This window comes from Leuciscus leuciscus (genome assembly GCF_965113295.1).
Source record: "Leuciscus leuciscus genome assembly, chromosome: 19".
Taxonomy (NCBI): domain Eukaryota; kingdom Metazoa; phylum Chordata; class Actinopteri; order Cypriniformes; family Leuciscidae; genus Leuciscus; species Leuciscus leuciscus.
Window position 1 is genome coordinate 32,224,952 of NC_138743.1, and position 111,242 is coordinate 32,336,193.

At 37.8% G+C, this 111,242-nt stretch overlaps 4 protein-coding genes and 1 pseudogene across 17 annotated transcripts; all 5 read left to right on the forward strand.

The window, feature by feature from the left end:
• The first annotated feature begins 820 nt into the window (after window positions 1-820).
• myt1la (myelin transcription factor 1-like, a) lies at window positions 821-65,313 on the forward strand. 6 transcript variants are annotated; one of them, XM_082147474.1, is made up of 23 exons: window positions 821-931; window positions 20,916-21,035; window positions 21,885-21,957; window positions 22,223-22,253; window positions 26,466-26,528; window positions 37,688-38,151; window positions 39,614-40,639; window positions 43,412-43,543; window positions 44,203-44,293; window positions 46,182-46,289; window positions 46,750-46,970; window positions 49,018-49,292; window positions 52,358-52,582; window positions 56,407-56,525; window positions 57,262-57,330; window positions 57,435-57,497; window positions 57,575-57,658; window positions 57,857-58,078; window positions 58,968-59,059; window positions 59,161-59,264; window positions 59,353-59,496; window positions 61,792-61,854; window positions 62,503-65,313. In XM_082147474.1, exons 3-23 carry the CDS (start codon window positions 21,885-21,887, stop codon window positions 62,641-62,643), a joined length of 3,810 nt encoding a protein of 1,269 aa, XP_082003600.1. In that variant the 5' UTR covers window positions 821-931; window positions 20,916-21,035; the 3' UTR covers window positions 62,644-65,313. The 6 variants fall into 6 exon arrangements, with proteins under 6 accessions (XP_082003600.1, XP_082003599.1, XP_082003601.1 ...); XM_082147473.1 differs by lacking the exon at window positions 821-931 and adding an exon at window positions 1,178-1,410; XM_082147475.1 differs by lacking the exon at window positions 821-931 and adding an exon at window positions 1,178-1,410 and having other exon boundaries at window positions 21,885-21,939.
• Window positions 65,314-67,675: 2,362 nt separating this feature from the next.
• cep43 (centrosomal protein 43) lies at window positions 67,676-82,066 on the forward strand. 6 transcript variants are annotated; one of them, XM_082147648.1, is made up of 21 exons: window positions 67,676-67,827; window positions 68,444-68,497; window positions 68,619-68,673; window positions 72,444-72,532; window positions 72,716-72,853; window positions 72,950-72,982; window positions 73,616-73,672; window positions 73,920-73,990; window positions 74,772-74,833; window positions 74,953-75,014; window positions 75,094-75,174; window positions 76,805-76,867; window positions 77,928-78,133; window positions 79,385-79,453; window positions 79,648-79,722; window positions 80,327-80,416; window positions 80,536-80,654; window positions 81,170-81,244; window positions 81,336-81,369; window positions 81,458-81,542; window positions 81,916-82,066. In XM_082147648.1, exons 1-21 carry the CDS (start codon window positions 67,744-67,746, stop codon window positions 81,988-81,990), a joined length of 1,677 nt encoding a protein of 558 aa, XP_082003774.1. In that variant the 5' UTR covers window positions 67,676-67,743; the 3' UTR covers window positions 81,991-82,066. The 6 variants fall into 6 exon arrangements, with proteins under 6 accessions (XP_082003774.1, XP_082003776.1, XP_082003775.1 ...); XM_082147650.1 differs by lacking the exon at window positions 79,648-79,722; XM_082147649.1 differs by lacking the exon at window positions 76,805-76,867.
• Window positions 82,067-82,180: 114 nt separating this feature from the next.
• ccr6a (chemokine (C-C motif) receptor 6a) lies at window positions 82,181-85,515 on the forward strand. The gene is made up of 2 exons (XM_082147654.1): window positions 82,181-82,548; window positions 83,931-85,515. Exon 2 carries the CDS (start codon window positions 83,946-83,948, stop codon window positions 85,077-85,079), a length of 1,134 nt encoding a protein of 377 aa, XP_082003780.1. The 5' UTR covers window positions 82,181-82,548; window positions 83,931-83,945; the 3' UTR covers window positions 85,080-85,515.
• A 2,877-nt stretch (window positions 85,516-88,392) lies between these two features.
• On the forward strand, window positions 88,393-99,627 carry acbd3 (acyl-Coenzyme A binding domain containing 3). Of its 3 annotated transcripts, none has more exons than XM_082146507.1 (8): window positions 88,393-88,678; window positions 89,707-89,848; window positions 89,955-90,095; window positions 90,355-90,513; window positions 92,976-93,150; window positions 94,742-94,928; window positions 95,887-96,171; window positions 97,642-99,627. In XM_082146507.1, exons 1-8 carry the CDS (start codon window positions 88,423-88,425, stop codon window positions 97,854-97,856), a joined length of 1,560 nt encoding a protein of 519 aa, XP_082002633.1. In that variant the 5' UTR covers window positions 88,393-88,422; the 3' UTR covers window positions 97,857-99,627. The 3 variants fall into 3 exon arrangements, with proteins under 3 accessions (XP_082002633.1, XP_082002634.1, XP_082002635.1); XM_082146508.1 differs by having other exon boundaries at window positions 95,905-96,171; XM_082146509.1 differs by having other exon boundaries at window positions 95,908-96,171.
• Window positions 99,628-102,709: 3,082 nt separating this feature from the next.
• LOC309482953 (protein regulator of cytokinesis 1-like) lies at window positions 102,710-109,876 on the forward strand (annotated as a pseudogene). Its single transcript has 8 exons — window positions 102,710-102,793; window positions 106,479-106,709; window positions 106,793-106,974; window positions 107,052-107,201; window positions 107,486-107,632; window positions 107,730-107,854; window positions 107,911-108,006; window positions 109,871-109,876. The product of its transcript is annotated as a protein regulator of cytokinesis 1-like (transcript).
• Window positions 109,877-111,242: the final 1,366 nt, after the last annotated feature.

Below are 111,242 nucleotides of genomic sequence, written 5' to 3' on the forward strand. Positions count from 1 at the left end.
TCTCCCTTTCCATTAATTAGCTTCTCCATTTTCTGTTGGCCACTCTGACATTTTCCTGCTGCTAATTCACTGATTAAACCTATTAACGTGATTAGGGAGGCATTTCCAAGACAGCTGCCATTATATGTGTCACGCCGTTGAGAGGCGACTAGGCTGCCTTGTTTTTCTGGGGTTTACTTGCATGGGTAGAGAAAAGACTGGACTGATTTGTTTCAGGACCAAGAGCTGTCCAATATGTTTGTTATTTCAGCACCAGGAGCTGTCCGGTGTTCCCCCTTGCTTCAGCACCAAGAGCTGTCTGTTTGTGTTTCAGCACTTGGGGATCTCCAGATTATGCAAAAAAAAAAGAGACTTAACAATGGTAGTCGTCCTAAAATGCTTTTCAAATCGTGTCAAATGGGTTCAACATTTCGAAAAGCACTGGAATTTTTTTTTTGCTCATCCTTTTGCATCTTGGTTTTTGATTAAAAATAGAACCTAACTAAATCAGTTGAGATTTTATTGAAAGAGTTTGCAAATGAAGCCATTGTCAGCAGGGATTTAACGCAGACGTGGCCGTTGTATACCACGGTGTTTGCTTAATTTTCAATGAGGCACATTTTACTGGCACATAATTCATATTCTATATCAAATACAGACTCCCACACAACTGCACACGCTAGCGCACTCATATGGCTTTGTAGACTCTGTAGTCTGTGGGGAGAGCAGAGCAGAGAGTGACTAGAAACAGACTGTCTACAGCTGAATTAATATGGGAGAGACTGATTAAGGTTATACATTTCCAGCCTGCCCTTTGTTCTCTGGCTTCGGGCAGACTGGGTTTGTTTATTTTGCAATACAATTCCTATTTCTTTTTGGTTTTTTTAGCCTGGCAGCCTTTGCGTCTCCAAAGCCGAGGGTCTGTGTGCTGTCTGTCTGTCGGTCAGATGAGGTGGGTAAGTCTGGCTCTGCATGCTCCACACTCGCTGCTGCTGCAGTGTCGCGTCGCTTCTGGAGACTGGCTCACACGCTTCTCTCTCTACCACCTCACACATTCTGCTCACAGCTCCCTCCCTACGCTCCAACTCTCTCACTCCCCTCCTCCCTGTCTGTCTGTGTCTCTCCCTCCCTCCCTTCCTCTCTCTCTCTCTCTCTCTCTCTCTCTCTCCCGCTCTTTCTACTGCCTCTCCAGAGCGGCTGCAGTTCCCTGCTCCTCCACTCTCTCTCCCTCCATCTCTCTAAGTGCTGGCGGAATACCGAGCTCAGACAAAGAAAGCTCAGGAGAACAGACGAGAGAAGTGAAAAGAGTGTGCTTTGAGGGACAGGAAAAGCATTTTAAAGAGAAACAGAGAAAGACGGGTGCAGACTTTCAGACCTACGGTTTGTGAGGAGACAGAGGGAGGGAGAGAGAAAGACAGTGTCGCCATTTCAGTAGGTTTCACTTTGTTTACTTCTTGTTCTACTTGTTTAGCCATGCTGGCATGTCGTGGCCTCATAATCTATGTTCGGTTATGAACAAGGAGCGTGCATGTTTGTCTGTGTGCGTGTGTTTTTAAGAGAGGAAGACGTTCTAATGCGTTCATGAAGACATCACTTTTGCATTCCAACACACAGAGCTGCAGAGTAGCTGTCTGACAAAGTACCTCTTTGCCTTTCAAACTGCAATGCTATGGCTATCTGACCGACTAATGGTTGTTCCCAACTACATATACGCATGACACTCAATAATTAGCGACCATAAAATTGATTTTTTTTACCTTAGTCTTGACAGTTGAATCTTATGTAATACTTTTAAGCAAATCGTGATTTTGAACACTCATCTTTTTGGGCTAATTGTGCATGTTTCGGGGGCAATGTCTTAAACATCTTCACCTCAGGAGAATGACTGTGACTCTGAAAGTTGAGTGATTTGAAGTTGAATGTGAGTTGCGGCAGGGCTTTGCTGGATGTGGGGCTGTTGTTGATTTACCTGTGGAACAAAGAGCCGAGAAGAGTTGCTTGTACAACTGGGGCTCATTAAACAGCCACTGATAATGCAGCCATAGGTGTGGATATATTTGCACAGAGGTGTTATATAATGTCAACCAGTGGCACGACACAGGCCGATGTGATTCAGTATGCACTGGACCTCCATCATGGACATTTCCTTTATTATCTAATAATAATAATAATTATATTATAAATAATTATAATCATTTATAATGATAAACTTTATTATTATTACTATTGTTGATGTCACAGCTGTTGACAAATTATAATAATTTATAATTAACTATATTGCAGTCATTATTATGAATACTATAATTATTTAAAAGTGTTATGGTAATTTATAATGATTAACTTTTATTATTTTTATTATTATTTAAATATGATAATTACATTAAAGTAATGTTTATAAAATAAAGTTATTTAGTTAAAATGTTATGGAATTAAATCTTAAAATCAACTAACAAAAATAATAATAATAATAATCATTAAAGCATAATTTATATTAATAAGAATCATTCTTCTTGTTAGTTGGTTGTAAGATTTCTTAATGATATTAATGCAATGTTTGCATATATTATCGGGTGTGCAAATGATTGAAGCCAGTGCCTATCTGCATCAGTGATGGAGTATAATTCTAGAGAAAGATTTTGTGCATTATTCATACAACCATCTGAGCACATGTTTATGCAATGATGGGTGATATTGTTGACTGGGGGTGTTTTGACGGTTGCCCTTTTCAGCTGATCTGAGAACAGTCAAATCTAGTCAAATAATAGCTGAGGAGAAGTTCAGGTGGGAGGTTCTGGACCTGGATCAGCAGTGAGACATCTCAGCAGGAGTTCAAGAGAGAGCTGTCACACTTATGAATACTGTATGTGATCTCACATGATTCCAGCATATGATCTCATTACTCTTATAGGTACCTAACGACGCTTGTTAGTTAAGTTAATCTTACCATAGCAACATTCTTAGAAACGCAGATATGACGGTGACAGTGTCTTGCAAAATGACTAATATACTGCGTTTCTGCTTCTTTTTTCCACTTCTTTGTATTCTTGTTTTTCCTTCAGCTCCTTGGTTTGGTTTGGGGAGCTAACTGGCTAACTACAAGAGATTACATTAGATTATTGCAACGCTTCAGTAGAGAAATTACCATTTAAAATGGCCTTACTTGTATGTTTCCTGTCAGAAAAGTGCCGCATTTAGGATCAGAACCTGAGCAGGCTGTGAGGGTAAGCTTGGGTTTGAGGTGGAGAAAGAGTCCTCAGGAGAAGATGTGATTTGTCTGGTTAGAATCTCCATGACCCCAGAGGGTTTCCTTTCCTCAGTGAGACATTTATACTCTGAGGAAGAGAAAGGCAGTGAGAAGAAACAGAGGGAGAGGGGAAACAGAGGGAAACCTTGCCCATTTCACAATCTTACAGGTTTAATGAGTCGCCAACCAACCCCCACCACCCCTTAACCACCCCCCACACACACACACACACACACACTAACCACTCTGTCTGATGTGTGGCATTGGCTCAGACAAAAATAGCATCGTTGGTGAAGGCAGCTTGGGAAAGAACAAAATTGGATGGATTTCATTTATGTGTATATTATATATACATGCACATTATCCTGACCTCATTTAGTTATGCCTGTATGTTTTGCTCATTTGTCTGTATAGCCTTTTTTCTGAGTTTGTGTTTTGAGAAATGGTTGACTAGTTTTCAGATTATTCCGATTTTTTAATTTATTGTGATACAGTAGCGCATGCACTCTTTTTTGTTACATTCATTGGAATGTCACAGATGTCTATTCGGGAATCACTCTAGTCATCATAATAATGCCATCGCAATGCTAGCAATGCATTTGAGTGCATTTATATGTACAAAAAACAGCTTTTTATAAAATCAGCAAAAAACATGACATTTTTTGGATGTTGAAATGTAAACAGATATGAGAACATTAAGCTGAAGTTCAGAATGAAACTGAGGTCAAATGCAAAAATATGTCTCGGTTTTCAGATTATTTAGCATAATTGCCTATATTGGCTCATTGTTATGCTGCAGTCTTATAGGGCGATAACATAATGCTAGCATTATGACAGTGCTAGTCATGCTGTCAAAGTGAGTGAGATTGTCTTATTCCAGCTTACCTATCAAACTCTGCCAAACTCCCGTCCAATTCCCCCTGTTCCCAGCAGATGTTACTTCAAGCTGGAGTGAGACTCTGGGCTTCTTGGTTTTAGCATGGTGCTAAGCAAGCCATTTAATAATATATTCATGGTTTAGTGTTGAAGTTGAAAGCTGTCACTCAATCTACTGTGTATGTGCGGTACCAAAAAGTTTACAGGAAGTTTAAGTAGCTCTGGTGGTATTAGTGATGGAGTTTTGCTGAATCATGTGGTGCTACAGGAATGTTGTCAGGCTGACAGACAGGCTTTTATTGGCTGATGAGCATGGACACACACATACACACCCAGCGGGCCATTCAGTGCTCACACCATGCTCATTAAGACTGAAGAACCACAATATCTCAATTGCTTTTTTTCTTCTTTTTTTTTACAGTTTATGAATATTTATATGGGAATTTTTGGCTGAATCAATGAATTTGGTGCTAGCGAGTTACATGACTAAGGTATTCACTCTGCAGTAGCTTGTGATGATGATGTTCGTACATCAGACATAATTCTTAAGGATATTTTACAACAAAAATAAATGTGAAAGAATTTAAATAAATATAGTTACAATCATAATATTTTTTTTAATAAAGAAATAAAATCAAATATAAAAATACAATATTTTAGAAAAAAAAAATCCTTTACATATTTATTCAAAGTAAATATTAGATTCTCTTAAATTTGCTTTCACTCTGAATGATTTAGCATCACCAAATATCCTTGACAGACTGCAGTAGTGAATGGCAAAGTATCACTATATTGAATGCTTGAAAATGAATTGAAAAACATCTTTTATTCTGAGGAGAAGAAAAATCCAATCTTACATTTTTTTTACTTCCTCACTAGTAAATTATCTCTGTGAACAATGCAAAGTAGAATTCGGTAACGAAAAAAGACCAATGTAGCTCTGAATCAACAGTTGCATTGTGAATAAAGGTGGCTTTTTATTTATATATGGGTCATGGTGTAGACTGTAGAGGTTATTTGGTTCTCCGGAAAGCCACGAATCTAAGATTTGATCACATACAAACATGTTATTGTATATGAAGGCTATAACACTCTTTAAGATTATTCTATTGCCTTTTTCATGGGAAGCCCTGATCTATATTAGATGCTTCTGTGACCTAGTTGAGTAGAGGGAGGGAGAGAGGGAGGGGAAAGAAAGAAAGAAAGAAAGAAAGAAAGAAAGAAAGAAAGAAAGAAAGAAAGAAAGAAAGAAAGAAAGAAAGAAAGAAAGAAAGAAAGAAAGAGACAACGAAAGACGGACTGAGAGATTTGTGTGAGGGTGAATAAAACATTCAGGATCAGCAGGCATGCAGTGTAAACAAACCCAGTCTTTACCTCTTACCCGTTGTAAACATCTGCAGCCCAACAGTGTTTCAGGCTAAATTAGGACCATGCCAGTTTTAAATAACAATATAGCTTCAAAATTTAATTTCTTTAATGCCTAATTGTTCTGTTCAAAGGGAAACATGGACAATGGGGAATATTAGGAAATATCTAATCAGTATCAAGGATTGTAAAGGCTTATAGGCTTATAAACCTTTTTTAAGGTGAAAAAGACCCTGCGTCCATCTAATGGTATTTTACCTAAATTCTTCAGTAACATGCTGGAAGCAGCCAAATTACAGTAGTTAAATGGCAACAAGTTGAATGACATGGGAAGGGTAACACTTTATTTTGATAGTCCAATTTTGAAGGTTTAGTCCACTACTTACTATAAGTAACTTTGCAGCTGTATTTCAACTGGCAGTCTTTAGAGCAGAAGTGTAAAGAGTACCTGAGAGTGAAAGTACGGATACCTTACAGCGAAAATACAAGTTACAAGTCACCAATTCCGATACAACTTTAGTAAAAGTCTTAGAGTATCTGATTTTAACAGTGCTTAAGTATTTTACTTGTACTAAACGTAGGTTGAAAGATGCGCTTGTCCTCAACACCTATAGAGACATGCCAGTGAAAAACAAGAAACAGTTGATTTGTGAGGAGAGCAATCATGTTTATTTTCTAAAATCGAAATAAAACTGAACACCACTATATTGCAACATCTATACTCAAGAGTGCTCAAAAAGAACATATCCTTTAAAACATTCTCTTCAATATAACGAATAAATAAAATGTTAAGTGAAATTAAATTGTCAAAGCCTACTAGATCTTGGTGTGCTGGTTTCTGCCTCATCACTGGCTGCATGTCCTCATCTCATATATGAAGCACCTGCGATTCAGCAACTACCTGCTAATGCACTCACATATGCATAAAGTACACTTTATTTTGATGTTCCCCAAACAGACATTCTCCTGACTGTAAGAAACTTTGTAAGTACATGTCAACTTATTCAACTACCTAACCCCAATCTAACAGTCTACTAATATACTAATGAGAGTCAGCTGACATGTAGTTGCAAATTAATGAGAGTTAGTTGACATGTTAGTTAATGTTTTAATTACATTAAAATGAATTAAGTAATTTTGTTGCAAAGTTACTTATACAGTAGTTAGTAAAATGTCTAAAGTGGACTATCGAAGTAAAGTGTGACCGAAGAAGATAAAGATCTGAGTTGTGTCCCAAATGACATCTGGCATCAGAGCAAGATAGCGTCTCTCTTTTCACTTCGGAAGTAAAGTTGTGCAAGTGTCCAAAGTTCCTTTTTTTTTAGACAAACTTTATTTGTCAGTTAAATAAGTGCATAATTTGGGCATTTGAAATGTAAAATCTTGTAATTTTCAGTGTTTTCAAAGTCAAAGACAGTGGGCCTCCCTTTGGACACAAAGTACATGATACTGAGAGGCAGCTTTCTTTGTGCTCGCTTCAGGTGTAAGCACCGAATTCAGTTCTCTTGCGCAGTTTATTGCGCTTTTAATAACTTATCAAGCACTTTCTGCTTTTTATTTTCTTTCTTTATGAATCTAGTTTGTCAGTAACTTTAAGCAGTCTTGGGCTGTGTGGACACATTTACATACAGCCATCAATTGACATTTATAATAATTAGTTACATTTATATAGTAAGTATAGAGTATAGAGACCTCAAAGCGCTTTACATAGAAGGAGGAATCTCCTCAACCACCACCAATGTGCAGCATCCACTTGGATGATGCGACGGCAGCCATATTGCGCCAGAACGCCCACCACACACCAGCTTACTGGTGGAGAGGAGACAGTGATGAAGCCAATCAGTATATGGGGATGATTAGGAGGCCATGATGGACAGAGGCCAAGGGGCAAATTTGGCCAGGATGTCAGGGTTACACCCCTACTCTTTTTCGAAGGACATCCTGGGATTTTTAATGACCACAGAGAGTCAGGACCTCGGTTTAACGTCTCATCCGAAGGACGGTGCTCTTTTGGCAGTATAGTGTCCCCGTCACTACACTGGGGTGTTAGGACCCACACAGACCACAGGGTGAGCGCCCCCTGCTGGCCTCACTAACACCTCTTCCAGCAGCAACCTGTTTTTTCCCAGGAGGTCTCCCATCCAGGTACTAACCAGGCTCAGCCCTGCTTAGCTTCAGTGGGCAACCAGTCTTGGGCTACAGGGTGATATGGCTGCATATCACCTGTCGCCAGGATGTAGAGCCCTACTCATTCATGCTGTGCCTCCCCTGACGTGCCCCAGACTTTGAAAACCCCTGAATTAGAGCACAAGTAGACAAACTGGGATTTACCTTTGCTCTCACAAATACAGAGTCAATCGTTCTCCAGCCATATCCACGAGTCTGATCATCGGGAATCTGATCATCGGGACATTGTAAAGTTGATGGCAGCCTTTGAAAACGAGCATTGGTATATAAACTCCCCATAGACTCCCATAGACCCCCGCTCCCCGCTCCCCATAGACTGCATACACTCTCCAAATCAGTACTGACCTGATTTTCCCATATATGCACAGTGACTCAGGAAAGCTATCGAGTCTGTGTTGAAAGCGCAACGCATACACACGGCTATCCGATAATGGCGATGATTCACTCCAATCGGTGAGAGCATCTCACAACATGAGCTGGGGCCACATATGGAGGCCTATTTCCTGTTGCATTTGCAGACCCGTGGAAGGGAGGGGGGCAGTAAATGGAGGGGCCTCATCATCTTTCTTTTTGAATGTGAAAAGGATTCCTTTTGTATGTGTGTTTGTACAGCGGGGGCATTTTCCTTAATAACTAATCTGGGGTGATTACACGAGTTCAGCTCTTAAGAGATCATCTGGTTTCTGCTCACTCTTTACTTTGTGTTGTTCTAAAAAGAAAGTAGGATGGAGTACATTAGAGAGCTCAAATGGGCATGAGTATTTTGTGTCTGCAGACATGGACACGGGTTGCTGGGGTTGTTGTTGCAGGAGTGTGTTAACAGAATACAAAGCATTCGAAAGAGGTGAACAGGTTCTGCTGCCTTGGCATAGGAAGAAGAAATGGCTCTCGAATTCTTAGAAGATGACAGGAGGATGTTTTGTGTGTGTGTGTGTGTGTGTGTGTGTGTGTGTGTGGAAGTGCTGTCTTAATTGCTTTTTAATGTTTATATAATCAGTCACGCTTCCTATTGTGCATTGCAAAAAATCATTGTGATTAATCAATCAATCAGTATTTTTGTCTTGTTTTCCAAGAAAAACATCCTTTAAACAAGATCAAATTACTTTAGAAACAAAATTGCATAGGATATTAAGATGTTGAGTTTATTTTTCTTTCTCTATTTGAAAATCCGTTTTTTCTTCTCACTTGTTTTGTCAAATTTATGCTTAAAACAATTTGCCAGTGTGGTAATTAAAGTTGACAGGAAATGAAAATATCTATCTTCTATATTTTTTTTTTTAAATGCATGCTATTGATCTTATCGTAAATTCATCCATGCATCTTTGTAATTTTTAGCCAAAACGTCATAACTCGGCAGACTTCCCCAAACATTTAGTCTACACTCTGCCCTTTCTTACAATTGATTGCAAGCTTGCATTCACATCTTCCTCATGCAATCAACAATCAATGGATAGAACCAAGTCCCCACCCTAAAAAAAAAAAAATGTCGGCAACCTACAATTATGGATTTTAGCTGTTTTTCTAGTCTGTCACAGTAAGTCCGGTCTCTAGTCTGACTAAATCATGTACGCACTGGTGGCATCTGTGTTCCATCTGTCGTTCTCACCTTCGGTTGTCATTGTCGACCAGCCCTGTGAAAAGTTACATAACAACATCATACTGTATAACAGGGCTGGCACGATGCTTCAGTAGAGCATCACATCTTGCCTGTACCAACTAGCTATGGGGATATTTATATAAAATGTATAGCAGCACACACACACACACATAGATGGTAAGGAATGACCAGTCAGTAAATTAAGGAGTTGGCTCTAGGGTTTCTTTCCAGACACTGTTTGGGAGTGTCGGACAGAGAGCTCATAGAATGAGTCATGAAGTGGGAGAGCTGTTATTTTTAACACGCGCGCTCACGCACACACTCCGCCGTGCCTCACACAGGCTGCTATGCAATTGGTTCACTGGGGACAGTCCTGTGATGGAAGACGTGAGGCAACACCTCCATTAGAGTCCAGTGCAGGCCCTCCAGCACAGTGACTCAGCTAAAACACACTGCTAATTATTCATTAAGACCAAATGTGCCCACAGTACACAGCCTGAGTACAGCTCTAAGCACACTGAACAACATCAGATTCCCTTATCCCACATACACATTGTGGTAGATATGGGTTTTTAACAAGATGAGTAATTTTTGTCATCCTTTGGTGAAGGAGAGCCAGATGAAAATGGCTCATTATTGCAATTATTCATTTTAGAGAAGCGAGAGAGAGAGCGGGAGAAACAGAGAGTGAGAATGAAAGAGAGAGAGAGAGAGGGAGTCTTGGCTGGTGGTAATTAAAGCACGTCCTTCTCGATAGGACGCAGCGGAGGTCTGGCTGATTGCTCCATGGTTTCTCCGTCTCTGAATGCGTTGTGAATGAGACAGACATGAGCACGAGCGCTGCATGCTGATTAAAATCATATTTCCTCTCCATCTCTGCTCAATCCGCACTGATTTGCCTCACTGATTAGAATTCGCTGGTGACAAAGCTGGAGACAGAGCCCAATGCAACATATAACTAATCACATTCCAGCGCTGCACCGAGCTCATAAAGATGGGGAGAATTAGCACTCATACGCTTTTGGACAGATGTGCGCTGAACCGAGCCTGCAATGACTCATTAGTTGACAAAGAGCGCTTTGGACAGCCGTATGGGTTTGGTTATAGATGTCAGGCTCTCGTGTGGTTCGGTTGGTTTTAAGCAGATAAAAAGCTCAAGCTCTGTTCCAAAACCTAGCAAGCTGACTCGCTGCCTACTGCCTGGATAGGCGTCCTAACTGTAAGTGAATGATTTGACATGCTATGTAGGAAGAAACGGTATGCACCACGTAGATGACGCTCTACACGCAAAGCGCACAAGAGACTCAACTCACAATTGATTTCTATTCATGTGACACCAAAAGAACAGCACAATACTCGTACTAATAATAAATATACACAGCACACATGAATTTGAGGCAAAAGTGACTCTTTCATTATGTCATGTTATCATGTATTGAATTAATTATATTTCTAATACATTTCTAGAGTTGGAAGTACAGTATTTAGGAGTTTCCTACATTTGAGTTATCAAGGGAAGTCGTATTGGGAAATTGTTGCAGAGTTGCGTGTCAATATGAAATTGGCTTCATGGCTTCGAACAAGTCAGTTGTGAATGGTAATGAACGATTTTGCATAGTTTATGTACGACAGAGCTTATAGCCCATGCATGCTGTAATATCTCAGAGATATTTTAACTTCCTTTGAAGGTCCTCGTGGGAAATTCCTATGCTCACTTCGGAAATCGCACTTATGACATGGTGTGCGTTCAGGTGATTTTTGTTGAAGTAAATGGAGTTTAGTTTTACTAAATTTAGTTTGGTCGGTCAAGTCTCCTCATAAACCATATGAAAAAATGTATTTGCTATTCTTCTTCATCAACAGTACATAAAATGCCTACAAACCAAATTGTACAGTGAACGTTCACAATTTCATCTTATCGTGATTAAATTTTCTTATGCCGTAATTGACACGGCCCCAATCAGCTTGTCTGACGTCAAACATCACAGTTTTCGGGTACAAACACTCTATCAGATCCCATGAAGCAAACGACAAATGGTGCTTATACACACTCAGTATTTAATATGTCACGAGATTCAGAAGTCTTTGCTTTTAGAAAGTAACTCATTTCCCACTTGACTTGAACGCTGCATGAGCTTGTCGCAATGCATTTTTGGATTGCTTCTGTAAAATGTCTACTTTTTTGGAACATATCCTAGGACATCTTAAAATGCAGCCTTCGTAAGCAGCTCAATAGGTTCTAGAAGCGTTTGCCTTGAATTGCTTTAACTATCGAATGGCACTTTTACCTTCAGAAATCAAAACAACCTCTTTGACGCTCTTTGGAATTGTTTACAGATATGAGATTCCAGGCTCTCTTGCACGACTACGCGTGTTAGTGTGTGAAATACACGTCTATGTGTAAGAACTGGCCGAGCTTTGTGCTATCCCAAATGCACACAAGAGCACATCTCCTCTGCAGCTGCAGGGGTGAGGCCAGCAGGATACTGTAGTGTAGAGGAGGAGATGTAATTAACAGGTATGGTGTGAAAGTGGCCAGATCAAGCTGCAAGGTGCCCCGCATTGAGAACAAGTTCATTATGACATTTGCACCTCCATTATGTGTCATGGGATGGCATTTGTGCTGTATATAATAGATGTTTTGTGTGTTTTTCTGTGTGTGTGCTTTAATTTGGAAAATTGCTTGGTGTACTTTGTTGGATTTTTCTGTTGTTTTGTTCTGAGTTGCCTTTTTTTGTTGTGATATAGTCATTAAATAGGACATAAATAAAGGCGACAGAAATTCTTCCACTAATTCTGGAATTATAACCTGTTCACACCAAGAACGATAACGATAGAGATATGGTTAAATAATCATTCTATACTTAAAGCTACACTGTGTGATATTTTCCCCCATCTAGCGGTGAAATTGTATATGACTACCCAGTGAATATTAGTTTCTGTTCCTTTCAATTTCGAGGGCGTTTTAACTCCTACGGTGGCCGTATTATTCCAAGATTAACATGGTTTCCAGTTGGACATCGTCCAATTGCACCTTTAAAACTATCACCTGTGATCCGTCGCAGCACAGATTTATGTTACAAGGTAAACAATACTTTTTCACCATTGACGCGAGGAAAAGTAACGCAAGTTATACTAGAGGTCGTTCTGGCGTTATGGACAACCATGCTATGGTTAGACAAGCAACTATAAAACTTCGAATTTACACAAATAGGCTGGATTACCTGTCGAGAGGAAAGCAGGCAACCTCGGCGTCCGTTTTTTCTTTGCTCCTCGAGCTCTTTCCATCTGGGAAAAGTTACTCCAGTATTGACTTTGGTCTTGCTGATTTGCCGGTCGCGTTGACGTTTTAATTCTCTCTTTCGCTTCCTTGGCGACTCCTCGACATGTCCTCGAAAATAGGCGTGACCCTCCATCTTCAGCAATCTTTCAAATCTGCCGGCAGTCGTGAGTAATCTCCCCCTCGCATTCGTCTCTGTGTCACTGAGTGTAAAGCGCGAAAGGCGAAGCTTGAATTTACAGGTATGTCCCTCTTTGGCTAATGTAGTTTCAAGATGGAGGGGCAACATGGCGACCGGCATTCGAACCCCTCACCCGTACTTTCAATGGCAGATTATAAACTTACGAGAATACTTTATTACTTGAAAGAAGTAAATATACATTAATGAGCACATATATTTTTGAAAGAACTAAGTGTTTTTTGCTAAGAATCAACTACAAAAATTACACATTGTAGCTTTAAAAGAATAGCAGAGTCCACACAACAACGATAACACCTCAGAGGAACAATATCATTGGAATCACTGTCAAATTGATTTTTTCCACTGATGAATGATAAAAAACATTGACAGCCAATTAGAATCCAATCTGCTTTAAAGAGCTTGAGCGTTTAAAGCAACAGACGACAAAACTGCTGCGCATGCATTTAATAAACAGAAAATGTTTGTGCGTTGGTGTAGACGCTAATATAGATCGTTATACTGTAGTTATCTTTATAGATCTCGGTCTTGATGTCAACTGTTGCCTAAACTGCTTTCAACTTGGCATTTAAGTGAGTCGGATTTATGAGTTATCTGCACTTGATTAATGGAAGTTGTGTTTTACGAGTGGTGAAACTCAGAATTTGAGATGATACTGGAGTTGCTGCGTTGTGACAACAGAAGTTCATGGCTTTAAAGAAGTCGGTTGTGAATGCTAATGAATATTTTTTGCAAAGTTTATGTATAATAGAGCTTATAGCTCACACATTTTAAAGTCCCCCTGTGATGAAAATCAAGCTTTTATTTGTTGTTTATATGTCTATGTGGTGTTTTTAATGTGCTTTAAGACAAACCATGTGCAAGTCAATACCATTGTTGAGTATTTTTCTCTTTAAAACTGCAGTGAACCAAAGACGGTTTGAAATCGCTGGTGTTTCTGACATCACAATCTACCTGGTAACCAATCACGTCAACGTGTGATTGTCAACAAGTGTGAGTGTGTGGAGGCGGGGAAATTTGCATATTCATAGAACCGTGTTTATTAAATGAGGAATGGGTGTAGAGTTACATTCAAGCTATTTTAAGGCATGAATAATTTTTTTCAAGGATTTTTTTTTTGTGATAAATATGTCATTTTGGTGATTATTTTATAATTGGTCAAATTATTGACTACAGGGGGACTTCAAGTTAATCGCTCACTTTTACAGTTTGCTTTTATGTTTGTGTTAATGGTTAGGCAACAGTATTGTTTCTGTTATTTTGTTCTGAATTGGCTTTTTTGTGTATTACTGAATAGGACAATTGTGAAAGTGAAATTAGGATTCCTCAAATCCAGGAATAAGAGTTACTGGGGAAAAAAGGTGATCACATTTTAATGCAGCCATTAGCTCTCAGCTAGTCATTGCTGGTATAATTTGATGGGTAACATGCGATTTCTTCCTGTCAGACGGTTCTGGCAGTTTGGGTGCCCACGTCTCCTCCGGGCCTGGCACCAACTTAGGTTGTCGAATGAGGGGCCAAAAGCTATTTTCCGCTGAACTGCTCCTCTCTCTCTCTGAGGACATGAAGTCTCAGGAAGCCTTCGCCTTTCCCGTCGCTGGGAGAGAGGACTTCTGGTGCCTCCGTTGCTATTGACGACGTGTTGGTTGGATCCCACGCGGTTGCCAGGCATCATTAAGACCTGATGGCACGGGTTTCTCTCTCCATAAGCAAGCCTCGAGAATGGCAGGGGCAATTAAAGCTCTTCTCTGCCTGATGGAATAGAATGAGGCCTCAGGAGAGAGAGAGAGAGAGAGAGAGAGAGAGTCAGGAGTCAGAGAGGTAAAGAGCGAGAGAGAGAGAGAGAGAAATGAGATGGAGAGGGAGGCATTGTTCTCCAACCTTACCTTTGATGAGGATGCGTTAGAGTGCATCAGGGTGGAAGATGGGTTTGTTTCATTGTTTAGCGCAGAGTGCCTTCGTGGATTGCATCCATGCCATGCACTGTATTTGCTTGAGTCAGACTCCAAGTTCTGAGAGTCCTCCATGCAAGGGCCATTTGTAGATTAACTGCATCTGGCAAATCGAGACCATTTCCATTAGTACTTAAATTAGGAAACTTACGATAAATATCCTCAGAGCTCTGGTGCCATCTCAAAACGGGAGATGTGCCAGCATATGTTCTGAAGGAAAGGGAGCTTTCTTTTCAAAATACCTGCAACTGCAGGCCTCTGATGTAATTGTAATTTCAGGCTGATCTCGTTTTCTCGCTCGCATTCTGCTTATAACCTATGGCTTCATGGCTAGTCATGTTGCTAAGAATGAAGAGCTCTACTGTGCATGTGCTCTGATTCTAAATGAGGGCTGGAAAATGTGAGCAGCCCACACTCTCTACTGTGTGGAGATTGGAATTCTGGCTAGACTCTTTGCAGGCATCTGCATTACATGTGCACACACATACACACACTCAAATTTGCATTACCGTCGCATTCACACCGAGTGAGTCACACCGACTGATAAGGTAGAGCAGAAGTCTAGACTCTTTAAAGCTATTTGAAGTATTGGGTGGCCAAACATTTTCCAACACTGACCACCGGACTTTATTACCCAGTGGACACTGGCTATGTTTGGAATAGCGTACTACCATGCTACTCTCACTATTGCTGCAGTACTACTAGATTTGCCAAAATGGGTTGTATACAGTACATACTGTTTGAAATACAGTATCATGCAATGCAATGCCATTGTGATAGAGGAACGGGAAGAAATATACACTACCATTCAAAAGTGTGAGGTTATTTTTTAAAATAATTTAATAGTTTTATTCAGCAAGGATGCAGTAAATTGATCAAAAGTGATAGTAAATATTTTTTGATTGTTCCAAAAGATTTCAAACAAATGTTTGTTGTTTATTTCACATTCTATTCATCGAAAAATCCAGAGAAAAAATCAGTTTCCACAAAAATATTAAGCAGTACAACTGTTTTCAACATTGATAATAAGAAGAAATGCTTCTTGAGTGCCAAATCAGCATAATAGAGTGATTACTGAAGGATCATGTGACATTGAAGATGCTGCTAAAAATTCAGCTATGCCATCACAGGAATGCATTACATTTTAAATGATTAAAATAGATTACAATTATTTTAAATTGTAATAATATTTCACAATATTGCTGTTTTTACTGTATTGCAATAAATGCATCTTTTAAAGACATTAAATAAATAAAAAATTCAGACCAAACTTTTGAGCTTTAGTGTAGGTCACAGTTTTTAATATCTTTTCTTTACTCGTTATTTGATCAGGCTGACAAATGTAAAGAATTTTTACATACAAAATTCAAAATGTTTTTGTTTAAGAGCTGATAACTGGACACCAGGTCATGTGACAACAATGGAGCATATTACTGTTTAAAATGTGTAAAGCAGAATAACGTTTACCATTTTGCGTACTATTTATAATAATAATAATAATAATAATAATGGAAAGTATAGACTATATACTGTGCCGTGTTCAGTGTGCAGTAAGCAAGTATTCCATACCGAACATAGCTGACATCTTTTTAACCAGAGAGTATATGAAATGAATAATGTCTCATGACGTGATTGTTTCAGGGCTCTTGTAGACATGATGCCATCTGAATTGGGGCCAAGCAACCACCAGCCAAGCAAATCTGACCGGTCACACCACATAAATCCAGACCAGTCTCAGGGTCACTGACACCAGCACACTAACGTAACATGGACAAACATGTGTCTTGAATCAACAGTAAATATGATTTTGGATTTATACGTGCCATGGTTTTTTTTGGACTGTCCGGTGGGGTGATGTTAGGCAGGGTTGAGGGGAAATTAGCTGGAGAGATTGCATGCCGAGCCTTGAGGGTTGTAGGGTCATGTCTCTCTGACTGGGTCACTCTGTTCCTGATGACTGAGCGTGATGCACACTCACACAAACACACATGCACACACTCTCGTGGGGGCGGAGAGACTCACAGTGGTGCTGTGCATCTGGAGCAGTTTTTAGATGAATGGGATGTGACAACAGCACTGCCAGGCGAGTGCCTGGGCAAGAGTGTTTTTTTTGTGAAGATTTTGAACTGATGCTAAAATAGTGAAAATTCTCTAGTTGGATCATTTGAATTCCATCTTGATACACAGTGACTGTAGTCTGTAAAACTTATTTTGATATCCTGATAATTTATTAAAGAAGTAGTTTTCCCCCCAATTAAAATGCCGAATATCCAATACTGTCAGCGGAATTTTGTCTGATACCCAAAAACCATGCAGTTAACAGCAAATATTGTCTGATACCCAAAAACCATGCAGTTAACAGCAAATATTGTCTGATACCCAAAAACCATGCAGTTAACAGCAAATATTGTCTGATACCCAAAAACCATGCAGTTAACAGCAAATATTGTCTGATACCCAAAAACCAGTAAACAAAACTATTTTTGTCTGGTACCCAAAACTGTATTAATTATTGCTTCACTGTAATAATATAATATTTCAGCATAATAACAACATAATATCTCTTGAAACAATCATTTAATCAATCACAATCATCAAGATTAAACGACAACATTGCAAGAGAAATAATAAATAATATAATCAAAATGAACAAATTATTCTATGATTAAATGGAATTATATGATTATGTTGATCATACATGAAATACAAAAAAAAACTAAATAAAACAGATGTATGGTCACTCTTTTGAAGCAACAAATACAAAGGTTTCTATTGAAAATCCTTAGATCTTTCATTACCTCCAAAGTTTCACTACAAACCAGTATACCTCTCTTTATTCTGTGGAAAATAAAAGACAAAATTGTAAAGAATTATACTAGTTACTCTTTTCCATGAAATAAGATGCTGCAGAAAGATGCGAAAGTACGCTTAAAATATCAAAAAGTGGTCCATACGTCTAGGCTTGCTATGTTCCAAGCTATATATAATAGATTTGTGTGAACAAAGCTATTGTGCCCCCCACCCCCCCGGCTATTTAAGTTGTAATTTATTGCCAATTTTCCTCTTCAGTGAGCTTTTAATGCTGTGACCAGTCAATGAGCTGAACTCACAAAACCGAATCAGTCTAATTCGTGAACATTTAGACTGGTTTTGTGAAACGCATTAAATAATTCATTGAAAAAGATCTGACTCAAAAAAGAAGCCGTTTCTCAATATGCGTTCTTAAGTGATCTTGCATCCTTGGGTTCTCGTACTATACGTCATCATCAACCACCAATGCCTCACACAGGAGATTCCTTCTGAAAACTCGCAAATATGTGATGGCACGTGAAAGACGTAAACATTTGACGTTTTGTTTGGCATAATTTTGAATTACCTGGAGAAAGCCTGCAGTATTTGAATTGGCATATTTAAAATAATCTTAACATTGACAAAGCTTAACATTAAATATAAAAAAGTTATGACATCTGTGATGTTATGGGCTGAGTTTCCCGATAAGGTTGTCTCTTAGCGCGCTATGAAGACTCGTAAGGTATAACTTAACTGAAGTTATACCATTTCTAGGTGTGTTCCCCGAACCATACCTTAGGAAGCTGCTTAAGATATCCCTTTTTACGTGCGACGTTACCCGGTGCTGTCCGTGGCGATGCTGCTGAATTGGTTGATATCGATGGCTCGAGAATCAATTATTCTCTCGTGCAGGGGCTGTTTATGTGAGAAAGCGGTGTTCTTTATAAAAGAAGCACTTCAGAAATAGTTGAAATTGCCTTTATTAGGACTCATGGGATATTATAAAAAAATTATCCAAACTATAATAGCCTAGCCTACATATTTTAAAATTGTATCATATATTGCTGCCATAATAACCATTTCAAATTTTTACGTGCTTTCTTCTCTTTCGCATTTTTGTTCGCTGAGGTGGAGCTGCGATGAAATATTGTTCTTGTAAATACTTTCCAGCATTTCAGTAATAAAAGTGTACATCATACGTACGGTGCTCGGCAGTGATCAAAAAGCATTTAAACAGTGAATTTTGAATCTCTTCTTGTAAACTCAGAGATGTGGATACAGACGGCAATTAAATCCCCACACGACCTATTTGTCAAAAAACAGTAGGTACTAACTTGGCCAGGGATTTTTACGCGGGTTGGGTGAGAAAAAACACTGATATTATGGATTCGGACGGCACTAAAATCACCGACTTACCCCTGTAAATGTTTAAAATACCGGATGAGCCCATGAGAAACAATATTAGCGTCCGAATAGGACTTAACTGACAGTAGCCTATGCTTTCACTGGCCTTTAAAAGCGCTCTTTTATTAAATGAATAATATCATATATTAATAATATAATTAAAATTCTAACAACAATCAGTGAAATGACAATTTTATTCTTTGCATGAAAACACTTGAATTAGCCTAACTGAACACTGTCTGGGTTTATTAAAACTTCAGAATTATATTCGTATATAGACCTGCAACAGTGATAAGGTAAAGCTAAGAGTGGTCCAGACCAACCTTACGAACGTATGACTTACAGAAGGTATACTTAACTAAGAACGTTTCGGGAAACACGTATTAACGATAAGGTATAGCTTAAGGTGTAACTTAAGAACGACGTAGTGTTAAGAGGGTTTCGGGGAAACCCAGCCCTGTTTTATTTATTGTGTGTTGGGTGGTGCTGTCAGTTGAGCAACAAGATTACAGCACATCTCAATTCTCACAAAGATGCGTTCTGTGTCCTCGTTTTCTTCCGAGTTCGTTCCTTCAAGGTAGCCTGGCTAGGCCAGTTCCATGAGAACGCAGTCAGTTCCTTTGCCTTCTTAGAATTAAGAAACACAATGTTTTTCCAGGCATAACTGCTTATCCCATGAACACTTAAGAAAAGCTAGGGCAGATAGCTAAGTAAATGAAGTAGCTCCGTTAATGTACCTCAGAAGAAAAAAAAATTCACAACCTGAGGGTTAGTAAATGATGTCAGAATCTTTGGGTGAAGCATTCCTTTAAAATCAAAACCTTGGCAATCTTATATAAACCTGAGGCTATAATGTGTGCAACGCAGCCCACAGGTATGCAGGATTCGCATGGGGAAACGTTGCTTTCGGATAGGACGTGTCGTGCTGAGCTCTGAGACTGCAGACTCTTCTAAAAGAGCCCATACTTCTCCTCTCAAAAGAGAGAGAGAATTAGATTTTAAAGCTGTATGTCTCACTTTATGTGAGACAGAAGGGTGTTGGGCATGAATACTAAACAGTGTTTTCCCCCAATTACAAGCAAGCTGGGCCAGTTCGCTGCCACTGGGGGACAGCTGGAGCTCATATGCTTTGATTTGACCAAGTGAAGTTCAGATGAGAGCTTTCCCATATTGCCCCAGTATGAGTGATTCTGCGTTCTATCAGTGGAAAGAGGGGCGGTGTGAGAGTGAGCGCATATTTTGTCGTGCGAAGGAGACCTGAAGAAGGTGTTACGTACAAAGATCCGTCTTTCTAAGGAAATTCGTTCAAGTCTGTATATCTGTCATTGAAAGGTTTTCAATAGACATCTCCAGCATTTGGAGAGCACCCTTTGTGTCACTGGCCTTGGCGCTGACAAATACTTCCATGCACATGCAAATCTGTGTCTGTTCCCCCCTCTCTCTCTCTCTCTCTCTCTATCTATCTCTCTCTATCTCTCCCTCTCTCTCTCTCTCTCTCTCTCTCTCTCTCTCTATCTATCTCTCTCTCTCTATCTATCTCTCTCTCTCTCTCTCTCTATCTATCTCTCTCTATCTATCTCTCTCTATCTCTCCCTCTCTCTCTCTCTCTCTCTCTCTCTCTCTCTCTCTCTCTCTCTCTCTCTCTCTCTCTCTCTCTCTCTCTCTCTCTCTCTCTGTCTCTCTCTCACACACACACACACACACCCCAAATGCACCAACAGCACACATTAACAGGATTTGCAAGGAGCATGAGATAGAAGTGTTAGCTTGTTGACAGATAGAGGACTAGAGCACTCAATATGTTAGTGTGTGTGTTTGTCTGAAAGCATATGGTTTTCTGAAAGAAAAGTTGTTGTTTTTGTTATATTATATTATATTATATTATATTATATTATATTATATTATATTATATTATATTATATTATATTATATTATATTATGTGCATCTGTATGTCCTTCCTTATAAGTGTACCTCATTTCAGTCTGCAGATTTAGGCTAATACAACTGCAGTTCATGATAAATGATTATTTCCCTTTAACAGAAAATGAGTTTTGAGGAGCAGCTTTGAGGGACACACAGCGGACAATTCTGCCTAATCACACCACACAGGAGGCGCTCCTCAGAAAACACATCTGTCCCACCATCAACCAGTAAATCTCAGGTAATGTGCTTTGCATTTCGTTTGTTCTTGGCAGTAAAGTTGAATTGTTACACACTACTGTTCAAAAGTCTGGTATCAGTGCGATTTTCTTTTCTTTTTTTTTGCCATCACAGGAATAAATTACATTTTAAAATAGAATGATACAATTAAAATAGAAAACAATTATGCTAAATTGTAACAATGTTTCACAATATTATTTTTATTTTAACATTGAAAAATCTTATCGACCATCAGCTTTTGAATGGTAGTGTATATTGAATTCTCTCTTGTTGTCTTTGTCCTGCTTTTCTTTCTTTTTTTTAAAGCAATCTTGCACACTATTACACAAGAATTAAAGTAGTTAAAATAAGTTTTTTTTATTGTTTATATTTTTAATGGCTAAATACCGTTATGTATAATAAAAAATGCCGGATAAGTGCATATTTCATAATGATACTGTACTTTTTAACAACTACAACAAAGAGGCACGATAATATTGGTCATGGCATGCTATACAGTGATGTTTCCTTATGTTTAGTGTGCAAGGCCCTTACAAATGCCCAAATTTGTGATCATTATAAACTGATTCACATAGTTGGCAACTAGAGTGCAAAATTATACACAGCATAGATTATCATACAATATAAACCATGATACATTATGGCCACATGTACCACATGACCAGTGTAGTTATCCATAGTACACAGTCTGTATTTTTCATAATAAACATGTTCTTTTATCGTCTATGATCTGTCTCTCATGCAGTTCATAACCATCCCTTCTACAGACATCATTGCCCTTTTACTCTTGGTTTTACAGTTGCTCAGAGAGTTGACGAAGGTCAGGCTAATTGCTGCTTCTTTTCTCCAGATGGAGGTGGATGCGGCCGAGAAGCGTCATCGAACACGATCTAAAGGTGTGCGAGGTACAGCGCACTCACATGGTATTAGCTGCAGTCTCAACCTACGGTCAAATCCATTTCCCCACTTTCAATCCATAACTGTGTCTTTATTGCCTTTCACAAATCATCACTGACGTCAGTCAGTAGTGATTAACATGGACTATTGATTGGACAGGTGAAGCAGGATCTGTGAGGCCGGAAAAATAGTCTGCTCATAATAATATGATTCTATTATGTGATGAATCTCATGTTGAGATGTTTCCTCACTAATTGTTCTCGCTTTCTTTTCTTTTTTTTTTTTTTGCAGTTGCCGTGGAGGCTGCACAAGAGCTGTTCAGGTCAGTCTGCATACAGTATGGGAGTCATTCAATTAAATTCACTATTCAAATCAGTCCACAACCTTTACTTTCATAATGGGATTTCTGAGCAGAACAGGATATTCAAGGTGAAGAAAGATATTGCATTTTGGTATACACTGCTGTTCAAAAGTTTGGGAACAGTAAAAAATGTTTTATGTCTTTTGAAAAAAGTATTCTATGGTCACCAAGGCTGCATTTATTTGTGTAAAAATACAGTAAAACTACCGTAGAAATAAAACTGTGAAAAAGCATTACATTAACTGTTTATCTATTTGAATATATTTTAAAAATGTTATTTATTCCTGTGATCAAAGCTGAATTTTCAGCATCATTACTCCAGTGTTCAGTGTCACATGATCCTTCAGAAATCATTCTAATATCCTGATTTGGTGCCAAATTGTTTTTTAAATTATTATTATGATCAATTTAAAAATGGTTGTGCTGCCTAATATTTTACTGCCAAAATTCTTTGATGTATAGAACAGCATTTATTTGACATAAATATCTGTGGTACCTTTATAAATGTCTTTACTGTCACTTTTGATCAATGTAATGCATCCTTGTTAAATAAAATGTATTATTAATTATTAAATAATTAATTATTAAATTTTTTATCTTACTTACTCCAAACCTTTGATTAGATACCTTATAATTAGATAATTTTAAGACCAGAAATGCGTATATACGAAAGTAAATACGGTTGATTTATTGTATCTTGCCTAGCAGTTTCTGTCTTTAAAGACCAAGGGCCAGATTTACTAAACAGGGTCAATTAGTGTGAGAGCCCAATTCCAAAAAAGCACCAATAGGAGTGGAAAGTTCTGCGCATGATCTACTGATGACACGCAAACTAAAGAACACAGACGCAACCTGATCATTTCCATTATGACCTACCAAGAGCAGCCCAAATTAGCATCTGGTTTAAGACCGGTAAATAATGGCTCAAATACCAGTAAATTGACTAGCGCAAACCTTATTAAATCACCTTGCATGATTCATTTAAATACTTTCAACCCATACATTTTGCTTCTGAAAGGGAAACTCCTACAAATGCATATACAATAAGGTCAGCTGCAAAAATAACCCTGTTCACGCCTTTTCAGTGTCTTTAGTCAAGCTGTTTGTAAATCTGTCCCTAAAACAGTTGCATGACACAATATGCATTTCCGTTCAAGGTGGCATCAAAGCATTTGCTAATGTATAGTTTTTTGTAATTTATACAAAATGGCAAGTACAACAGGCAGAACCTATAAATAGACCTTTCAGTGAAACTGCCATAAGTGAGAACATATGATCTCCCAATTAGTATTAGTAAATATCCCTGCACTCCTAATGAAATCATGCATCATGATGAGAGTGAATGCTCTGTTTTTCCTCCAGGGCAGTGAGTCGTTTTACTCATATCTGCCTGTCACTTTTCCCCCTGCATATCTTTCCCTTAAGCACAATTTACAGGCCTCCTAAATCGCAGCATTTTCCTCATTAAGAATGGTTTAACACCCACGCTGTTGTTAAAAAAGAATCTTTTTTTATATTTTGTGGCTACGTGTCCAATTACAATGACAGCGGCAAGGACACAAGGGTGTGCGACTGTGTGAGTGTGTTATGACCAGTTTTCCAGAGGCACCTCTACCATGTCATCTGTATTATGGTATCAGACCAAGCAGAGAAATGAAATTCCCTCTCTCTCTCCTTCCCAATCATCAGGGCAATCTGCTTGATCAGCAGGTCCAGGCCTGTAGCTGCAGGCATCTTTAACACCAGTTACACTCACTGATGGGTCACCAGCTTGATCAGACACAGATCCCTAGCCAACATTACCAAGGGTAGATGCAACTCATGTGCTAGGCTAGACATGTTCCCACTCAATTTCCTACTCTTTTGCTACATTTTAAGCTTAAAATAGCTTCAGGTTTAAACATGTATTGTTAAACACGCACAGTCCAATTGCAAGACTAAACGTGGTGTGGGGAATCTACTTTGAAACTGTAGCTTTCCTACTCCAAATTTGAAGTAGTTAAACTTCTCTCATGCAATCTTTTGCAGAAAGTAGTTAGTTACACTGTAAGCTACTAACAGAAAGTAGTTAGCTACTTAAAGGGCAACATATTTTTCAATATATATAACTTCCAATATGATGCTTCTTAGGCGATCACTGTGCCGCGAACCGGTCTGGTTTAAACTAACATGCTGGTCTCTCACATGCTGAGAGAGAAGCTGATGTACAGTACAGGCCAAAAGTTTGGACACATTACTATTTTTAATGTTTTTGAAAGAAGTTTCTTCTGCTCATCAAGCCTGCATTTATTTGATCAAAAATATAGAAAAAAAATGTAATATTGTGCTATATTATTACAATTTAAAATAATTGGTTTTCAATTTATTATACTTTAAATTATCATTTATTTCTGTGATGCAAAGCTGAATTTTCAGCATCATTACTCCAGTCTTCAGTGTCACATGTGACATCCAGTCTATCACATGATCCTTTAGAAATCATTCTAATATTCTGATTTATTATGAGTGTTGGACACAGTTCTGCTGCCTAATATATTTGATGAATAAAAGGTTAAAAAGAACTGCATTTATTCAAAATAAAAAAAATATTTTCTAATAATATAAATCTTCTTTACTATCACTTTTTATCAATTTAACACATCCTTGCTGAATAAAAGTATTGATTTATTTCAAAAAAAGAAAGGAAAAAAATTACTGACCCCAAATTACTGACCAGTAGTGAATATTGTTGTTACAAAAGATTTCTATTTTTAAAACATTTGCTTCTTTTTTTATTTTTATTTTTTTATTACTTTTTTTAAAACTTTTTATTCATCAAAGTATCCTAAAAAAGTATCACAGGTTATGAAAAAATATTAAGCAGCAGAACTGTTTCCAACTTTGATAATGAATCATCATATTAGAATGATTTCTAAAGGATCATGTGATAGACTGGAGTAATGATCCTGAAAATTCAGCTTTGCATCACATAAATAAATGATAATTTAAAGTATTATAAATTGAAAACCAATTATTTTAAATTGTAATAATATATCACAATATTACATTTTTTATCTGTATTTTTGATCAAATAAATGCAGGCTTGATGAGCAGAAGAAACTTCTTTCAAAAACATTAAAAATGTGTTAAAATTAATAAATGACACAGTGCAGGAGAGCCATTCATATTCTCTTTGCGGTTGGAAAGTCTTTTGTGCTCATCAAGCCTGCATGTGTTTGAGCTACAGGAATACAGGAATATTGTAAAACAATATTATTTAAAATAATTGTTTAAACAACAATTTTAAATAAATATTTGGTATTTTTATACATTTTAACATCACAGGTAATTTATTCCTGCCGGTGTCACATGATCCTTAAGAAATCAATCTAATATGCTGATCTGGTGCTCAAGAAACTTTTCTTATTATAATCAATGTTAAAAACAGCTTAATTTTTTTGTGGAAATATTTTTTTTTTATCTTTGATGAATATCCAATATTAAGTTTAAAAGAAAAGAATTTAATTGAAATAGACATCTTTTGTAATAATATAAAAGTCTTATCAAATGTATGCGTCCTTGCTGAATGAAAATATTTTAAACAATGTTACCGACCCCAAACATTTGAACAGGAATGTATGTATGCGGTTGTTCTTCAATATAAATAATTAAAAATGTGTGGGTTTTCTACTTCATTTAGTTCTTTTAGTGTGAATGCACAATACAAGCATGCTGTTGCAGTTATGCGTGTGGCGTGAAAGCAGGCTTCACTCTCCAGTACTGGTAGAACTGATAGACACACAATTACCACTGCCAGTCAAGTAAGTGCTTAATGAATACTTTAGGCAATGAGTGACACTGTAACTAATCTGGCAAGTTTTATATCAATGTCTTGGATACTGGTTTGCTGGTCTGATCCTTTGCTCAAGCAGAGCAGAAGTTCTAAACTTGGATGTTTTCCCTCATGGCTTTTAACTGGCTGTGGACCTAAATGGAGCAGCCAGAGAGCGATATACAATATGAAATATGGAGCCTGGTGAGTCATCGGCCTGGAGGACACCAGGAGCTCTCTAAATCTGTAATGAAGGCTGATGTGCCACGGTTCGAACATAGTCAGCAAGAACGAGCGTATGTGTGTGTCAGCGTGCGTGTGTGTGACGTCAGCCTTGTATTAATTATTTCTCTTGTCCGCAGTTGTCCCACACCTGGGTGTGATGGTAGTGGACATGTCAGCGGCAAATACGCCAGACACAGGAGGTAAGAACTGACCTCTCATTCATATGAATGTGTGCTCTCATCCATCTAAAAGTCTCTTTACAGCTGCAAGAATGAAGGCTTTTGACCACTCACAGAAAAGCTCAAGACCAATAGCAAGATTATGTCAATTGAATTTGAATTAGGCCTTTTTTCTTCCCTTTACATACATCCTTTTACCAGCGAAAAGTTGTGAAAGTGCAGTCAAAAGATTGAAATGAAGAGACTATTAGAGCTGGCATTTACTAAAGTGGAGCATTTTAACAAAGTATGATGTGTTTTCTGGATTGTAGCGGTAAAGGATTGAACAATATTGTAATTGTAATATTGTAAAAACTCTTCAGAGTACTTAGCATTAGCATTAGCCTTCAGCATTAGCAGTTTTTACTTTGTAGCCTAAAAACTTGTAACTGGACTGTTAGCTTGCAACACAACCTTACCTCTTTAAGCATGGCTGTTATTGGGTTAGTTCACTCAAAAATGAATCCATATGATTCAAGCGGTCCACGTGTCACGAGACAAGATCGTTTTATATGATGAACAGATTTAATGTAGCCTTTTATTCAGTTAACAGTGATCAATGCACAGCATACATAATAGAGCTCATCAAATATGGTAAACCGAAGCTCAAACATGCTTGCTCGGAGCACAAGAACCAATAAGGTTTGTTCTCACATGTCAAGCATGTACAGTATGTATTATATGTTGTTTATCATATAAAACAATTGTGTCTCTTCAGAAGACTTTTACAATCTCTTTATGAACTCCTTGAAGTATCAACGTTTTGGTGGAATAGATTTTCAATGGATGGACAGAAATCTATCAGGTTTCTTTAAAAATATTTTCATTTGTGCTTTGGAGATGACCAAGAGAGGCATGAGGATGAAAAAATGATGACAGAATTTTTCTTGTTTTGGGTGAAGTATCCCTTTAAAAATAGATTCAAATGGACAATGAGCCACACTGCAATATCTAACTTTATATTAATATTCTAATCAGCTTGTCAAACGTCTTAGCAGGATTGTGCTATTTGTTTCCTCTTTGACAAAAAAAGCCTTTTTGAGGACGAATTGTGGAAGGAATACAAAGGGCACCGTTACACTAACAGGCAACTTGAGATAATTAATGTTTATACTTTAATACTGGTATAAGTCCAGGGTTTGAAATATAGGTTTTCATTTAGAAAATATTCTTCACTAGGAAGCAAATAGCATCTGATTTGACAACTGTTGTCAAAGTCACTCTCAGTCTGTTCCACTTCCATGTTTAACAGTCTCAATCCTCTTGATGCTATTTACTGTACCTCAGAAGAAAGATACGAAACAAGAAAGGCACAACAGTAAAAGATTGATGGATACATCTACTGTGTCACCCCATCAGCCAAGCCCTGTGAACCACCAACCAGAATTGCATTTCTGCTACAGACAAATGGTACCTCCAGCAGACCTCACTGAAAAGGCAGGGAGAGGGCGAGAGAGTGATGAATTACCCCCAAATGAGAGGGTGGGGAGAGAAAAGGCGCTCCGACTGTGCTGTCAGAGCACGCTAACATTTGGGGGGCATTTGTGGGAACATTGTGGGAATGGCAGGGTTGTAATGAGGACACTGTGTTACCTGTGCTGGCTATGCAGTGTCTGCCGCCCTTTACCACTCCATTAAAAAGTAATAATGACAAAACAACAACAGTGTTTGTCTCCTGCGGCATACACTGGGTTATATCACAGCAGAGGTTCGCACCCCTAATGTATAGCTGCTCTGAAGGGGGTGTGAACTGATCTAATGTATACATTGTAGGTTCATGTATTGTAATGGCCTCTCAGGGCAAAATATCATTGAAAAACTGATGCGTACATCAGTCTCTTCCAGTTCATAATGTACACACACATAAAATGTGGAAAAATTGCACCTTCATGGTTCATGGTAGGGTGCATATTACTACTATAAGGTACTAATATGCACCTTTTAGGGGTAGATAACATACAAAGTTGCCCCTTTAAGTGTACTGTGCCAAGCTGTATACCCTTAAAGTTGCAATTTTGCATAATATTTTATTTATTTTGTGATAATTACTGGCTGACTGACTGTACATTAAGTTATAGTGTAATTCTTCCTGTATGTTATTGTAATACTTCGGCTAAGATAAAAATAGTACAAGATAAAAAAAAGACAAATACCGCAACATCTTCGTAACATTAAAGTTGTGATGAAACGGAAGTATCTATCTATCTATCTATCTATCTATCTATCTATCTATCTATCTATCTATCTATCTATCTATCTATCTATCTATCTATCTATCTATCTATCTATCTATCTATCTATCTATCTATCTATCTCTCTCTCTCTCTCTCTCTATCTCTCTCTCTATCTATCTGTCTGTCTATCTATCTATCTCTCTCTCTCTCTCTCTCTCTATCTCTCTCTATCTATCTGTCTGTCTATCTATCTCTATCTATCTATCTGTCTGTCTATCTATCTCTATCTGTCTGTCTGTCTGTCTGTCTCTATCTCTATCTGTCTGTCTGTCTATCTATCTCTATCTATCTGTCTGTCTGTCTGTCTGTCTGTCTATCTATCTCTATCTATCTGTCTGTCTGTCTGTCTGTCTGTCTGTCTGTCTGTCTGTCTGTCTATCTATCTCTATCTATCTATCTATCTATCTCTATCTGTCTGTCTGTCTATCTATCTGTCTGTTTATCTATCTGTCTGTCTGTCTATCTATCTCTATCTATCTCTATCTATCTATCTGTCTGTCTCTCTCTATCTGTCTGTCTGTCTATCTATCTCTATCTATCTCTATCTATCTCTATCTGTCTGTCTATCTGTCTGTCTGTCTGTCTGTCTCTATCTCTCTCTCTCTCTCTCTCTCTCTCTCTGTCTGTCTGTCTGTATCTATCTATCTCTCTCTCTCTCTCTGTCTGTATCTATCTATCTATCTATCTCTCTCTCTCTCTCTCTCTCTCTCTCTCTCTCTCTCTATCTATCTATCTATCTATCTATCTATCTATCTATCGGTTGTTGATTGGATGGAGGCAGATCAGAATGTGAGCTCGCAGTCGATTGTAAGAATATGGATATTAGGAACAATCTGACCGCTGAATGTCATGATCGATGTCCACAAAAATATTAATAAACCGAGTGGACTGCTAATGGTGAACTGAAGTCACATAATCAAAATTTTGTCTGCAAAAAGGCCTGTTGTCTATAGTGTAGAGATGCATGAAGCACAGCTCACACTGAAGTCAGAAACCAAGCAGCTTTCCGTTGATCAATGCTGCAAATTTGCAGAACGTTTTCAACCTCACGCGAAATTCACGTAAAGTCCTATTGAAATGAACGGCGTAAAATGTGTCTGCACCTTAACTCGTTTATTGCAATTAATGAAGACATCATTATTTCATTGGAACGAACAATAAATATTAATTGGATGACATAACGTTCACCCAATAGACATACCTGATTTGAAAAGCAAAAGTTTTGTATAATTATTGAGTCCAAAAAGTTGTGAGAAAAATTTAGTGTTTTCATGTCTCTCCTAGTTATAATTGCTACTATGCCTCTGCAATGGACCAATGGTGTTGCATTCATGTTAAAATGTTAGAAATAACATGTGTGAGGGACCCTTTAATGTGCCATTTTCTCGTCATCTAAAAATACCCACCTTTACACCCTCCGTGATGCATACCCTTCCCGAAAACGCGTCATGTGCATATTCTCCATTTTAATATAGCCCTTTTAGCAAATGCAGAGGCTTGTAATAAGAGGATGTGTCAGGACAGGTGTGACTGCTATGATTTTAACAGGGTTTAGTAATTGCTTTGTGCAAATCATGTTCAGTACCCCTTCTCTCTTTTTCTTTCTCTTTTTTTCTTTCTTTCTCTCCTCCTCCTCTCCATCTGTGACTCTCTCTCTCGTTCCACTTTCCTATTTTTTCCTATTTTCCTATTTTCTCTTCATCCTTTTTATCTTCACCACATCCTGGCTCTTTGTTCCTCTACCTTTCCCTCACTTCTTCTGCGGCTCTTTTTCCATCCCTCTTTCCAGTCTTATTTCTCCTCCTCCCTCCTTCTCTCGCTTTCTGATGGATGACTCACATAGGCTAAAGCCCAGGGCTGTATAATTCAGGGCTTGACAGGTAGCACTCACTAAAAGAATAGGAACTGAGCCAAGAGTTGGTGGCAGTGGCCAGAGAATGGTATAGCTGTATTCTCTCTCTCTCTCTCTCTCTCTCTCTCTCTCTCTCTCTCTCTCTCTCTCTCATTTTTTCCATCAATATAACACCTGGCTTGCTCTACACAAGTCTGGCCTCTCCTCTTTTGTGGTAGCCACAGTGCATAGATTTTAATGCCAGCCTCTTTTATCCAGCATTGTATTTTCTCCCAACCAAAAAACAAAGAAACCATGTAGATGCAGAGTTTTATAAGGGAATATGTCAAGTGTGAAAGGCCAATACATGGCTAAAGAAAGAAAAAAGCAAGTTGTACTAAAGCTTGTGGGAGAGACCATGAAAATCTAGCACAGTTTAGACATTCAAAGGATGGATAAGCATAATTTCTGATAATAAACACAATTGAGTTTTCAGACCTTGACATGACAAGTCTGTTCATTCTTTGTTAGAAATGAGATGAAATGGAGAAAAATCAGCTCTTAAAGTGTAAGGTTTGATTCTTTTGGGACACGTCGTTTTCATTGAGAAATGATCTGAATGATTATTGAGAAAGTAACATTTATGAGTTACGCCGTTCAACAAACAGCAGTTTGGTTGCGTCTCAAATTGCCATTCATAAAAATTCACATTGGTTAAAATAAAACAGATGTGTTTAAATGTCAAAATATGTTTGAATCAAAGAGAGACCACCTTAATGGCTTGAAAATGATCGGAATACATCAAATGTCTGCATTTTTGAACATACCATAGCACATGTTTAACGCTTGCATCTCTGTTTTTAGTAATTTTTTTTAAGAATTGGTAATAATGCAATTTCTTTAAAATGTTGTGTTCTGAGGTATAAAAAAAAAAGTCTGTGCATCGGTTACTTAAGAACCACTCATGTAACATGCTATTTGCACTAATGGAGTTTTTTATCAACATTAATGTCTTTTGGGTTGAATGGAAGTCAATGGAACGATGACCACAGACGTTGAGATTGTTGAGCCAGAGCTGCTGATGGATCCCTTTGTCTTTTCCTTTCTCGAGAATTTATTGAGATTTTGCATGATGGACGCTTACAGACGGCATTCATTTATAGCCTTAGGCCATAATTTACACCTTCATTCTATGTAGCAGGGAGAAATCATATTTGTGTGCCGGTAACTCACCAGCAGCATGCAAGCAGATGGGCTCTGGACTGTGTGGGCGGCACATGCAGTTTTGTCCTCTGTCTTCTCTTCTCACTCACTCGCTTTTTTTTTGATGGGTCTTCGGAATGCAGTCTATGCGGTCTGTTGGCTTCGTGCTCGTCAAGTCATTCTAAATGATCTGTTCTATACATGCCGAGGGCTTGTTTGTTATCTGTGAGGGATTTGTAATTCGCCCAAACTGTTAATTCAACTGTGAGGCTGAGCCAGATGTCTTTTTCATGTACTGTAGTCAGGACAGCGTAAACATTATATTTCAAACTTTTTTGAACCAAGGACCCATTTCATAACCCCAAAGTGTTCACTTGCAAGCATTACAAATGGTATAATTGAATCTCTTGTGTGCGGTCCCTTTGTGATAAACAATGTGTCTCCAGATTTACGATCAACTTTGCAATATTGTATTCTTAAATACAGATTTTTGGAATATTTTGTAACCTCTGATAAAATTCATTTTATATAATAGTCAGTTCTAATTCTCGAAATTTGAATGGCTGAGCGTTCCAAGAATTTTGATACATAGTCCACTCTGGGACTTTTCATTGTTTTTTTTTGTTTTTGTTTTTTAATCCGCTTGCTTATTCTTGCACGTTTCAGTCTGTGCATTTATTTTTTCAGTGGCTGTGTCCGAAATCGCCTCCCTATACCCCTATATAGGGCATTATTTGAGAGGACAGCTATTTGTAGTGGTGTCCGAAACCATAATGGATGTTATCGAGTGCACTCATTCAATCCCATAATGCACCACAAAAACAAGTGTACAACTAATGTACACCCGACGGCTAGAGAATACCCATAATGCACTGTGAGGGTTGTGCTGAATGAATTCCTGAAGATGGCGCCCGCAGCTGAATTATCCATCCATTCATTTTCCAAACATCTGGTCCAATGTGGGTATAGTGTAATATAATACGGGTATAATGTATTATTAAATTGTTTTATTAAGGTTTATACATGCTAGTTTCCATGACAGAGTTCAATATAGATATTTTCATTACTACTGGAGCTACCAGTTTGCTAAGTTTCAAATTATTATTAAACGGCAAGCAAATACTATGCAAAAGCGGCAGCCCTTCCAGCACACTTAGTGTCCGAATTCACTCACTCGTTTTCATTCACTACATAATATAGTGGACTATTATTAAAGTAAAGTAGGGAATAGTGAATGGCAGTATAGGGGCAATTTCGAACACAGCTAGTGACTCTTTCTGCAGGTTACATCGATAGACCAGTAGGTGGCGCCAAGTAACTGTCTTTGTGTGTGAGTCATTTAATCATTCATTCAAATGATTCGATCGATAACACTATATTCATTCAGGAACGAAACAAGTGGCTTGCTGTATTCTGAACCATGTACTAGCATGCAGCTCACTATGTCTGCCATAGAAAGATATGATAAAAATAGTAATGGAAGTACTAGAATGCGGTTCTGAATTCAGCGGCTGTCTTTATGAGCGAGTCATTGAATCATTCATTCATTGATTCAAATGATTCGTTCATTAACAATGTTATTAAAATATAGTAAAATTAGTACACTTGAATACTGTTCCAAATTCAGCAACTTTCTATCATTATCAATCATTGAGTCTGTCTCCTTCCATCATTGAATCATTCATTCAAACTATTTTTTCGGTAACACTGATTCATTCAGGAGCAAAACAAGTGATTGACTGAACTCGGATAAGCATACTAGCATACTACTTTACGATTTTTGCCTTTTAAGTGGTAGAAAAAGTAAGAATAATATGTTTCTATTCTATTCTAAAGTAAATTCACTAATTAAAAACACTGATTCATTCAGGAAAAAAACCCCGACCTTTATGAGTGATTCATAGTGAATAGCTGCTTACTTGCTGTGTACTTCTGTTAAAAATATAAGTGTTGTGTCTTTTCTTTTTTATCAGATTTATAAATATTTTGTGTTTTGAATATTAAATAATACTTTGAAGATTTTTTTTTTATGTAAGATATTCATCCGAAATACATTTGCACTCTCTCCTATTGCTTGCAGTGCAATTTTTGCTCACACATTCAGATATTTCCCTCTGGAGACCCCTTGGCTATTTGTGACAGACCTCATTGCTATACAAGTTTCTGATGTGCATCTATGCGATCTTAACCCATGCAACACGCCTTATGACAAAAAGGATCTCTTGATAATTACTAAGCGAGCTGCTTTTCCCGCTGGATGAATCCTGCAGTCAACACCCAGTAAATTTCCAATCTCGCCTTACTGTATCTCTTTATCATCCATATGATATCTCATGTAGATCAGAACCCTTGTGAATGGCAGCATTATGCCTCCGAACAACATGGCGCGATGTAAAGCCTCACTCCAGGGTCAGACTTCACGAGTCTCTCCGGTAAATTGAACCACCAAGGACATAATCACCGCAAACAGCCTCTCAGCATGTGTGGTGGTGTGATTGTGCGCTGTGTTTTTAGGCAGAGGGGGGAACCGGGCTCCGCAGTGACAGAGAAGGCAACTGAGCTGCAGAGACAGAAAGAGCCCTGCAGAATGCACAACACCAGCACCTCCTTTGTTCTGCTTTTTGGGAGGGCGCAGAATGAAGGGAGGTTAGCTGGGAGATGTCTGTCAGGCACAGAATCACTGATCTCTCTCTCTCACTCTGTCTGTCTGCTCCTGAGGGGGAGATCACCATGGTGACAGCGCCTTGCCACGCATGCCTGTGGATGCTGCAGTGTAGGAGCGTAGAGCAGCCGCATGCTCCTATGGCAAGTCCAACACATGTACAGCCAGCTGTAGCTGCCGAATTCGCCTCCACGGCCCAAAAGTTTCTTCTCCGCAACAACATACCTGGTGCCAAGGCGGCTAATAGACCACAGCCTGAACGGCACGTGTGTATTCTTAGTATTCAGGCCAATTTAAATCAAAGAGCATTTCTATTGGCTAATCTGCGGTCGCTAATTGTAACAGAACGGCTATTTGAAGTCTTTTAATTAAAAAATAATCTCTTGTTTTTAGAAACAGACGGAGAAATTATTTTCGTTCATCTTTCCGCCACTTTGAGACTAATATTTGCTCCATTATTATGACGGTTGCTGTGGAAATGATCAAACGGAGCTGGTCCGGGCTAATATTCTGGCCATTGCTGGTATTAGTCAAGTTCATCAGAGGATTTGTCCACCAGGAGCTGTCTGACTGAAGTCATTATTTCTCCCGGCAGTTCTGAAAGGCTCGCAGATATCTCTCTCTCTCTCTCTCTCTCTCTCTCTCTCGGCCGTAATTACCTTAGTCCCACTCAAAGCCTGCCTCCACCGCTCCCGTATTCAAATATGGTTTAATTACCTGTGGAATTTTAATTGGCGTGGCCTGCCAGTGGGAAACGCGAAGGTGTCCAAGGTCATTCCAAGTCGTTCGCGAAATGCTCTCACCCACACAGACGACGCTGGCTGCCTGCCCGCACAACACGGCGTCACATAGAAGCGCAGGCTCTATAACCAGCACCTGCTTTAACAATAAAACAATAAAGAGAAAATGGGCACCTCACACCAACTGGCCGACTGATGCATTGTAGGGTTATGAGGTTAAAAAATTTGATTTTTATGGTGCACATATTTTTAGGACACAATGTGCCTACCACAGTTGTTGTTAGTACTGTGAAATCATAATTAATGACTTTAAAAGAACAGATTTTAAGGATTTGAGAAAATATTTCTGTCTTTTTGTTTGGTTATTTTGTTTTGTTGTGCTTTAGTTGTGGCCATTATAGGTGTAATCTCTACATATAGCAATTCACTTTGTAAAAATAGCTTTTAATGTACAATTTTAGATGTTTTATATATAATTTTTTTACCTTTTACTTATAATTGTATTGCTATTAAATTATTGACATTTAGGGTTTGACTTGAAATTATCAAAGTGAAAAAACATTCTTTAAATTTGTCCATTTATGTTCTCGATTGTGCTGCATTCACTAAAAATAAATGTTCTATATATTTACAGTAGGAAATTTACAAAATATCTTCATGGAACATGATCTTTACTTAATATCCTAATGATTTTTGGCATAAAAGAAAAATCGATAATTTTGACCCATACAATGTATTGTTGGATATTGCCACAAATATACCCATGCGACTTGTGACTGGTTTTGTGATCCAGGGTCACATTTGGCGATGTCACTTTGTAAAGAATGACTACGCGCCTCCCTAAACACGTAATGTGCGTGTGCATGCCGTCACCGTTTTTACAGAGTCAGGTTTTTGAAGTTTACACGGAGATGATAACGGTATCGGTTTCAAAACTCGTTTTACAAAATTTGCACTTTGAAACCTATTTCAAAGTTTGTGTTCTTAGGCCACCAAAACACCGTTGTCATGTAAATAAACGGCCAGAACAGTTGAAAACGGTGTTGTGTGAGCGGCCCCTAAGGTAATAACTAATGAATTTTACAACGGGAATGAATCAATCAAATACTTACTTAAGCTAGAATATGACTTTCTTCTAGATATGCTGTGCAACCAAAACAATATTTACATTAATTTCCTATTATCACTGTAAAGCTGCTTTGAAGCTGCTTCTGTATTGTAAAAAGCGCTATATAAATGAAGGTAAAAAAAACCACATTAAATGGTTACTGATACCAACCACATGTTTTGTTGTAGTGTGAACAAGCGTAACAAGTATGGTGTATTATTGTTTTATTGTTTTAAACATTGGTTGGCTTCCATGTCTTCTTTTAAGGCACAGCCCTCTTCAGTTATATTATAAGTCACGCACAGATCCATATTGCCTGAAGTCCTTGGTCCGCTGGTGCTGATTTGTGCACGTTAAGGCAGAATCTTGAGGATGAGGAAGATAACAGCCTGCAAAAGGGATTTAAATCTAACAGACGTTTCACAGTCCGTTGAGCCCTGACCAAGCGCAAGAGCCACAAAAACAGGTTATAAAAACACAGCTCACGTTTTTTATTGTCCTCTCGTCATTCAGAATGTGTGTGAGTGTGTGTGATGACGTGCTTTTCTGATTCTAGGCAACCCAGTTTATATCTACAAAGCCTCACTCTGATGTGAATCTCAACTCCCAGTTGTTAACTGAGCTGAAGGTTTGAGGTTATGACTTAAAGGAAGCTCGAGGATAAGGTTAAATGAATAAAAGTATTAGCAAGAAATATTCTTTGAAAATAGACTCTCTATGGTCTGTTCAAAAAAGCTCATAGATGGGATAATATTTTTTTTTTTTTTTTTTTTTTTTGCTGCTTTTTTGCTTTAGCAGAGGCCAGAAGCCAGATTATCTTTAGCAACGCAGTGTTTACCGCACTTACACATTATCAGAGATAATTATCATCACATCATTGAATAAGTCAAATGCTCACAATATTGGTAAAAATAAAACCACATATAAACCTTTTTTTGTATGAAGACTAAATAATTGATTCATTGGATGCCACATTCAAACCACATATGGTTGCACATGCTGTTTTAGTGCAATTAAAATTGAATTTCTCAAAAACCCAATGATTATTATGGGATTTGTATAATTGAGGGCTAAGGCTAGAATGAGCTTTGCCTTGTTTATATTTTGGAGGATGAGTCTCATAAACGAGTCTTGGCGGTTTAGGAAAAGCACTGTCTTGTGGGACCAGAGTTCAAGCAGCACACGCATTTACATGAATAAATGTGCCAGTGGTTATTAATGCTTTGTTATGTCTTAAACAATTCTAATACTTCTTATCTCTGAGGGCTGAGCTTTGGCACAGACACTCTTCACACATTCAAGGTAATTTTTCAGAACTGTTGCGCATAATTCTCTGGGTTTTTGTTTTCTTTTTGTTGTGCAGTGTGTATGGATGCCCCTTGGCTAAGAAAAGGAAAACCCAAGAGAAACCTCTGCAGGAGCCAGCTTCCAAACGCCGTCCGTTTCTAACTATGGCTGATGGAGAGCCCGCCATGTATGAAAGCTATGAGCCAGAGGCCATGGAGGAGGGAGAAGAGAGGGAACAGGAAGTAGAGGAAGTGGAAGAAGAGGAGGAGGAAGGGGATGAGGACGGGGATGATGAAGAAGAAGAGTGCTCGGATGACAATGACGAACCAGGAGAGGAAGAAGAGGACGAGGAAGATGGAGAGGTGGAGAGAGGGGAGGCAGAGGAGATAGAGCAAATGGAGGAAGAGGTAGAAGAGGATGAGGAAGTGGTGGAGGAGGATGGGGATGATGAAGAGCAGGAAGACGACGAAGATGAGGACGATGAAGATGAGCACGATGAAGAGGAAGAGGAATACTATGAAAATCAGAGTCATCAGCAAGGTAAGCCAGTGATGTCTGATTTATTGCATATCCTGAATGTTCGTATAACCATGGAAAAACATGAATTGAAACTTAAAAGAGTTTTGATTACTTAAAGAGAATCTTAACACAGTGTTAGCCAAAGTTCTAAGAATGTTCCCTGCCAGCTATGACCAGGGAACACATTTATGTTCTAAGAATGTTTGCTAATGTTCCCATTATGTTATGAAAATGTGTTTAAAATTCCATAAACGTTCAAAATGTCCAGTTTTTTTTCTTCTTTTTTTTTCTTGATTATATGAACATTCTGGAAAACGTTAGGAAATGTAATGTTTAGAATCTACAGAAAGACATATAGTTGCTCTGGCACACATAATGCAGCATGAAATATGAATCAAGGGCAGCTTATTGTAGGTCAACCAACATTTCAAGGTATAATTGACGGAGTATGCAGTCATTAAAGTCAATGTTTTATTTCCTAAATTGCCTGTTTTCGTTTCAAGTCATGCAGCATATGTAATTTGCGGAATCACAATGAAATCTACATACACCCTGCAGAGAGTGGCCGGCCCTCGCCATCCTAATTAATGTGGATTTTACAGCAAGGAACAATCCAACTCCCCTTACGAAATTGAGGGAAAGCAGATGTGACTGCTTCCTTAGTATGCGTCTCACCCTCATTCTCTGGTGTCCTCAATCGCTTGTGACAGTGCTTCCAGAGTAATAGAGAGAAGAGGCTCTCTGAGTTATTAACTTTGGCCCCCCTCCACACATGCACGCCGCCGTCCCGGAGGTGTCAAATACACTCAACCCCCCCACCCCACCCCTCCCCGGTGAAAATGGGCTCCTCCTGAGGATATTTCTGGCTCTAGAAACAGAGCACCTCATCCTCTGCTTATCCCTGCAGTCTCATCCGCCTCTGTCCCAAATACTAGCAACACTAAAATCTTTTCAGTACAATTGAGAGGCTTTCAGAGCAGCCTGTGCTGCTTACATGTTATGAAACATACATATGTCTTGTGAAGCATTTCAAAGGCTGCCTGATGATTCATGTACAGTACAGCTTACCATATTGCAGTTTCTCTCAAATTCATCCGTTTCTTTTCCGGAATACTCAAATATATTGCGGCATAGTGGCAGTTACCATCTTACTAAACTGCGTTTGATTATTTAAATCAATTTGCACCTGTGTCATCGAGCTATACGTGAAACCCTGGCATGACATTTGTCTTAGATTTGCTGCATCAATGCTATCACTCATGAGACGTTACATTTTCATAATGATAGTGTTCAGGCGGCTTCAGATTATAGAGAGGACTGACATTTCGTTTGTGAATTTATCTTGCCGCACAAGCCGCTTGCTTCTAAAATAAATCGAAAGGCCCTAGTGCGCAACGTATTCGAGGGTGTATTTTTGGAGCGGTGTAGAAAATGTCTACAAATCTTCAAGCAAAGTCCATGTATTGTTCTCCTTTCTCTACAGACGACAATTATTCCTGTGGTGGACAATCAAAATCCAATCAAATAGTTGAGAAGGACAATAACAATAACAACAGCATGAACAATGAGGAGTATGAGAATTATGATGAGCTTGTGGCCAAGTCCCTCCTCAACCTGGGTAAAATCGCAGAGGATGCCGCCTACCAGGCCATGACTGAGTCAGAGATGAACAGCAATTCCTCCAACAGTGCAGGCGAGGATGACGACGAGGACGAGGATGATGGGAGCGAACAAGGAGGCCATAAGGGAGAGTTGAGCGTCGACGTGAATAGCGATGTGGTACGTGAGACCGTGGACTCTTTGAAGCTTCTGGCCCAGGGACACGGGGCCGTGCTTCCCGACGAGGGATACGCGGACGGCGGGCCTGGGGATACTTGCCCAGCTGGCCACGCTAACGGACGGGGCCACCCGGAGGAGAGCGAGGAGGAAGTGTGTCTCAGTAGCCTGGAGTGTCTACGGAACCAGTGCTTCGACTTGGCTCGTAAACTTAGCGAGACCCAACCGTCCGATCGGCCCATGATGGAGCACCAAGGTCACCAGGCCATGCTGCACCATGTTGAGCAGCAGCATCTGCATCCACATCAGCCTCCAATGCATCACATGCCCAGGTATGACAGTTGCCAGATGGACCAGCACAGACCCCTTGAGAGGAACTACTCAGACATGGTCAATCTGATGAAACTGGAGGAGCAGCTCAGCCCCGCTTCAAGAGGCTACCCATCTAGCTGCGCTCAGGAAGGGGATGAGGACACTACATCAGTGGCTTCCGAACGATCAGATGAAGCTTTCGACATGACTAAAGGCAACCTGTCCCTGCTGGAAAAGGCCATTGCTCTGGAATCCGAGCGTGCCAAGGTTATGCGAGACAGAATGGCATCAGAACAGATGGTGGCTCGGAGGGACAATCAGCGCCTTCATGGAGAGCACAGCCCAAGGCAGAGCAGCAGTGCAGAAGAACGCAAGGCCCGACTCCATCACGATGGCGCAAAAAGAGCATATTACCCTAAAGGTAAAAAATAAAACTTCTAATGAGATTTTTGCATTTCTGCAGAGATTTCAGTAGCTAGGTCCCGTTCATTAATATGGAAGCCATATTCTGCTACTGAGGAAACAAATAAAAATGGTTATTCTGGTAATTTCTGGCAAATGTGAGAAATAAAGTCACAACTGCAAGATTTTTTCTGGTAATTGTACCTTTAAATCTCACAATATGACATTAATATCTCACAATTGCAACTATACATCTCACAATGTGGCTTCATATCTCACGATTGCGCCTTTATTTCTCCTAATTGTGATATTATACTTCTTGATGTGGCTTTATATATTCCAGTGTGACGTTTTATTTCTTATTTTAAACATTTTCTCACAATTAACTGTTTTTATCTCACAATTGTTAGATATAAAGTCAGTATTTCCTTTTTTTATTTCTTTATTCCTGGTAATTGTGACTTTAAATCTCACAATGTGACCTTATATCTCATATTTGCAACTTTATATCTCCTAATTGTGATATTTCTCACAATGCAACTTCATCCCTCATTTTCACAAACAAGGCATAAACCTAGTCCCAGACTAAAACGCATATTTTAACTGTTTAAACTGAAGGCAACTTACACTGATTTATCTTAAAATATGTGTACCATTGTTTTGTCTCAAGATGCACTCTATTTAAATAGGCTATTTAAATGTCCTAATTGAACTAAAGCCTAATCCTGGCTTAATCTAAGCCCTGTTTGTGGAACCAGGTTCATATCTCACAATCTCACAATATTTTTCCTATTTGTGATATATAATCTCATAAATGTGAGATATATTCCATTGTGAATTTTTATTTATTTAAAAAAAAAACACTTTACAGATTTATTTTTTATTCTGATTGAAATCAAACGAGTGTATTTGTCTCCATAAATGAGCGTATTTGCACAAACGGTGATCTTTTGAATATGAAAATAATTTTCTCATCCTGAAAGCTGTTGCACCATTTGTTCTCCAGTGTCTTTGGGTCACTTAACATTCCGTCACACACTGCGCCAATGACATTGATGACTGTGGGGTCACTTTGGTGAGACAGAAACATTTTTGGGGCTTGTTTTAAACATCCAGGTCTCCCTGGTAGCGACTTCCATAATGACAACAGCTTATGTTGCTAAAATAGGTTGACATGGTAACATCAGAGACTTACCTTGTCAGGCATGAGTAATGGCAATCTGCATGGCCTGTTTGGAAAGCAAATCTCATCCCTTGGATTCCATACATGGTTTATTACCACAAATCCTTCCCAATTCACACCCACTACTTTTGGGAGTGAGCCATCTTCTCAGATATATGCAGATATTAGCAATCAGAAACTACAGAGGCATATAACAAACAGTGGTTATGTTATTGAGGATCCTCAGATTACCCGTAGTTACCCAACCTAACTGTTCTTCCTATCTGGTATTTCAAAAGGTTCATCATTTGTCTGTGCTCTGAAGGCACTTCTTCATATGTTTCATTACCTTCCATTTGCTCAATTTGCTCTGTGTTTTCCATTAAAGATAGTGTCTCTGTGCTTCCTATCGCAGTTTGCTGTTGTTTTCAGTGCACGACCACAGCAAGTCAGAGGGTCGTGTAATTATAGAATTACACCACGATTTCACACCTCGTCTCCAGAAACTATTCTTGGCTCTAATTATTGGAGCGTCGTTATTAAACACGTCGAGTGATCTCACTGTTCTGACTGACAGGGTGCGTTATTATTGCATGCTTGTGGAGTTTTACAGCAGTTATTTTTGTCTAATAAAAGAGGGAAGTATATTACAAATGTGTTCTCTTAGCTAAACCGATTTGAATAACAGAGAATGCATGTATTGTATTCACAACTTTATTGATCAGCCAATGGGTGCTATGATGGTTCTCTGCTATCATTTGCTGGTTTTCCCTTTTTTGGTCTCATGGTAGAGACTACGCACACCGCGAACCAGAACCAGTGAAAGATGAACAGGTTTTCACTTGCAACTTGCAAGCTAATAATGGGGTCAAACAATGAGTGTAAAATCAGCTCTTTTTTCTCAGTGTGCACAATTGTATATTCCATCTTTATATAACCATTTAGGATGGTAGAGATTGTTATGATAATCACCCACACATACTGTAAATATGCATGTTGTAAGGGCTGATATTATATTATATTATATTCATTAAATTACATATAATTAGTTGCAAATATATCTAGATTTTGTTAATACATTCAGATTTTATCTGTAATAATGTGGATATTTTGTCCTGCTGTACAGCAAAATTATAATGTTAAATGTTATTTATTTTGACAATATTGAACTTAGTTTAGCAAAGTATTGCTTCAGTTAAAAAAAATAAAAATCTACATATTCTAAATTCTGCTGAGAATAAATAGACAAAATTCATTGAAATGAATGATGTAACTCTTTGTTTTATTGTCTGACTTAAGAAATGCCTCTGTGCTGTGACAGGTGGATTAATGTAATTACGATCCAGTAAATTCTTTCATTCTGATTCAAATCAGGGCAGTCGATTCATAAATTTAGATTTTTTTTCGAGAACACTGGTCTTGTGCATCACTGTCCCTCCTCTCAGCCACAAGTCTCATTCAGGCTATATCTTTCCAGTGTCCAATTTCAAAGCAAACAGCAAACAGACAGTGATGTTTGAACATAGCTGTAACAGGAGCATAACTGTTATCACAAGGAATCCAGCAGGTTAATGGGGTTTGCTTACTGTGCCTGTAACAGGATATGCCAATAACTATCTTTGCTTGCAGACTCAAGGGGAGAGAAAAAAGAAAGCAAGTGTCCGACCCCAGGTTGCGATGGCACGGGCCATGTCACGGGGCTGTATCCACACCATCGAAGCTTGTCCGGCTGCCCCCACAAAGACCGCGTGCCACCAGAAAGTAAGCCGAATTCAGATGGCCGTTTGCACTTGATAAATGTCCCCTATGCGTGTTTGCTACGTGCTGTCTGTGCTGTGGGCATGTTTTACCTCTCTTTTCTAGCATTTCTGTAATGCATATGAGTGCATTTCCTCCTCCACCCAAAGCGGTGGCGCTCTTTCTCATACAAACAACCTTTGCTTTTCTGAATGTGCCGATTGTGTAATTTTAGCCCTGTTTTCTCAATATGGCTGCACTGATCTCTTGGACGCAAAGCATATTTTTCATCCCTACCTTTAGTCACACCTCTAATTGGATGAGGATCATGTCACAGTCAGTTTACTGCAGGCCCAGAGACGTAGAGCTGCAGGATGTGTCATAGACAACCTAATGGCTAGACTCACCAAAAATAAATCCGTTATTATTGAAGAGAGATTTATTTTCCTCTAATGCCAATGCTTTCACACAACGTGCATGCCATTAACACATTGCATGCCTAGAATCTTCTTTCACCATATGGTGATTAACTTTATGATTAACTGATATCAGCTGGAACGTTTCTTAGGAGCATGTGCATGCTGTTGTCACTGAGCCCGTTCAGCTTAATGGAACACAAGGCTTTCATACTCACTCTGGATCCTCCTAACCTTCTCTCGCCCTCTCCTCTCTGTTTGTCCAAGTTCTTGCTATGTATGAGAATGTTCTAAAGTGCCCCACGCCTGGCTGCTCGGGACGCGGCCATGTAAATAGCAACAGGAACTCCCACCGCAGGTGAGTGGCTGGAAGGGACGTGGAGAGAAGAAACTGGCGGCACTGTGGGGACTGATGTTCCAGTCTTTTTACACATTTCATACAGGGATTTAGATGGAGCCTTGCTTTCAGGAAGGAGAAGAGGGACTGACTTGTTTGTGTTGCGCTGAGCTTGACTGGATGATAGAAACACATAGCTCCAGGCTCAAATATTTTATTTGCACATTGGCATTTTGACATGCAGACTGGAGATTCAGGATTAAATTCCCATCTGGACGCATGGTGAACTTTTGAAACCTACAAAAAAGCCTCTACAATTAATAAAATAAGCTAATATTTATTTAATTATATTTAACTGACACTGTACATCATTCTAATATACAATTATGTATATGTAAGAAGCTGTTTGGTACAAGATGAAAGAGAATTTAGCATCACATTTATGCTCTCTTTATTTGTAAGTCGCTTTGGATAAAAGCGTTTGCTAAATGATTAAATGTAAATTTGAATGCTTCTAAAAATCTATAAAATAGATAATTTATTGATACTGTATATAATTCTAATCTAGAAATATTATATATAATTGAATATATAATATTTTTTTGTTTTGTTATAAAACCGTAATGTTATAATGTTTTTACAATTACAAGATGAAACAGAGAATTTGGCCTTTCCATATCTGAATTTTCTTAAGAATGAGAGCTCCACACATACAGTACAACACTTATGCAGTTAAGATGTGCCTCCATGTGCACATGGTGTACATTCAGACAGATGCAGTCTCCACCCGAAGTCGCTGCAGGCCATGTTATATGGAACAGCTCCTATGGGACACACACACACACACACACACACACACACACACATTATTAGAAGGGTTGAACTGAAGAAAACAAAATGTATAATAGGGGAATATAACAACCTTGTACATTATATATGGTTTGTCTACACATTCTTCATTGCATGGTTGCCATGGCAACTCAGCATAGTGACAGCCATCCTTCTATCTGTCAGTCACCACTCACTCACTTTTTTCCCCCTTAAAATTCCATTCCTGTAAATGCACAAGTACCCTGTGCTTATAAGCTTTATGTGTTTCTGAAATTGCAGAGCGTGTGTTTTTTTTTGTTTTTTTTTGTCTCATTTGTTTATTTTTTATATTTTGAGAGTGACTGAATGGTTTCCGTATTACCCGAAGACAATAAGAAAATTGCAGACGATAAGAAGACAGTTTCCAACCATACAAAGGATTACAGAGAGAGAGAGATGACAGAAAAGTGTGAGAAAAAACAAACGGAGAGGGAGATAGAGAGAGTAATGAGAGGAAGAAACAACAAGGGAGAAAGAGTGCGAGTGAGAAAGGAGAAAAAAGGAGAGCAAGGGAGCGTAGCTGGATGTTCTGAAGCTCAGTTTGCTGTAGTGTGTCTCTCTGAAATGACTGCGGTATCTCGCTGTGAGGAGCTTTCTGAAGCCAGCCAGCCAGAAATGCCCAGCAGATATCTGCAAAGCTTTGCCTTCATACTATAGAACTAGGCCACATGAAATGCATAATTCATACATAAATATCCCCATGTACCCCACACACGCATACCAGGATTTTGCAAACACGTTGGAAGTCTGTATTCAGAGAATGTCATAAAAAGCGGACTATTCTCTCTGACAGACTCGTCTCCATATGCTGGTATTATACATTCCCTCATATCTCACTTTGTTCTTCAACTTCTGCTATCTGCTAGGGCATGTGTGTGCGTTTGAGAGTGTGTGCACGTGTGTGTGTGGTGTGTGTGTGTGTGTGTGTGTGTGTGTGTGTGTGTGTATGTGTGTGTGTGTGTGTGTGTGTGTGTGTGCCCTTAAATGCTGCTCGTAACGTAATGTTAACACTACATAAATTGCTCTGCTGCTGTTGCAGTCTCTCGGGATGTCCCATAGCCGCCGCCGAGAAGATGGCAAAGGTTCAGGAGAAACATCTCCCCTGCGACAGCTCCAAGTCCAACCAGGCATCAGACCGAGTCTTGAGGTACTGCGTGACCCTCCGTGACATATGTTTAGTGAAGATATAATGCAATAAGTCTGGCTTTGACTTGTTGTTGGAATGGTACATTAAATCAATTCACATTTAACTGTATTTGTAGTAGAGCAAAGTTGTTCCAGTGCAGCTTTAAAAACAATATTATTTATTTATTTATTTATTATTATCCTCTTCCTTTGAAAATGATTGAAAATCTATCTATAAATCTATCTATCTATCTAGCTAGCTATAAATCTATCTATCTATAAATCTATCTATCTATCTTATCATTTTTAAATCCTAAAAGTAATTGGGAAAACCAAATGGGGGGAACAATCCATTTAAGATGAATCTGTTAATACAATTAATACAAAACAGGTTGCAAGCAGTAATTCATGTTGACTTTAAGTACAATATGTCAAGGCCTCTGATACCCAACCTTGATTCCCTGTCTTTTTACTTGTTTCAGGCCCATGTGCTTCGTGAAACAGCTGGAGATCCCACAGTATGGGTACAAAAATAACGTCCCAACCAGCACTCCACGATCCAACCTGGCCAAGGAGCTGGAGAAGTACTCCAAGGCCAGCTTCGACTACAGCAGCAGTTATGACAACCAACCTCATGCATACGGCAAGAGGTCCCTCACCCCAAAGAGCCATGGGCGGGACACTTCACCCAAAGGATATGATGGCAAGCCTGTCTTTATTCTTTCCTCTGTCATCGAAGTTGTCAAGGTAGCAAGAGTCAGAATTGATAAACTGGCCTTTCTCTAGGGGATCAGACTGAAATAAGATTAGAGTTAGTTGTGTACTGCCTGACATCCTTGTGGTATTTTCCATTAAAAATATTACTTTCTGTATTCTATGTTGAAGTAAAGGCCTTCTCTTAATAAACGCATTAGTTTGGATTTTTTTACATGCATTCGTCGAGTTCAGGGCTCCTTTATTGGAAATCCTACTTTACTTATTTGCTTCTGAAATGATTAATAACCTAGGTACACAAACCCAGTGAGAAGATTTCCAATTTGCATGCAGATCCTTTAATAGAATTATGGCTGGATGGATATTTTTGATCACCAAATGCATGTCTGTGAAGAATGTAAAAAATATATAGATATGTTAATATAATTGATCATTTTTCATGATATTCTATATATGCATACTGTATTAATGCATATTGATATTGAAGGCAGTTCTGTAACCTTGTTGCATGATGCCTAATGTCTGGGTGTATGTTTTTAAGTTTCTTCAAACATTTTGTTTCTCTGTGTTTGGGTCAAGCTTCTTTTTTTTTTTGGTTTTGTTTGGTAATGTTCAGCGCCGTAACTCTCAACTGCAGCCCTGGTCTTGATAAATGAGTGCACTTACATTTGTGAAGGAATCAAATTAACTGGAACGATTTTGTTCAAAATGGTAGCAGTTGATTTCACGCCCAAGCCAGAAATTGTAGAGATTTCCTGTCAACAGAATTCGGCTGGATATTTTGGTACGGTTTCATTAGCTGTGCTTAAAATAACTCATTTTCATTATAACTCATGGTTATTACATCAGGACAGTCTTGATTGCCCATAAGGAGCATTACAGCATGCCCTGCAGTGATAATATAGACAATGATATTGAAATCAGAACACATACCACATCTCGGAAATTAAAGAGCATTCTTGCAAGTGATGTTACTTGCCTGCATGCTTTATCGTAGAAATTCTGTTTTTGATAAATGAGACAAATGAAGAAAATTAAACCTTGGGAGAAAAAAAGTAATGAGAATAACATTCAATTAATGTTAGGAATTAACGGCACTTCATTTAGACTCAGTTGGCAACATCAATTAGTTACACCCAGTTTAGTTGTAATGGCAGCATTGCTATTTGTCTCAATGCAAAGTGAGATGAAGAATAAGATCAAATGGGAGAGTAATATACATCTTGAATAAGTGATTATAACTGCATTTTAGCAGCTGATTTGTCAGCTTCCAGTATTTGAGGATACTCAGTTTCTTAATCAGTAACTGATTTTTTTCTCATATATTTTGTCTGGATGCATACCAGAGTTTGTCTATGAATGTGGATTTATATCAAAAAGAAATGCTGTTTAAATGCTTTCCGTGCAGGTCTTAGATTTCATGTTAACAATGTGTAGCCCTCTGCATGAAACCTAGATACACTGTCAAACCATTTCTCCTCCTCTCTCTCTCTCTCTCTCTCTCTCTCTCTCTCCCTCTCTCTCTCTCTCTCTCTCTCTCTCTCTCTCTCTCTCTCTCTCTCTCTCTCCCTCCCTCTCTCGCTCTCTCTCTCTCTCTCTCCCTCCCCCCTCTCTCTCTCTCTCTCTCTCTCTCTCTCTCTCTCTCTCTCTCTCTCTCTCTCTCTCTCTCTCCCTCTCACACTCACTCACTCGCACTCAATTTCTCACAGCATTCATCATGAAACATCAGCTCATCTAATAAGCCTGTGTGTGTATATGTGTGTGTGTGTCATGTCTTTCTGACATCGTTTTGTCCGTCTATCTATCTATCTATCTATCTATCTATCTATCTATCTATCTATCTATCTATCTATCTATCTATCTATCTCATTCTAGTATTCCATCTCTCTCTCTCTCTCTCTCTCATTCTGTCTGTCTATCTGTCTATTGCTCCATCCATCCATCCATCCATCCATCCATCCATCCATCAATCCATCCATCCAAGTGCACGCAGCCCATCTGACCTGGTATATGTGTGTGTGTGTGTGTGTGTGCAGCCAAGCGCTACTGTAAGACCTCCAGCCCGGCCAGCAGCACCACGAGCAGCTACGCTCCCAGCAGCAGCAGCAGTCTGAGCTGTGGAGGAGGGGGAGGAGGAGGAGGAGGGGGAGGAGGAAGCAGCGCCAGCAGCACCTGCAGCAAGAGCAGCTTCGACTACACACACGACATGGAAGCCGCCCACATGGCTGCCACCGCCATCCTCAACCTGTCCACGCGCTGCAGAGAGATGCCCCAGAGCCTCACTGGGAAAGGCCCGGAGCTCCTGGCACAGGTGAGGATCGACAACTTTTTCCTGCCAGTTCCTCTCTCTCATGCTCACCCACTTGTACTGCTAATATATTTTCTTTCTCTCACTGAGGATTTCTAAGTTTCTCTGCACTGCCTTCCTGTATGACTGTGCTTTGTGCCGGTAAAGCCAGGTAGTGCGGCGAAATGAGGGCATGCCCATTTAGAGTAATTCTGGGCAAACCCCCTGGTCCTCTCGTCCGAGCTCATTTGCACAGGGTGTGATTTAATACATTGAATGACAGCAGCACCTCTGTAAGCTCCTGCGGGTCCTCTCTGCTACAGTCAGGGTCATCATATGAGCCTAATGGTCTGAGCGAGCCATGATTGCTTTAGTGACGCATCGATTTCAGACATAATCTGTATGGTGATAAAGAGAGCAAGGGGATGGAGAGGACCAGAGGAAGCTGGCAGCTGCAGGAACGCTGGAGTAGTGGTGCCCATACCCTTTCTCACAGAGGCAAGTAGAAGTAATGTCGATTTCAGCTGTGGTCCAGGCCAAGCCAGCTCTCCCAGCATCCCTCTGGGTACATAGGAAAGACAATGACCTCTCTTTAAGGACAGTGAGGCAGCAGGCTGAAAATGAGAGAGAGAGAGAGAAAGAGGGACAGAGGTAGTGAGCTGCAGGGCTCTATATATTCACTAATAAGCAGCTGTACATGGAGATGTAGGGCAGCGCAAAGAAGATGCTCGCACTCTCTACTTTCATATCTTTTTTCCTCCAATCCTTTCCCACACTGTCAAAAATGGTGTAGAATTTATAAAAAATGAAGAAAAAATGAAGGCTACTGTTTCAAGGTTTTTTTTTTTTGTTAAATTCATCTACTTTAAAATTGTCAAAATCTGCCATCATTGAAAATCTTGAAAGACTATTTTTAACGTCATTTCATCCTGTTTTCAATGAGTAATGTACTGTACAATACCATATAATAGTTTGAGGTCGGTGAGACTTATCAATGTTTTTAAAAGAAGTCTCTAATACTCGCATGCATTTGAATGATCAAAAATAAAGTAAAAACAGGAATATTGAGAAATATCATTACAATTTAAAATAGTTTTTTTTTTTTTTAGTTCAATATTTTTTTAAACAAAAATTCCTTTTATGGAAAAGCTGAATTTTCAGTCTCCAGTGTCACATTAGCCTTCAAAAGGCATTCTAATATGGTGATTTGCTGTTCAAGAAAAAAAATCTTATTATCAGTGTTGAAAACAGTTGTGCTTCTTAATATTCTTGTGGAAATAAAAAAAAATCTGGATTCTTTGATGAATATAAAGTTTTAAAAAGAACATAGTTTATTTTAAATATCATTTTTTTGTAACGTGATAAATATCTTTGTCACTTTTGATCAATTTAATGTATCCTTGCTGAATAAAAGTATTAATTTAGTGTACATACCGAACAAAGTGTTTGTTGTCCAGAATATGCCACATACAGACCTTTGTGCAGTACATTATACATGACAAGGGTAGCTAACAACTAACTAATCATTTTAAGGAGAGGTACAAACACAGCTTGACATCAACACAAAATCCGCTACAACAGTGTAAATAAAACTGGCAAATGGTCAAACAATGCAACCATATTAATTATTCATCCCCAATGCAGGGAAGGGGAAAGAAGCGAGAAACTTGTGCATATTTAAACACACAATAAAAGCTATATTTGTTGGTTCAACTAAGTATATTATAACAGAAAATCACCTTCGAGATCCTTTGCTTGTGTTCCTGTAAGTTGTTTAACTACTGTTTAAAGTTTAAAGTAAATAAGTTTAAGATTTTTTAATGTTTTTAAAAGAAGAATTTTCTGCTCACCAAGGCTGCATTTATTTGATAAAAAAACAATAAAAAAACACAGTAATATTGTAAAATATTATGACAATTTAAAATGACTGTTTTCTATTTTAATATATGTTAAACTGTAATTTATTCCTGTGATCAAAGCTGAATTTTCAGCATCATTACTCCTTCAGTCTTCAGTGTCACATGATCCTTCAGAAATCATTCTAATATGATGATTTGATGCTCAAGAAACATTCATTATTATTATCAATGTTGAAAACAGTCGTGTACAATTTCTTTTTCAAAATTCTTTGATGAATAGAGAGTTCAAAAGAACAGCATTTATTTAAAATAGAATATTTTCTAACATTATAAATGTCTTTACTGTAACTTTTGATCAGTTTAACTCATCCTTGATGAATAAAAGTATTGATTTATTTTATTTATTTCCCCCAAAAATAAAAATAAAATTCTTACTGACCCCAAACTTTTGAACGGTAGTGTTTAATGTCACAAAAGCTTTAGATTTCAGAGAAATGCTGTTCTTTTGAACTTTTTATTCATCATAGCATCATGAAATAAAAATGTAAATAACTGTTTTCAACATTGATAATAGTCATAAATGTTTCTTGAGCATCAAATCATCATATTAGAATGGTTTCTGAAGGATCATGTGACACTGAAGACTGGAGTAATGATGCTGAAAAATCAGCTTTGATCACAGGAATAAATTACACTTTACTGTATATTCACATAGAAAACAGCTGTTTTAAATTGGAATAATATTTCACAATATTACTGTTTTTGTTTGTATTTTTAATCAAATAAATGCAACCTTGGTGAGCAGAAGATACTTCTTTTAAAAACATTAAAAAGCTTACTGACCCCAAACTTTTGAACGGTAGTGTATTTCTGAGTGAAATGGCTTCTCGAACGAGAAAAACAACGATGTTTACTAATAAATAATTTCTATGATTTTTATGATTTCATAAGTAGACTAAAAACAATTTGAAAAAAACATACAATTTACAAATAATGTTTATTTTTACAAATAGTAATGAAAATATTAATAATAAATAAAATAATGCATTTTTTTACTTGATGAAAGAATTGATTTAACAGTGCGTATAAACCATGGACCCATCCTCATCTGTCATTCTTCCCTTCCATATCTTACTCTGCTTCTTTCTCATCCTTTTACCTCTTAATTATTCCCTTTGCTCTTTATTCTCTTATCAATCCTCCTCCTCCTTCTTCTCTTTTTCATGGCAGAGCCCTGATGACAGAGATGGGGATGAGAACGGAACCCTGGATCTGAGCCGGGCTGGAGGGATGGGGGAGGGCAGTGGGGGTACAGTGCTGACCCCCCTGCAGCCCATGTCGCCCCAGCGGCAGGCCTTGCTCAACAGCCACTGCTACCAGATGAGCGCAGCGGAGTGCTGGGACCTGCCTGTGGACTACACCAAGATCAAACGCCTGGACGAGGACCACAAGGAGGTACTGCCCCCCCCCCCCAGACAGCCCTCGAGTCTGGCTGGAGACGGACCGCAGCACTCGCTTTACATAGTGAATTTAGATCATTGTCAGCAGAACTTTGTTGCCCACTGTCTTTGTTGCACTGTAGAATGTGATCAGTATTTAAATTAGTGCTGGGCAAAGATTAATCGCGATTAATCGCATCCAAAATAAAAGTTTGTGTTTGCATAATATATGTGTGTGTACTGTGTATAATTATTTTGTATATATAAATACACACATATGCATGTATATATTTAAGATTTTTTAACATTTATATATAAATCATTTATATTTATATATAATATAAATTATGTATAAATACATATACAGTATATACATGCAAATATTTCTTAAATAAATACATGCATATGTGTGTATTTATACATACAAAATAATTATACACAGTACACACACATATATTATGCAAACACAAACTTTTATTTTGGATGCGATTAATCGCGATTAATCTTTGCCCAGCACTAATTTAAATAGATCATTATATCTATTTAAGAGTTTGGCAATAGCAATTACCAATTTGTATTATTAAATAGAAAATAATCCAAATGTAAATAAATAACTAGAAGTTATTTTTATCAGTCCCTCCAGAAAAACACGATTATGCGATTGCATAATTCAATGCATAATCAGCCAAAGTCCGCATATTTATGCCGGGGGCCGCATTTTTTCAAATACGCCGCACTTTCGCCGCATAAATTGCCGATTTCCGATCGCGAAATATGCGATTTCATAATCCCCGCATTTTCGTTGCAAAAAAGTCACATATATCTTAGCAGAAAGTTGAAGAATTTTGCGTTTACTTCACACAAGAGCAGCCATTTTCCCCTGTTGCCATGGGAACGTTATGAAGTGACGTTATTACATTTGTAAGTATATTTATGGCAAGCCGTTTTATCTTAAATTGTACCCAGCGTTACTCCACGTTATTGCATTTTTACTAGTAAGAATTAAATTTGAGAGCTCTACAATTCAATTCTTACTAGTAGCAATTCAATTGTAGAGCTCCGTAATTAAAAATGAATGGAAGTCAATGGAGACATATGACTAGTAAAAATTCATTTGTAGAGCTCTCTAATTGTAATTGTTACTAGTAAGAATGCAATTACAACGAGTAACGCTAGGTACAATTTAAGCTATAACGGCTTGCCATATATATTAGTAGTATGTAAATTTACGTTACAGTAAGAGATTGCACTTTATGCATTGGAAGCACTTATTTTAACAGAAGATTTGTATAGTTACCTCTGTAAAACAGGAAGCATTTTATTTATTCATTTTTACAGAAGTTGTAGCATATTCCTTTTGTAAAGCTACAGAACTTGTTTGACTCATCAATGTTTTGTAAGTTTGAGCCATGTGTTTATTAAGGTCTGAAATAAAACAAGATGAGAACTTAAATATTCCCAGCACTTTCAGTAATGTAGTATGCTTGTATATCATAGGAAGTAATAAGAAATGACTCTTTACATTAAAGCTACACTGTGTAGGATTTTCTTCCATCTAGCGGTGAAATTGTTTATGACTACCAACTGAAAATTACTTTCTAGCCCCTCCCATTCCGAGGGCGTTTTAACTCCTACGGTGGCCGTATTATTTCAAATCTGCCGGCAGTCGAGAGTAATCTCCCCCTCGCATTCGTCACGGTGCCACTGAGTGTAAAACCGCGAAAGGCGAAGCTTGAATTTCCAGGTATGTCCCTCTTTGGCTAATGTATTTTCAAGATGGCGGCGCAACATGGCTGCCGTCATTCGAGCGACTCGCTCATATGTATTATAAATGGTAGATTCTACGCTTACGAGAATACTTGATTAGTTGGTAGAAGTAATTACACATTAATGATCACATATCATTTTGAAAGAACAAAGTGTTTTTTGCTAAGAATCAACTTAAAAAATTACACAGTGTAGCTTTAAGGTATAGCCTAGTGAGAACAGGGTGTTGGGAGAATCACTTTTTTTCCCGCAATTTTTGCAAGTTCCCGCAATTTCATCACATAAAATTGCATAAATATCCCGCATATTCCATTGCATTTTTTAAGAAAACGTGCCGCATAATCAAGGATTTTTGCCCGCAACAATCACACAAAAAAAAAACTGCATTTTTCTGGAAGGACTGTTTTATGGTTGATTGTGTAACATAGTGTAAATACTATGGAACTAACTAAACATTATTGCGTGTTTGCGCATCCCGTCACAGCAACGTTGACTTAACCAATGGCGTAAGCTTAGGGTGGAGCTACAGTCTCTGTTTCTCTAACCAATAGCTGATGAGGAAGCAATCATTATTTGTGAAGTTCTGTTAGTGATGATGATTCTAGTAGCAAAAGTAAGAAATTACACACTTCACATTTAAAAAAGAAACTTTCTAAATGTCAGTCACATTTTTATCGTGAAAGTTTCACGAAAGTTTAATATTACAATTACTATAAAACTATGACTTAAAATTCTTAAGAGGAGACTTCTCTTTGGTTGTTCACATCTTTTTTCAGCAGGCATTTTGTTAGCAACTAACTTGCTTGGTATGGGTTTTTTGGTATTTTTCACCCAAAAATGAAAATTATCCCATAATTTACTCACCCTTAAGCCATCCTAGGTGTATATGACTTTCTTCTTTCAGCCGAACACAATCGGAGTTATATTAAATACAGTAATACCCAGGCTTTTCCCTGCTTTGTAATGGCATTGAATTATGCCCGAGTTTTTGAAGCTCCAAAAAGTGCATCCATCCATCATAACAGTAATCCATACGACCCCAGGAGATTCATAAATGCCTTCTGGAGCGACGCAGTGGGTTTTTGTAATAAAAATATCCATATCTAAAACTTTATAAGCTATAATCACTGGCTTCCGTGAATGTCCGTGCTCACGATCACAAGAGAGTCAAGTTCCGGCGGAAGAGTGACCTCTGACCCGACGTATGATGTAGGACGTAGCTCCTCTTTTATTAAAAATCCTCTGACATTTTTCTTTTAAACTTCTTATTTTCAAATTCTAATTCGTGACCTGTGTTTTGTTTTGCTCTATCCTCTTTGCTTCCGCGTTCTTCATTTCTCACCGCAGCTTACGCTACGCCTACGTCATGCGTCGGGTCAGAGGTCACCCTTCCTATCTCGTGAATGCGCATACGCACGTTGCCTGAAGCCAGTGATTATAGTTTATAAAGTTTTAAATATGTTAAAAGCAATAATATTTAAAAAATATTTTCTTACAAAAACCCTTTGCGTTGCTCCGCATTTATTAACCCACTGGAGTCGTATGGATTATTGTCATGATGGATGGACGTACTTTTCACCATCAAAAATTCAGGCACAATTCAATGGCATTACAAAGCTGGGAAGAGCCTGGATATTGTTTAATATAACTCTGATTGTGTTCTGCTGAAAGAAGAAAGTCATATACACCTAGGATGGCTTGAGGGTGAGTAAATTATGGGATAATCTTCATTTTTGGGTGAACTAGTCCTTTAAGAAAGCTGTATTTCCTCCTATTGTAGTGATTTGTAGGACGGTAGGACTGTAAGGACATCTAGTGTACAGTACTGGTACTGCATGCCTTGAAATAGGAATTGGAATTATTTTTATTTTAAAAGGGATTTGATGTTTTTGCTAAATTGTTGGGGGATTTGAATTCATGTAAATTTGTCTGTATGAGAGTTTTTTTTTTCCAGTGTTTTTTATATATGTAAACTGTATTGTATATTGTGAAATTACTATCAGGCCACTGTATTATTCTTCCTTCTTATTCTGCATCATAACATGCATTGAAATCTCTCTTCCTCATTTTCAGGATGACCTGGACCCCTTTCAGGATCTATTAGAAGAGCAGCAGTATTCAGGAGACGTGTCCCTCCCCAGCCCCAAACACAAATTTGCTCCCTGCAAGGAGAGCAAGAAGGAGCTCCTCACGTAAGCATGACATCTGCACTGGATAAGGACTATTCCATGTTGTTTACATGTGATGCTGTAGCATGATTTTTTAATATAATATTTTATTTAGTGTACACTACCATTGTTTTTTAAAGAATTTTATACTTTTAATCAGCTAGGATGGATTAAATGCGTGAAAACTAAACTAAAATATTCAGCAGCACAACTGTTTTCAACATTGATAATAATACAGAATGTTTCTTAAAGCACCAAATAAGCATATTAGAAGGATTTCTGAATGATCATGTGACACACATTACATTACATTACATACATTACATTTAAAAACATATTTAAAAAGAAAACTTCACAATATTACTTCACAATTTTACTGTATTTTTTATCAAATAAATGCAGCCTTGGTGAGCATAAAAGGCTTCTTTAAAAAATAAAAAATAAAAAAAAATAATAATCTAACAGACCTAAAACAACTGGTGCCATCATGACTAATATACATGATATATATATACTATTCGCAGCCAGTGATGATAATTTATTCAAGATCAAGTTGGTAGTGTTCAACTGGTCATGTGACCTCAGCATTCATGTACAATAAAACAGTTTTTATTAGGCTACTAATTCATTTGTTTGATATTTTTTTAACATATTTTTATTTATTTGAATGTAAATCTTTTTGATGATAAATATGACCCTGAGTGCACGTTAGTAGCAGCTGTGCAAGTATACCATGTCTCATACCAAATCCTCTCTCAAGGCTATCAAGCTGCCAACTGGCTGACAAGGGCATGCGTGGTATGATGACATCTAACTCCCAGGATCTGAAGTAAGCCCTCACGCTCTCATGTTTACACGCCACCTCAGCTGACCTTCAAAAATGAGGTCTATCTGAGGTTAGACTAATCTTTTTCATGTTTTCATTGCTTGCAGGTGTCCCACTCCTGGCTGTGATGGCTCTGGGCATATCACAGGCAACTATGCCTCACATAGAAGGTGAAGACTCGCATATATGCACATTAAAAATTGATTTGACCACCAGTTGATTAAAAAAAGTTTTTCTTGCTCTGAAGTCTGTCAGGTTGTCCCCGGGCAAAGAAGAGTGGTATTAAAATAATGCACAGTAAGGAGGACAAGGATGACCAGGAGCCAATCAGGTGCATTTTCTTTAAATTCCCTCATCTGTCCAAAGTAACGTGAAGTTGAATGTTACTTGCAGTAATTTACAGTGGTAAAGTTGAAATTGACCAATTGTACTGCAGTCGGAACTTCACTATGTGTGTCTGTGTGTGCATGGCTACTCGCTCTTGCTTGTGTGTGTGTGAACTCGTCCCTGCTGTGCCCAATGTCTGTAGGTGTCCTGTGCCAGGCTGTGATGGCCAGGGTCATGTGACTGGGAAGTATGCATCCCACCGCAGTGCATCCGGCTGCCCGCTGGCCGCCAAGCGTCAGAAAGACGGTTATGTGAACGGAGCGCCTTTCTCCTGGAAGTCTGGCAAGACAGACGGCATGACCTGCCCCACCCCAGGCTGCGATGGCTCTGGCCACGTCAGTGGCAGCTTCCTCACCCACCGGAGGTACACCAGTGTGGGACTGTTTCTCAAGTCATATAGTCATATCATATAGCAAGAAATCTTTTCCTTAATCAGTATTTTTGCATTGTTTTTCAATAAAAAAATATCTAAACTTCCTTAACTTCGTTAACTATTCAAATTGCTTTCGACAACTGAAATAAAGCTGAAATAAAATAAAATATAACTATTAGATTAACTTAAAATAAATCAGATAAAGTTGAAGTGATAAAATTAGTAAATTTAAAACTTAAATTAAAATCAATTAAATCTAAATAGATATTTTTAACTAATAAAAATGAAAAACAAAATAAAAAATGGAAATATGAAAAATAAAAACTAATTACAAATATTACTATAATAGTATATAAATAGTACTAAAATAACTATGGATATTAAGACAATTAATGTTTGTTTTTCTAATACCACATTGACATTCTTTTTTCTTATTTTTCTTATAAATAATAAAAAAAGTTTTTTAAAAGGATTTTGTATGTTTATGCTTAAAACAAGAAAAAAAATGCCAGTGGTTTAAGAAAAATACTGTTAATTTAAGATATATTCACTAAAAACTAATTAATTTCATAATTATCACATAATAATTTGTATAAGTAAATTTATCTTGTTTATCTCGTTTTAAAAATTGCTAGTGGTTTAAGAAAAATACCGTTAATTTAAGATATATTCACTAAAAACATATCAATTTCATATTATCATACAATAATTTGTATAAGTAAATTTATCTCGTTTTAAGGATGTTTAGATAAAGACAAGACAAAGATGTGGCAGTAAATGTATGTGAATCAGTTAATGGTTTTCTTAGCCTTGGAAAACAATGTAAAAAAAATTTATTATAGTGTGTAATCATTCTTATGTTTTATTTGTCTGTCTGTAGTCTGTCTGGCTGTCCTCGTGCCACATCTGCTATGAAGAAAGCTAGGATGACAGGGGTTGAAATGCTCACAATCAAGCAGAGAGCAAGTAAAGGTACATCATTTTTCTTTTATTATATAATTAACAATGGAATTAAATTAATTTTACTCGCCAATGGCATTTTTAACAGTGAATGTCTCCATGTTCCCTTCCAGGCATAGAAAATGATGAAGAGATAAAACAACTGGACGAGGAAATCAAAGACCTGAACGAATCAAACAATCAAGTAGAGTCAGACATGATCAAATTAAGAACTCAAGTAAGAACATTTGCCATCTCTCAAAACGGGCAATGGCCATGTGTTCAGTCACAGAGATGCCTTTGTCTCTCTTTCTCTCTCCCGCCAGATCACCACCATGGAGACTAACCTGAAGTCCATCGAGGAGGAAAACAAGGTTATAGAGCAGCAGAATGACTCGCTGCTGCATGAGCTTGCCAACCTCAGCCAGTCCCTCATCAACAGTCTCGCTAACATCCAGCTCCCTCATATGGTAAGAGCCAACGGACATGTGTCCTCAACTAGGGGTAAGAAAATATCAGTGATCAAGGGACTACAAAGTCAGGATTCAAATGTACTTTGATAATTATTCACAGGAAGGAAGTCCTGGGAATCTGAATAAATTCAAATGAGTTATTAAAGTTTGTTCATGTATGACCTACAATAAATGTTATATCTGCATAGAATAGTCATATAGACTGCCTCTTGTTGAAAGCCAGGGCCTGAGTCTGCATTTCAGACGCTACCAGTTAGGGATGAAATTCCGGTTTCTATTGTTTCTCCCATCTGCTTCTTTATGTCTGTTGTTGAGTTCCTCGCAGTTCCATATGCTTCTGTGCTGAGGTCACTCCCCTTTACTGACCATTGTAGAAAAACAACCTCCACTCCAACGACTGCTTTTCAGTTGAGTAACAACATGGTCCAACATATACTCATTGAGACGGGGCGCGATTGGAAAAGCCTTGTTCAAATGTGGCAGCCATGTTAGTAAACAACTGAAACATGTCTTCTTGAATATGGCTCCTGAATTCTCCACCCCCACTGTTGATGGATGCTATTTAGAGTGCGCACGAGGGGTCCTCAAGCTGCACAAACATCAGACGACTGTTGCCTATTCATGTGTCATGCCGCTCAACCACTTGCACTGCAAAAAAGAATGTTCTTCCCAAGCATTTTTGTCTTTTCTAGTACAAATATCTAAACTTTCTTAAATCAAGCTACATTTACTTGAGAAGCAAAATGACTTAGGGTATTAAGGGACGGATTTACAAAAACGGGGCAAGTTAGCGCGAGAGCGCAATTCCAAAAGAGTGCCGATGGGAGTGGAAAGTTCTGCGCATGATCTACTGATGACACGCAAATTAAAGAACGCAGACTCAACCTGATCATTTCCATAATGACCAACGCAATGCCAAGAGCAGCCCAAATTAGCATCTGGTTTAAGACATGCTTTTTTTGGGCCGGTAAATAATGGCTCAAATACCAGAAAATTGACTAGCGCAAACCTTAGTAAATCACCTTGCATGATTCATTTAAATACTTTCCACCAATAAATTTTGCATCTGAAAAGGAAATCCTATAAATGTATATGTAACAAGGTCAGCCTCAAAAATAACCCTGTCCACGGCTTTTCAGCGCAAATTTTTTACTGCGTGTCTTTAGTAAATCCTGACAGTAGTTTTTACGCCAAAAGAGTTATAAAAAACAATCTGCCAATGGGGTCAGAAAAATTTTCTTGTTTCCCCTTTGAATTAAAGGGTTAGTTCACCCAAAATAAAAATGAAAAATTGTCATGAGTTACTCACCCTCATGTCGTTCCAAACCCGTAAGACTTCGAAACACAAATGAAGATCTTTTAAATGAAATCTGAGAGTTTTCTGTCCCTCCATTGACAGCTACGCAACTACCACTTTGTCGCTTCTAAAAGTTCATAAAGAGATTGTAAAACGAATTCATAGAAATTTAGTCAACATTTTCTGAAAAGAGACACGCTTGGCTTTTAGGCTTTTATTCACATATAAACATTGATCAGCGAACATGAACAGAAGCTCAACCGTACGTGCTTAACGCACTGGAACAAACCTCTTATAGAAGCTCAGATGTGCTGCGTAACACAGGAGAATGAACCTCGTTGGTTCTTGCAAGTCAAGCGAACATGCTTGAGCTTCTGTTTATCATAATTGATGTGTGCGTTGATGAACAAACATATGTAAGAAAATGTGGACTTAACCACTCAATTCATATGGTTACTATTATGTTCTCTTTATATAATTTTTAAAAGCATATAAGTGATAGTTTCATGGACTTTCAGTGGAGGGACAGAAATCTCTCAGATTTCAGGATTAAAATATCTTCATTTTTGTTTCGAAGATGCATGAAAGTCTTGCGGGTTTGGAACAACATATGGGTGAGTAAATGATGACAGACAATATTTATTTTTGGGTGAACTAAGTTTCTTTTTCTCACCCCATTGGCAGATATTTTGTCTTATTTTATGCTTAAATTCACTTCATTTTAATTTTTTATTTTAGAAAACATCTTAAGTAACTTCTTAAGTAACTTAAGTAACTTAAGTAACTTCTTAACTTCTTAAACTTCTTAAGTAAATGTATTTTTAGATATTTGTACTGGAAAACAAGACCAAAAAGCTGAGGAATAGCAAATGTTTTGCGGTGTGGTGTTCTGTACTTCCACATGTAAAGTCGAGTATGTCAGTTTTATTGAGACCACTGACCTCTGGCTTTTAGCCAGGCTAATAGTCTTTTCTCTACACCTCTCCCTTCTGTAGAAACCGATGCCACTGAAAGAGGCCCCTGTTAAAAATTACTGCTGTTTACAGATGCCCCACAGAGTAAGAGATTCATTTTCCATAGTCTAACTTTATCCTTCTCCTCACTATCATTTCCCTCCCCCTAGTCCTCCCCCTTTTGTAGCACACACTACGATGTGTATGCATCATGAAGGTCCATACATATTACCAGAGTGTATCAGTGCCACACATATTGACCACTTCAGGGTATAGCGATAAGAAAGCTGGGGTTGCAATATGAGCCATATTTATTTTTTGGTAGTAAACTCATGTAAAACACATTCTTTTATCAGGCACAGTGATGCTCATCGATATCTGTCTGCTACTCATGGCGATCTGTTTGATATCACTATTACTTACATACTCATGAGCATGAATCTCACACCAATGCATGCATACATAATGTATGTGCATTAATTCTTTTGTTATCCATCAGATATATCTTTTTTTAGAAACATTGCAGTAATTGATTTTGACCATTTTAATGTGACTGGTCAAGCCCTGCATTTCCAGAGATGTATTTTCTATAAAACCCTAGCTGATATTTAGTTTTCAAGGCAGCGTTGTGGGTTCATTCCTCCCTGAAATATCCTCTTTTCCCTTCCCTTTCCGTCTTAATTGTGTGTTTGATTGAACATTTTTATGATTGATTTTGTTTTCAACCTCCAATGATCCCGATCTGTTCCGCAGGAGCCGATGAACGAGCAAAACTTTGACACTTACGTGAGCACTTTGACAGATATGTATACTCACCAGGACCAGTACCAGAGTCCGGAGAACAAGGCCCTTTTGGAGAACATAAAGCAAGCGGTTCAAGGCATCCAAGTGTAGCTTTGCGATTGGCTATCGGCCGAGTCATGGGGTCAGAGCGTTAAGAATCGATAAGAAACAAAAGAAACCCATTATGTAAAAAAGTATGGATAACTAGTATGATTTTTTTGCTGCTGTAATTTATTGTATTATTTGGCATTATTTATGATTCTGTTATGCTTTTGACAAAAAAAAAAAAACATAACTTATTTGTTGCCTTGCTTTAAGATGACGACTACCAATGGCAAATGTTTTGAGGAACATTCATGTTTTGTACATTTTTCATATGACCTGACATAATGTGATGTACTGTTTATAGCTGCTAATGTATGCACATTTTATAGTGTATATGTATTTATTAATTGTAAACAAAAACCATCCATTATTTTAAATCTAAAGAGGTGCAGAGGGGATACACTGAGGGGAATGTAAGGGCAATCAGCTTCGATCTGAGCTTCTCTTTATGGAACTAATGGGAACTAATGTGCTGTGCAGGCTGTTCAATGGGTGTACAGTGGTACATTTTTGTGGTTCGATTTTGGGTACATTTTGTAACAATATTGAGAAACGTCTTTTGGTTTCGGAATCATATTTATAGTGGTCAGTGTGGGCACTCTAATGCAGTATGTGTATTGTTTAATTTTTTTGCTTGTTTTAGTTATTTTTTTTCCGTTTTAATTCCCAAAATAGATGGAAAAATAGAAGAAAAAAAAAAATAACTTGTGAAAGCAAACATCATGACACGGAAACTCACTGGTGTAAATCCCAAGAAATATTTCATAACTTCTCAAATATTTTCAAAGTCTGCTCTCTAAATGTAACGACCCGGCTGCTTGAGGCCAATAACTACAGAAAATTTCAAGGAGACAATCCAACATTAATTATCAATTTAATGATCGTAAAAATGTTAGTGGTAGTATGATAGAATATCAGCAATATATGACAACGAATCAATCATTTATTTAGATATGGGATGCAAAAGTTTGGGTATATGCAATTTCTTATTCTTACCATAGTAGAAAGCTGATGAATCTTTTTACTAAATGTAAAGTATTAAGTTTTATATAAATCTTTTAATACAGTCATGTTTTAGGGTTTAAACATGGGTGATCAAGTCCAAAAGGATGAATGCATTATGATTTAACATTTCTCATGTTCGATTTTGCACAGGGACACCTTTGTTTCCATGTTTTGGTGTTTTTATTTGTTTCAGGAGACCAAGGAGGTGCCCAGACGTTTGAATTGTGGGAAGTTTTGTTTCGTTTTTTCTTTGAAGAAAGTAAATCTGTGTGTGAATGTTAGTTTACCAGTGTGCTGGATATACAGGGTTAATGTCACCATCCATACGTCATTGTGTCATAGTAATGGAGCACTTGTCTTGTAGATTTTGTCCAAGCAATCATGTAGAGATTCATCTGGTCACCAGTGCACAACAAATACAACTATATCAGCAATGCAAACAATTAATGAACTCCAATCAGTTGTACACAGTATTAAGAGAGGTCAGCTTGCCTTCTGTGGTTACCTGCGATTCACTTTCATTGTTTTTTTTGTTTTTTTGTTTTACATTCATGAGACATCAGCGGCACTTTAAGCTCTACGAATCAAGGAAATTGAAGCAGGATGCTTTCATTTTTGATAACTAAACTATGAAGCGACGTGTCACGTGTCTCTAGATAACAGTAGCGTGTGAGGGTCGTTTACTCGCTATAAGAGGGTTGTTTACTGACACGACCGGTTCATAGTCCTCCATCATATCTTAAGGACATGTACAGTTATAGTCTGGGAACCCCACGTTCGTCTTTATTTAGTCAAAGCCCATTGAAAGCATCAAGCAAAGCCAGAAATAGGGATGATTTTCAGTGGTGGATTTTAAAGTTATTTGTATTTATCGAGCATGAGTCAAAGCTGTCACAGTGGTTTTTAGTGTGAAATGACTCTGGTTGATGCTGAACGTCTACGTGGGACTTTGTTCCGGAAAATCTATTACTTTCTATTAGTAAGACTAGCATTGTGTTTTCCGAGAGCTCATGCAAAAGGTGCTAGTCTTTCTTATTTATCATTCTGTAATATCCAGACTTCTCCTCCCCAACCACAGCACATTTCTCTCTCCGAAAGCTTTGTGTATGCAGCTAATTTCCAAGATAGTAACGCTTTTAACACACTGATAGCAAAATACAATATCCTCTCATCCACTATCATAACTGATTTGACGGGAAAAGGGATTTTAAGCACAATTCCGCTGCTCATTTTCAGTTGGCACATATTGTACTATCTACTTCAAAAGGTTATCTGTGACTATTTAAATAGAAACTATCTATGGTGTCACATGCTTGAATGCAGAATACTTTTCTTATTAATAATTGTGAAATCATCAGGTTACGAGTTTCCATTTCAAATGGATTTTAATTAACCATTTTAAACCAGGATTTTTCTATTAAAAAATAAAGAAGCATAGCTTTCTTAATGTCTCTTGCTCTCTTCCTCTATCCAGCTCTTTAGCTATCTTTTTCTCTCTTATTTTAATTTTCAACCACATGGCATGATTTCTGTTGGTATGATACTTTTTTTTGCTCTAAGTGTTTAAGATCACAAGTTGCAGTGATATTTCATTTTGAAATTGTGAACTTTGTACAATTTTTATCATGCTGGTGTTGACATCTCTTACTCAATAAAAATTGTGTTGCCACATTACATGTCCCTTTATTCAACATATCGGTATAAGTTTGTAATGACTTTTTTGAATTATGTTATTTAAATCATTACTTGGTTTGCATCAAGGAGGTCTATCCTAATATATAGAGTAAACAATCCATTAGCATTAATCTCAATGACAGTTGCTCAACTTGCAGAGTCAGATCCCCCAAAAGTAGGCTTACTTACCACTGTGTATTAACTATCATTAATAGTCACCGTGCCAGACCTTAAGCAAAACGTAGTCCTAACATAACTTTTATACCTTTTTTATTTATAAATATTTATTTATAAATAAATGACAACATTGTAATATTCGTTTTTCAGTTACACAGAAAGACCTATGAGAATGACCCATACAGGAAATAAAAGGAATAACCCATATATAGGAGTAAGTTTTCCCTAATTTGTTGTGAAATGGTAAATACTATATGTGTGTGTCAAACGTGTTCAGTAAAGTCAGCAATTTCACTTCCATTTCAATGGCAGCTGATGTATAGAACTGCTGACTCCAAAACAATCCTTAAACTCCTGGTTGGAACATACACAGCACAAAGTGTGACTGCACTAAAAACATACAATTTAGCCTATTTATATATATATATATATAAGTCACTGAATACGCTTGACACAAGTAATTCTATAAAACTAGCAGTTGGAAGAACCTGGAGGTGAATTACAACCATGTTGTATGGCAAGCCGTTTTAACATTTAATCCTTAAAACCTACTAGTCTCTATTTTCATGCCTAAAGAATAAGCACTAGTAGCTAATGAATAAGTACTAGAACTTAATGTAAAAGATACTAGTATCTAAAAAATAAGTACTAGTAGCAGGGCTTGACATTAACTTTTTTGCTCACTATACAATGTGGCTAGTGGTTTTCCAAAGTTACTAGCCACACAGCATTTTTACTAGCCACATTTTTGTTGTTGTGAAATTACCTGATAAAAGTTGACTATGGCGTGCTAAAATTTACTTGAACTAAATTTACTATAAATGTAAAACCACTGTACCCAAATCAAGATAACAGTCATAAATGTATCAGGTCATTATAATTAGCTCTGATAAGGTTGTGTGTAAAGCTCCTTTTTTTAAATAAAACCATGTATTTTATATGTATTAGGCTATATGTCGCCACATAGCTCCACCGGCATCCAATGTGTTTAATATAATATAATATATAATATAATATAGCTGAATGTCAAATAAAGCTGTTCTCATTTCCTATGTTTTTTTGTTTTGTTTTGTTTTTTTTTTGTTTTTTTTGTCTGACAATAACGAATAGCTATGATATAGTGAATGACAAAAAAATTTAGGCCTAACGTTATGTGGAAAATTATCTGAATTGAGAGAGTTCGGGAACCGGATGAACTAAAGCTCTGATAGTGAGTAGGCCTATTACAAGTATTAAGCACAAGAAAAGAAGTAAATTAAAATGGTTAAACCAAATTCTTTAAATATAAAACAAAAGAAAAACAGATAAGTGATAAGTCCGTTGAAAAACACTACTCTTTCACGTCTGTCAGCAGCTGTGTGCTCAACAGATGAACAGCTCCTCTCAGCCATTCACTGAACAGGGGAGACGCAGCTAGAGAGAGTGACAGCGGGGAGAAAGCAAGACCTCGCGCTCGCAGGACAGTATTGGCAACATTTGAAGGTTTACATACTGAGGTTTGTCCAAAAAGTTGCTAGTTTTGTCGCTAGTCGCTTTTTTGAAAAAAAATTAGCTAAGTTGGCAACACTGACGACGTAACTACTCCAGCAGGGGAGCTAGCTGTCTCTTTCGTTTCTGTGTTGTCGGTCACTAGCGCGCAAGCGCAAGTCAACACTGTGTGCATGTAATACTCATGGGAGTTATAGTTTTGTAGTGTCACACTGCAATATGGCTTATTTGAGATGCCCTTTGAAAAGACTACAATTATTCAACCCGCCAAAGTGGCTAGTTGGAGTGACTGTGTTACCCGCCACAAGCAAAATCCACTCGCATTTGGCGGGTTGGCGGGTGTTAATGTCAAGCCCTGACTAGTAGCATGAAAATAGATACAGGATTAAATGTTAAAACGGCTTGCCATACTTGTTGCGGGTTTGAATATTAATTGGAGAACGTAGCCTATATAGAGACCCCGCAGGACGTCCATCAAGCACCTTGTTAATATTCATGAGCTACGGCGAGTCCCAGCCAATGAGGTCTCATTTATATCTGCAGAGAGCTATCTGTATGATTCCATCCGTTCCATTTCAATGGCAGCTGATGTATAGAACTGCTGACTCTAAAACAATCCTTGAACACCTGGTTGGAACATACACAGTACCACTTTGACTGCACACACATGTCCACTATGAACCCATTTGCAATACCGTTGACAGCCGCCAGGGTGCGCAGGTTTCCAGCATGAGCCAGTCTGTCACATGACGCAAACTAAAGATGTCTGCGACGGAAGAGGACACGGAACTCAGAGATCTACTGATCCAAAACTTGGAAAACAGTGGTGTTTTGAATAAAATCAAGGTACTTTTTCTGTCTATTTCGAAACACGCTTAAATTCTTTATGAGGCCGGAACAACCCCTGTCTCATACGGGACATATTTCGTTTCCTAAGCACAATGTTTGTTAGCAGCATAGCATAGGGATGCTAAAGTTGTTATGGGAACAAATGGACAACAGCCACTGTTGTGATAACATTGAGTTATGGCAGTGCGCCCTTGTTTCATTTCCCCTCATATCACTAAAGATGAGACCTGACGTTACAGTGTCATTGTTTTTCTTGGCTGTTTTAACATTAAACTAATCATGATTCTTATTTAACCGGCAAGTCTGCAAAAGTCTCTTTATTTATCTTATTTGGCCAAGATGAGGAAGTCATCTGAAATGATCAGGCCGCAAATAATCTGGTTTAACCTGTATTATAATTCCTTTACCCCGCTATGGATAAAACCACCTTTTTAGATCTTGTAATTATACCGTATTTGTACATAATAGTGTTTCTTTATTGACTCTGCAGCTACAGTAACATCTCTGCAGTTTGAGCTGTACTGATCCCGGGTCTGTTTGGTGCTGTACTTTTATAAATATGTCTGACTAAAGGACATAATATGGACTGATGATAAGTCTCTCTGGTTTACAGGCAGAGCTGCGTGCAGCTGTTTTTCTTGCCTTGGAGGAGCAGGACAAAGTTGAGGTAATTATAAGTAGATTATCTTGCTGATTAAATGCTGTTACATGCATTGAATTTTTTTTTTTTTTGCATGAGTGATCTGCAAGATTTGATGTGTCATTTAGTTGTCAACTCTTTTAAATAGAATAAAACGCCTCTTGTGAATGAAAACCTGAAAAAGTCCCTCAACACGAAGGATGGTAAGTTTGGATTCCAAAAAGTTTTGCTTTGATGAGATTACTTACATGTGGAATACAACTTTTATATGAAGGTAAAAGAGTAGCAAAACTCGAGAGCCCGTAGATGTGAATTTGAGAACTTGTACAATAAATATTCATACTTGTACGTGAACATTTAAACTCACAGCTCCAATGTGACAACCTGTAAAATACAAATCCAAAGTTGAATGTTAAATGTTGAAATTTGCACTCGCAGACAATAGTCGCAACCCTGTATTCTGAATTTGAAGCTGCAGACAAGTAGTCACAAATGTGTAAAATGCCATTCACAGAAATACAATGACAGACACAAACTTGTAATATATATTTGCATTTATTCTTACATTCACAGTACAACCTCAATTAGGCACTTGCAACTTCTCAAATCTCAAGCCGTTTTATTGGTTGGTGCCTAGCCAATGAAATGGGACTTCTATTGTACGCGATGATGTCACGAAATCAGCGTCCTCTGGGACTCTTTGAAATGCTAAAATGGCTCAATGCATTAGACTGATATTAAAAGAAATAAATGATATTATCAAACTCCGTTAACACCATACTAATAATGCATACTACAGAAAAGCAGATGAGCACAGATGACGAAAGAAAGCAAATTTGTGTTCAGTGCAAATAAACCTGCTGCCTGTACTTTATTAATAATGTATAACTAATTGTGTTTTATTTTTATAGCTGTTGGTCCATTAAGCCTCATTAAGCGTTTTCTTGGTTTTCTATGGGAGGAAAATGCTTAACGTGCAATTAAACGCGTTGTGTTCATATTCTGTGCTCAATTGCTTTTCTGTACGCTTTATTTGTATGGTGTTTCTTGAGTTTGATAATATAATTTATTTATTTTAATATCAGTCTTATGCATTTAACCATGTTAGCGTTTCAGAGGGTTTCATGACATCATCGCATACAATAGAAGTCCCATTTCATTGGCTAGGCGCCAACTAGGGCTGAATGATATTCTGTTTTAACATCGACATCGCGATGTGTGCATGAGCGATAGTCACATCGCAGGAACATGCGATGTGAAGGGTAGTAGCACCCATGATGTATTAAGAGAACGGTAGCACCAGAGAAAGTCTAATGAGGGGAGAAGTGCCACTCAATAAACTTCCGGTTGCAGTTCCACTCTTGTTCCATATGAGGGCGCTCACATGACGAGTGCAGAATGAATGGAGGTCTATGGGGCTATACCGCTCAAAATCCACTTTTCTTAGGATATAATTTTTTTGTCTAGTAATTTGAATGTTGTTTTCGAAAGGGGATGCAAAGAAATTACACATTGCTTGGTGTTAGATTTTTTAGAGTCACTTATTTGCTTTAAAAAGTCTTTCAAAATGTCAATGACGTCAGAATGCTAGCGTGTTATGGGCAACAACAACTCAACCTGTAAGAAATCGAAAAGAAATAAGTACTCGTTCATTCAATTTTCGATCCATAACCCATGTTGAACTTGCAAAACCTACAATCAAATCTGAGATTTCTCAACGGCAATCGGGTGAGGGAGACAAATTTAGCCGTCTAGCCCCATTGACTCCCATTCATTTTGCACTCATGGCGAGCGCCCCCAGTGGAACTCTGATTGGAACTACAACCAATAGGACTTAATAGGGCGTTGGAGTGAACAGGCTTTCCGTAGATGGGCTCTGGTAGCACACAGTAAACACGAGTTTGTTGTATGGCTTGTTGCTGGGGTGACATGCACGTTCCGCGTTGCCTGCACAGTGATTGGTTCGCTGTGCCGCTGCTCACCGCTCACAGCCAACATTTACTGGCAATCTAAAAATGGGCGACGAAGAGGATCCGCTGCAAAAAAAAAATTATTTCGTACCAAAAAGAAAGTCAAAATCAGGACTATTTCGGCTACAAAAAGGAGGATGTTGACCAAAAAGAGGTACTTCGCCTGGAGTGTTATAAAGTTGTGGCCACAAAACAAGGAGTTTGGGGGTTGGTAAAGGGGGGTAAAGCTGCTGTTTTATTTTAAAATGTGTTCTGCTTTTGTGTTTACAGAAATATGTTCTAATTTTGGAATAAAATATTAAGTGACCTTTTTGTCACTTGTAATGAAGCTTGCTTATTAGTGATGGCTCGCAATATCGCAATATATATCGTTGGGAAAAAAATATCGCCCTAGCCCTAGCGCCAACCAATAAAACGGCTCCTTTGAACACCCCGCCCCCGCCCCCGCCCCCCTTTCTCTCTCGCCGTCACTGAGTTTCAAGTGCACAAGTTAGTTTTACATTTATGCATTTGGCAGACGCTTTTATCCAAAGCGACGTACATTGCATTTCAAGGTACACATTCACATTCTTAACAATTCTTGCTTTCCTTGGGAATCGAACCCATCACCTTGGCATTGCAAACGCCAACGCTCTACTGTTTGAGCTACAGGAAAACTTTTGCACCTGATATATTGCGAAAAGAGCAGCCAAAGTCAAGGTGCAAAATTTGAAATTGCATTGACTGATTTGAGAAGTTGCAAGTGCCTAATTGAGGTTGTACTGCGAATGTGAATGTAAGAATAAATGCAAATATATATTACAAGTTTGTGTCTGTCATTGTATTTTTGTGAATGGCATTTTACACATTTGTGACTACTTGTCTGCAGCTTCAGATTCAGAATACAGGGTTGCGACTATTGTCTGCGAGTGCAAATTTCAACATTCAACTTTAGATTTTTATTTTACAGGGTTTCACACTGGAGCTGTGAGTGTAAATGTTCACGTAAAAGTATGAATATTTATTGTACAAGTTCTCAAATTCACATCTGCGACGTGCTCTTGAGTTTTGCTACTCTTTTACCTTCATACTTTTAGGATCTGAACAGGAAACACTCTGCATCATACACTTGCTGACTTTAGAGAGAGAGAGAGAGATTATACACTACCATTCAAAAGTTTTAGATTGGGAAGATTTTTTTTTAATGTTAATGTTTAAATGTTAATGTTTCTGCTCACCAAGACTGCATTTATTTGATAAAAAGAATAAAATATTGTGAAATATTTGATCATTTAAAATAACTGTTTTCTTATATTGTTACATATATTTTAAAATGTAATTTATTCCTGTATTGGCAAAGCTGAATTCTCAGTATCATTACTCCAGTCAAATCATTCTAATATGATGATTTGATGCTCAAGAAACATTTATTATTATCCTCAATGTTGAAAACAGTTGTGTAAAAAATAGTCAGTATTTTTTTGATGAATATAAAGTTCAAAAGAACAGCATTTATCTGAAATAGAAGTCTTTTGTAACATTATAGACTACCGTTCAAAAGTTTGGGATCAGTCCTTTTTTCTTTTTTTTCTTTAAAGAAATTAATACTTTTATTCAGCAAGGATGCATTAAATTGATCAAAAGTGACAGTAAAGACATTTATAATGTCACAAAAGTTTTCTTTTTCAGATGCTGTATTTTGGGTCAAATAAATGCAGCCTTGGTGAGCAGAAGAGACTTTTTAACAGTATATACTGTAAAGTCAGTGTCCAACCATTTATCTTATTTATTTATTTATTTTTCTACTTAAATTTAAGTATATGGTGTTTTATTGCCAGCCAATTAAAGGCCTGGGATGAACTGTGTTTATAAAATGATGAGAAAAATGAATAAATAATCTAGTGCTTGTCTAAACTGTAGGCAAGGCATTACACGATTGAGACTTTTTAACAATATTTAACAATATCTTTTATTTAATAGATATGCAAATTCTGCATTTTCAGCTTGTCTTACTCTTCTTCCAGGGCGCTTGGTAGCAGGTCTCATCACTGACTTCCTGCAAGTCTTCAATTTAGACTTCACTCTCGCTGTGTTTCAACCTGAAATCAGCACGGTACGTCAGTGTCACGTAATACGCAACACTGTCATATATACGCAGTAAGGTTTGAGTTGTCTTTCAGAAATTCATGCACATGTGTTATGATTGATTGATTGATTTGAATGTGATATACAGTATCCTCTGTGATCCCACATCTCTTTCATCTAAAAGTAACGTACCCTCTTATGTGTTGTGTAGCTGAATGGCCTCGACAGTCGTGAAACTCTGTCTAAAGAGCTCGGCATCTCCGAATCGGAGGTGAATAAAAACACCCCTCTCCTGCTAGAGTTGGTGAAGAGGGGCCGGCATAAGGACAAGACCTCCATTTTCACCGAGGTGATTTTTGATGCTCTTCATTTCAGCCAGTCTGATCAATCCATGCCTTTCAGATTGAGTGACTCTCTCGCTTTCTCTCCTGTCTTCTTTACTAAGGGAGATCGGGTGACTGAGAGAACTTTTCCCAAGGTACTTTACCACCGCTATCTGGTCCAGTCCATACGTTATCTCTCTAGATCTCTTTGTAACCTGTTTTTGCACCCACACGTACAGTAAGCACAGGTAGGGTTGATGCACTCGCAGGAGAAGATCCAGTCTCAGACTTGTAATAGTGCTAACCCACTTATTTCACTTGTGGTTGGAGAAGCACATCTTGGGTTGATTCATATCACCGGTTTAACCCCACATCACAAACCCCAGGCGATTTATTCAGGTCACACAAGGGAAGCATGATGTAAATGAACATCTTTAGGTGGTGCTGCAAAAAAAGGTTTTCCTGTTAAGATACTTGTGCAAAACAAGCTTGTCCTACTTCTAGACTTTTTGTCTTGTTTTGCGGGCGCTTTACGTGCATTTGTTTAATCATGCCACTTGCGCTGCGTGACTTCTGTCGTGTCAGACGAGACTTCAAATACTATAGTCCCATGATTATACATTGTGATATTGTGTCTCAATGTGATTACCCCAAACATGTGATTTATATGAAAATAACAAATATACAATTTTATATATTTAAATATACATTTTAAATGATGTTTAATAGATAATCAAGATATTCTTTAGAGTGCAATGATTGTATTCATGTTTGTGGATGGTGTTTAGGAATTATTGCCACGTCAAATTGCTGATGCCCGCAAGAAATTTGACAGTCATGACAAGGTAACTTTTTTTTTTTATTACTTTATAATTAATACAATGTACCCTTATAGTATATAATTATTATTTATTTATAAAATAATAAGTATTCATTACTTTTTAGTTATTTTATTATTAATTTGGAAATAAGAAATCATTATAATTTATATAATAATAATTATAATTATAATTTGGTAATTAATCACCATAGGATTAAATAAATATAAAAACATTAGTGAGTGATTTGATTATTAATCTTTTGATTTTACAGAACAGAAGTGGGGAGATCAACAGAGATGCAGTTATTGGCATTTTCGCTGATCTTTTCCCACAGTTCAGCAGGTTTGTTCAGCATTGTGGACTCTGAATGCCATGAACTCTAGGAAATATCTGAACTTACTGGTACTGAAACCATCATTTATGTAACGACTGAGAGTGTAGACATCTTCCCACATTGTTGGTTTGCTCTTCTGTAATCATGTCTGATTGAGGCTCTTGTCGTTGTGGTCATGGCCTTTCTCATGACTTTGGAACAGAGTGTACTTCAGAACAGTAAATACTATAGTGTATTTTGAAACAATCTATCCTGTAAAAAGCGCCATATAAATGAAGGTGACTTGACGACTATTTCGGCATACAAATCTGAATAAAGGTCTCTTAAAGGAATAGTTCACTTAAAAATGAAAAATCTTTTATCATTTACTCACCCTCAAGTTGTTTCAAACCTGTGTGAATTTCTTTCTTCTGTTGAACACAAAAGAAGATATTTTGAAGAATGTCGTAACCGGACAGTTGATGGACCCTATTGACTTCTACAGTAGGAAAAAAAAATAATACTATGGAGGTCCATCTACTGTCCGGTTACAGACATTCTTCAAAATATCTTCTTTTGTGTTCAACAGAAGAAAGAAATTCACACAGGTTTGAAACAACTTGAGGGTGAGTAAATGATAAAAGATTTTTCATTTTTAAGTGAACTATTCCTTTAATGTGAAGGCATTATAAAAGATCAGTTGATAGTATTTATTGTTCTGTAGTTTTAGCCTAGTGCATTTCTGTTGCTATTGCTATAAATTGCCACACATTGCACTAATTTGATTCTTTTCATATTTGCTTATAAAAGAAACATGCTGGACAGTTACGTCACTGAGGAACTCAGAGCCAAAGGCAAGGACACAAACGATAGTAAGTTTTTGTGATCGTGTTTATTTGTCCACCATTTTAGGGTTGCATTTTTTTTTTTGACATTTCTTGTCAATCATTGTAATAGTTGCTAATGGAGTTTTGTCTATAACTTTACATAGCTATAGACTTTCAGGACTTCCTAGGAATGTACAAATGCTTCTTCATACAGTGTCGAAGTGTGGTAAGCAACCTTGAATGCATTCTTTTTTTGTGATGCCTGTTGTGTACCAGTATAATGAGGTCAGTAATATCCTTTATAGGTTACCAGTGACAGTAGCGATGCACTTAACTCTTCAAGTAAAACTGCTGAAGATCGAATCATTTCATCTTCCGCCAGCAAGGTAAACTGACTTCCTGTCCTTCTGTGTTTGTTTTCCTGTCTCTGCTTATCTTTCTCTCACACACTTTCCTCTCACCTTCTGACTAGATTATAATCTCTGTTCTTTGTTGAATATCAAATATGAGTTGCTTTTTGTCGCGTCTAATATCACTTTTGGTAGGCTGTCGTCCCGCAATGTGTTATCGAACATTTCTGTTTTATAGCATGCACAATTTTCATCTCTTTTTCATTTTCATTTCATCCAGCCCATTAAGTTTAACCCTAAAACATTGTTTTATGAATAGAAGATGCGTGCAGTGATAGGTAGCAGTGTTTCCTGTGTGTGATTCATCAGCATATCTTATATCGTTCATCTAGATGGTGGGTGATGGACAATAGTAATTTCATGCAGTTAGTGTATTTTGACTCATAAAGGGCAAAGGGGTTTTACCACAGCGCAGGCAAGAATGTAGTCTCACACAACAAGGTGATTGTTTTAAATTAAGATTTATACACACACATGCCCTCGCTAGATTTATTCATTTTTTTCATTTTGAACCATAATCTAAAAAATATATCTGCATATATAAATGTGCCGGGGAAGCATTTATTTGATCAAAAATACAAAAAAACAACAATTTAATTACAATTTAAAATAATGGTTTTCTATTTTAATATGCTTTAAAATATAATTTATTTCTGTGATGCAAAGCTGAATTTTCATCAGCCATTACCTCAGTCTTCAGTGTCACATGATCTCTCAGAAATCATTCTAATATGCTGATTTATTATCAATGTTGGAAACAGTTCTGCTGCTTAATATTTTTTTGGAACCTGTGATGCTTTTTTCAGGATTCATTGATTAAATAAAAAGTTAAAAAGAACAGCATTTATTTAAAATATAAATCTTATCTAACAATATAAATCGTTACTATCACTTTTTTTTTAATCAATTTAACACATCCTTGCTAAAAAAAAAAAAGAAAGAAAAATAAATTACAGACCCCAAACTTTTGAGCAGTAGTGTATTTTGTTACAAAAGATATTTTAAATAATCACTTTTCTTTTTTAACTTTAAATTCATCAAAGAATCCTGAAACAAAAGTACAACTGTTTCCAACATTGGTAATAAATCAGCATATTAGAATGATTATGTATTTTAATATTATTAGAATATTAAATATATTTTAATCTGTATTTTTGATTAAATAAATGCAGGCTTGATGTGCATAAAGAGACTTCTTTCAAAAACATAAGAAATTGTAATTTTTCCAAACTTTTGACAGGTATAGTGGTTTTTTTTAATAATTCGAATTGTGTTTATTACGGCCCTAAATTAAAGAAAACGAAAATAAATACAAAAAGCCTATTCATTGTTAGAGATTAATTACTTCTTCCCAAATTTCATGTCAGTGAAAGTTCTGTGAATAGATATAGGTCTTGTGTCATCAACTTTTACCTGCATTTTTGTTGTTGCTTGCAGTCATCTGTGCATTTTCAGTTTTCTGTGCATTTGTAATTATTCTGTAGCAGGTCATCCTGTTTTTTGTTTAGTTTTTTAACTCGTCTCCTTCCAAATCTGTGTCTGATTTAGTGAGGCTAGCATGTCATTGTTGTATAAGGGAAGCTGATGGTTGTATTCTGGTGCTCAGATACCCAGGTATAAAGGATTTGTTAAACACAGTTCAGCGCAGGAAGAAAATGCTGGCCCAAAGGTAAAGCACACGCGCGTGCGTCAACTCTGATACAGGAGCTTTTGATCAGCTCAACCATGTGGCTTTCTTTAGGTCACATAAATGATTCATAAATGGATGGTGTCTGCACACATTTAGCTGTTACTTGGTAGAAGTAACCAGGTAGATTTGTGCCTCTTTCCATTATTGTTATCACATGTTCAAGTGAAATTCATGTCTCAAGAAGACACAATTACTGCTTAGTAGTCAAGATGGAGATGCAGAAAGCGCTTGTAATGTGTAATGGTGCTAAACGTAGCCCATGGTTGAATTGAAACCATCTTAGCACTTGATATAGTAAACTGGCTATTGCAGAGCAGATTTAAGCTAATACACAATAAAAACAAGATCAGTCTTTAAAAAAAAATAAAAAAAAAACTTTTAAGGGCAAAGGTACTGACCAGGCTTCTGCTAGTCACCCAGTACTAGTGTGAAAATATTTTAACACTTACTAACACAGATTATTTACCAGATTATCTGCATGTGTCGTCGACTCGTCTAATCACTTACTTTTGGATAATGTACACTAATTCTGAAACATTTCATCTCAAGTAAAAACCCTCTTTTGAAGTTGTCCTATACAAACTAATGGATCAATTTGTGAGTGGGTTGAATGACGCTGCATTTTTTTCAGCATAAGTTGAAGGTTAACATTGATGTGGCCCAGTTTCAGAATGGGCATTTTGACAACCCACTTTTCTTGTAACTTAAGTCAAATATTCTTTTAATCCTCTATTAACAGGAAGTTCCAGGCGATTTTACTTGAGAATGTCATGTTTTAAAACTACGCGGGTTAATGGGGACTTTTTCTTCTTTGATTTCTTTTTTTTTCTTCTTTTTTTTTTTTGCTCATAATACACCACTCGTAAACATAACACTCAAATGAATTATGGTATAACGTTGGTTCCAAACCTGTAGTTACTTTACATGAGCATAGCAGATGATGCTCATTGTTCATGTTGATCAGATGAAATCCGTAGCTTGTGGCCTTTTGATGATGTTATTATTACAGTATGTTGATTATATTGCGTCTTTGCCATAGGCTGGAGAAAGAAGACCTGGTGAAACACTGGGGTCTCAGAAGAACAGAGTTCAAGTGTTTGAAGGGTCAGAGGAGGGATTAGGGAATGGGAAAACCATTCCCACCCCACTGAGGAAAGCACTGGAATTTGGACTGGAGGATGATGATGAGGAAGGAGACTCATTCTTCGATGATCCTCTTCCTAAACCTCAGAAAACCTATGGCTGGTAAGGATACCTTCACTAGGAGAAATCAACAATCATGGCTTCTCATGTAGACCATTCACACTGACAAAGTATCAAGAAGTCATTCATTTTAAATGAAAGTTGGGAATTATAGGTGACAAACTGTTGGTATTGACTGCAACTTAAAAGAAAATGAAGACATAAATTATGTTTAATTCAGAAATGTCAATGTAAATATATAAATATCTGTTCAAATTGACAAATAATAAACAAACTTGTTTATTAAGTCATAGTTAAAATGTTAGTTAAATGTAACAATAAAATAAATGTAAAAAAAAAGAAATATTCCCAAGTGTAAACTGTCCAACGGCATGTTATTTTGCTCAGATGGCAGAAAGAAAAGCATTTGGCAAAGGCATAAAGAAGAGCAATTTGTTAATACTATATATAAAAATGTAATTAATATGTTAATCAATTTGTTTATTGTTGCATACAACTGCATTTAAAAAAACCCATGAATTAAATTAACCGTTTCAAATACATATTTAATTGTCAGTTTGAAAACTGTTTTTTTTATTTTTATTAACGAATACATTGATAGTGACCCTACTAATCCTCTACATGTTGGAAACTTGACAGCTTGAGGCCATCTACACTGGACGCGGCTAAGCGACATTTGCAAATCCAATTGTGCTTTGTGTCAGAAGTGGCACGAGCACTTGAAGTACGTCAGAAACAGAACGGGGCATCAGTTAACTGTTGGGAATTTGTCGTGTCGCATTGCATCTAGTGTAGACCACATCACTTATTATAATGGATTCGATTTGCTTTTGTCTGCTATAGCCGCTCGCGTTCAGTGTAGACACGGTGTAAGGCATTTGAATACTGCGTGTAGGTACAAATGCCTACTAGCAACCAACAGTACAGCATCCTCAAGCCATTTAATCCTGGTTTGAGTGTCGTTGTGGGAGCAGATTTCCACTCAGAGCTGTTTCAGTGCCCACATGTTCTACTTAGTCTGAAAAAGCAAATAAAATTGAAATGATCTAAACCACTGACACCTTTGATTGTAATTTCAGAAACATTCATCTGGGTTCTTTTTGTTTTTGAAGCACATACCTGTAGTTCATGTTTTACTGTTTAAATATGAAGGGGCCCCCACCCATAAGTCACAATTATAAACAAAGACCTCAAATAACTGCTCGTAGATGAGATACAGAGAAGTGTCTTTGTTTTTCTGACCTGTATCTTCTCCTTTTCGCTCTTGCCTCTTAATCCTGCACGTGAAAACAGTGGTTTATCTTCGGCTGATAAGCCGTATTCAGGACAGAGACATTCTGAAAAAAGCTATAGTCAAAAAGAGTAAGTACTTCCAGTTTTCTGAGTGTATTTGCATTTTTACTATGATTTTGACTGACACATAACGGGTAGATCTCGGAGCTTTGTTGTATGTTGCACCTTTTCCCTCTTTTGCTTTTTGTTCCTGTCGCTCTTTCTCTCGCCCTCTTTCTGTAACCGTGTCTGTGCTCTGTCTGTGTTTTCCCCCTCCTGAGAAGTCAGCCCTGGCAGAGGGAAGGAAGCCTGTCAGGGCGATCCTTATCCCAAATGAGGAGGGGCACTAGCCTCAATGAGTGAGTGTGCATGGAGTGATCACACTGCATCCATCTTAACCCATGGGTGCAAAATCAGGCTGTTTACCCCCACTGGGGTTGTGTTTGTTAAGTTTGACCTTAAAGCCGCAGAATACAGTGGTCAGTTCAGTTTTAGAGAGTTACACACAGAGTAACAATTGCATTCAATAACTGAACCGCCTCCTTTAAATTTTCAAGACTCACAAATATGTTTTAGAGCTTGACTAATTAAATAATGTCTTGTTTATTAAATAACATCATGTTAACTGTGATAAGACTTTCCAATATTATAAAATTGCCACCTTTTGATTTTTACTTTCATTACAAGTGTTGTTTGCGGCTATCACAATTTTGTGATATAGTTCATGCCATAACGCCATTACTGTCAAAAAGAAACTCCAATAACTGGTACCAAAATGACTGGCATACTGCAGTGACTACAGTCATAATTGTTTTTTAAAAACCTTTTTTCGTTTCTTTCCTTGTCTGCATTTGTTCTGCTTGTTTCCTATGTATCTCTCTCTCTTAATATCCCTGACCTTGTTCTTCTGGCTGTCATGTGTATGTGTGGATGAACATACAATGTTGCTCTGTCTGGCCTCAGCCTGTCTGCTATAGGCAGTGATAAAGAGGGAGATGGAGAGGACATGCTCTCTGACTGTGATAACAGGCCCAGACCTGACTTTAAACCCAGGTGAGCTGGGATAATTCCTGTCTGTCTCCTGCCATACAACTTCCCTCTTCGTCCACTTCTCATATGGATGTCAGCTCGCTTTACAAAGTGCATGCAGTCTCATCCTGTCTGTTTTTCAGGAGAGAAGGCTCGGGCAGCAGTTTAGGAAAAGGTTTCGCCACAGACGCGCAGCTAAAGAGCGTGGGAGGATCCGTCTCTGCCGAGAGCAGCCAAAAAGATCATTCATCTGACAAGAATGGTAGCAAGCCAGTTGTGAAATCGATCACGATTCCTTCTCAGATGATTCTGGATCGATAAATATGATTATTTTAAAAGTGCAAACGAAGTTATACAAACAGTGCATATAAAAACTGTGGCTTCAGAGATGGAAAAAATGCTTTATTTTACATCTTAAAAAAAAACAATATGAAAGGAAAGGGTGAAAAGTTGAGTCTTGAACTAATATTTAAAGGGAATGAATGTATTTGCACAGAAATTAGGTCAGTCTGAACCATTTCCATTACACAAAATGAAAGCTGCAGAGCTGCTTCTGATTGTTAAACCCACTATTTCTATTTGTGGGCGGAGCTGACATATTTTAGAATGCCATTTAATCTTTACACAGAATTTACCCCATCCAAAATTCATGAATCATCTGAGTCAGATCCTGACTCTCTGAATTGAAGTTGAATCAACTCACAAAGTGCATGAAGATTCCCCTGACTTGAAATGATTTTGACAGTAATATCTTTTCTCTTTGATTTGTTGTCTTAGGTACATCTAGTTCTAAAGATAAGGGCATCAAAGACTTTCCCACACCAAATGAGAAAACCAGATCCCTTTTGCAGGGTAGGAAATATCATTCTATATATATTTTTCAATGACTTGAACATCAAACAACCCGTCTAAATGTCACATCTTTGAAAAACATGCTTTGCAGATGAAGATCTCGACTATGACGATGACTTCAACAGGTAAAGACTGAGGTGTTTTACTGGTCCCATGTTATTTAGCTCCGTCTGAATCTAACGAAGTGTTCTGATCTCTCTCGTTTCTCTTCAGTCATCGTTCTGAAAACTCTAAGAGTGAAGTGAGCATCGACGAGGAAATAGAGGTCTCGATAGAGGGGCCTGACATCAGTGATAAGGTATCGTTGTCTCCATCCTCAATATTTGTGTTGACATTGCATCTCAAACCTTGTTTCAAAAGGATTTTAAATGATTATGGATCTTGATTTGTTTTTGAGGTCAACTATTCCAATAATAAAGCTCGTAAAGACTGTCATTTAATTATGGTCCCACTTCACAATTCTCTGTGAAGAGGGACAAATGTTAAACAGTGACCTTATTGATAAGCGTGCATTGTATAAAAAGGCAAGAAGTGAGAGTGGGATGTTTTGTAAATGGAAAAGATGGGTGGTTAAAGAGGCCCAATGAGGAACTGACTTTTGAACAGTTTGACCTTGACTGTGATTTAGCATCTTATTGATTTGGTTTCTCTCACTTTTTTTCTTCTTGTAGCTTGATGAAACCACTCAGGATGTGAGCGTTTCACAGATAAGTTTGGGTGCAGACTACATGGAAGATGTTGCTTGACATCTAACTATCAGTTCCTTATTTTGTACTTAATGTATTTATGTATTTAGTTGACAATAAATGATTAATTACCGTCTGACTGTTGCCTCTTCCTGTTTTTTTTGTTTTTTTTTGCCATTACAAAAAAAAAACAATGGAAGGACAGAAATTAAAGGATAGAAAATGTAGTTCTCATTTAAAAAACAACAACAACAACAACAACAACAGATCATTAAGTTGTGTAACTGTTTTAAAGTCTGAGAGTGCCGTAGAGTTGGCACTGAAATAAGACTTTGAACTGTGCATAAAACATTGAAAGCAAATGTCTGTTGGATGGCTCTTTTTGAAGCCATAATCTTTAGTTCTACACAAGTGTCAGGCAGCTTTGATGGTCTGACATTCACACCTACACCACCATGTTCCTGTAAAGCAGCAGTGAAGCGCCGCCTCCTGCTTACAGGTCAGATAATTGTCATTCTTATGTTGCGTGGCCCTGCCCAAGTTGTCTTTCCTCATCAGAAACCAGAAGGAACAGAAGTCTAAAAACTCGGAACTGCATTCCATTGCAGATACGGACGGGTAAGTCACTTCTTTTTTTGTTTGTTTCAGTCACATGCAAAAAATGTATTTGGAAATGCATTTGTTTTATTACCTACATAGGCTATTTAATTATGCCGACTGGAGATTTATGTTAGTCTTGAGTTGTGGGCAACAAATTAGAATCAATTTATATTTAAATTGGAAGGTTTTAGTGTGCAGGATGTGTATTCAAGTGAGACACTTAACTTTATTGGCCCATTAGGGGAAAGACTTTGTCTGAAAAAAAAAAAAATATATATATATATATAATTTTTTTATTAATTTTTTTGTCTTTTGAAATTCTTTTTTCCACGCAATGAATAGATCTGCATTTTTCTGTATGCCAGTAACTACTTAAGTCATGGACAACATTCTATAAAAAAACAGCAACCCTGTAAAAACGTAAAATATTTGTATGTCTTAGTTCCTCTAAGTTTTTTTCCATGTGCACAAAGCTCTTTCTCTGTATGTGTTCTTGAATTAACACATTGCCCCTGTTAAACAACTATGACATGCAAACATAAAAAGACGCTTTTATGCTTATTGTTTGGATCTATAAGCGTTTACATTTTTTCAATTTCTTTTAGCTTTTTATGTTTCCTGGAACCTGCGTGACATGACAGGTATCAGATGTCCGGCTTTCCGTGTTTGATGCTTACTGTAAAACTTATGAATGCATGGAAAGTAGTAATTTGGTGCTATGCTTTTCTAGACGAACATCCTCTTCAGGACTAATGGCCACTAAATAGGTCGTATGCGTTGAATCTCTTGCTGTGTACGTGACCTGATTTTAACGCAGATATCCTCTTTCTGCAAAGATAAAATGTCAAACTACAAAGCCGTGTTTGTGCATGAGCTTTTTCGTGGTCTAGAGAGAACTGTTGGGATTTAACCTAATCTGTCATATAAGTCACACTCGCATATTAAAAATGTATATGACAGTGACAAAACACTAACAAACTTCTGCCTCTGCATTCTTAGAAAAACAATTTAAGAACAAAACTATTTGTTAATTTTTTGATTTTTTTAATATCAGTCACTCATATTCTAGTCTTTTATTTTTAATTTAATTGAGATAGGATAGTATAGAGAACTGACAGTAAGTGAAGTGAGAGAGCGAGGGGGACAGGATTGATAAATATACCCATGCAGGGACTCAAACTCGCCCCGAACGGAGCTACATGTCTGATCGCTGCTATCAGCTTGGACGTCCAATGTTTTTATTAAGCTATTAAACAAGCATCTTATTCAGTTAAATAAAAAAATCTGGTTGAATATACCATCTTTAAACTTAGTTCCACTTTAGATTTCAGTCAAGTGGTTTTATCTTGACACGTGAGCTCAATTTCGACTGATGTTCTTATTCTTTTCTTTCCTAACAGTCTCAAAAGATAAAAATGGATTCTTTTTCCATCTCTGAAGACTTCAACGTCACCGATTATTCAGACATTTATAATGGGATCGAGGAGCCGTGTTCGATAGAGCGCAGTGTCAACATTGAGAACTTCCTCCAGTTGTTTATTCACCCCATCATTTGTTTTGCCGGTTTCATCGGCAACACCCTCGTGATCTTGACGTATGCCTTCTACAAGCGAACCAAGTCCATGACTGACGTGTACCTGCTGAACGTGGCCATCGCTGACATCCTGTTTGTGGTGGCCCTGCCTTTGATTATCTACAGCGAGCAGTACGGATGGACCATGGGGAACTTGTCCTGCAAGCTGCTGCGTGGCATCTACAGTGTGAACCTGTACAGCGGCATTCTGCTCCTGGCTTGCATCAGTGGAGACCGCTACCTTGCCATCGTGCAAGCCCGCCGCTCTTACCGGCTGCGTTCGAGCACTCTGCTTTACAGTCACCTGGTCTGTGCAGCCGTCTGGATCCTGGCCTTGCTCCTCTCCCTTCCCACCTTTGTGTTTTATGAGCGTTACCTACCTGGCCCAAGTGAAACCAGCATTGTGAACAGTACAGACAGCGACGACATGCAGCATGTGTGCTTCTTCTGGTTTAAGTCGAACGCGACGGCACGTGCGATGAAAACCGTGGTGCCCAGCTCTCAGGTGGCGATCGGTTTCTTCTTGCCGCTGCTGATCATGGGATTCTGTTACTCCAGCGTCATCGTCACTCTCCTTCGGGCCAAGAACTTTCAGAGACACAAGGCAGTGCGTGTGGTCCTCACCGTGGTCTTTGTGTTTGTGGTCTGCCATATGCCTTACAATATAGCGCTGTTGTATTACACCATCAACATGTTTGAACAGCAGGAATGCAGCCACGAGGAGGCCGTCTCATTGACCATGGCCATCACGAGAAGCCTGGCGTACCTGCACTCTTGTCTCAACCCCCTGCTGTACGCCTTCATTGGAGTGAATTTCAGAAACCACTTCCGGAAGATCCTACGGGACATCTGGTGCTTGGGGAAGAACTACATGTCAGCGAGACGGTCCTCACGCGTCACCACTGAAATGTACCTTTCCACACGGCGCTCTATGGACGGCTCGACCAATGACAATGGCACTTCGTTTACCATGTGATTGGGTGCTGATTAAGGGCGGCGTACCCAGCGTTGTAACTGACAGACTGATTAGCATCAGTCAAAAATGATCATCATGTTGTTCCAAACCTGTATGACTTTGTCTTTTGTGTTCATGTTTTGACTGGAACATGATGGTGAGTAAATGATGACAGCATATTTTTGATTTTGAGAAATTCTACCAATTACAAGCAAAAGAGGGAAAAGTGACAAACCATTCCCGGATGAGATCAATGTGGTCGTTTCTTCTTTGCAATGTGTAAAAAGTCCTCTGTATTTTTCAGTTGAAGTGCACTATATGTAGTACTAATGCAGAATATTTTTATTTTTCTATTTGTACTGTACTATTCACCTGTTGTACACATTATCTTTGTACCTGAGATATAAACACTGTTTTATCTAAATAAATTAGGCAAAGAATTAAAATACAAATATAATGAAGGGTGACATTCTGAAATGAGAACAAGTGCTGCTTTTATAATTCACCAAAGCCCATCTCTGTAACAAATAGATCAAATGAGTCAACAACTTTTTTTTTCTTTTTTTCCCCTCTTTTTATAGTTTGTCTCTGCTGCAATAATGCATGAATATTATTTCTGATCTGGTTAACATTTAACATTTTTTGAAACGGTGTTATTGTTTCTACTAGAAGTCAAGCACACAAAAGACTTGCACATTATGCCATGACTTTTGAGACGGTACCTTGTTTTGTTTTTTTACCTGGATACACCTTCGCATACCCATTTGCATTACTGTCCTCTACAAAAATTAGTCCCCCGCCGGTTACAGGTTAATATTTTCTTCATGTATTTCCACATTGTTTTCCTCTCTTTTACAGATAGTTACAGATAGTGTTGATTGTCTATTTCGCTTAAGCTCAAAATTGCAGGTTGATGTTTTATTTGCGTATCTTCACGTTTTTGCCTCTTTTACCCAAGCTTAGGGTTACAGGATATCATATTCTTTTTCCCAAAAAATCAAGCTTACAGGTTAACTGCTTTGCTTCAGAACGAACTTCTCCATTACGGAAAGAACACAGAAGTACTTTCATTTGTTTTGTCGTGAACCAAAGCTCACTTCTACAATCTATATTTGATGAGTTCAGATGCAAAAGCCTCTAAGTGCCATCTGAAATTTTCTTCTAGAATGATCATTTTTATCAAGCTTGTATATTTAAGTTAAGTCATTTCAGTTAAATGACAATTAATAGGTAATTTGCATTGCCATTTAAGTGAAATTATTTAACTTAAATGTACGAGCTTGATAATGATCATTCTAGAAGAAAATTTCAGATGGCACTTAGAGGCTTTTGCATCTGAACTCTTCATTTCTAGAAGTGCTTGAATAACACCTTTCCACCATTTAGTCCTAATTTGTGTCTGTGTGATTTATAGACAGAACTCACACAGCTCTTACTGTCCTTCACAGGAAAAGAAGCTTTGGCGCTGCATGAGGGTAAGTAAATGATGACTGAATTATTTCCTTTTTTTTTAGGTGAACCATCCCAAAAACTTAGTTAGGATCCTGTGATCATCAAAATGTTTTCTGTGTAACACTGTCCTTGTTAAAACGAGAGACTGGTGTGTTTTCTAGTCTAACTTCATTTGAGTGCTGAGTAAAAGCATCTCTGTTGCCCCCTATTGATGTTGAACAGAAGAGCACAGAGAGCTCCAATAGTTATTTTATAATTGCCGCTCAAAACTAGACATAACAGAGACAAACATAACCAACATTTCAAGGAAGCAGCTATTTTATTAAAATTAAAATAAAAAATCCTATCGTGACAGATAGATAGCTGTTGCTATGTGAAAATGATCGTTAATCAACATCTTTATTCTTAGTATGGGATTTTACAGCCCATTTTAGTTGGCTTGCAAAACTAAGTTCAAAACAATGCATGAAGAGATTTACAGAGTGTGGGGAAATATTAAAAATTAATTGCACAAAAAAAAATTTGTTTAGCCTATAACAACACTTGTCGTAAAGATAATGGTTCTTGTGCTTATAGGACTGACGATGCTTACCGTTGAGTAACGTTAGTTGAGATATCTGTGATATTTTATACCCGGTCACGGTGCATTATAATTACATTTACAAGGTAAAGTTTACATTTACATTATAAACATTATTCAAAGCGCAAAAAAATTACAAATGCGAACGAAAAATAAGCTATTCTTACAAGTAACGTTAGGCTAATTAATCCACTTAAAGCTGCAGATGAATAAAGCGTCGACTCATCAACTTAAGTTAGCCTAAATTAATTATGAATCCTTCCCTTTCTTTAGTCCAGAGTCCAGACAGAGACAGTTGTACAAATTAGCTACTTTAACTAGGCGTTAGCATTCGCTACTTCACGGCGGTGAAGTTAGTTTAACGTTAGACATTCTTTATACCCATTAAACGTTTTCAGGTTAAATGTTTTCAGGTTTTCAGCCATAGTAATGGGACGTTCGGATCATGTTACTGAATGGGATCTTTTAATCTCGCTCATCAAAATTAACGATTCTTTTTTCCAAGTCATTTCGTTCATTTCAGCAGAATATAAATGTTATTAGCCAAATTCCCCAGACAAATTGCGCACCTATCCCTTCCCCAAGAAAAAAAGAAAAAAAACATAAATAAATGAATAAATAAAAATAGGCCTACCAAACAAACAAAAACATTGTTCATTCGCATACTTTTTTTAACCTATTCTTATAAAAATAACCATAATATCTCAGATCTTACCAAAATACCACACACCCCTTCATAAATATATAATGTACCGCAGGCCTCCATTGTCATTGGACAGTTACTAGTAGTATGTTACATGATGTTCTTCTAAATCATTTTTATTTATTTAAATTATTTAAATATTTATTCAAAATTATCATTTTATTTATTTATATTTTAAGTTTATTTATTTATTATGTTTGTTTGTTTAATGTTTATTTATTATGTTTATTTATTTATTTCCTCGTATTATAATGATATATATGTGGTTCTTTTCCCATTAACATATTGACAAAACAAAGTGTATATCCATAATATACAATTCCATACACTTGTTTAACTGATTAAATATAAATATGTGGCAGGCCTATACATTACGTTCTCGAACAGCTCTTTTCCCTTTACTTTTATGCAAAACACTACAATATTGTTAAGTCCCGTATAAAGCGAAACAATTTTTTTTTGGATTGAGACCTTTTTATTTTATGTAATTCTTAATATTAATAAATGCAGAATAATTTGTCAAGGTTTTGAAGCTCTTGTAGTCGAACATTTCTACGTCATGCAGCCGGAAGTTCCGGCGGAGCAGGGCGGAAGTAGGTACGTGGCTGCTTCAGCTGACATTCTGCACGATGGCGACAGAGGTTCAGAGCGGCGACCTCAACAGTGCAAATTCAAGCCGGCTCGAAGTTTCTATCGACGGTTTGACTCTAAGCCCGGATTCCGAGGGCGAGCAGGAACAGGCCGAGACGCCCGCCGCCCGCTCGGCGGACCAGAGCGCTGACAACCCCGTGAGTGTCGATGGAGAGGAGGGCGAACCTCCCATCGAGAAGAAATGGGGCTTTGATTTAGTCGAGCTCTACGGGCTGGCGCTCAGGTTCTTTAAAGGTATTTTATGTCACTATAATGTACACTAATATGGACATTGATTGAACACAAACGTTCGTAAGCACGGTCATCTCTGTGCTACAGATTGAATTCGCTCATTTGTTTAGATCTAGTGAGGTCGTGGTTTTCTTATTAGGGTCCTTTTCATTCTTAGTATTTGTTTTGATAAAAAGTTCTGCTTACACGGGTCTTGTAGTTCACTTCTATCGCAGTGTTCAAGGGTTGAGGTCCTCTAGAGGAACTGCCCTAACCGGTGACAGCACCACTGTGTGTCTGTGTCATGTGCCTGACTGATGGCTTCAACTCATAAAGACTATGAAAGAAAGCATAACTGCACAAATAGACAAGTGCTGAACTTGGTTGATCTCTTTTGTCAGTTAAGCACTTTTAGGTTTTGTCCATTAAAATGTTAAGTCCGTTTTGCAGGTCTACACCCATTTCTTGTCTGTGGGCTGATAATGAATGAAGTATGGATGTGTCCATCAGCTGTATAGTCTAAGTGCTACAGCTTTCTAATTATGCACATTAATGCACAACTGATGTCCTAATCAAGATGTTGCATTTCCAGCTGAGGACTAATGCCACTAATGTATCTTGCTCTCGACTTTCAAAGCATGCACAAACAATTATTTTACACAATTTACAGAAAAATCATGATAATCTTTTCATGATTTTGACATTGACTTAGAAATGTGCATTAGCTGACGTTCTAAACTGGGGTTCGTGTCAAGCTAATAATTCATTAGATCGTAAAAAAATTAAAACTGAATTAAATCATGTAGTGTAAAAGCAATCGAAATGAAACACTTGCAGGTGAACATAAAATATATTATTTTTTTTAGCAAATCATGTGACCAACAACCGACATCAGAGAACAGTGAACATGCAAATGAGTACTTCAAGTAAATATTTTTTTTTAATCCAAGGCATTCCGCTGTCAAAAACAAGTTTGGAAATCCCTGTTCTAATGTAATGAGAACCATTTGCACTTTTAAAGCCACATATTTGTGATTGTTTTTTTTCCTCAGAGAAAGATGGGAAAGCCTTCCACCCGACCTATGAGGATAAGCTTCGTCTGGTGGCCCTCCACAAGCAGGTGTTGCAGGGCCCGTACAACCCAGATGCTTCCCCTGAGGTGGGCTTCTTCGATGTGCTGGGAAATGACCGCAGGTAAGAGTGATGATTTGAACTTTGACCTTAATGTGTGCCCTCCTCCCTGCTGTTAGTCACATGAGCATTTTTAATGAACATGCTTTATTTGAAATCAATTTTTCAGAAGAGAATGGGCATCTCTGGGCAACATGGAGAAGGACGAGGCCATGCTTGAGTTTGTAAAGCTGTTGAATAAATGTTGCAATTTATTTGCACCTTTCGTCGCATCGCACAAGATTGAAAAGGAGGAGCAAGAGAGAAAGAGGTCAGGACTTGCAGATAAAGATCATTTATCTATTTGCTGTCACACACTTTTATTTTGGACTTGTTTACGGTTTTACACTTTAACCAGGTGGGTCTCTTGAGATATAGGCTTCTCTCAGAGAGATCCACCGTGTCCACAAAAAGTAATTGGTCTCCAATAAGGAATTGATCACCCTAAACAACATGTTTAAAACCTGAACACTCTGTGACATCACGGATGTCTCTCACAGTGTGTATGCTGTCTTGTTTTTGCTGTGAAGGCAGGAGGAAGAGGAGCAGCGGCGCAGAGAGGAAGAAGAGCGTGAGCGACTGCGGCAAGAGGAGGAGAGGCGCAGGCGTGAGGAAGAAGAGAGGCTGAGGAGAGAAGAAGAGGAAAGAAGACAAGTTGAGGAAGAACGACTCCGTGTAGAGCAGCAGAAGTGAGTCACGCCAGTTTAATTATTCCAGAACTGAACTAAAACGCCATAGTTCGGTACACTACCCCACTTTTGCCAAGAGTTTCCCCCCGATTCGCAGTCTGGAGGAGTTGCGGTGGGCAAGTCATGTGATCGGTGTGCGGCTGAACATCACTAACACCGACTATCGCAGCAAGCCCACTTCAGCTATGATTCCATTCAGTCTGAGAATATCAAACATGCTTTGATATTTTGAGCCGATTTTGGAATATTGTTTTCATTTCTCATATGTCTCAAAAGGCCCTTTCACACCGGACGCGTAACGAAAAAGCGAATAGTTTGCGTCAAAACCATTCACATCAGAGCTTCAACATTCCAAAACTTTCGTGCCGACAGCTGAGAAAACATGGACACTTCATCATCATCCAGTGAAGACGAGCTTTTCATTTTCTTTAAAGGAACACTCCACCGTTTTTTCATATTAAACTATGTTATTCCCTCAACTAAGACGAGTTGATGCATACCTCTCTCGTCTCAGTGCGTGCACTCATTGGAATGGCGGAATAGCACTCGGGAGCACTTCGACTCGGCGCAGTAATATCATCACTCCTGAAAAATCCTCTCCCCCTCCCCCTCTCATTAGAACCAACGTGACTTTTTACTGCGCCGAGTCGAAGTGCCCCCGAGTGCTATTCCGCCATACATTATAGTTATCCTTTTTACCCGCTTAGAAAAGCGCCAGGTTTTATTTTGTGTCACCATACTTGGTCGTGTAACTACTCGTGTAACTGTATTTAAATAGGGAAACCGTGGAGGTGTTTGGTCGCTTCTAGCTTCATCTCTGTTTGGTTCCTAATGAATGAACTGGGCTAAGCTAAGTGCTATCAAAGTGTCGCCGCGCGCCAGAGCGATTGAGTGCACGCACTGAGACGAGAGAGGTATGTATCAACTCGTCTTAGTTAAGGGAATAACATAGTTTAATATGAAAAAACGGTGGAGTGTTCCTTTAAAAGACAGAAAAGAAGGTTTTGGGTGCACCCAATCTTAAAGAACAGAGAGTCTGAAGGGGAGTGTGCTAATGTCCACTTTTAGTTTCCTTTTCCTCTCTCCTTTTTCTCACATAGGTGTCCCTGAGGTTTTTCCACAGTTTTTTTGCGTCTTCAACTAAACACAGTGCGGTTTGTAATGCCAATACACATTACATGTAACACACGAAGTAACAAGTTAAAATCATTCGACTAGAAACTGTAGATATCACACATAGAATGTATACTAAAAGCAGCCCTAAATAGTCTCACTACATTTTGTTACATGTTCAAAGTAAACACGGTCTCTATCTCTATCTTTGACGATAATAGTGTTAGCTTTCTATCCCAAATGTAGTTTAGCCTGCTAGCCTACACAGCACAGGACGATACAACGACTAAAACTATCACACAACACACTCATCGTGATAACCGAGTTGGTTCGCAATGCTACGCCACACATTGTCTTTCAAATCGTTGTCCTTGTAGCATGTGATTGGCTGAAGCCTTTTCTGTCGCCGCAAAAGTAAAAAAAAAAATCGTCATCGAAGCAAAAAAATAAAAGTTGTTTTTCCGCTGCAGCACATTCACGTTCGGTGTGGAAGCACTCATTACACAAACAGCTGATCAAAAAATAAAACCAATTATTCGTGCGTCAAAATCGTGTTCGGTGTGAAAGGACCTTACGTAGCGAGGCATGAGTTTGTTGTGTTTGGAATGATTTGAAAGTCTGGTAGTGTGTGATCCTCAGTTGTTTAGTGTATGATGCCCAGTTTTTCTCAGTAACCATTTACATTTGATGCCTAGTGTTTTTAGTCATGTCGTTTATTCAAGCCTTAAGCCTTTAGAGTAAAGCCCAGTTTTGCCATTGGTATTTTCTCTTTGATACTAAATCGATACCATAGGCAACAAATAAATGGTCTTGGGCATCATGTTTAGGAAGGGCATTACTAAAAAGAGTGTAAATCTGGCCACCGTCTGAGTCACCAAACTCGTTTATACAAAACCAGATTTATTTATTAATTTATTTCAGATGATGATGATATTTTGATGTGCTCTTAATGGTAAATATGTACATTCCTAATGCCAGTAGTCAATGAGGGAGCATGGCATCCCTATGGCATTTAGTTGTAGGTGTAGTCTGACTGATAAAAATTAATTTACTAGGACTGTCAACACCACTTTTAATAATTCAAAAAGAATCCCCTAACTCATGACTGATGAAAAGGCGAGAAAGTCTTTAGCACCACCTTCTTGGTAGGATCACCACCACAGTCTTTCAACCATCTGAAGTAATGGGTCCTCCTGATTTCAACTGACATTTACATGATTTAAAATAAAATTAAATGGGGTGAAAAACTTTTGTGGGACTTTATTAGTACCGCTATGCTATGTGACCCTAGTGAGGTGCCACATACTTTATTGTGCGCATTTTTTCTCTCACTTTCTCTGGTGTGTTAGGCAGCAGATCATGGCTGCGCTCAATGCGCAGACAGCGGTGCAGTTCCAGCAGTATGCAGCGCAGCAGTACCCCGACAGTCCCGAGCAGCAGCTCATCCTCATCCGGCAGCTGCAGGAGCAGCACTATCAGCAGTACATGCAGCAGCTGTATCAGGTGCAGCTCGCCCAGCAGCAGGTGACGGCCCAGCACTCATTCTCCCAGTCACAGACATCACACTGCTTTTGTGATCCATGATTACGTTTTCAAAATCCACACTACCGTTCAAAAGTTTGTGGTTAGTAAAAAAAAAAAGGTAAATAAACAGTGTAACAAAAGATTTCTGTTTAAAATAAATTGGTGTTCTTTTTAACTTTCTATTCATCAACAAATCGTGAATTTCTTTTTTTAGCATGTTTTCCACAAAAATATTAATTAGCACAACTGTTTTCAACATGTAATAACAAGAAATGTTTCTTAAACACCAAATCAGCATATTAGAATGATTTCTGAAGGATCATGTGACTGATGGCTAAAGTAATGGCTGCTGAAAATCTTTTTTGCCAGAGGAATAAAGTACATTTTAAAATATATATTCAAATAGAAAACAATTGTTTTAAATTGTAATACTATTTCACAGTATTACTGATTTTACTGTATTTTTTTTTATCAAATGAATGCAGCCTTGGTGAGCATTGACTTCTTACTGATCCCAAACTTTTGAGTGGTAGTGTGTATGTGTAGCCTGGTTAAAACCAGACCATTCTCAGTAGTAACTGAGTTATGGTCTGGGAAAGCTTCATTAATAACTCATTTCCAAAGGGGCGTCACCAACGGACGTCGCTCAAATGCCTCTGGGCACAATTGGATAGACCTAAACCAATCAGAGCGATCGTCATCGTGTAAAGCCATATGCTGCGTCCCTAAGTTACATTACGCCATAAAAGTATGTACTCTTTTTGTGAAGAAAAGGTATTTACTTTTGAATGTGTAGCAAAAAAGTAGGCAAGCTTTGGGACATACTACTTCGTCATCTTTATCGGACGGATCTGTCGCGTGCATCCTGTCACGTAAACTGCCCTGTCAATCATCTTGTCACAGTTAAAATCCTCTATTAAATCTAATTTCATTTCCTACCGTTTCGGAGAGAAATGTAGTAGCACGTTCATCTGCCAGTGGGTCTTTCATGGAGACTGTCCTCATATGTTTGCAATTTTAATGTAATAATGCATTTAAAAGTTGAGTGCGCTTCACCAACGGACGTCGCTCAAATGCCTCTGGGCACAATTGGATAGACCTAAAACCAATCAGAGCGATCGTCATCGTGTAAAGCCCGCCTCAACGTTTCTGATTGGTGCCGCGATTTCGAGGGATTAGAAATGGGCTTGAATGGGCTCTTTGCCAGACTACTTGCAGAGCAAATCTAAATTTGCCGGAAGTTGTCTGGGTTTTCCCAGGCTAGTGTATGTGTTGATTTTCATTAAATATGAAAAGTTTTAAAAATCGATAAGCCTGTTTATTTTGCTGTGCACTGCTATGTAAGTAGTTGCATCTTATTCACATTCAGAACAGACCTGCAATCCACCAGTTAAGAATGAAAAACTGCAGTGGTAGCATTTGTTTAGCAGGTGTACAGTTATCATGGTATACAGTTTAATGTGTTTTGCACACCTGTCACTGCAAGCTTTATGGGTTTTATTGTCACGTGATAGACTTTGACTCACTGATGCAATTTATTTTGGATTCTGTTGTCTCTCGTACCAATGTCATATTGCGCTGTTTTCTTCAGGCTGCTTTGCAGAAACAACAGGAGGATGCTATAGTGCTGTCTACATTAGAGGCCAGTGAGGTGTCAGTGCCTTTTGCTGGAGAGGAGGTTCCCACACTGAACGGACAGGCAGAGTCCACTGCTGACAGCTTAGAGCGAGAGCCAGACCTGGAGCCTGCAGACGAGGTCACTGAGAATGGACCCACCGGTGAGTTGTTTGAGCAGTTTTGTTTTTTTCTACAACTTTGTTTGAGATGCACGATATATCGGCCACCATATTGGTGTCGGCTGATATATGTTCATTTGATATATTAAAGCAGATAAATAATGGATTATTTCCTTCAGCTTGTTCACCATGATGGTTTTGAATTGCTTGAAATATGATTGGAATCACTTTAAAAAGAAAAATACAGTTATGTGCATATAGGCTACATAAAATTATAATGAGAACATCATTATAATTGTGTGCTTGGGACATGGACTTTTGTTTTTTAATCAGGATCTCAAAAATTGTATACAAATTTGGATTTAGTTTTATCGGCCAATATATCGGTTATCTGCTTTCAAATATAAAGAATTATCGGTATCGGCCAAAATGTTCAAATCGCTGTTAATGTCAACTTGGATTTACCTTTTTAATATGTGTATTGTGAATCATTCATCAATTTGCATCATTTTAGAAAAAATCGATGTACTAATTACGAAGCAGTCAATTACCAATTTGATCAAATCAAGTCATGCCTAACTTTTTTGTCATGCTGAATATCCAGTTTTACTTGTGTATGTCCGGTTATGGAAGCAAATGAGTTTCAAAAGCTGTTAAGAATTATGGTTAATTATGAGGAATTTGTGAACTTGTGTCTGAAATTCACTTTTCATGCTGTAGTGTTTCATAATTTGATGCATTTCAATTTAAAATAGGGCTGGGTTGAAAATTTTAACAATAAATTAATTTCATTGTTCATCTTTACTGTACCTGATATATCCAAATGAATCAATATTAAATTGAATCAAGATCGAAATTGATTCGAATCCCAAGCTTGTGAATTGAAATCAAATCATGAAGTTGACACACTGGCACGTCGTCTGTGTCAATACCCAGCCCTAATTTAAAATACAAAAAAACCATCCATTATTTACCCATATCCCATATTCCTGGTTCTCAGACTCTCCCCCTGTAATAGCAGCCCCTTCAATGTGGACCCGGCCACAGATAAAAGACTTTAAAGAGAAGATCCGTCAGGATGTGGACTCTGTGATCACGGTGGGCCGGGGGGAAGTGGTGACCGTCCGGGTCCCCACCCATGAGGAGGGCTCCTATCTCTTCTGGGAGTTTGCCACCGACTATTACGACGTTGGCTTTGGAGTCTTCTTTGAATGGACTGACTCCACTAACGCGGCGGTCAGCGTGCATGTCAGCGAGTCTAGTGACGAAGATGAGGATGAAGAAGGTGAGGAACGTATGCATATGTCTGTAGCATAATAATAATGTAGTTATCGGCCGATATTTAATTGCGCAAAATTTTTTTATTTGCAGTTTTCTGCCAAAATAAAAGCTCAAAGCTCTAACCTTTGCAAGTGAAGAAATTAAGTCAAATTAACCCCTATAATGGGTGTTCACATTATTTTGTCCAACCCCCCTGTATATTGCTATTTAGGTATTAGTGTTGTCAAAGTACCGGTACTTCGGTACCAAGTCGGTAAATGAAAATGTGACGATACCAGCTTTTCTGTAGTACCGGGTACATTCGGTACCCACTAATAGGAGCTGCTTTAAGTCGCTTCCGTGTTTTTATCTAAGCGCCGGGGCTCCAGACTAACTTTTTTACGTGGAGCACTGTCTGTAGCCGATATATACCACGATATATATAGTGTCTGTGTATATTAAACTGTAAAAAGACTATTTAAATATTAACCCTGCATGTTCTGCTTGACTCTGTGTGAATGAATGGCGCAGACGCACGGTTTCATTTACCTCACACACACACACACACACACACACACACACACACACACACACACACACACACACACACACACACACACACACACACACACACACACTGAAGCATGAGTGACGCTCGCGCTGTTTTCAGTCTCTGCTGCCTCACGATATGACATGATGAACTTCATCTCCAGAGCCACTCTGAGAGTCACTTCATGAGCATTTTACCATTTAATTTGAGAAAAAACTAGCGCCATATCATACACACACACACACACACAAACTCAAAGGTCTTCACGGCAACCTGTCAAAATAAAGTTTGGTTTAACTAGTAAAGATTTAGCTACGTCTCCATGGGATTTTTTTTTATTAGCAATATTTACGTTTAAACAGCATGAAGCCTTTAACGCTTATATGTATTATTTACTTATGATAACCGTCATAAATAAAGTCATTGAATTGAATTTAATATTTTTTTCAAATAGTTAAATAAAATAGAAAAATAGTTCCAACAGATTTTGCTGTGGTACCGAGAACCGTAAAATGTTAATGGTATCGGTACCGACTACTGGAATTTTGGGATCGTGACATCCCTATTAGGTATTTTAGTTTGTAGAATCTTATTTCTTTTGGCAAAATTGTGTGGAATTTTAATATCAGCTTATTGGTATCAGCCATAATTTTAATATTGATGCATTTTTTTTAACTCTTGAAATCAAAAGTTTCCTTTTGATACGAAGGCCTGTTTGTGCACTTTATTTTACAGTACGTGTGTTTACAGTGTACTAACCTAAGAAAGTACTGGTTAATATAAGGCAACTACATGGGTTACGGTCAGTTTTAGGTGTAGGCTCATGTTTAGTACCTAGTTATTACCCAGTTATTGTAATTGCTATAATAAGTACATGCGGAACAGGACTGTAAAATAAAGTGCTACCCATTTTCTGTAAATGAAGTCCTGCTCTCTTTCTCTCAGGTGAAGCGCAGTCTGAGGAAGAGAAGGCCAAGAAGGAGGCTGGGAAACCACAGGTGGATGAGATAGTGCCGGTGTACCGGCGGGACTGTCACGAGGAGGTGTACGCTGGGAGTCACCAGTATCCCGGCCGTGGTATATACTTGCTCAAGTTCGACAACTCCTACTCGCTCTGGAGGTCTAAAACCGTCTACTACAGAGTATACTACACCAGATAAGCCTGGAGTCAAGACTGTGGGACAGGAACATGTTAAGAGATAGTTGGAAAGAAAGATCGATCAAAACAAGGAAATGTCTACTACTGGGAGAGGGACAAAGAGATTTAATATTGAGTGTGTGTGTGCGTGTTTCGATGTGTATGCAAACTTTACGAGTGTGTCCGTCATGCTGTTTTGAGTCCAGGAAGAATGGGCCATGTACGTGGCTCCTCTGTTTTGCACTCTTAAAGATATACTCTAGGAATTTGTGCTTGATGTCACTGTCCTCTATACCCAATGTGACTAATTTCAGCCTCTGTCTTCTAATTTCATCCAAAGAGGTGCAGGATAAATGTGTGTATCCTAATTAAAACGGCCTACAAACGTCATGTTTAGGTAATAAACAATGGAGCAAACACGCCTTTCTCTTGGAGAACTTCCTTATTTAGGTCAACACTGAGTAAATCAAGCAGTAGCGCGTGTCTATGCTCGTGTTACTCCCCCTTATCAGCACACGGGACCCCGGAGTGCATCGGCGAGTGCGAGAGAAAGCGAACGGACGGGACTTTTCTAACGATGCAAAGATGGATCTGAAGGCCTTTACGAAAGAAGATTTTGCAGCATTTTCTAAACCGGATGGATTGTGTCTAAAACATGAAATATTTATTAATCTCTGTGGTAGAGTAGGGTCATGTACGTGTCTGTAAGTTCTCTTAACATTTATCTCATCTCTCCATCATTCGCTTCTTTTGCTTCCACAGAGCCCCAGATTTAATTGTGTTCTTTCTTTTGTATTTTTTTCCCTCTTTATCATCAATGTGAGATTCATCAGTGTTCTTTTAATGTGGCACAGCTAGTAGTTCGAAATATTCTTGCCTTTCAGTTTGGTCATTTCTTTGTTTTATGCATGTAGTTACAGACAAGCCATGTCAAAACTTAATGTATATTGATTTAAATTTCTACTTGTCACACTTATACTTTGTTCTCTATAACAGAAAATAACAAGCATCTCTCATTGTCCTTTCTAATAATAATGAAGTGTTTGTATAGCTGATGAGACTAACCATCAAAAGCAGCATTGCTGATTAACATTTACTGTTATTTATTCGACTGTTCAGTGCATTGAAGATTATCACAGTGAAGTTGCTGAGACTTTTTTTTTTTTGTTGCTTCAGATATCCGCTCTAGCCCACTCTGAATTCGTAACTGACTGCATTGGCGAGTGAAATGTTTTCGCTTTCATGATTGTATGTCAAAGATGCCTGTGTTAATGCAGGTCACTGCTGTCCAACTGTGATCAAACATCATATATATATATACAGATACAGATGCTGTTACACTGTTTTCACACGATGAATAAAGGAGGTGCAGTGTGTTTCGAGTGTGAAGAGCTGTGATGATTCAGTGTTCATTGGTAACGTCATGCTAAAGCTGTCCAAAGACTACATTGTCACGTGTACAGTCGATCGGTTACAATAGTTCCTGTGTTTATCCTTTCCTTGTATTTTTCTTTTTCACTTTTTTAATGCTGACTTCAGGCCTTTGTATAGTGAAATGTAACATTTGGGCATGGTATTCAAAGTACTGCTTTTGGGGAAAAAGACCACGAGCGATAGGGTTATTGATATAAAAGATTGTCTTCATATTTAAAGTGGAACCTCCAGGGATTTTCTGACCATTAAAGGCATGAAGAAGTGTTTTTGTATCGGTTCTGCTAGCGTGATCTGAACTGTATGCATTCGAGGATGAGTGTCCTGAAGCGTATCTTTGATTAAACTTGTGTTCCTCTGTATGAACTGCCTGGTTCTTTTCTGATGCCTGTCTATTCATGTGCATTCTTTACATACAAGGAAAAGTAGCAATTCTTTTTAAGGAAAGTATCACTTCTTTTTAAGGAAAAGTAGCAATTCTTTTTAAAGAAAGTATCTATTCTTTTTTAAAAGTATTGATTCTTTTTAAGAAAAGTTGTGATTCTTCATAAGGAAAGTATCGATTCTCGTTAAGGAAAGCATTGATTCTTTTAAAAAATATATATATATATTTTTGTAAAAGTAGCTATTTTTTTGAGAAATGTAGCGATTCTTTTTTTGAGACTGCAATTATACATTTATTACAGTGTAATTATAATTTTTTACAGTGTAATTATACATTTATTACAGTGTAATTATTACAGTGTGGTTATACATTTATTACAGTGAAATTATATATTTAATACAGTATAATTATACACGTTTGTTAGAGTGTAATAACACATTTTTTACAGTGTATTTATATATAAAAAATGGACAATGCGTTGTGGAAACTAAAGAAATGTGTGTATGGACTTGCAGACGCTTCCCTCTACTGGTACAACAAGGTCAAAGAACTCATGCTGAACAGTGGTGGTAAAATGTCACGGGGTTGATCCTGCAGTGTTTTATTGGGAGAATGAGCAGTCTGAGGTGACAGGAGCACTGGCATGCCATGTGGATGATTTTTTTGGGGGCAGGTTCAGAGCACTTTGTAACTAATGTCATCCCTGTACTTAAATCTGCATTTCACGTGGGTCGTGAAGAGCATGAAAGTTTTTCATACGTGGGGATGGACATTGCTACTGTGGGTGGTGTAGTGCAGGTGCATCAGCACAGTTACACTGAAAACCTACAGCACGTGCTGTACAGAGAGAGGCTCCACTAAACGAGAAAGAAAGAGAACAACTCAGGTCCAGAATAGGACAGATTCTGTGGGTTGCTAAACAAACAAGACCAGGGGCCCGTATGTAGAAAACTTCTAAGAAATGCTCTTAAGAATAGACTTAAGCTTTGACTTAAGTGTCAGAAAATACTTAGTAAAGAGTAGGACTTTTCTAAAAGTAGGAGACTTTTATAAAGCAGCTAAAAGCAACTTTCAGTAAAGTATAAGACTGAAGTGGGACTTAAGTGCTGTGAACTAAGGACTACAATGATGTGAACCCAAAATGTCCGCCCTGAACCTCTGAATCAGCCAATAGTGAGCCTGCAAGGGTGAGGTCACAGCAGCATGACATTCATTATTTAATTGAGACATAACAATTATTTCAATATTTCAATTTATTTAGAATAATTCGTTTTTGCTTTGTGCAAAAAAAAATTACAAATAAGTACATGCATTTATTTCACACAATTTTAATAGAGTTTCAACACATTAATTAAATGGACAAATGTGATGCTATTTAAGTCATTAAGCTGATGAATCACATCATTCAAAATTGCACTCACAGCTGTATATAAAGGAAAGACAAAAGTTGCAAATTGTTAAAAAAAAAATGGATGCAAAAAGAAAACCAAACTGGTCCAAGGAAGAAAATCTTCTTCTAGTGCAGTCAGTCTTTAAATGGAAGGACGTGATAAGAGGAGAATTCAGTCCGACTTTAACAAGCAAAGAAAAAAAAAACCTGCATGGCAACAGATTGTACTGACAGCATTTCCTCGGACAAGACGTTCAGCAGAGGATTGTGAGAAAAGGTGGTACCACACGCAAGGAAATTGCAGCATATAAAGAAAGCATGCGAACCGCAGGTACTTTTTATTTTAGCTTATTAAACCATTTTATATGAAATGGTTGTCTCCATGTGGTCAGCAGCTGAGTTCTTGTCAAACAGGAGGGGGCCCTCCTTGTAAACCTCTGTCTGAGATTGGCGAAATAGTAGAGGAGATACTTGGAACGGCCAATCCCTCTATTTGTGGCATTCCAGATGCCCCAGACCCTGCACTTCTCAAATTGAAGGAGTTACAAAGATGGTAAGAAGAAAATGATGCATGTAATAATGTATGCATGTAGTGCCTTTTTAATAAATTGATAGTATTTCAATCACCACATTGAATTGAATAAACATGTTTGCACTGTTTAATATTTTCTGCATGTGAATATAGTGTGGATAATTCTGGAGCCGGTACATCAGATGCATCTTCTCCTGTATCATCTCAGGACATCTCCCTGTGTCCTCCAGATGAGCCTTCTGCCTCACAAGACACTGGATTTGCACAGTGCGCAGCCACTGAGGATGACATTGAGTCCCTTAAAAGAAAAAAGCTCAAATTGCAAATTAAGAAATGAATATTACTCCCTAAAACTGAAAAGAATTAAGAATACTCAATGAATGTACATATGCTTTGTGTAATAAAATTGTGTAAGGAAAAATTAGTTCGTTGTTACTTATTGTCTAGAAGTTTGCTTACCCAAAATGTGAGTTAGCAAAGCAGTCCCTGAGTGATGCTCTCCCCGAAATGCTTTGTAATGTGTGTTCGGTGGTATTGTCATCATTCTCATCACAATCATGATCACTGTAATCATCACCATGATCGTCATTTTCATCATCATCATCATCATCAAGCAATGGGAGGTTACGAGCTTTGCAAATATTGTGCAAAATGCCACAAGCACACTCAGGTGAATGTCGAATCTCTCCATGAAGGACATGGAATCTTCTTTTCAGCTGTCCAATTCCTCTCTCCACCACGGCTCTTGTTACTTTGTGTGCTCTTCATGACGCAAAAACAATAAAAGAACATTGAACAAAATTGGTATCTTGTCTACAGTTCAGTCCAGTACAGTACCTGTTATAATTGAGCTGCTGTTCTCCTTGAGGTCTTCTGTAAGGGGTGAGAAGCCAGTGTTTTAAAGGGTAACCCGAGTCTCCCAGCATATGACATCCAGGGCGAACATAATTTTGTTCGAATAACCCAGTGAGGCCACTCTGGGAAAGAACCCGAGCATCATGTGTTGACCCCTGGCCATTTTGGCACAAGATCGAGGATCTTGTAATTGGCATCAAATACGACTTGAACATTGATGCTGTGGAATCCTTTTCGATTGATGTATGTCTCCTCATTTACAGTTGGAGCAATGATGTGTACATGGGTGCCATCGATGGTTCCAACAACTCCAGGGAAACCCGCAATCCTCATAAAATCTGCTTTCTTTTGCCGTATAGTTTGAAGGTCAGTTGGGAAGTCAATGAACTGCCTTACTATGTCTGGTGTGGTTAGTGTAGCAACAGTGGTATTTAAGACCCTGCTAACTGTGGACTGTGATGGCCCTAAGTCATCACTGGTGCATTGCTGCATTTTTCCAGTCGCCAAGAAACGCAGAGTCATTATAACTTTCATTTCTGCAGTTAAAGCATTGTTTCTTACAGTGGGAGAAGTTATTGAATTTCTGACTAGGTCAGTAGCAAAAAAGAATACCCTGACGATCAAGCCTGTATCATTTGATCAACTCTGTCATCATATAATTCCAACACATTCTTACTTTGTTGGAAACTGCGCGGCCTCCTCCTCTCTGCTGCCATCTTGTTACTCCTAACTGGTTAGGAGACCTCTCCAGCTCTCTTAAATAATTTAGGAGCTGAGACCTAGTCTTAACACTTAGGAACCTTTATGAATCACAGTTATTCTTAAGAATAAGAATAAGAGTAAAATGACGTCATTCTTAGAATTTTGACACACTTAAGACAAAAAATTTACTCTGAGCGGCTTTATACATATGGCCCCAGATGTTATGTTTGACACATGTAGCCTAGCATCCAACATTAAGAATGCTACTGTTCATACATGAAGTGAACAAAGTGCTCCGTAAACTTAAGTCAGAGAAGGTCACACTTAAGTTTCAACACTTGTGCAACAGTGATGATTTGAGTTTGGTGGTCTTCAGTGATGCTTCACTGGGCAATCTTCCAGATGGAGGTACACAGGGAGGGGCTTTAATTGCCCTCAGGGAAAAAAACAGGAAAGTTCGCTCCCCTGTTTTGGCAATCTAAGAAAATCAGACGTGTGGTAAGAAGCACGCTGGCAGGAGAAACCCTTTCCATGTCAGATGGTATTGACAATGCTATGTTCTTGGCTATGCTCTACTCTGAGCTTACCACTGGTAAAGCTGATCTTAATGCTCTACCATTTATTTGTGTTACTGATAACCATTCCCTGTTTGACGCTCTTAAGTCTACAAAACAGGTCACAGAGAAGAGACTAAGATTAGAAATAAGCGGTGTCAAAGAGCTCCTACATGCTAACAAAATCAAAGAAGTGCGTTGGTCAGAAGCCAAATCACAACTTGCTGACTGTTTGACGAAGAAAGGTGCTTCCTCACTTATGCTTCTTAAAGTGCTGTATGAGGGTGTATGGAAACTGTAATATCTGGACTATTGAGCATTTATCTTGGTACATCTTTTTTGTTTAAATACTCAAGCTCACTTAAATGTTACTGTGTTCTGAAAATCGTTTGTATTTGGTGACAATGTTTTATATGTCAAAGTCTCCCGTTCATTCGTTTTTTTTTTTATTAAAAGAAGAGAGGGAGATTGTTAACTTCATGTGCGAGGGAATGTATTATCGCGAGAATGTATTATCGCGGGAGTCTGCGAGACTGGTTGTTCCTCTCTGGTTTTTGCTCGGGAATGGGGAGTGTGGAGTAATAAAAAAAAAACTTTGTGGAACTACGTTGTATCTTTGGCTATTTTCAGTCTTTGTCACTTTTTATCATTTAGTTTCTTTAAAGGGACTATGTGTAGCTTTTTAGGTATTTTATTATCTAAAATCAATATTTTTATTCATAAATATGCCCTCAATGGTGTACAAATACCTATGCCAATGATCAGACTAATCCTCGTAAACGAAGAATTTATTATCTTTATATACATGGGACGGGTAAGTCCACGGAGGCTTCCATGTAGTTCCGCCATCTTGAAAAACTATAATAGCAGAGAGGGACAAAAAGTACTAGGCCAACGCGTTTCCACAACGCGTTTTCGTTCAGAACCAGCGTCACGTGACTGAAGCCAGCAGAAGCGGAGGCGCAGAGCAGTGAGAGGCGCTTGTCACTGCACCGGCAAGTTTAAAAGGCTGCACTGCACGGTTATTTATACACCGTTCATTCATACATATGCTGAGTCACAGGATAAGGAGTCCTCGTCGTCGAAAAAGTTCAAAATAGACCGTAAAAGGAAACGTGACCGGAGATTACAAAAACAAGGGTTAATGTCGGGATAGCTAACGCAGGAGAAAGCTTTCAAAAGAGACGCTGAAGTTTCCTGCTTTCTTCTCGACAGGTAAGTCAATGTTACGGCCTTAATTGCAAGCTTTTTTTTCATTGCTTGGTTGTGTACTTTATCGCGAAGCAAAGAGGACATGGAGACTGACAGAATAGACAGAGCAGGTTACTTATGATATAAAAAAATCTCAGCTCTCAGATTCTGTCACTTTTATTACGAAATTCAAACAATATATACTGTTTTTGGCGCTTGTAAATGTGACGCGAGTCACGACGGATCCCTAGCGGCACGTGAACCGATCATCTCTAGCTAGTAAATAAACACAAATGAACAATGTTGAAAGATACAGTACAACTTACCGAAATGTATATTCCTCATACATTATATCGACCAATCAATCAAACAAATGGTAAACAGCTGGAGAACAATTATGTATGTCACAACATTTACCTCAGGAAAGCCATTTAATGACCATAATAAAGGCTAGCAGTTAGTTGGCTAGAAAAAAAGAGCTATAAAGAGTATTTTGCTAAATATGTGTACTATATTACATATTTATTATATTTGTATTTATATCATTAAATAAAGTTATTCTAATAATAAAAAAACGCATTATGTATCTTTCTGTATGTTTACAGCATTAGGTGAGTTGTTTTTTTCTTGAGAAAAATTAATGCCTATCTTGTGTAGATATCCCCCCCACCCCCCGCTCCTCCATAAATCTCACTCCAAGCAAAACTCAAAAGTTGGCAGCTATGTTATATAGACAGTAGAACATTTATAGTTAAAAGTTAAACACTCTTTGATGAATAGCAGCTATTGAGTAAAGTAACGATAGAGAAGGCTCTGATGATGATGATATCTAACAATGCACGTACTTCAAAAAATATAACGAGTAAAGAAGGCATTACTAGTAATTACCATAGTTAATGTTTTTCACAGTCAGTAATTGATAACTAACAATCTTTTTTTCGTTGTTTCAAGTTTCAGTTTCACCAAGAAAAACTCAAAGTGCTATTATAAGACATCCTGTCATAGCTTTTTGGTACATACCAGCTACCGTAGATGCAACGCGCATTTGAAAAAGTGAGGCGCTGGAGAGCATTATTCATTTGAATGCAAAATACAATTTCACCACTAGATGGGAGAAATTCCTACACAGAGTCCCTTTAAAAACAAAATCTGACTTACCCCAAACTTTTGAATGGTAGTTCATGCTTTCCACAAAAATATTAACTTTGATAATAATAAAGGTTTCTTTGAGCAGCAAATCAGCATATTAGAATGATTTTTGAAGGATCGTATGACACCGAAGACTGGCGTAATGACGCTGAAAATTCAGCTTTGACATCACAAGAATAAATTAAATTCTTTAACTATATAAAAAAAAAAAAAACATTTATCTTAAATTTTAATAATTTTCCAATTATTATTGTTTTTACTGTATTTTTGATCAAACTAATGTTCACAAAGGCTGCATTTATGATGCCAAACTTTTGAGTGGTGGTGTAGATGACTTCATAGCTAATAGACATGGACTGAAAGCCACAAAACTCAAATTTTTGATTTTATTGGCCATCTACAGAACAGAGAAACAGAAATGTCTTCAAAAACTTTGTGGTTCCTAATCATTTTAGGAGGAGAGGAGTAGGACTGTGCTCCAGTGGGAAAAAGACCTCCGGACCCACGTTGAAGTGATGTTAAAAGAGAAAAACCAGAGAATGCAAGCGCTCAAAGCCTTAACCGAGCAGGATCAGGATCTCTGTGACCTTCTCTCCTCACAGCCGTTTTCTATCTCTGACAATTCTGTTCCTTCTCTGGAACAGCTGGAGAATTTCCGTCAGCACATCTCCTGTCTCACTGCGAAAGTATAACAATAAGACTTTGTTTTAAACATTAGACTTTATATTTATTTATAAAAGTCATAGTGATTTATGAAAGTAGGGTTCAGTTTGATGTACACATTTTTTTAATCTTTCAAGGAACGGAGACAAAGAATCTGAAGAAGATAATACTTTGCATGGATGATCTGGATCAGTTGCCTGAGACTAGTTTTGAAAAGGATGTTGTGAAGATGAGGAGAGTTTTTGCCTGTCTAAAGAAAACATTGATTCACTCAAAGTCCTTCATCAGGTACAATATAAACTCAGACTGACAAATTATAAACTTAAGCATTAACAATTGTATAACACATTATTTTGATATTTTAGTTGGAGAGTAGAAAGACTGAGAACGAACATGTCTGTTCCTCTTATCGGGAGAAGATCCAGGAACTTTGGGAAAGGTTGCAGACTCCACGGGAAGAGCATGATGCAATTTCTGAACACATGACCCTGTCAAAGAAAAGGAATATGGAAGCTGTTAGTAACCTTTTGATTTTCAGCTTTTCTTTTTCCTTTCTTAAAGGTATAGCAGAGGATGTTTTACTTCCTGGTGGGTAGTCTAAACTATTGGTCCTCCTAATTGTCAATCATTCTGGTGAATCAATCAAACTTTTCAAAAAGTGGAGAGGGCGGGTCTTATCTAAAATTTGGAAAGATCCTCCGCTATACCTTTAAGTTATACAATGCTGCATTAAGGCTTTTAAATTGCTAACCATTGCATTGAACACAACATTTTACATTTCTATGTCCTCTACTGCCAGTTACTAGCTGAGGTCCAACGTCTTGAAGAACTGAAGCTTAAAAATGCAAAATTTTACCGAGGCCATTCGGGAAGGAGATTGCTGTGCTCTGGGATAAGTGCTTTTATAGTGCTGACCAGCGGCAAGCTTTTGTGCCTTATTATGTTGGCGAGTTGTAATTTTCTAAATTACACCGTTGACTGTTCGAAATCTGCCTGTCTTTTTCTAAAAAATATAAAGATTTAAGGGCTGCCTTTTCTCTCAGATGATTTTAGTGAGGAACTCCTGAGCTTACATGTGCGACTAAAACAGTATTACGAGGATCATAAAGAACTCTTTGAAGGTGTTCACAAATGGGATGAGAGCTGGAGACTTTTCTTAGAGCTTGAAGGAAGTTAAACTGGCTGAAAATCTTTGTCACTGCAACACTGCACGTTTTGTGGTAGGAAAAGGCCAAAGATCCATCCAGATTCACCAACAGAGGAGGAAACCTTCTAAAGGAGGAGAAACAACAGGCTGATCTGGTCAAAGGTCTCCCCAAGGTAATTATATACACACTACCGTTCAAAAGTTTGGGGTCAGTAAGATTTTTTTTAAAGAAATGAATACTTGGATGCATTAAATGTAATGTTTTACATTGTTACAAAGGCTTCTATTTCAAATAAGTGCTGTTCTTTTAAACTTTCTTTTCATCAAAGAATCCTGAAAATGTTTCCACAAAATTAAACTTTTTTCATTGATAATTATAAGAAATGTTTCTTGAACACTGAAGGATCATGTGACACTAAAGACTGGAGTAATGACTTCTGAGAACTCAGCTTTGACGTCACAGGAATAAATGACATTTTAAAACATATTAAAATAGAGAACAGTTGTTTTAAGTTGTAATCATATATAACTGTTTTTACTGTATTTTGATCAAATAAATAAAGCCTTGGTAAGCATTAGAGTCTTCTTTCAAAATCATAAAAAACCACACATGTGATAATGAGCTGATGAGTTGAATCAGGTGTGTTTGATTAGGGAGACAAAGAAAACGTGCAGTGTTGGGGGTCCTTCAGGACAGGTTTGGGAACCACTGCTCTAGACCAGTGGTTCCCAAACCTGTCCTGAAGGTCTCATGCAGTGAGTGAAGGCTCCCCAACACTGCACGTTTTCTTTGTCTCCCTAATGAAACACACCTGATTAAACTCATCATTAACCCATGTGATAATGAGCTGATAAGTTTAATCAGGTGTGTTTGATTAGGGAGACAAAGAGTGTTGGGGGTCCTTCAGGACAGGTTTGGGAACCACTGCTCTAGACTAGAGCTGTGAATCTTCATCAACCAAATCTAGTGATGGCAAAATGAGGCTTCAGCATTTTTTTAATTCATTACATCAACACCTCTCATAATGGGAGTGGGGGAACGGATTCCGACAGCTGTTTTTTTGCCGTCGGATTCTGTTCCCCCCATATTTCTGACACACTGAGGTTCTAATATTTATCAAATTGATGCTGTTTAAGCTCCATCCACACACAGAATTAGTATAAGCATATTTTAAGCTGATACATCAACATCTCTCATCATTGGGGTGGGGGAACGGATTTCGACAGCTGAACTATTTGCCGTCGGGGTCCGTTCCCCCTATGTTTCTTACACAATGATGTTCTAATATTGATCAAATTGAACTAAATTATCATCCTCAATAGCCTAGTGGTTAGTCCCCTGACAATATTTTTTTCTAGCTTTGGGTGACCCGAGTTCAAGTCCTGGGTCGTCGAACTTTCTTGATAGTAAACTGTCCTATCATGATAAAAGGCACAAAAAAATAAAAACTTTAAACTGATGCAAGTTAAGCTCCATCCACACACAAAATAGAATCAGCATTTTTTAAGTCATTACAATTAAAAAAAAAAAGCTTCATGCTGCAATGCATGATGGGTAGCTTTCATAGTACAAAACTCATCCTTAATTCCCAAGCTTTTTTGTTTTGATTGTCACCATTGTTGTGAATCATATGCAAAATCTTGATGTCTGTGTGTTTACATGATACACTTGTTCAAAACATCATGTGCACATGCTTTTTATACACCTTCAAATAGGTGATAATTGTAATGCTTTTGGAACCAATATTGCAGTTCCACAAGGTTGGTGGTTATGAATGCCAAAGCATCTGACAACATTAAATGCTTTTTTTGTGATGATTTCATCATCATCAATAAGCTGAAAACAGCTGATCTAACTTATTATTGGCTTTCTCTGCCACAACAATTGTGTTTTACAAACACACAGTTAAAGCAGTCAAATAAAAGTTAAAGTAAAACGAACGGGGACCAAAAGCAAACACTGATCACCACAATGGTGACACTTCAAATGAAACAAATATCAACATCTAAACCTCTGTTAATTCTCAATATTCTCAGCAATAGTCAAAGTAATTATGTCTAAATGAGACCATAAATGATGTTGAAATATGTCCACAATGGCCACATCTGAACTAGTTATAACCTTGTACGAAGGTTCGATGAGCGTCTATATCGGACGTGCAGAACACGTCAAAAAAAGACGTCATAAAAACTTTCATTCTGGCTCCTCAAAGATGTCTTTTGGACATAATTTTGCTTAGTGGTGTCTTCAATGTTGGCAATACAAAATAAAGAGTTCTTAATTAATCTTTGACGTCTGTCTGTTATTCAGATATTTTTGTTTAAACATTTTTAAATGGTTAACTTTTAAGGAATTAATTTGATTAATTATTACTCAATTCTAATGTGTTAAATTTAATTAATAATATTGCTTGTAATCTGCACAATTTTATTGAGTAGATATAGCGTATTCATTTTACAGTGTATATGGAAATTAAATTAAACTTATTTTTTTCTAATTACTTTTAATTTAATGAAATTAACTTGTTTTAAACAAGGGCAGTGAATTTGAAAATTATTAATAATAAATAAGTAGGATTAAATAACACATTAAAATCAGTGAAATTAACCAGATAAAAACATGTAACATTTACAAGGGGTCAGAATCATTTTTTTCAGTGTAGGCTTATTGGGTTTCAACTACTCACATAGGCTATATTTTTTTAACAATAAAATATTTTTAAAAAGCAGTTCAAATTAAGACCTTACGGCCTACTATGTGATTTTATAGATACTCTTTATTAGGTACATATATTACTTATTTTTAAGAAGTAATAACTTCAGGGAAAAAAAAGTGCTAAAAAAGTATATTCTATAAATGAATGTAATCTGGACATACTACATACGCCATGTCATTATTATGTGACCTACCAGCGTTGTTGCATCGCTTCACTACCATTCACAAATCCTCTCCTGTGGCCTCATGGGATAGTAAAATGTCCGTCATATGCACTCTTCAGAATCTCGTGGGAAGTAGTAGGTTGTAGTGGGTGTTTTTTTATCTACTCCTTTATAAGTTGCCTACTTTCGGACATAATTGTTTTTTCACATAGGCCTACTGTTTTTTCGCCTTCAATATAGTAGGAACGTATTTGATTTCGGATGCAGCTCTACTTTTCCAGATCCACCTATGTTATTGTAATAGAAATGCTTTTATAAAAAAAAGTAAAGTAAAAAAACAAACAAAAAAAAACGCTTACTTTTTGCCTATTTTAATGAAATATTATTTAGAATTTCTAATACTGTAGGCCCATATTGATACAGGCTAGGAATAAAAACAGCCATTTCATTATGTACATTAATGAATCTGCTTTTACAAACAACGAGACCATAACAATGGTAGTTTGGAGCAGGTAGTGACCCATCACTG

Bases quoted from the DNA above. Each gene is read 5' to 3' on its own strand.
- acbd3 (XM_082146507.1), top strand. From the start codon at position 88,423: ATGGCGACAGAGGTTCAGAGCGGCGACCTCAACAGTGCAAATTCAAGC. The intron at 89,849-89,954 runs GTAAGAGTGATG...TCAATTTTTCAG, and splicing joins GTGCTGGGAAATGACCGCAG to AAGAGAATGGGCATCTCTGG. The intron at 90,096-90,354 runs GTCAGGACTTGC...TTTGCTGTGAAG, and splicing joins GAGGAGCAAGAGAGAAAGAG to GCAGGAGGAAGAGGAGCAGC.
- myt1la (XM_082147474.1), top strand. From the start codon at position 21,885: ATGGAGGTGGATGCGGCCGAGAAGCGTCATCGAACACGATCTAAAGGT. The intron at 40,640-43,411 runs GTAAAAAATAAA...CTTTGCTTGCAG, and splicing joins AAGAGCATATTACCCTAAAG to ACTCAAGGGGAGAGAAAAAA. The intron at 59,497-61,791 runs GTAAGAGCCAAC...TCCCTTCTGTAG, and splicing joins ACATCCAGCTCCCTCATATG to AAACCGATGCCACTGAAAGA.
- ccr6a (XM_082147654.1), top strand. From the start codon at position 83,946: ATGGATTCTTTTTCCATCTCTGAAGACTTCAACGTCACCGATTATTCA.
- cep43 (XM_082147648.1), top strand. From the start codon at position 67,744: ATGTCTGCGACGGAAGAGGACACGGAACTCAGAGATCTACTGATCCAA. The intron at 72,533-72,715 runs GTACGTCAGTGT...TGTGTTGTGTAG, and splicing joins TTCAACCTGAAATCAGCACG to CTGAATGGCCTCGACAGTCG. The intron at 81,245-81,335 runs GTAGGAAATATC...CATGCTTTGCAG, and splicing joins AACCAGATCCCTTTTGCAGG to ATGAAGATCTCGACTATGAC.